The sequence below is a fragment of the Chenopodium quinoa genome, unplaced genomic scaffold (genome assembly GCF_001683475.1).
Source record: "Chenopodium quinoa cultivar QQ74 unplaced genomic scaffold, ASM168347v1, whole genome shotgun sequence".
In the NCBI taxonomy this organism is placed as follows: Eukaryota; Viridiplantae; Streptophyta; class Magnoliopsida; order Caryophyllales; family Amaranthaceae; genus Chenopodium; species Chenopodium quinoa.
In genome coordinates this window covers 1157280-1301458 of record NW_018743946.1, presented here as the reverse complement: position 1 = coordinate 1301458, position 144179 = coordinate 1157280, and the positions used below count along the sequence as shown (strand labels likewise).

The 144179-nt window shown below is 34.0% G+C and overlaps 1 long non-coding RNA gene and 1 pseudogene across 14 annotated transcripts; both read left to right on the top strand.

Annotated features, from left to right (window-relative positions):
• Nucleotides 1-53372: 53372 nt before the first annotated feature.
• Nucleotides 53373-123794, top strand: LOC110689040 (annotated as a pseudogene).
• A 2091-nt stretch (nt 123795-125885) lies between these two features.
• LOC110688961 lies at nt 125886-135858 on the top strand. Of its 14 annotated transcripts, none has more exons than XR_002504738.1 (9): nt 125887-127019; nt 127220-129257; nt 129376-129490; nt 130140-130311; nt 131217-131888; nt 132190-132342; nt 132694-132762; nt 134502-134919; nt 135164-135858. It is a non-coding gene; the product is annotated as an uncharacterized LOC110688961 (long non-coding RNA). The 14 variants fall into 14 exon arrangements; XR_002504742.1 differs by having other exon boundaries at nt 130140-131888; nt 134502-134568; nt 134736-134919; XR_002504737.1 differs by having other exon boundaries at nt 125888-127019; nt 130140-131386; nt 131761-131888.
• The last annotated feature ends 8321 nt before the right edge of the window (nt 135859-144179 follow it).

The following is a 144179-nucleotide window of genomic DNA, read 5'->3' as shown; positions in this document are numbered from 1 at the left end:
TACACCATGGAATAGACTAATGTCACTGTAGCTGCAATGGACAAGATCAAAGAACAAGTGAGTAAGATTTCTGAAGACTTCACCTATGTGGAGAAACCTACCACTTTTCACAATGTCAAGGACAAGCTTCCTGAGAAGTTTTCTACTGCTGACATCCTAAAGCTCAAGCCTACTGATAACCCCATGTTTTACTTGAAGGATTTTTCTGCAACTATGGCTCTTAAAGGATTAGATGTAACACTCTTCCCTACTGTGTTCCCTCTTTCCTCGGAGCACGCTTGTCAACAGTGGTTTTATTCCTTGAATTCCAAGCATAATGCGACTTGGGAGGATGTTACTGAAATCTTCATGAATCGTTACAAATGTAGCATCCAAGCTAAGAATTCTGAACGTGAACTCTCCATTCTCAAACAGAAGGAGAATGAAGACTTCACTACATATCTAAATAGGTGGAGAGAAACAACTACACACTTGGTGGATCCTCCCAAAGTGAAGGAGATGGTTTGCCTCTTTATTTCAAATCTGACTCATAAGTACAAGCAAGATTTGAAGTTTCTGCCTTTGAACACATTTGAAGCCGTGTACGATATTGGGATCAGTATTGAGGATGAGTCGATGAAAACTGCTGGTAGCAATAATAACAAAAACAACACTTGGAAAAACAAGAAGAACAACAGTCCTTCTTCCTCGTCTTCCAAGCCTAATGATGCTACCAACAACATTAACCTCAATGATGTGTTAGCTCTTTGTGTTCCCACTCAGAGATTCCAAAGGAAAAGGAGGGTTTACACACCTTTGGGAATAACCTATGACGCTGATTTTGATTGCCTACACAGTCAAGGATTGATCATGCGTATTGGGTCGTTTCCAAAACCCAGACCAGAGAACAGAACTGCCAGCTATGACCCCAAGGCTCATTACCAGTTTCACCAAAGCAAAGGTCATACCACTGAGAAATGTTGGAAGTTAAAGGATGCAATTCAAGACTTGATTTATGCTTATCAACTTCCTGTTCCTCCAGGGGGCAAGAAGCCTATTATTCAAACAGGTCCTCTTTCTGATGCTTTGGCTATCACGGAAGATGAAATCTCCTTTGATCCGTCATTACTCATCCAATTTATGGATGAACCTCTACCAGAAGTTGTTTTTATTTCAAGCTATGAAAAAGTTAATGGAATTTGGGATAGTGATGACGAATACGTCTATCTTAAAGATATAGTCGGTTCATCTCTTGGCGCTGTCAACCGTAAAGACGACGAAAATGTTTGGGGGGACCTTGAGGTCAAGGTTCTCATCGGGAATGGGAGGCTATAGCAAACTAGTCCACCTCCACCGCAAGCACAACCAATAGTTGATCCCATCAACCCTGTAAGCAACGATGTGATTAAGCAACTGCAAAAGACTAAGGTGGATATGAATGTTTGGAAACTTTTGGCTACCTCCCATGATCATCAAAAGGATGTAATGAATACTCTTGTGAAGATAGGGGTTGATAGTGACATGACTCCTCAAGGTCTAGTCAGCTTTCTCACTACTGAATTGTCGAGTACTAACAATCTGATTTCCTTTTCTGATAAGGATTTTCCCCCGGAAGGAGATCAACATAACAAGCCCTTACACCTTACTATGATGTGTAGGCAGATGAATGTTCCCATGAGCCTAGTTCATAATGGCTTAGTAATCAATGTATGTCCACTGCGCACTACGAAGAAACTAGGCATATAAGATGAAGAAGTGATTCACTCTACTCAAGGGATTCGTGCTTAGGATAATGCCCGTCGTCAAGCCATGTGTACTATCATGTTGAATATTACTACTGTAGCCATTGAACATCGCACCAAGTTTCAGGTGGTGGACATTAAGGCTTTTTTCAATATGTTGTTAAGTCACCCTTAGCTTCATGAGCTAAAGGCAATCCCATCATCGCTGCACTAGAAGGCCAAAGCCATAATTGGAGGGGTTCCAATAACCATTGATGCCTCTCTAATGCATATTCAAGTCATTGATACTCCCATCATACATGTTGAACACGATGAGGAAGATGAAGATCTCTAGGGTTTCTCTCTAGAAGATGTTCTCACGATCGAAGAATTGGAGAGGTGTCATCTCAACTTTGATCCCTATTCAAATACCAACATTAATGCAATTATAAAGAAGCAAGGGCATTTCCCTAGAATGACCCTTGGACTTAAGAAGAAAATGACTGAACATTGGGGCCACCCAAGTGCACCCAAGAAAGAAGCCTTTTGCTATGGATTCAAGCCAACAAAAGAAGATATGAAACAAGCTCTCTTGAAGATGAAGGATCGCAACAATACTCGAACCATGAAAACAGAAATGACCATAGATCCTTATCCCTTCACTCTAAATTGCCCATACATCAAAGAAGGGGAAGACTTCCCATGCTATGAATTTCTCGAGCCTTTTCCACAATGGGAAACGTGAGCAAGGGTTCGGGGTGTTCATGGGTTGTGATTTCATCGAAGAAGGTGATGTGTTCTCAACAGCTGAGAAACCAACTAGTCCGGGCTCTAATGATATGAATATTAATCTTCTTTTTGGGCTGGAAAAGAATGAACCTAAGTACATCGAAAATGATAATTCTGAACTCATTCAACCTGTGATGGCAAGAAAACATTTCAACCCCTCTGAGTTAATTATCCCAGCTGATGGTGTTCTAAAGGGGTGGCACAAGACAGTGAAGATCACTATGTCGAGTGGAGAAAATCTGAAAAGTGACCATTGGCGAACACTACAAGAAAATAACCTTTTCGTAGCGATTATTTAACCTTTAGTATTGATTGTAATTGCAACAAAATCTTTCCCAACGAATGGTCATTCGATACAATATCCCCCGTTGCCTTAGCCTTTAGTAGTGGTTTTCAATATTGCTGGGGTTGGCCTCAATAATCGATACGAAAAACTACATCCAATCGTGGTTATTATTGTAGCGATTACAATCGCTATGTTTAACTCATTTTCTTCAAAAAAAAACATGCATATGATGACCTTTACAAGATTCAAACATGCAACCTCAAACTCTTATATTAAATGTTTCGTCAATAATCTATGACATATTTTATGTATTCTTTGTCAAAAAATATTTATATATCTAGTGTTGAAAAGGCTTTTCATATCGATTTTTAGGATTTAGTGGCGATTGTAAATGATACGATTTCTAAAAATTATATAAATGTGTAAAAATAGTGTGGACATGTATTATTATGTTTTCCGGCCGTATCAATTTTATATGGGAAAACCATGGCAATTGTAAAATGATACGACTTCCTTAATTATTTCACAAACATACTTGCATATTGTAGCAAATGTACAACCGCTACGAAAAGACATTTTTCTTTTAGTGGAAGGCCATATATGTTTGATGAATCTAAATCATCTGGGTCCGAGTCCGAGTTTGAGTATGTTGATGAGCCTGTAGGATCTAAGGCCGACCCCTTTCTGCTATTGAGTCTTTTTCTATAGTTCCTCCCAGTGTTAACCTCTTGTCGAGTCTCCTCCCTTTATCCCAAATAATTCCGATGAGGTCGTAGCTGACCTCGCCCTCTTTGATGTAATGTTTAATGAATTCAATAAGATGAGTACCTTTTCTTACGATGCGAGTCATTCCCCTAACCCTGATAAATATTGCTTTGCTAATTATAAAAATGACAAAGAAACAATAAAAGCAATGGAAGAACATGAAAATAAAACTGCAATTATTGAAGATACGACTATCAAAGAAGTTAAAATTGGATTAACACTAAGTCAAGACAAACGTGAAGAGCTAATTAACTTGCTTAGTGAATTTTTTAATGTATTTTCTTGGTCATACCAAGATATGTCAGGTATTGACAGGGATATAGCTCAGCATATGATACCACTCATTCTAGGTATGAAGCCTGTCAAACAAAAACTACACCGTATGAAACCACATGTAGCTCTCAAAATCAAAGAAGAAATAAGAAAGCAACTAGATGAAAGTTTCATCAAAGTATCTAAGTATTCAGAGATAGGTAATGTGGTTCCAGTTCCAAAGAAAGATGGATGGGTCAGAATATGTGTTGATTACACGGATCTCAACAAAGCAAGCCCAAAGGATGGGTTCCCTTTACCTCATATTGACATTATGGTTGACAACACAGCAAACCATGCACTGCTCTCCTTCATGGACGGCTACGCTGGACATAATGAAGTAATGATGGCCGAAGAAGACATGGAGAAAATCACATTCATTACACAAAGGGGTACATATTGTTAAACAGTAATGCCATTTGGGTTGAAAAACTCGAGTGCCACCTACCAAAGAGCAGCCACAACATTGTTACATGATATGATGCATAAAGAGGTGGAGGTCTATGTTGATGATATGATCGTCAAGTAAAAAGATCGACCAGGCCACATCATTGCACTTCGCAAGTTCTTTGTATGGCTCCTCAAATACAACATGAGATTGAATCCAGCAAAGCATGCACTCGGAGTTACATCAGGCAAACTTCTTGTCTATGTGATTAGTTCTCGAGGGATTGAAATAGATCCCACAAAAGTCAAGGCAATCATGGCCATGCCACCACCCAAGACTAAGAAAGAGATTCAAGGTTTTTTTAAAGGATGCAATTCATATAAAAACTCACTGTGATATGTGAACCTATATTTAAGAAACTAAAGAAGAATTTTCCAGTTGCATGGGATGACGACGACCAAAAAGCTTTTCACAAGATCAAGGAATACCTAAAAAATCCACCCGTGCTAGCACCAACAATACCTGACTTTCCTCTTTGACTCTACCTTACGGTCACAAGAGAAAAGATGGGATAAATGCAAGCACAAGAAATTGAAAGCAAAGAGAATGCAATCTAATATTTGAGTAAGAAGCATCAAGGTGATGAGACCAGGTACACGCCACTTGAAAAATTGTGCCTCGCACTCGTGTGGGCCACACAGAAATTAAGACATTACATGCTCACTCATATAGTGCATGTCCTATCAATAATGGATCCTCTTATGTACCTCTTCGAAAAAGTAATACTCAATGGCAGATTATCATGGTGGATAATCATTCTTGCCTAGTTTGACTTGAAATTCGTACCACAAAAGGTCATTAAAGGTTTTGCAGTCTCTGACTTCTTAGCGGATTTCCCACTTGAAGAAGTTGGGAAGGAAGAAGAAGAGTATGATTTCCCTGACTAAGACCTACTCATGACTGAAGATGATAGCTAGACATTCTATTTCAATGGTGCTTCGAACTAAAAAGTTTATGGTGTAGAAATTTTGCTCGTATCACCCAACGAAGAGCACATCCCAATTTCCATGAAGCTCGACTTTGATGTCACCAACAACGCTTCAGAATATGAAGCGTGCATCTTGGGATTAGAAACACCTATGGCCTTGGGAATTAAGAAGCTTAGAATCTATGGCGATTCGTCACTAATTATCAACCAGTTCTCTAAGAGACAGAAAGTAAGAAGTGAAAGTCTCGCTACGTATTAAGCTCATCTAGAAACTCTCATAGAGAAACTAGATGAAGTGGAATACATTACTTTCCTAGAGAAGAGAATCAGTTTGCCGACGCGCTAGCTATTTTGGCATCGATGGTGCAAATTCCAAGAGATACAATCAAAATGCCGACTATAGAAAGAAGATATGAGCCAGCATATGTTCATGCACTTGATGATGAACAAGAATCACAAAAGAAGATGAAGAGCCATTGTATACAGATATCCTTAACTACATGACAAAGGGAGAATACCCTCCTAACACTAATAAAAGGGCACACAGTTCTTTGAGGGTCCTGGCCTCACAATATGTGCTTGTTGAGCCCCACAAGGGAGAAATCTCTTATACATAGCTGTAGGGAATCACTAGTGGAAAAATTGTCATTCGTAACGGGTTATTTGTAACGGACAAAGCTATGCCCATTACAATAAACATATTCGTAACGGTCAAAATAACAGTCCGTTACAAATACATATTATTCGCAACGGGCAACACGGTGCCTGTTACGAAAACTTATTTATTCGTAACGGACAAGATAGTGCCCGTTACGAATACTTATTTATTCGTAACGGACAAGATAGTGCCCGTTACGAATGTATGAATTTGGCCCAGCTGATGGGAAAAGCCCATTCTTTTATAACTAGGGTTTCCTTTCTCCTCTCTCCTCAAGTCGTCACCCCTCTTTCCTCTTTCTTCTCTATCCTCTCTCATTTCACTCAATCTCTATCTTCTCCTCACTCAATCTCCTCCATTTTTATTTACTGTCTGTGGATATATGAACAATGGAACAAGCATAGGATTCCGACTGAAGGTGTTTGAGCTTCGGTGGTTGTTGTGGTCCTGTTGGTGAATTTCTCTTGAAGATTCGGTAGATCAAAGCCTCTTCATAAGGTCCTTGGTGGTGGTAAACGTATGTTTCTTCAATTTATGATTTTTCCTTTTTTTTATTGAAATGTTGTTTGTATCTTCTAAATTTGCTTGTTTCCTGTACAATTTGTGCGAATATGATTGTTTTTATCTTGATTATTGTTTATTAATGGAGATCCAAAGTGATTTTGATTGTATTTGTGGTTTTTATTGAATGATTTGTTTGTATGATGGTTTTGACTAGAGTTTGGGATTTGATCATATTTAATTGATTAATGTTGGTGTGACTATATTTCGAAGGATAAATGGGACATAGATCTTAGTCAGGAAATAGTTTACGGTCAAATTTGATCAAGTATTGTTTAGTTGGGAATATTAAAGATAATTTCAAGTGTAGGATTTTTTAATTAGGTCATACCCTTTGTTATCTGGCTACACCTAGCTGTTGGGTAGAATCTGTTTTGTCAGTAGTATAAAATTTACCTGTGTTTTTTTAATTGCATTTGCTTTCAGATTCCTGACTTCTTATTAATTTGAGTATATTTTCGTTAATTACTACTGCTTGTTTTATGGATTAATTTTTCTTGGTTTAATATTTTTCTTTGTTCATTTAGAATGATTAAAGACATGATTATCTTTTTGGGTCTGTTTGTTTCGTGATTTATTTCCTCCTCTTGTAATATGACCTTTAAAGCTTAATTTTAAACCTTAGATAAGTGATGTATCAATCAAGTGCAACTGTATCAACATAAACATCAATAGATACAACAGGTTAAAGCCATTATAAACTTAGGGTGTGTTGGGTGTATGGGTGTAGACACCCAAATGTGTCTCCCCAAAACCAAACCCAGTGATGAGTACCTTTCACGTCAAATCATAATCGAATGAAGCGAAAGTGTGTTAAGTTTAGTGTTGCGGATAGTTTTAATTCTTTTCTCTTCTCTCTGTTTTTGAAAACTTATTTTAAGAAAACAACCAATCCAGTTTGGTTGGTCCATGACATGGGTCCAATAGTAGTGTAGTTGGATGGGGTTTGAAAAGACCTTTCCAACGATATATTATAAGCCCAATTCCGATGAATAATGAGGAAGTTATGGCCAAAATACTAAACTGGGCCCGATTTGGTTTTTATATGCGGCCCAATGATCTAGAAGAGGGCCTATTATTAATTATCATTCCTAAAGCTATTAGGATTGATTATAGTCTTTTAGAATACTCTAGGAGGTTCTTTTAAATCCTAATGGAGTTAAGATTGATAATTATGTTTTAAAGAGTTTGAAATTGAATAAAACTACTCCTTTTAAGAATCCTTGTTTTGTACGAAGTTGAATATATTCAGATTTTATTTTCGTGCCTCATAATATTTATCCAAATTTTATATGTTTAGATAGATCTTGAAATTATCTTTCCAATGATATATTATAATATTAAATCCGAGTTATAACGAAAAAGATATGAATGAGACATGAAACTTTATCCAAAACTGACACCCTTCCACTATTTTGGCCATATCTTTTTATCTACAAAATATTTTAATCGGATTCTAATTGGGTGTGAAAGTAGACTTCAATATCTTTCTAACGAAATATTACAGCCTTCTTTAGACTTTCGGATTAAAAGATATGATAAAAACAAAAACGCGTGAATTTCTGAAATCAGCGCCTGGAATCAGGCCTGGCGCCTGGCGCCAGCCATTGGTGCCTGGCGCCAATAAGCTGGTGCTGGCGCCAGTTCTGTTTTAGGTGCGCCAACCTCGTTTTGCATGCGCCAAGTGCTCTGTTTTAATATGTTATCTTTTTGGCTGATTTTTTCTATAAATAACGTTATAAAAACTCCGTTTTCATTCACCAATTCTCACGATCATTCATCCACAATCAGTTTTCTAATCTCTCTCTCTTTCCTTAATTCTAAACTTTGCTTTTACATACAAAATTCCGCATTCACAAGATCTAGAAATACCTAGCCATATTCGAAGTTGCCTTCGCCCTAGACGTGAAAGGTTTAATTTCTGAGGGTTTGGTCCCAAATCTCTATTGCAATTATTTAATTTAATTGTTTGTTTATTATTTTCCTTGAAGCTACTAACGTGTGTATTTTGTTATTAGAAAGAGGTACGAAGCATCAAAGTAAGTGCTTTAATGGTTTTAATTGATGTTATGATGTAGAAATCATGTTTACATTATTGTTATGATATTCCTAGTATCATGTCTAGGGTATTTTTAATATTAAATATGATTGTTACGATGCTTCCTATGTTCTTCCTAATATTTATGATTGTTAGTATCATGTTAGGGTTAAAGATTTGATTTTTATTGCTTAGTGACATGCTAGGGTTTGTTATTAATCTTGTTAGTATCATGCCTAGGATCTTGCTATTATTATTATGCTTTAATGTTAACATGAACATGATTATGATTATAATTGTTATAATGATTATGAATATTATTATTATTATTATTTTGATGATGATTATTATTATTATGATTATAATTTTATTGTCATGATATTTATTGATTATTAATATGTTGCTTGATTATATTTTGTTTTTATTGCTTGATCAAGCCTTTTTATGCATGTTTAAAGGGAATTTGTACTTGTAATCATGCTTAATAAGATAATTAATAATCTTGTTAGGGTTTATTGTGATTATAATTTCAAGTGATCGCCAATAATAGATTTATTTGTGCATTAATATTCAACCAACATAGATTAAACAGGTTTAGGCTAATCCTATTGATTGCATGTTAATTAAAAAGCGCACAAGAATACGATCAGAATGGGCCTATTATTAGGGCAGGTTCAATCTCTTTTAGGTTGGATTTGTACCTTCATCCCCGAACCCTTATTTGGTTCAAGACCTTATGGAGTTGACGATCTCTTGGATCGTTAAGGGGTGTAACCTTCACCTCGTGAACGGTTTACAAGTTCCTAAAAACTTGTTGGCGACTCTTTTGCTCTATCTTCTTCCCTTTTGGACGCTACCGTACTTTAGTGTATGATCACAGTGGGGTTCAAGCTAGGGAAGAGAATTCATATAATACTCAACTAAACAATAAATAAAGGAAGTTTGGATATCAATTACCTTTCCTATTTTGAGTACCCCCTACCAATATTTAAACCTTTGCTGACGTTATTATATGCTGAAAGTTGAGTTGGATGTCTCAATCTTATAAAGTTATTTTTATAGAAATGATCTTGTATAAAATTGTACTCTAGTTGGCATTTTGTTGCCCTTTTAGCGCATATTTTACCTTGCTCGTAGAGCTTGTATGGTAATATGGAAGTAATGAAAATTAAGGTTAGATAGTTTTGAGGTTTATGAGAAATCTAAATAGGAGTCACCTCTGGAGTAGTAATAGTTTGCAACCTGGCCAACTCAATTGTGATATATACATGATACATCATTTAATCCCCCTTTTGCATTTTTTAGTGCCCATTGCCCAGTTTGTATGTTCTTTTAGTTTTGGCTGGTAATCTGGTGTGCAATGCTAGAAGTTTGGCGGCTTTAAATGTTTCAGGTAATAATTCAGCATAATAATTTATATGTCTAATGTACTAGTGAATTAATGACTATGTCCATGCATATGGCATACCGAAATTTTTTTAAACTATCACAGTCTTCAAACTATCTCTGGTTTAAATGAAGCTAATCCACTCTATCGGCATATTCTCTATCCTACTTGCTCAGGAGTTACATTTTTGAATTTGAGCGATGTACCTTTACAATGTGATGATCTTGCTATGGTAACTATCCAAATCTCCGACGACTTTGGGTAGGCATCTAAATCCTTTTTTCTAACATGAGACGAGATGCTTATTACTTGCACAGATTAACAATCAAAGCAGTTGCGCTTTCAAAATAAATTTGCTCAAATAATCTCGACATTTTTTTGTTTATTGGATGCACTGCTTGGTTTATTCATACATTTAAATGAACTTGATTCTTCTAAAGCAGTGACAAGTCTTGTCTTTGATGCACTTATGTCATGTGGACTGCCTTTCATTATTGATGATCACATTTGCGGTTTGATAGGTTTGATAAATGATTGAATACCAGTGCAATGAAACTAATGACCGCGTAAAAGTGACTGAATGTTGATTATACTTGCTATTGAGTTTAAAATGCATTAGAAAGAAGCTTTAACATTTGTGGCATAATTTTTTTGGCTCTATACGCTCCCAAAAGTGAGTAAATAGTCACTTTTCATTGATTTCAATTCATAGAAACCACAATATAAGGTAATTAAGGATGTTATGTATTATATAGTGTCAATTTGAACCAATACATGAAAGATGGGAACGATAGAAGTCCCTTAGGCAATTTTGAAGCCTTTTTCGCTCTATACGCTCCCAAAAGTGAGTAAATGTTCACTTTTCATTATTGATTTCAATTCATAGAAATCAAAATATAAGTTAATTAAGGATTTTATGTGTTTTATTGTGTCAATTTTGGACTAATACATGAAAGATGGGAAAGACAGAAGTCCCTTAGGCAATTTTGAAGCCTTTTTGGCTCTATATGCTCCCAAAAGTGAGTAATGGTCACTTTTCATTGATTTCAACTCATAGAAACCAAAATATAACTTAATTAAGGATTTTATGTGTTATATTGTGTCAATTTGAACCAATACATAAAAGATGGGAAAGATAGAAGTCCCTTAGGCAATTTTGAAGCCTTTTTCGCTCTATACGCTCCCAAAAGTGAGTAAATGTTCACTTTTCATTGGTTTCAATTCCTTGAAATCAAAATATAAGTTAATTAAGGATTTATGTGTTTTAATGTGTTAATTTGGACCAATACATGAAAGATGGGAAAGATAGAAGTCCCTTAGCGCAATTTTGAAGCCTTTTTGGCTCTATACGCTCCCAAAAGTGAGTAAATGTTCACTTTTCTTTAATTTCAATTCATAGAAATCAAAATATAAGTTAATTAAGGATGTTTTGTGTTTTATTTCTATATTTTGAGTTTTATTTCTATAATTTGGACCATCACTTTTATTCTAATGATTGTTTTTATTATGGATTGTTTTTATTTTGTAACCTCATTCATATGTTTTTTTTTCAATAGGATTTTTGTCCAAGGACTGCCCCGTATGATGTTGACGAGTTGAATGTGGTTCGAGAACAGTGGGCGCTATACTTTAGAAGTAAATATTTATTGAATGCATAACTATTAGCTTAGGTATAACAAAGTAATATTTTTAGTGTTGCTGTATATGTTCGTTAAATTTATACAAGTTTTTATTTGTAATGTGTTACTACTTAAATTTTTATATTACGTTGTATTAATTTTTACGAAAGATTGTTCGGTATAATTGTTTATTTACAGGAACATGTTTATTATAATAGGTTTGAATTAATATATATTAATTATATATAAACTCATGGTGTAGAAATTTAATTAAAAAAAACATAATTTAATGATTATTTGTAACGGGCAGGAGATTTGTCAGTTACAAATAACCTCTTATTCGTAACGGGCATTTTTGTTGCCCGTTACAAATAAGTGTTTAACTATATACTACAAAACTTATTCGTAACGGACATTTAAAATGGCAGTTAAGAATAATCACTTATTCATAACAGGCATTTGAGGTGCCCGTTACGAATAAGGACTTATTTTAATACAAAAAAGGATTTATTCGTAACTGACATTTCAAATGTCCATTACGAATAAACCATTATTCGTAAAGGACATTTGAAATGTCAGTTACGAATAAGGGGTTATTCGTAACGGACATTTGAAATGTCAGTTACGAATAATGGGTTATTCGTAACGGACATTTGAAATGTTCGTTACGAATAACCCATTATTCGTAACGGATAGTGCCCGTTACGAATAACAATGGCCATCTGTAACGGTCGCATACATAACGGACGCTGCCCGTTACGGATGGGCCCTTTTCGCCCGTTACGGATGGCCTTTTTCCACTAGTGAATATTTCAAGCATCCTACACTTGAGCCCCACTGTAACCATACACTTAAGTATGGTGGCGTCCAAAGGGAAGGAACCTAGAGTAAAAGAGTCGTTAACAAGTTTTAGGAACTTGCAAACCGTTCACAAGGTGAAGGTTACACCCCTTCACGATCCACGAGATTGCTAACTCCATAGTGGTCTGGAACCATGACTAGATATTCGGGGATGAAGGTACAAATCCAACCAAAAAGAGATTGAACCTGCCCTAAAATAGGCCTCTACTTTATTCTTCTCATATTCATGTGAGCTTTCTGACAAACATACAATCAATATCTTAATCCTAAACCTTTTTAAACTATGTTGGTTAAATATTAATGCACAAACAAATCTATGACGATCACTTGAATTATAATCATATTAGCCTAAACATGATTATTAATTATCTTATTAAGTGTGATTATAGGTACAAATTCCCTTTAATCCTGCAAGAGAGAGCGTGGTCAATCAATAACAATAATATATCAAGGAACATAATATTGATACAACAAATCATCATCATTCTCAAAGCATAATAATATTAGCAAGATTCTAGGCATGATACTAACAAGATTAATAAAAAATCCTAGCATGTCACTAAACTTTAAAGATCAAAGCTTTAGCCCTAACATGATACTAACATGATAAAAGAAATAGAAAGCAACCTAAACATACATGATATTAGAAATATTAGTTAATACCCTAAACATGATACTAGGAATTATTAAGAATCATAACATGATAATAGGAATTAAAATAATCTAAGTATGATTTCTATAGAAATATAACAATAAATTGCTTACTTTGTTGCCTCGTATCTCTTTCTATCAAAATAATACACACGTTAGTAACTTCAAGGAATATATTAAATTAAACAATTAAATTAAATAATTGAAATAGAGATTTGGGACCAAACCCTCAGAAATTATCAACCTTTCACATGTAGGGCAAAGGCAACTTCGAGCTTGGCTAGGTGTATCTAAAAATCGTGAGTGCGGTATTTTTATTTTAAAAGGGAAGGCATAGAACGAGGGAGAAAGAATAAGCTATTGCTTTTAGCAAGAAGAGAATAAAATATTGTTGCTTGATGATTGTTAATGAATAAAAACGAGGAAATACGACCCTATTTATAAGAAAAATAGCCCGGAAACAATCAGAAAGACCGAATTCTATCAGGAATAAAACTGCCCCTGTCGTAAAACGACAGGGTCCAGCGCGACGCGAAAGCCCTGTCGCTGTGGGACAGGCTTGTCATAGCGCGCTAGCTTTGTCGTTTCGCGATGGTTCACACATTGTCTAAAAACCCGTATGGAGTCCTATCTAATTAAATTCGATTAATAACGTCCGTACTTATCTTTGAAAATCAGATTTAATCTCTTTAATAACTTGTTTTAATCCAAATAGAATCCTTTATTTTCACTAAAAACATAATTATTAATCCTAATCTCATTAGAACTCAAAATAACTTTCTAGATTATTCTAGAAGATTAAAATAAATCCTAATAACTTAAGGAATATTAATTACTGGGCCCTCCACTAGATCATTGGGCCATAAAATCATTTGAGGCCCAATTTAGTATTTGACCACAACTTCATCATTATTCATCAGAATTGGGCTTAAATATATCGTTGGAAAGCTCTTTTCGAGCCCAATCCAACTACATTATTATTGGACCCTTATAATGGACCAAACTAAATTGGATTGGACATTTTCAATAAATAGAGTACATTTTCAAAAACAAAAAGAAATATATTTTTATTAAAACAACCGTATCATAAGACTTTTCACACTTTCACTTGTTCGATAATCAAATGACGTGAAAGGTACTTAGCTGTGGGTTTGGTTTTTAGGGAGACACAATCAGGTGTCTATAGAAGCCCCCACTTTGACTATGTTTGAAGAAACGCATGTTTTGAAAACAAAAGTCAAAGTAGAGATAGGGACGGAGAATGATTCCAAACGTTCTGCGATCCTAAACCATTTTTGTAACGCTGATACTTCCAAACTAGCGTTAGTCAAACAGATAAAAGAGTTAAGAAACGCGTATCTTGCACCTCTGGAGTAACCAATTTTTGTTGTTGCTTGCTGTTGTGACGACCTCCATAAGCTAGGGGACATCACCTGAAGACCGATTTGCTTGTAGATGTCTTCAATTTCCGCTGTGGCAGTCTTCCACAACTTAGGGAACATCATCGAAGATTGCTATGCTTGTAGCTTTCTTCTGCCGTTTTGTGACCATCTTCCACATCTTAGGGAACACGATTGAAGATAACTCTACTTGTAGTCATCCTCATCTTTTTTACAATTTCTCACATCTTAGGAAAAATTTTCCAAGATAGCTCTGCTTGTAGCCATCTTCAGATTTTTTGACAATTTCTCTCATCTTAGAAAAAACTGTCGAAGACTGCTCTGCTTGTAGCCATCTTTAGCCTTTATGACAATTTTCCACATCTTAGGGAACATCGTTGAAGATCACTCTGCTTGTAGCAATCTCCTATTTTGCATGTTAACTTTTTTTTGGAAAGTTATCAAAGATCACTACTTGTTGATCCTTAGTTTGCTGATGCTTTCCTGGAATGCTTGCTATGCTGTTGCTTATAATTTTTCTATGCGTTTGATGTTTGCGTTTTCTTTATGAACCAATATATTAGTGCTTTAAATGAGCCAATGCTTAGGCGCTTTAAGCTAAGTGAGACAATCGTCATCAGGTCGATCACTTATTGTGATTGTAATTGAGTTGACTACTAATCATGTCAATTTGCTTATAGGGACTAACTTGCGTAACAAGGAACCCAAATTTGTTGCATGAGGTCCGCATAAATCAATATGGGGCCACAAATTGTGTCGTTAAGGAAAGGGAGCCAGCGCGCGCTGCCACGCTTTGTTGCGGCGCGCTAGGCTTGTCGAGGCGTGACATGCCTGTCACTTTGCGTTGGAGTTGGATTTTCAGGACTTAAACCCCTTCTCCTTCATTTCGCTGTTCGTGCCTTATTCTTGCTCGATTCGTTCGAAAAATTCCTCTTGCCCGTTCTCCTTCGTTTCTCAACGGAATTCACTCATTTTTTTGAAAATGAAAACTCTTGATCTCTAGTTTGTCGATCTATGTAAGTTTTGCTCAAACTCACTCCATTTTGTGCGAATTTTGTGCTTGTTTGCTTGCAATTTTCAAGAAAAACCGAGACTTATATTTCTTAATTTGTTTTGTTTGTCGAATTTCATGCCATGAATTTGCCTGTTTATATTTGTATATCACCTTAGGAGTGCTTTGAGACTCGTTTGACTCAATTTGGGGAAGACATGAGCGATTTGCCATTGTTGAACTCCGTGAGAACAATGTGACTTGTTCTTCATGTTTTGGCTAGCTATTCATGCTTAATTTTTTCACAATATTATATTTGTCCTAGTATTGTAAGAAACTTGTTTGATTTCTTGAAAATTCCATTTTTGTTCGAATCAAAATCATGCTCAGTTTTATTACATACTTTATTTTTTGTCGATCATAGTATCATGTGGCTAGACGAACCTTAGATTCTATAGAACCTTTGATTTACTATTTTCTTGCATAATTAGCATGACTCGACGACGCGGTTCTGGCTCACGCTCCCATGAGCCTGTCGACGCCGGCGAGGGTACTTCCACCAATCTAGGGAAGTTCCCTGAGTGGGATGGGAGTACCTTGTACTTCGCGCCTCTATTTCACATCTTGGAGCGAGTCCTTCTCATGATGATCGACGAGCGAGTTTGTTGCCATGGCTCGGGAAACGACACTATTGAGCAACTATACGAGTCTTATTTTCGCAACAACGAGGAGTTGCGTGGGCTATGGGAGTCTTGTGGTGTGACTCCACTGTTTCAGGCCACCCTGGCTCTCTATTCTTTGTCCTCGAATCGTTTTCTAATTCAAGCCTTGGTGGAGTTCTTTTGGAACACCACCAACACTTTTCGCTTTCCTTAGGGTGAGATGACTATCACTCATGTCAACTTCACTCTCATCACCGGACTCGAGTTTCGGACTGCTGCAGTTCCATTGGGCAGCGATATCACCATTTTCTCTCTTGAGGTAGAGGAGCTACTCGGTCCTATAGCTATTCGAGCTTGCGGTGAGGCTCGGCCGTGAAAGATAAGTAGTCAATGCATTCGTCGATCCATGCTCATAAAAGCTTTCAGAGACGATGTGATCACCCCGGAGAAGCGGGTGCGCATATTTGTTATGATTCTTTTGTCAGGGACTTTCTCTCCTTACAAGGGTAGCCGAGTGCTACTCTACTACCTGCCTTCTCTTCATGACCTTCATATGGTCGGGAAATATGATTGGGCCAGCTTGGCCTATGCTGACTTTCTCCTTGGATTGCGACTCGCTTGTCGCCATCGCAAGTTTGATAAAGAGGTCACACTTTCTAGTTTCTAGAGGATCGTAGAGGTATACCTTGTTTCTTCTTACTATAGTTTACTTTAGATATGCATTAGCACTTGCTGATGCTTCTCTGTCATTTATAGGTCTGGTTCTACGACTATTTTTTGTCTCTTTCACCGGCGAGGCCCTCGCCTCATGGGCTCCCCATTGCTACCAGTTGGGGAGGCCGTTATAGTGACCAGACTGCTACTACCCATGTTCTAGAGTTGATTCTTTCGTTATGCCTTTGCTTAACATTTTCGCTTCTTCGTTGCTTAGTAGGATCCTATCTCATGGGTGTTCATGTTGTAGGGGCATGAGGTCTAGTTTTGGCCATAGACCAATTTCAATCTTCCTGCACGGGCTGTCCAGTATACATCTCGATGTCGCTATTTTCAAGGGACGTATGACATTATGGTGTATCTGGGTGAGAGAGTTGCGATTCAACACTCTTTAGAGTCCTTTTATCTTCTAGGGGACTTCCCAAACTACCACAAGCATAAGGATTATTTTGGACAATAGTACCCAGACTACATATTTTTCATTACTATAAACATTCACAACCTAAATATTAATGCATACAAGAACATGATTATTTCAAACATATATGCCCAAACTCTTTCCTACCCAATCTCCCCAACATGCTTTTAAAAGCTTTTAATACATAATACTTACCTCGATCCTTGCTTTCCTGCAAAATGAACAAACTAAAAAAAAAATTTGAATCCTCTTAAATAATTTTTTCGAAAATAAGAATCAAATACACCAAAAATTTCCGGCCCCATAAAAAAAGTTTCGGACCCTTTCAAAAATAAAAAAAATTTCGGACCTCCCTTTTAAAAAAAAATCAGACCTTGACATAAAAAAAATTCGGGTTTTTAATTTAATCAAAAAATTATTTGGTCTTCTCAAATTAAAAAAAAATAAAAAAATAAAATAAAATAAAACCTCTTTTTTAGAAATCAACAAATAAATAAGTACTTGGCCAAGTTTCAAATTAATACACTTTAAAACACGTTTTTGGTTTTAGTTGTAATAAATTCTCAACCTAAGCTCTGATACCACTTTGTAACACCCTATAAATTCATTTCTTTAAAAATACCTGTTTTTCTTTGTTTAAAACTCAAAATAGAAAAATCTAAAACATTATCGCCACAATGAAAACAGCTAATACAACTATCAAAGACACACAGCGAAAGGCTCTCCTTGAAAATATTTATTAACGACTAAACTTAAAAAGTCAACCAACGAAAGTAAATTCAACCAAAGTAAAACAAGTCAACCTACAACTTGGAATCATTGTAGGCCCTTAACAAAACCGAACCAATTCAAAACCTTCGCGTTAGTCTCAAAAACAGTAATATCATAAAATAATTAAAGTGTATAACATGTCATAAACTTACGGAAACTAGCATGATTCGCACTTCACTTAATGCCCATCATGGATATGCTTCAGCACCTGAAAATCTTCTCTCTACTTGTTTCCACTACTCTCCATCAAAAATGGGTCATCATAGGGCAAAAGTCAAGACAAGGCCAACAAAGACACAAACACACAATTAGCAAAGCTGAGTACATAAGCGTAGCTAAACACACTAACATGCTTTTATCTATCAACACACAGCTTACTTTGTTGCACCTGCTTACAAGCACACAACATACCACAAAACTTCTTAACTAAGTAACTAAATGATTTATTTAATAAGTATTACGCATCAAACGGGTTTCCCCCCTAACCTGCCCCAAGAAAGGGGTACTAAAACGGAAGTGTAAGGTATATTTCAAGTATTATCCCTAGCTTGAACCCCACTGTGATCATACACTAAAGTACGGTAGCGTCCAAAGGGAAGGAAGATAGAGCAAAAGAGTCACCGACAAGTTTTAGATACTTGTAAACCATTCATGAGGTGAAGGTTACACCCCTTAAAGATCCAGGAGATCGTTAACTCCAATAGGTCTGGAACCATGACTGGTAGTTCGGGGATGAAGGTACAAATCCAACCTAAAAGAGATTGAACCTGCCCTAATAATAGGCCTCTACTTTATTCTGATCATATTCATGTGCGTTTTCTGACTAACATGCAATCAATAGGATTACCCTAAACCTATTTATCTATGTTGGTTGAATATTAATGCACAAATAAAACTATTATTGGCGATCACTTGAATTATAATTAAATTAACCTTAAACAAGATTATTAATTATCTTATTAAGCATGATTACAAGTACCAATTCCCTTTAAACATGCATAAAAGGCGTGATCAAGCAATAACAATAATATATATCAAGCAACATAATAATAATCATAAATTATAATAATCATAATAATCATAATTAAAATAATCATAAATCATGTTAATGCATAATAATATCAAGATCGTAGGCATGATACTAACAAGATTAATAACAAACCCTAGCATGTCACTAAACAATAAAAATCAATGCTTTAACCCTAACATGATACTATCATGAATATTAGGAAAGAATATAGGAAGCATTGCAGGAAACACAATTGTCATATTTGATAATAAAAATTATAATTGTTACCCTTAACATGATACTAGGAAGATCAAAACCCCCTAACATGACTCTAGGAATCATAATAACAACCTAGACATAACTTCTAAATCATAACAACAATAAATTAATTAAAGCACTTACTTGGATGCCTCGTACCTCTTTCTAATAACAAAATACACACGTTAGTAACTTTAAGGAAAATATAAACAAACAATTAAATTAAATAATTGAAATAAAGATTTGGGACCAAACCCTCAGAAATATCAAACCTTTCACGTCAAGGGCGAAGGCAACTTCGAACAATGCTAAGTGTGTCTAGTGCTACTGAGTGAGGAATTGTGTTTGAAAAAAGCTAGGCTAGAAAGAGGGAGAGAGAATCAAGAAATTCTTGATGAGATTTGGTGATTGAAAAATGGGAGATATGACCTCTATTTATAGAGAAAAAAGAGTGTCGAAGAATAAGAAGAGAATCCAAATTCGAATCGAAATAGAACTCGATGGACAGCAGTTTTTGCGGATTTTGTTTTTATCATATCTTTTGATGCATAAGTCTAAACAAGGCATATATTTTGTCTTTGGAAAGATCTTAAAGTCTAATTTCTAACCCAGTTGAAATCAGATTAAAATATTTTGTAGATAAAAATATATGGCGAAATACTGGAAGAGTGTCAGTTTTGAATAGAGCTTCATATTCAATTCATATCTTTTTCGTTATAGCTCGAATTTAATATTATAATATATCATTGGAAATATAATTTCAAGATCTATCCAACCATATAAAATTTTAATAGATATTATTAATCACAAAAATAAAATCAGAATATATTCCACTTCGTACAAAACAAGGATTCTTAAAAAGAGTAGTTTTATTCAATTTTAAACTCTTTGAAACATAATTATCAATCCTATCTCCATTAGGATTTAAAAGAAACTTCTAGAGTATTCTAGAAGACTATAATCAATCCTTATAGCTTTAGGAATGATAATTAATAATAGGCCCTCCTCTAGATCATTGGGCCGCATATAAAAAACAAACCGGGCCCAGTTTAGTATTTTGGCCATAATTTCCTCATTATTCATCGGAATTGGGCTTATAATATATCATTGAAAAGGTATTTTCAAGATCCATCCAACTACACCATTATTGGACCCATATCATGGACCAAACAAAACTGGAATGCACGTTTTTCATAAATAGGGTAAGAAAAGAAATATTTTCAAAAACAGAAAGAAGAGATATTTTAATAAAAACATCCTCATCACTAGACTTTTCACACTTTTGCTTTGTTCGATAATCAAATGACATGAAAGGTATTCTCACTGGATTTGGTTTTGGGGAGACACATTTGGGTGTCTACAGAAGCCCCCACTTTGACTGAGTTTGGAGAAACGCAAGTTTCGAAAACGATAGTTAAAGTAAAAGTAGGGACTGAGAATGATTCAGAACATTCTGCGATCCTAAATCATTCTTGTAACGCCGATACCTGCAAACTAGCGTTAGTTAAAACAGATAAAAGAATTAAGAAACGCGTATCTTGCACCGTCGAGCACACGTCTCTGAAGGTAACCGATTTGTTGCTGTATTTGCTGTATTGATGTTGTTGTGACAACCTTCCACAATCTATGGAACGCCATCTTGCTGTTTTGAAGTTCACTCGTCTCTGAACAATGGAGATTTTTGGATGTATGTCCACGCGCCTCTGAACAAAGAGCTTCTGAATTATATGCCCACGCGTCTCTAAGCAAAAGAGCTTGAAATGATATGTCCACGCGTCTCTGAACAAAAGAGCTTGAAAGAAATGTCCACGCGTCTCTAAACAAAAGAGCTTGAATGAAATGTCCACGCTTCTCTATAAACAAAAGAGCTTGAATGAAATGTCCACGCGTCTCTGAACAAAAGAGCTTTGATGATATGTCCACGCGTCTCTGAACAAAAGAGCTTTTGTTTATTGTGATAATATTTCGAAGAAAAATTTTCGAAGACCAACGCTTGTCGATCTCTAAAGCTCGCTTAAACTTTGCTTCCACTATGCCAGTATGTCGTCGGTTTGCTGCTTGTGAACCATTATGTCGGTGCCTCTGCTGTTTATGAACCGGTATGTCGGTGTCTCTGTTATTTATGAACCAGTACATCGGTGTCTTGCGATGAGCCAATGTTTAGGCACTTTAAGTTAAGTGAGACAATCTTTCGTCAGGTCGATCACTTATTGCGATTGTAATCAGGTTGACTACTTGATCATATCAAATTTCTTATAAGGGCTAACTGGCATACCAAAGAACCCAAAATTTGCTGAAAGAGGTTGAAATAACTGCTTTGAGTGGTTGAGCGTTCTGTTGTTGCTGAAATATCTCTAGCGCTAAGAATTGGCTCTGTCGCCAAACGATGGGATCTAGCGCCAGGCGATGAAATTTGTTGCTAGACGCTAGAAGTTGTCGTCTGGCGCTGGAGTAGGGTCTTCCCTAGTCTACTCTTGCTGCCGCTGGGATACACCTGTATTTATCTTTGACTATAGGACTTTGCTAATCTCTTTAATTATTTTAGGGTTGACCTAAGGTTTAGAGTTTCTTGACTCGTAGACACGACATGACTCAAGGTATAAACTTGACTCACTGTGATTGACTCGAGGTTGACTCGACTCAAAGTATTTGACATATGTGTTAGACTCAAATCAAGGTGATATGACACGACATGACTCAATGTGTACATGACTCGTGTGTGCATTGTAATGTGATCGTGTGACTCGAAAATTCAAAAAAGCAAAAATTTTCCGTCATTTTTGTGGAGGGTACCGACTTTCTCCCAAAAAAGAAAGACACGAAAAAAGAATCAAAGTTTTCGAATGCATATTGAATGAGCTTAGTCAAATATTCTTTGATACTATCTCTCAAGGTGCAAGGATTAATCCATCCTAGGCAATCTCAATGGTTGACTCAATGATGAAAGTATTTGGGTAACTTAGGCACGGAGCCTAAGCACTTCATACTTCGTGATGCAATGACAATTATGATTGATGAGTGATGTTGATATGACAAGGCATGCTTCAGCGTTGTGTTAAGATTCCATGACAAAGGGTTCATAAGGGAAGTATATTTGGTCATGTATGTGTGATGTGTGTGATAGTGATACTAAAGTTAGGCCGCAAGGGCTAAGTGTGTGGGAAAATATATTGAAAAGAGTCAAATGGTGGTGACTCTTAGGCTAGGTAAGCTAATGATGTAGGGATCAAGCCCCCAAGTTTAGTTCTAATTAAATAGGGATGAGCATAGGAGATCCCTTGATATGATCATGGTGTGTGAATGTGAATATGAATGCATGTTTATTACGGCAGCACCTCGATGTGAGGTTGCCTACGTATCCGTTAGGAATCAGGCCGAACGTAGCTCTAGCCGAACCTCGCACAAGTGTGTGTGTGTGTACCTCAAAAAGGTCTTCTTAAGGGTTATAACGTGGTTAGGCTAAAGGTTAGAAAAGAAGGGGATAAAGGCTCAACACCCTAGATAAGCCCTCAAGGTGTGCAATCTTGCATTTGAATCTTTATATTTTTTATGCTTCAGTTTTTCTACTCTTTTTTAGCTCTTTCTTTTCCTTTAGCATTTTTTTCATTTTTATAAGTGTGGTCAATCCCGATCATGTGATCTATCACTCACTTGGCATTCATGTTTCTTAGGCACGGTACCGAGCACTCGATAAGAGAAGCAATCTGAGACGTGTTCATATCAAAGACATGTTCATGTCAAAGACATTGGAACACTTGCCCTTTTGTACACTTTTATTTATTTTTTTTGCTTATTTTTTGCTATTTTAATCTTTTGAAGTCACTCAAGATTTTTATGAAAATTGCATAAGTTGCACACCATCCCATCCCAAGGTTAGGTAGATATGGGTTGAAAAAATGAAGGGTCTATCGTTAGACGAGGCTCAAAGTGGTTTATCAAAAAAAGGATTGTATATTTGAAGGGTGAAAGGCAATATGATGTGGCTACAAGGGGTGCCTCGAATCATTGGTATACCTTGTGCTTAGTTTGACATGGATTTTTATTTTTATTTTTTTTAATGTAATGTAATGAAATGATCATATGCAAGAAAATAAATGCTCATTTTATTAAAAGGAAAAAAAAAAAGAATCTACAAAATTAATTTAAGGGGAATAAAAAGGTGCCTATGCTAGACTTATTGGGGAAAGGCTAAATAAAAAAGAAATTGAAAAAGAGGTCACGAAATCTTATCGTTGAAGCTCGCCTCTTGTCTTGTGTTGTTTGCTTTATCATCACTCGCTCTTCTTGTTAACTGTAGGCATGGGAAGCTTGTTATTATCAATCAAATATTGGATAGCCTCCTTTAGCTTCCAACAACTCTCAGTAGCATGACCCCTACCTTGATGGTACTTGCAGTGTTCATCTAGATTCTAACTAGGCAATCTCTTTTCAGGTGCGGGATCTTGAATAGGTCCAATGGGAGTAATGAGTCCTTTGGCATGGAGTCGATCGAAGGCAGTATCGTAGTTCATCCTAATGGGGGTGAAATCTTTCCTTAGTTGCTTCTTAGATCCTTGGTTATCCATGGCTAAAACTTCACTGAGATCAAAGGTACTAACATTGTTACTAGAGTGGGCGTTTTTGGAAGAAGAAGGATTGTCGTTCTTCTTTCCTTTCCAGACACCGTGGTTACTATTGTTAGTAGCTTTTTGGTTTGCGAGGTCGTCTTCAATCTCGATTCCGATGTCATAAACGACCTTAAAAATATTTAAGTTGTGTTGATATTTTAAGTACTTTGAATACTTTTCTTGTAAGTACTTGATAAACATCCTCACATATTCTTTTTCGGAGGGCACCTCAATCATCTTAGAGGAAGTTTCCCTCTACTTATTGAAGAAAGAAGTAAATCCTTCATTCTCTTTTTGTCTTAGCACCTCGAGCTGTCTATAATCGGTTTCGACTTGAATATTACACTTATATCTATTAATGAAAGCATTTACAATAGCATCCCAAGTAGAGGTTTTCTCTTTGTCATGGGAGAAGAACCATTGTTGGCAAAAAGTTTCAAGAGATAAAGAAAACAAGGAATGAAAGACTTTCTTATCAATCCCCTTAATGTTCATTATAGTTTCTAAGGCCCTTAAGTGAAGGTAAGGATTATCTATTGCCTTGAATTTTGGGATGTCGTTGGCATTGAAATTATGCGGAAGAAGTTCCTTGTCCACCAAGACCCCTTGTGAACTAATGCCTTGAAACTTGTAATCACTAGATAGCTTGCTCAAGCTTTCTTGCATAAGGTCCATTTGTTGTTGCTTCACAGGGTCATTGATTTTGAGAGCTAAAGCCTTCAACGCCTCAGTCACGTCAGTCAATTGACTCCTAAGTTCATTAACTTCCTCTAGAGTTGCCATTATCTTTTTAGCTTTCCTCTTTTGACGAATCGGTTTATCAAAAATTAAGACTTGAATAAAGAGGTTGTCCTTGATTAATCGCCCTTCTCTCCTCGACCAAGTACTGTGGAAAAGGAAAATTAGGGATATTCCTTGTTAATTATTTGACTCAAACTCTATTCAACATGCAATGGATGGAAGAAGGTAGAAATAATGAAGTTTGTGATATGGAGAAAGCATGTAGAGAATGGAAAGATGATGTAGATGGAGAGATATGAAAAAATTAGGAATAGAATGTACCCCCAACTCAAATGACGGAAAAAACCGACTCATGCATGAACCTTAGACATGGTCATGGTGTGAAAAGAGTATGTAAAAAGTTTGTGCTAAGACTAGTGAGTGTATAGAACATGTTAAGACTCGTTTCATGACCATGTGGCTAGACTATGTGACTAGACTCGAACAAAGACTAAGATAAGACCTCGCGTATATGCATTAAACCGGACAGGCTGTGGTATTTTAGTCATAACTTTTAATCTGTGACTCTGATTGGGATGAAACCAGCGCCAAATTAAAGATAAAACTCGGGGCTATATATCCATAGGTTGTACGACTCGTAGTTCTTCCTAGAACTCCGGCTATGACCAAAACACGTTGACGTTTGTGCAGTATACCGGAATAAAAATCCGGGTTGGCTTAAAGGGACTATGACTCGATTTTAGACATATTTATTAGCTCAAATTAATTAGTTAAACAAAGTCCATTAGTCATTAATTAGTTTATTAAGTCTTAACACAAGTCAAACAAATGGTTTGTTTAGTCACATAATAAGTATGCACAAGTAAGAGATGCACAAGTACTCAAGTAGTCACAATATGATACAATGAGTTTGCAACCTAACCATGGCTCTAGTTCTCTAAAGTTCGGGATATGGGTTAGTCAAAGAGGATTCATGGTTAATTGTCCGGATGCACCGTGCGGAAGCCTAACCGTGAAGGGTTGGCGCGAGTGGATGGGACACCGCGAGTTTAGAAAAACTCACTTCCATGGTTTGGTGAATTCAACATTCTCGGATGTACCCTTTGTTGCTCAGAGCGTTCAATTAGGTAGATGGAGCATGAATTCCCAGAGGGTTATGTCCATATGTAGAACACATATGGGTTTCAGAAAAGTGAGAAAAACTCAATCAGGAAGTAGGATCGAGCAAACAGTGCTAAAAACTGGTCGAAATTAGAACGCATATTTTTGGCTCGGTATTGGAAGAACTTGGCGCCAGCAAACAGAGGCCAGCGCCATAATTTGACTTTAGCGCCTGGCGACAGAAGCTGTCGCCTGGCGCTAACGTCAAATAATTGGCGCTAGACTTTGTTCCCTGATGCTAGTTCCTACATGCCTCAGCAGCTTTCTGTGCTCGATAAAATTTTCCAGTTTTGGTGCAGCATTATTTCGATCCTAGTTGTGAAAGATATTCCTCAAATTTCCTACTTGTAAAAATCCTATGTTTTAACTCATTACGGATGGTCTTTCCAATGAGATCTTTTTTATGCATATGACAATAATACTAATCAAAATTACGCACATGAAATACTTAGAACTTTTCGAGTCTCATCCACTCATTCTAAATCATTGCCGAAATAAATTTCAGGAATTAAAATAGAAATCCTCCCTAGTGGAGTCGCCAAAAATTGAAGGGAATATTTTAAGCATTATCCCTAGCTTGAACCCCACTGTGATCATACAATAAAGTACGGTGGCGTCCAAAGGGAAAGAAGATAGAGCAAAAGAGTCGCCAACAAGTTTTAGGAACTTGTAAACCGTTCACAGGGTGAAGGTTACACCCCTTAACGATCCAGGAGATCGTCAACTCCAATAGGTTTGGAACCATGACTGGTAGTTTGGGGATGAAGGTACAAATGCAACCTAAAAGAGATTGAACTTGCCCTTATAATAGGCTTCAACTTTATTCTGATCGTATTCATGTGCGCTTTCTAACTAACATGCAATCAATAGGTTTAGCCCTAAACCTGTTTATCTATGTTGGTTGAATATTAATGCACAAACAAACTATTATTGACGATCAATTGAATTATAATCAAATTACCCCTAAACATGATTATTAATTATCTTATTAAGCGTGATTATAAGTACCAATTCCCTTTAAATATGCATAAAAGGTGTGATCAAGCAATAACAATAAATAAGCATCAAGAAATATAATAATAATATTCATAATAATAATAACAATCATGATCATAATAATCATAATAATAATCAAGACAATAATCATCATAATAATAATCAAAACAATAATCATCATAATAATAATTATAATAATCATTATCATAATAATCATGTTAAAGCAGAATAATAGCAAGATCCTAGGCATGATACTAACAAGATTAATAACAAACCCTAGCATGTCACTAAGCAATAAAGATCAAATATTTAGCCCTTACATGATACTAACATGAATATTAGGAAGAAAATAGGAAGCATCACAGAAATCATAATTATCATATTTGATATTAGAAATTATAGTTGTTACCCTAAACATGATACTAGGAATCATTGTTGTCATTCAAAACATCAAGCACCCTAACATGATACTAGGAATCATAATAACAATCTAGACATGATTTCTATATCATAAAATCAATAAATCAATTAAAGCACTTACTTGGATGCCTCGTACCTCTTTCTAATAACAAAATACACGCGTTAGTTACTTCAAGGAAAATATAATCAAACAATTAAATTAAATAATTTAAATAGATATTTGGGACCAAACCCTCAGAAATATCAAACCTTTCACGTCTAGGGCGAAGGTAACTTCGAACTTGGCAAGGTATGTCTAGTGCTAATGTATGAGGAATTGTGTTTGTAAAAGGCTAGTTTAGAAAAGAGAGAGAGAATCAAGAAATTCTTGATGAGAGTTGATGAGAGAGAAAATTAGAGAATTGATGATTGAAAACAGAATTTTAAGAGGCTATTTATAGAGAAAATCAGTCGGATGGATAAAAAAATGAATCAGAGTTTCGACGAGAATAAAACTCGATTAGCGCCAGACGCTGGTTAATTAGAGTCAGGCGCTGAAGGTTAGTGCCAGGCGCCAAGCCTTAGCGGTAGGCGCTAATAATCAGTTTCACGCGTTTTTGTTTTTACCAAGTCTTTTGATCCAGAAGTCCAAATAAGGCATATAATATGACGTTGGAAAGATATTGAAGTATATTTTCCAATCAAATTGGAATCAGATAAAAATATTTTATAGATAAAAAGATATGAAAGAAATAGTGGAAGGGTATCAGTTTTGGATAGAGTTTCATGTCTCATTCATATCTTTTTCGTTATAAATCGGATTTAATATTATAATATATAATTGGAAATATAATTTCAAGATATATCCAACCATATAAAATTTGGATAGAGATTATGAGGCACGAAAATAAAATCTGAATATATTCCACTTCGTACAAAACAAGGATTCTTAAAAAGAGTAGTTTTATTCAATTTCAAACTCTTTGAAACATAATTATCAATCCTAACTCCATTAGGAATTAAAAGAACCTTCTAGAGTATTCTAGAAGACTATAATCAATCCTAATAGCTTTAGGAATGATAATTAATAATAGGACCTCCTCTAGATCATTAGGCCGCATTTAAAACCAAACCGGGCCCAGTTTAGTATTTTGGCCATAACTTCCTCATTATTCATCGGAATTGGGCTTATAATATATCGTTGGAAAGGTATTTTCAAGCCCCATCCAACTACACCATTATTGGACCCATATCATGGACCAAACTAAACTAGAATGCTCGTTTTTCATAAATAGGGTAAGAAAAGAAATATTTTCAAAAACATAAAGAAGAGATATTTTAATAAAAACATCCTCATCACTAGAATTTTCACATTTTCGCTTTGTTCGATAATCAAATGACATGAAAGGTTATCATCACTGGGTTTGGTTTTGGGGAGACACATTTGGGTGTCTACAGTCCTGTACTCCCAGTAGAAGTTATGGTTAAATATAAAACCGCATAACTCCCCCCATATGTTCCTACTCAAGGTAAATACGTTCCAAGAGTTTTGGTGCATAATATCTTTCACTTTACGTTATTTACATATTATAAAACTTAGTGATTACTTTCAAACTATAATCATTCAATCACAATAATTATTCAAACAATTAAACATTCCAATTTAATTCTTGAATAATTAGTGACCACATAATATTTAATGTTTAACCTTTTTTAAAAATACCTCGGTGTCAACGGGGCCGTTTATGAGATTTAGGAGGCCCGGGGCGAAAAAATATATTGGGGCCCTATATATTAACATTAATGTATGATAAAAATTCCTTTTATTGGTTTTTGTTCAACTATCTAATTTTTTTGTGAACGGTTGTATTTCTAAAATTTACATCATATTATTAATTATTTTTAATAAAGAAAAAGGTGTTGTAAAATACATACTATCTATTATCAACGAAAACTTTATGTAAATACAAATGCCTCATCTACCAAAAGTAAAATAACATTAAGAATTTAAGATCGACCCTTTCCAGTAATTGAAATTCATCGATAATATCTTCGTGATCCAATATCTACCAAACATATTTAAAATAATAGAGCAAAAATTATCATTATAGTGTTCTCCAGTTTAAATTATTAAATGAAAATATATGAATTGAAATAGTATTGAAATATGAATTAAGGTGTCTTTTAAACTGTATACAAATTCAAATGTTTAAATAATACACAGTATAATGTATTAATTAAATACTATGGAGAAAAGCTAAACTAAATACTACTCCCTCCGTTTTTAAATACTTGCGGCTATTTTTTACACTATTCATTTGTCCTACTTTGACTAATGTTTGTGATTTATACAAAAGAAAAAAATATAGTCTTGTGGGTACTTGTTAGAATCATCTCAATGAATTGATTATTAATTTTCAATTGTTAGAATTTATACTTATTGATAATTAAAGATATTAGTGGTCAAAGATTAGCATCAGCATGCGTGTCCAAGAGAAATGGAGCAAGTATTTAAAAACGGAGGGAGTATAAATTTTTTAAAAAAATGAAGATTATCAGTGTCGAACTCTGGGCCTTCCAAAGTGAATGTAGGTTACTCAACCACCAGGCCACATGAGAAATCATAATCAATTTCGCATGCAATATGTATATAACCTTTTCTATAGTCTGGAAAGCTAGAACAAATTGGGCCCTTCCTATCCGTGGGCCCTGGGCATGTGCCCCGGTTGCCCTGGGTCAGCTACGTCCCTTGGTGTCAAAGACACCTTAAACGCGTAATGCACCAAAATTTCTATCCCTCGGCGTTAGAAATACCTTAAGTGAACTAAGGCACCAACATACAATTTATTCCTCGTGTATATAGACACTTACACAACTCATTTCTCATGCTTATAACATCAATAAAAATTATATGAACCATAATAAAATTCCCTTTTAATATTCCAAACCAAATTAAACATTAAGTTTAATTAAACATGCTTTCTATCATGCCATAAATAAAAGTGTGGTTCACATTCAACATGCCAAACAATTATTCTCAAATCATTAATCTATCACAAATAAATCATGCTTCATAATTCAATCACTAATTTCAACTAACTCACAATTTCCAATCATAATCTAGCATGATACTACTTGGAATTAATTAATCAAAGCTATCATGCTACTACATCATCAAAAATATGCTAAGTACGCAAATGTACCTCGTATACGATCTTAAAATTGCCACAACTAATAGAAATCGCTTACTTCAAAGTCTCCTACAAACCAAAGTCATAATCAATAACTATATACTAAAAGACACACCAGCAATGACACGTGTCATCTCCTAGTGTGTCCATAGTTTTTTTTATTATAAAAATAATTTTTAAAACAAATCTTTTTACTATATAAGGTATTCCCTTCGTCCCTTAATACAAAACCTCTTTTGGTTTTTACGCAGGAATTAAGAAAGTTGTAAATTTTGTTAAAACTAATGATTAAAAGCACATATGTGAATGTGGATTAGAGAGAGAGATGGAGAGAAAGAAAAAGTAATTAGGAATAATTGAAAAGATAAAGAGTGAAAGTGTTGGGAATTGATGTTAAAAGTACAAAAAAAAGTGAAGGAATGAAGATGACAACTCATCAAAAATAGGGTAATTATGTCAAAAAATACAGCCTTTAAATAGAATAAGGCATCGTATTTTGGTTTACCCAAAAAGGAAATGAGGCTTTGTATTAAGAGAAGGAGGGAGTAAAAATTACTACCTCTGTTACAGGTTATGTGCAACGATTAGACATTTTTCCTCTCTGGTTTATGTCAAATCGTTGTACATAACCTGTAACGGAGGTAGTATGTAAAAAGTATAAAAGAAAATTAGATGTATTTTTCCAAAAAAAACATTTTGACAACCACAACAAGACATATTATATGTACTACATATGTTATTACAACAAGATTATATTTTTAATTATGTAATAGAAGCTACAAATTTAAACAATAAAATACAAATATCAAATCAACAAATGATGCTTTTTGTCATTTCCTTGATAATTTATGATTAGAATTTCAATCAATTAATACCCTATGGATACTTCAATAATACGGAGTACTTTCCAAGAACGACACATGATGATTATTTTTAGTGTTATTTTGTTTTAACTATTTTTGTTGCTCTTCAATTGATATGAATATAGCATATAGAAGTCAAAAATTTTGATATTGTGTTAATTTGAAAATTAATTATTTAAAATTACCGTACATGGCACGGGACCTAACCTAGTATGACATTAAAATCCACTCTACACAAATTTCCAGCAATATATACTCTTATTAAACCACTCATAATTTAATTAAAACAAGCTGAAAATTTATTTAAAACCTCATACTTTAATCCCAATTAATGGGTAATTAAAACTCTTTCAAGAAACCTTGATTTTTTGCATACTACCAAAAATTCCAGCAATATATATTAATACAAACTTCCTATAATTATATTTTTAAAACTCTTAAATTAAAGGTTTAAACCACCCTAAATCATATCCCTTCAATAATCAATTATTTATGAATCCAGGTTTTCAAAATTGGGACTTTTTAATTAGAATTAAAATCTGAAAATTAATTTGCGCCATGCTTAATATTAAATATCATAAAATTAACACAAAACTCATAATTTATATTTAGATCTAGGACTTAAACAAAAGAAAAATAAAAATATTTTTAAAAAATTTCGAAAAGGGGGTGGCCGGACAGCAGGCCGACACCACAGCCGGCTGCTGGTGGCGCCATCACTGCTGTCGTCTGGTGATGGTGGTGGCCGGCGGCCCATTGGTGGTGGTGGTGGCCGTTAGTGGTGAACCAAAAAGGGGAAGGGAAAAAGAAAGAAAAATAAAGGAGAAGGAAGAGAAAGTTTACCTTGGGTATTCTCCACTGTAGGCAAAATTTAATTTACCCAAGTGTTGAATATTTATACCCCTTTCTAAACCTTTCTTACCTAAACTTTCCCTTTTTACTCTTTCCTAATCCCTTTCCTAATTAAACTTTTCTAAAATAAAACTTTCCTAAATTAAATCCCCACTTAATAAAATAATTAATTAAATAAAACTTTCCTTTTATAAAATATTTCCAAACTTCTTTTAAAATAAATAATTAAAATATCATACATAATTCATTTCAAATCATCTAAATACCCCACAAAATACTTATTTTAAAAAATACATATAAAAATACGGGGTATTACAATTAATTCCAGAACTAGCAACTCATTTACCTTTTATTTTAGCCATTTCACCCCATCGGGTCGTCCACGCCTTCTGTCATCCGTAGGAGTATCTAGGTCTGATCTTTTGGAGCTAACTCTTTCACTGGTTTTCGGCACTTGTTTGTTTGTCGACCTCCGTTTATCACAATTACACAGCTCTTCCCATACACTAAGTAAAGTGAATCGTGCTCCCTTTTGTGTTGCTCTATACATATTTTGAGCATCAGTCATGACATTGTGGTTGTTGGTACCACTCCCATTTCTACGTAGTGCTGCTGCGTAGCAACCTACACACACGCTTAAATCTTTGTTAATTCTACCCCATCGACCTTTCATAGCCCTCAAAGTTCTATGCTAGATGATATAACGCTTAATCTAGCCAGCTCATACAAATCATATATATCATTCCACATATCCTTCAAAGTCTGATTTGTCGCCTTCTCTAGATCATCAAGCACACAATGAAACCAAGCGGATACAAGTGCATTGTCTTCTTGTGCTCCCCACTTACTACTAGAAGCGTTGTTGCTCTCTATTGGATCTACCATTTCAACCTCTTCATCGTCATTGTCATCATCAATAGCATTGATTTTGGGAGGAGTTTTGTTACTAGTTCCATCACCTCTGGGAGTTGCATGCTGTATTATTATCTAGTTGGTTACCAAAATAATGAGACATTAGAAATGTTGCACTATATTAATAGTTATGGGGAAATTGATGCACAAATTATTGTTGAAATTGGTTTGAAAATTGTTGATTTGGAGGTTTATTGGTCGATTAGGAATGTTATAACATAACATTCTTTGAACATTTGGATTAGAAAGGGTATTTGGGTCAAATTGAATATTAGCTTGAAATTTTGGAGAATCGAAATTCATTTGGTAATTTGGATTGTTTGGGGAGTAGAAATTATTTCCTTGATTCGGATTATTAGGATCCATAAGTAGGGTTAAATTTTTTTTGGATTTAAATAATAAGTGTTAGCTACACTCTTATGCAGCTACAATAGCTGCACCAGCACTATAAAATGAACATGTAGTAAATAAATATGAACATGTAAAAATAATGAACATTAAGTAAAAAAAAATATGAACACGTAAAAAAAATGAACATTCACTAACGAAAAAATGAACACGTAAATAACTAGATGCACATTTAATACTAAAAAGTGAACATGTTAAAAAAAAATCATTTAGTATACTAAACATGAAAATGATTATCATACTATCATAAAGTTGATGGACTGCAACCTTAAAATAAACATTTAGTAAAATAAATTATGAACACGTAAAAAAAAAAATTAGTGACAATAAAAAAAACATAAAGAAATGAACATTTAATAATAAAAAGTAAACACATCAAAAAGGAAATATGAACATTTAGTATGCTGCGTATTAAATATGAACATTTATCATATAATAATAGAATAGTTGAACCATACCTAATAAAATGAACATTTCACAAAAATATATGAACACTAAATAAAATGAACATTTAGTATAAAAGTAAACACGAAAAAATGAACATATAAATAAAATATATGAACATGTAGCATATTTAAAATGAACATGATTTTCATATATATAGGTTCAAATAAATTATATACAATTATTAACGAAAAATAAGCATAAAATAAAGCGTTAAATATGTTCATTTTTATGTACTTATTTTTAGTATACTTAATGTTCATTTTTGTAAAAAATGTTCAAATTTAAAGTATTGCGTGTTCATTTTTATTTATTTTTTTACAGAAATTATACCCATATTTGATTGTAATTATTTCAACTCTAAAAACTTGAAAATCTACCTTGAATCTAATTTTAATTAACCATAGAGACAATAATTATTGATGCATAACATGGTAGATTAAGAATCACAAATGCAAAATTGATAAAAATCAACAATTTTATAACATTCACATATTTAAAAAAAATAAAATAAATAAAATAAAACTCAAATTACCTCAAGATTCACCATTGTGACGAAGATGATGACGACGGAGAATATTACAATGGTGTCAAATTGAAGAATATACGAAGTAGAAGGACAAAGAAGTGTAAAGATTGAAGAAATTTAACTAATAAGGAAAAGGAAAAAAAAAAAGAGGAGAGAGAAATTTTTGAATGGAAAAGAAAATAGAGGAGAGATTGTTAATAGAGGTAAGAAAGAAGGAGAGAGAGAAATTTAAGATAAAAAGTAGGGAAAAAAACATATGTTCATTGTTTAAGTGTTATATGTTCACATATATAGCTGTTGCAGACTTGTAGCTAGTTTAACTGCAATAGTGTGTAGCTGAGAATTTGTGGGATTTAAACAATGTGAAAATTGAATGTTGTGGGTTAACAGAGAGAGGGTAAAAAATTAGTTGTGATAAAACTGTCAACATTGGACTTTATTTAAAGATAAAATTGTGACAATCTCAAAGTTTTTTTTTTTTTTTTTTACAGCAATGTAGAATGATTTTTTTTTTTCATTAACGTTATAAGATATTTAGCACTCTTAAAACTATACAAATTAATGGAAAATATTCATCCAAATAGCTAACTGCTACAATTTTCAAATGATAATCAAGCATCAGTTATGGTGCTGACGCAACATAAAAAATCAGGAACTTTTTCTCAAAACTGACGTTTTACACAATTAGAAGGTAAAAAAATTTAAAATAATGAATTTATGCACACGGTCCAAGGATGTGAGTTACCTGGAAGAGAGAAGTGCCTCATGGGGTGAGTTACTCACAAGTCACCATTTACAATGCAATGGTGAGCTACCTCAAAATATGAGAGAGGTGGTGTGGGGAGGTTAGTGCATTACCCATTGTGGGTGCTCTAAGAGCCTTTTTTTTAAGAAAAAAAGAAAAAAAAAGGAGGAAATTCAAGTTTACCTACTTGATAAACAAGTATGCTTTAGTAAATGCGTATGGCAAAAAAGGGGGTAAATTAGTAAAATCTATGTCCATTATGTAACGATTGTTTCTGCCGTTAATACCAAAGATAGATGAAGTAATGTATTGCAGATTCTCAGAACATGGGTCACACCAAGAAGCTCACATCCATCTTTACTGGTGACATTAATGGAGGAGAAAAACCTCACAACAAACAAAAACACCTACCCAATTGGGTTCACCTTTCCCTTCATTTATATAACTCTAATATCTCCATATAAACATCTTCTAAGCTTTCTCCACTAAAATAGTACTCTGATTTCTCCAATGAGGCGGTTCATGAGCTTTCTTCATTACGGATTGTAGGGAATATTTCAAGCATTACCCTAAACTTGAACCCCACTGTGATCATACACTAAAGTACGGTGGCGCCCAAAATGAAGGAAGCTAGAGCAAAAGAGTCGCCAACAAGTTTTAGGAACTTGTAAACCGTTCACAGGGTGAAGATTACACCCCTTAACGATCCAGGAGATCGTTAACTCCAATAGGTCTGGAACCATGACAGGTAGTTCGGGGATGAAGGTACAAATCCAACCTAAAAGAGATTGAATCTGCCCTAATAATAGGCCTCTACTTTATTCTTCTCGTATTATGTACACTTTCTGACTAACATGCAATAATTAGGTTTAACCCTAAACCTGTTTAATCTATGTTGGTTGAATTTTAATGCACAAATAAAACTATTATTTGCGATCACTTGAATTATAATAATATTAACCCTAAATAAGATTATTAATTATCTTATTAAGCGTGATTACAAGTACCAATTCCCTTTAACATGCATAAAAGGCGTGGTCAAGCAATAACAATATATATATATAATCATGTTATATAATCATGCAACATGATAATAACAATAATCATAATTAAAATAACCATCATCATGTTAAAGCATAATAATAGCAAGATCCTAACCATGATACTAACAAGATAAATAACAAACCCTAGCATGTCACTAAACATATAAAAATCAAAGGTTTGGCCCTAACATGATACTAACATAGATATTAGGAAAGTTAATAGGAAGCATCGCAAGAATCACAATTGTCATATTTGATATTAGAAATTTTAGTTGTTACCCTAAACATGATACTAGGAAGATCAAAACACCCTAACATGACACTAGGAATCATAATAACAATCTAGATATGATTTCTATATCATAATAACAATAAATCAATTAAAGCACTTACTTGGATGCCTCGTATCTCTTTCTAATAACAAAATATACGCGTTAGTAACTTCAAGGAAAATAAAAATCAAAACAATTAAATTAAATAATTGAAAGAGAGATTTGGGACCAAACCCTCAGAAAATAAAACCTTTCACGTTTAGGGCGAAGGCAACTTCGAACTTGATTAGGTGTTCTAGATCTTGTGAATGCGGAATTTCGTATGAGAGAAGACTAGTTTAGAAAAGAGAGAGAAAGTAATCAAGAATTTCTTGGTGAGAGTTGGTGATTGAAAACGGAGGTCTAAGGACGCTATTTATAATGAAAATCAGCCGAATATGATAAAAAACGAATCAGAGTTTCGAAAAAAATAAAACACGACCGTAGTGCCAAACACGCGCCTGTCGCCAGATGATAGATATGTCGCCAGACGCCGAGTCTGTCACCAGGCGACAGAGCTGTCGTATGGCGCTTGAAATAATTTTCCACGCGTTTTCTTATTTTGATAAAATTTAAGCGTACGAAAGGGCAAAACTATATTTCCTTAAAACGCTTCTTTTATTCAGATTAAAACTCCAAAAAGTCAATTAAAGTCAATTTATCAATGCTAATTAAATTAGGATTCAAAAGAACTTTCTAGAAGATTCTAGAAGACCATAATCAATTCTAATTGCATTAGGAATGATAAATCATAATAGGCCCTCCTATAGATCATTGGGCCGCATATAAAGATCAAACCGGGCCCAGATTAATAATTTGGCCATAACTTCCTCATTATTCATCGGACTTGGGCTTACAATATATCGTTGGAAAGCTCTTTTCGAACCCAATCCATCTACACCATTATTGGACCCTTGCCATGGACCAAACCAAACTGGATAGGCTGTTTTCATAAAATATGTTTTCAAAAACAGAGAGAAAGAAAAGAATTAAAATTAACCGCAACACTAGACTTTCCACACTTTCACTTAATTCGATTACGATTCGACGTAAAAGGTATTCATCACTGGATTTGATTTTGGGGAGGCACAAATGGGTGTCTACACGGACATAGTGGGCTATCTTTAGAAAATTGTACTTATTTTGGAATTTGGGGGGGGGGGGCTTAGACCTATCTTTAGAAAATTAAATTTTAATTTTGCAATTAAATTGTAATTTTTGAAAAATAAGTTGTCTACGTATCCAGAAAGAATCAAAGCCCACATAGTTCTTAGCATACCTCATTAAGACTTTTCTAGCCACCCATGTTTGTTGAATCATTATCCACATAAGCTGCATCATCCATTAACGACTCCAATATCATCACAGGATCATCTTCATCGTCTTCGTATTCCTTTAAACCTTGACTTCTTCTTTCAGGTTGATCCCAATCTTTCTTAAAAACACAAATTCGATGGTGTGAACAACTTTAACACACTTAATTTTGACTAAATGAATGTTAGGCTCATAGATATAAGAGAAAATACAAAAATTGCAACTCAGTGTCATATTTAAAATAGTCAATACACTTTGTGTTTGCAGTTGTATTATCAAGAGACAAAAAAAAAAATTTATTATTCAAGTGAAATTATTTTAAACAACCCAAAGTACGAACTTTGATTTTAAAACTGGTATACCTTTCTTCCATAGCCTGAAAACATAGTATATGTTTTTGAATAAACCCATCATCATCCATCGAATGAGCAGGAATGCAAAGAAAAGGTTTGCCAAAACTAGAAGTCCATGTATCACTTGTAAAACTAACACAACCATTAAAAGTACGAAATAATTCAATCAAACCACATTTGTACTTATAATAATAAGTTTGTGTATAACTTCTTAGGGTATTTCGGGGGACACGAGTAAATGCAGGTTGTAATGCAACTTTATTAAAATGCCCAATGTTTGCATTTCACCGTAACTAAAAGGGTATTCATAAGCAATAACTTAAGTACTCATTTCATCAATGATTCTATCTTTATTATTGGAGACACCCATTTGTGTCTCCACAAAACCAAACCCGATGATGAATACCTTTCGCATCGAATCATAATCGATTAAAGTGAAAGTGTGGAAAGTCTAATGTTGTGGTTAGTTTTTATTAAAAAAACTTCTTTTTGTTTTCGAAAACCTGAACTATTTTATGAAAATAGTCAATCCAGTTTAGTTTGGTCCATGACAAGGGTCCAATAATAGTGTAGTTGGATGGGGCTCGAAAAGATCTTTCCAACGATATATTATAAGCCCAATTCCAATGACTAATGAGGAAGTTATGGCCAAAATACTAAACTGGGCCCGGTTTGATTTTTATATGCGGCCCAATGATTTAGAGGAGGTTCTTTTAAATCCCAATGGGATTAGAATTGGTAATTATGTTTTATGAGTTTTATTCGGAATAAAAGAAGTGTTATAAATGAAAATACGATTTTACCCTTGTACGGATTTTACGACTCAATTTTAATAAAAAATAGATTCCGCGTTGAAAACGCATGGAAAACCTTCTGCATAGCCAAACGACAGGTTCGTCGCCTGGCGACGATTTCGTCGCTTGGCGACGACGAGCCCTGTCGCTGGCGACCGAAGAGTGGTTTATTCCTTTTCGAACTCTGATTCTTTTCTACCGATTTCGGACTATTTTCTTATAAATAGGGTCCATGGACCTCCGTTTTTCAATAACCAGAACTCTCCAATTCTTCTCTCTCTCTAAGCTAAAGCTTATTCTCTCTCTCTCTCTCTCTTTCTAGCCTAGCCTTTTACAAACACAATTCCTCATACATTAGCACTAGACACACCTAGCCAAGTTCAAAGTTGCCTTCACCCTATACGTGGAAGGTTTGATATTTCTGAGTATTTGGTCCCAAATCTCTATTTCAATTATTTAATTTAATTCTTTGTTTTAATAATTTCCTTGAAGTTACTAACTTGTGTATTTTGTTATTAAAAAAGGTACGAGGCATCGAAGTAAGTACTTTAATTGTTTTATTGATATTTTGATTTAGAAATCATGCTTAGATTGTTATTTTGATTTCTAGTATCATATTAGGATGTTTTATTGTTTCCTAGTATCATGTTTAGGGTAATTTCTAATATCAAGTATGATCAAAAGAATGCATCCTATTTTCTTTCCTAATATCATGTTAGTATCATGTTATGACTAAAGCTTTGATCTTTGATGTTTAGTGACATGTCAGGGTTTGTTATTAATCTTGTTAGTATATGCCTAGGATCTTGCTATTATTATGCTTTAGCGTTGATATGATTATGGTTATGATTATTATTATGATTGTTATTTTGATTATGATTATAATTATTTGGATTATGATAATGATTATTATGTTGCTTGATATATTTATTGCTTGAACACGCCTTTTATGCATGTTTAAAGGGAATTTGTACTTGTAATCACGCTTAATAAGATAATTAATAATCTTGTTTAGGATAATATGATTATAATTCAAGTGATTACCAATAATAGATTTATTTGTGCATTAATATTTAACCAACATAGATTAAACAGGTTTAGGGTTAACCTATTGATTGCATGTTAGTCAGAAAGCGCACATGAATACAAATAGAATAAAGTAGAGGCCTATTTTTAGGGCAGGTTCTTTCTCTTTTAGATTGGATTTGTACCTTCATCCCTGAACTTCCAGTCTTGGTTCTAGACTTATTGGAGTTAACAATCTCCTGGATCGTTAAGGGGTGTAACTTTCACCCTGTGAACGGTTTACAAGTTCCTAAAACTTGTTGGCGACTCTTTTGCTCTAGCTTCTTTTCCTTTGGACGCCACCATGCTTAAGTGTATGATCACAGTGGGGTTCAAGTTTGGGGTAATGCTTGAAATATTCCCTACAATTATAAATGAAAGGTTTACCTCCGTCAAGTAATGTTTCATGTATCCACCCAAATGGGCAACCCACCCCCGAAGGACGAGGACCATTTCTGAACAAGTCGTGTTTATTTTGCAAATGTCGAGTCAAGGTTCCGGTTCCATCCCCCGCTTTCCAACTATATGACTTGATATTTGCACCAAGCGCCTTGCAAACTAGGCATGTACAAGTGAACCTCTTTGGTTGACCGGCATGCCATCTCGGGGGTGTGAGAGTCAACTCGTTCAAAATGTTACCCAAGAAGTTTGCGCTCGACCTCTACTTTCACCGCCACCACTTTCATAAATCAAATTATTGAAATTAATTTTTAAACGCTATTTATGAAAATGCACTTTTAAATTTTAAAATTTTAACTATAATTATTTAAACGCATTTATCATGGTAACTATAAATTATAGAAAATTGGAAACTAAAATAACTTTATTATTATACTTCATAAAAGTTTTATAAAAATATTTATAACAATAAAAATTACATTAGAAATTACCTTGAGATGAAGGTTGAGATGTTGGTTGGGATGGAGGTGGCATAGTTCAACCGGATGATTGGTGAGAGAAATGTTATGGTGGAGATGTTTGAATATTTTGTACATCTCCTAAACCATAATCTCCATAGTCATTGACAAATTGGTTTATATTTCCGTATTAATTTCATACGGAAAATTTGCACCACCACTCCTTTCGGCACCACTTTGACCACCACTTTAACTCCTTCCCATTTTACCAATTGGTTGTTGGTGTAGTGGTGATTGGGACTACACTTGGTAGGGAGGACTCGTGTTCGATCCCCCGCAACAACAATCGGGAGGGGACTGGAACCTAGCCACCCAGAACTGATCCCCGAATCTGGATTTGCCCAAAGGGTGAATCGAGTAGAATACCAAAAAACTCCTTCCCATTTTTCTTGAGCCCGCTTTTTTTTAATTACTAATTAGATGAAAGCACGTGCGATGCACAGTTTTTCATACATAAATCTCAATCAATAAAAGATATTTTCTTATAAACTAAGTTTTTTTTTTTTGTAATTATTTGATTTATTTTACTATTTCATAATTTCAGTCAAAAAAAAAAATAATAAACATGTTATTGCCTATTATAAAAGTATTTTTTTTTAATGTAACTTATAGAGAGAATTTATTCATTGTTTTGTATTTTTTTTCATTGTTTTTAGTTATGAAGTATATGACAATAATATGATATATTTAAAAAATTGTAAATATATTAGCATAAAATCTTTAATGTCAAATGAAAATATTTTATATTTAAAAATAATTTAAATTCTATATCACTATTTGTTGTTTTTTACTATTGAAATTAAACACTCAAATCTCTTGTTCACTACCAAATTATTTGTATATTCAAATTTTTTGACATAAATTTCACATAAATGTTTAAAGAAGGTAAATTTTTTTCTTGTGTTATAAGTTTTACTCCCTCCGTCCCTAAATTACATTCCTCTTTCTTTCTATTATGTAAGGAATAAATGCTAGAAAGAGGAATGTAATTTAGAGACGGAGGGAGTAAATTTTTTTAAGAAAAAACATCTTATTAATCAGGTATTTAGATAAAACCATTAATTCTGTAAGATAATATTTTTTTTTAATAATTTAAATCCTAATATCGCACAGTTTTTTTATAAAAGTAATTAGATGATTAATAAGTATAAGTCTTAAATGTTGTGTCTATTAGAACATACTCTATGTACAGTTCTACATTTCTACACAACACTCCAACTACGACTTTTACTTGCATGAAGTTCTACACATTTAAATGAGATTTGATAATACCAATTGGATGTTGGTGTAGTGGTGATTGAGATTACACTTGGTTGGAAGGACCTATGTTCGATCCAATATAAAACAATTGGGAGGGGACTGAAACCTAACCACCCAAAACTAATCCCCGAATCCAGATAAGCCCAAAAGATGAACCAGGTAAAAACACCAAAAAAAAAAAAACAAAAAAAACAAAAAGATTTGATAATCTAGATTATTAACTTGGCATATTTTTTTCTTGTTTGATTGGGATCACATTTGTTCTTTGGATCAAAGCATGCAAATTAGATTTATAGGAGTAAATTTAGACCTACTTGTCTTCTAGCTCTCTAATCTTACTCGTATAGTAGCTTTGTACCTACTTCGTAATATTATTGTATTTCTTCCTAAATCCAAATAGAATGAATATGTGATAAGTTTATTGGAGATATTATATCAATATAATGAAAAAATACTTGGAGTGAACATCAATCATTATTTTATTGAGCATCATCATATGTGTGTGTGTGTCAAAATGTCAAATACTCCATAATTTTTCTACTACAGATCAAATTACGTTTCTCCTAATTAGTATCATCTCGATTTTGGCTTAATTATACTCGATCTATTAGTGTAAATGTGTAATACATAATCTATTGTGTTATTTTTTTTATTATTTTGTTATTTTTTGTTAAGGATAATTTTTTTTATTAATTTTATGTAATGTAATTTATCCCCCAATAAATATTTTGATAAGAACATTAAAAAAATATACACAAACATACTTACCAAACATATGTATACTATTTATCTTCTATTTCAATAAAATCACAAAATGTTGGAAAAATATAAAATTTATATAAAATTAATCGTTATAGTCTTATATAATAAATCAATATATTTCCTAGAAATGAATAATTGTTGTGAAATTGATCTAAAAATTGTAATTGTAGAAAATCAAAACTATGCATAATAAATTAATAATCATTATTTTGTTGTCGCTGACAATATGTGCAATATTGCTTTTTATTTGTCACGACTGAAAAATATCTATTAAAGTATAATTTTTTTTCAATCAATTTTGAACGAAATTGTTGAACAAAGTTGGCTTTAATTGAGGCATGAGCGTAAGCACCCTGTAATGAAATATAAAGCTATAAATTAATTTAATGACTTGATTTAATTTTTTTCTTGCATTATAAATTTTAAAATTTTGTATGAAAGTATCATATCATCAGATATTTACATAAAACCATTAACATCAAATGATAGTTTATAGTTTTTAAATATCAAAATATAATTTTTAGTTTTTTAAATCATATAAATCCTAATATCTAAAGATAATTTTTAGTTTTGTAACAAATAAAAATGATAAAATTTAATGTTCTTAAATAATTAAAATCCTAATAAATTACTATTCGTCGTTTTTACCTAGGTGGCAAAAATTTAAAATTTCATTCGTCACTTTTGTTTAGGTGGCGAGTGATTTTTTTAATTCTAAAATAAAATAAAAATCTAATTTTTGATTGGTCGAAAATATACTTTTTTCTTATGTGGCGCTCTCAATGCTCTCCAAAAATGCCTACTTTATTTTTTTTATCCTAAAATAAAATAAAAATCTAATTTTTGATTGGTCGAAAATATACCTTTTCTTATGAGGCGCTCCAATACTCTTCAAAAATGCCTACTTTATCAGATGTAAGCCCGTGCGATGCACAGTTTTTAAATATTTCATTTTGTATATTTTTTTGTAATTTCTTAATATTTTTTTGTTTTTATTTTATATTCTATTATTTTAACATTAATTTAAGGTAAAATATTTTGTTAAGTTTTAAATTATTGTTATTCAAATTTTACGTATATAGAACTTGAATATATAAATTGAAATAAATATTATCTCATTCATCGGATAGTTAGATAAAATCATTAAATAAAAACATATTTATTAATTTCTAATTATTTGTTAAAATAATATAAATCCTAATGTAAAAGATAATATAAAAGATATTTTTTTTTTCATAATTTAAATATTAAATTACTATTTTTTGTTTTCAATTCTCAAATTTCATTTGTTAATTTTCTCTTAAATGGCGACTGAAAATTAAAATTCTAAATTAATTATAAATCTAATTTTTCATTGGTCGAAATATTACATTTGCTTATGTCGCGTGCGATGCACGAATTTTTATATACATTTTGTATATAAATATTTTTTTGGTGATCTCTTAATTTTTTTCTTGCATTATAAGTTTTAAAATTTTGTATGAAAGTATCATATCATCAGATATTTACATAAAACCATTAACATCAAATGATAGTTTATATTTTTTAAATATCAAAATATTATTTTTAGTTTTTTAAATAATATAAATCCTAATATCTAAAGATAATTTTTTGTTTTGTAACAAATAAAAATGATAAAATTTAGGGTTCTTAAATAATTAAAATCCTAATAAATTACTATTCGTCATTTTTACCTACGTGGCAAAAATTTAAAATTTCATCCGTCACTTTTGTTTAGGTGGCGAGTGATTTTTCTAATTCTAAAATAAAATAAAAAACTAATTTTTGATTGGTCCAAAATATACCTTTTCTTATGTTGAGCTCCCAATGCTCTCCAAAAATGCCTACTTTATTTATATATATTAGATTATAATATGGAGAGGAACTTTTTTTAAAAAAAAGAATCTTAAGAATAATAATAATAATATTAAGGAGATTTTTTTAACACAAATAAAACTCTATATAACACTAAATAAAACCTGAGAATTTGTGAACAATTAAGAATTTTTTGAGTAAGAGAGAGAGAAAGCTTGAGTTGTGTGGAAATTTGATTAAATGGAATTGGAATTTATTGGAAAAATTGAGGGGATGATCATACAATACAAAAAACTAGCCAGTACACTAAAAAAACTAGTTAGTTGTTACTAACAATGAAAAGTAGTTGTTAACTTGTTCAACAAAAAAACTAGCCGTCTGTTTTGAAAAAAATCTGGGAAATGGCAGTTAGACTAGGCGGGTAGGCTAGGTTGGCGGGTTGGGTGGGCCGTGCGTGATGGGTTAGGTGGGTTTGTGGGTTAGATAGGTCGAATCACGTGGGTCGAAGTGGGTTGAACGAGTTGGGCCGAATCACATGGGTTAAAATGGGCTAGGTCGAAAGGGCTGGGCTAGAATTTTTGGACCCACGACACACCAACATTTTCTGACAGGTTGTGCCGGGTCGATCCGAGCTGGACCCATTTAACCTACTAGCCATGCGGGTTAGGGTGGACTGGGTCCAACCCGGCCTACTGGCCACCTCAAGGTTAGATTGTAGATCTAATTAATTATATATGATACTGTAATGTTAAATTATAATTTTTCTTAGATAATTGTATATTTATATATTTGGTTTAATTTTTGTTGGTTATTTATCGTTTTTTAATGAAATTTTGATTAATATGTAGATCTACTGATTTTGATTTTTTGTGGTATTTTTCTATTTTGTTGTGTTAATTTTTGTATTTTTGGGCTAATTTTTGTTTTTTATGGTACTTTTTTGGGGGGCTTTTCGTTTTTTAAGGGCCAAGGGTTAGTGTGAGTTGTGGTGGTTGGGGTTGGTGTGTAGTGGGTCTAGTTGGGTGGGCTGGTGGTTCTAGGGTGGCGTGGGTGATGGTGGTTCTTTTTTTGTTTTTTTAATAGGATTTTTCGATAAACTTTACTGGGCCGGAAATCTTTTCCGACAGATTAATTCTGTCGGAATACTAGTTCCTTCGGAAATGGTTGTTTTTCCTACCAAATCTTTTTCGACAACCGCTTTCGACTGAATTTCTGTCAGAAATGGGTTTTTTTGATGAAAAATGGGATGTTTTTCACGGAACTTTTCCGTCAAAAATTGCTTATTTTCTAGTAGTGTATTGATTGGTATACGATTGATGGGTGACAGTGACCCAACACCCATAAAATCCTGAATCTTCCATGTACTGCTTATGATATGTTTTGGGTGTAAGGAAAAAAAAAGATTAAGAGTAAATAGATGAAAATGTGTAAATTTTTGTAGGCAAAATGTTTAAGGATTGAGATCTCAAAGTAAATAGAGTATCCGCATTGTCTTAAAGTTTTATGCATGAAATTTAGATTCATTGTTGTAGACACCTAAAAATGTCTCCCCAAAACCAAACCGATGATGAACAACCTTTCATTGTCATTATTGGTCGAGTTGAGTATTTAATCTTTAGAGTGCTTAAATCCATAGCTTCATTTCATAAACTAACCCAATTCCTAGCCCATTTACCCAAACCATAACTTATTTTTCTCTTTTCGTGTCTTTAAATCCAAAATAATTCATTTTGTGTCCTTTAAAATCATCATTTCGTGTCCTTTTTATTAAAACATTTAATCTAGTTTATTTTGGTCCATAATCTGGGTCCAATAATTTAATAATTGGATGGGGCTTGAAAAGAGCTTTCCAACGATATATGATAAGCCTAAATCCGAGTTATAACGAATAAGTTATGACCAAAATATTAAACTGAGCTCAAACCGAACCTAAGCCCACCTTACCTACGACCCAATGATCATGTGGAAGGTCCAAATTATTTAATCTCATTCCTAAACCAATTAGGATTAATTGAAAGCTTCTATAAGTTTCCAAAAGATCTTAATTAATTTTTTTGAAAAGATAAGATTAAAGAGTTTGAAATTGAATAAAACTTTTCTTTTTGAAAATCCTATTTCTATCCGAATTGAAAGACGTTCAAAGATAGTCAGATATTATTTTCTTGCCTCATTTTTTTTATCCAAATATTAGATGGTTGGATAGCCGTTGAAATTACTTTCCAATGATATATTATAATATCAAATCCGAGCAATAACGGAAAAGATATTATGAATAAAATATCAAACTCTATCCAAAACTGACATTGTCTCACTGTTTCAGCCATATCTTTTATTCTACACATTATTTTAATTTGATTTTAATGTATTAGAAAGTAGACTTCAACAGCTTTCCAACAAAATATTATTTATCTTATTCCAATTTTTGGATCAAAAGATATGATAAAAACAAAAACCACAAAAACTGTTGTCTATAGCAAGAGTATTATTCCAATTCGAATTCTTATCTTTTCTTAATTCTTAGACCCTTGTTTTTCCTAATAAATAGAGGTCATATCACCCGTTTTTCAATCATCAACAAGCTTGATCATCAAAACATTCTCTCTTCCTCTCTTTTACACCAAAAATCATTCTCTTCTCTCTCTCTCTCTCTCTCTCTCTCTCTCTCTCTCTCTCTCTCTCTCTCTCTCTCTCTCTCTCTCTCTCTCATATTCTAAGCCTTAAACCTATATTCCTGATTACACCATTCTTCCCTTAAGCACTCCAAGGAGTCCATACAATACCTAAAGTTATATACATAAACCAAGGCGTGAAAGATATAATTGACTGAGGGTTTGACCAAATCAACTCTACTTTTTATTTTATTTAATTGTTTCAATTTGATTTATATTTATTGAAGTTACTAACAGTTTATTCATGATGTAGCAATTCAAGGAAGCACGGAAAGTGAGCAATTAATCACTTAATCACTCTTATTTAATCTTGTTGCTAGTATCATGATTAGGGTTATTATTATTATTTGATTTGACTAACGGTATTATTGTTAAATTGCTTCCAATATTGATGTTTATTCTATTTTTTATGATCACCATATTGCATGTTTAAAGGGAATATGTAATTGAAAATCACGCCTAATAAGATAATTTGGACAACCGATTTCAGTTCTTTTTCAATCTTGTTGTTTAATCAAGTGGTCACGATATTTTAGAATTATGTGTTGCATTAATATTCAATCGATTTAGCTTAATAATAGTTTGGAACAAATTGAATATTTTGTTTGTATGCCTTTGAGATTGCAGGAATACTTTTCACAATAAGAATCGAGTAGGGGCCAATACGGGCGAATGTGACTCTATGACTCACTTCGTACCATCATCCCCGATGCTCCTTTCATGGTTCTGAACCATATGGAGTTAGTAATCTCATGGATTATGAATGGGGTGTAACCTTCACGGGTCAATCGATGTTACCTATCGTTGTCCCTTAATCGTGGTTGTCTTTTATGATCCGTGAACGGTTTACAAGTTCCTTAAAAACTTGTTAGCGGCTCCCTAATTTCCTTGTCCCTAATCGTATATGTCAATTCCCACTTCCTATGAGTGCCAAGCATATTCACCACATGCTTCACGTAGGCGTACTTCAAACGACGCCTACAATTGTCCTTGTCATCACACATTCACACATCAATATAGGAGGAATTCATGTAATTACACATATGTACAAACGAATGTATATTCTGGCATCATTGGATGATCAAATAATTCCACTAAACATACGGTGATACTATATATACAAATTGCGGTTATGCATTCAATTGTACTAAATTTATGCATAAATAGTACTCCGTCCGTTTTTAAATACGTGGTCATTTCTCCATGCGTGGAGTTTTAGGAGAAATTAAAGAAAGTAATAAAATATGGAGGTGATGGAGTAGAAGAAAGAATAAAAATTTGTAAAAAACAAAAGTAGTGGAGAGAATTGAAGGAGAAAGAATATGAAAATAATAAGATATGATCATGGTGAGTACACTAGGTGAGATAAATTAATTTAATATTGTAAAAACTTTCAAAATAAGGAAATGAAGCAAGTATTTAAAAACGGCCGAAAAAAAGGAAAGTGGAGTAAGTATTTAAAAACGGAGGGTGTACCACTGAAGATTCCTTACAAAAAAAAAAGTACCACTAAAGATTCAATTGTATCCCCTCTATTTTTAAATACTTAATTGCTCATTTTCTCTTAGGCATGTATGCTGATGCTGAGCAAGTATTAAAAAACAAAGAGAATACTATATAAGCTTTCAGTGGAACAAACAACATGTGGCCCCTTATCCCGTGAGACAATCTGACCAAAAAATAGGTGGGGTCTACCTATAGACCTCTCTCTTCCTATCTCTTAGACCTGATCAAAGTTAGTCCGGCCCAACCTGACTTGATTTTGGGCGGTGTGTTTTGGGCAGCCTATTTCGGCTCAAAATCTTGTCGAGCTAAGCCCAATATTTTAATTTATTTATTTTTTGACAGGTTTAGAAATTCGGTTTTATGCATTTTAAGTTTTTTTTTTTTTGCCTGGCCCAAAAAAGGCCAGAAAAGCCGACACAGCCCGGCCATTTTGGGCGAGTTTAGAAACAAAAAATCTTTCCAGAAACTTAGTCCAACCCATACCGTGAAGTGGGTTGTTTTTTTTTTTTCCTTAGCTCGGCCCGACTCGACCGGTCTAAGAAGTTAAATGAAGACATTTCCAAGGAATATTCTAAGAGAATCCAAGTTTGAATGAGTCAAGAGAAGTGCCATAAAAATAGAAACCATAAACTCCAACTAGCTGGTAATTTGAACAAGTCAAAATTGTTTAAAGTTTGTCATTTACCATATGTACACTCCATATATAAGGTCAAAATTCAGCAGAAGACCAACTAAAACTAAGAGTGAATAACCACTATCTCTTATTTTCATGGAGGGCACCCTTATCCTTCTTCAACCGTCTATTAACTACTACTTGAAGTTCTATAAATGGGGACCTCCTCCTATGAAAGATCAACTGATCCCACGTATAAGCTCCCTCTCAACATACATTATATATTTATGAGTAGTGATAGACCACTACCAGGTATGGACTCGTTGGGCCCATACCAGGGGCAAAATGTAATATTGCATAAAACTTACCCATGTTGTAAAATTGTAGTCTCTCTCCGCTCAATAACAGTATACAAATTAAGAATAACAGTATACAACCCAAGAATAACAGTACACAAACTAATAATAACAGTATAAAAATCAGTAATAACTGAGCATCGACAAACATGTACCATCGTCAAATTCGACCGAAATCAACGATTTCCAGCATAGAGCTCACTGATTTTAATGGCTACCATCGTCAATTGCGACAGAACTCAACGATTTTCGGCATAAAACTCACCAATTTTAATGGCTAGAGCCATAAGTTTGTGTCTCTCGTTTTTTGTTTATGTTTTTTTGGGTGATTTCCGTTGATTTTTAACGGAGGTAGTTGCGAGGTAGTAGCTGTTGCAGTGGGTTTCTTGCTGTAGCAGGTGAAGGTGTGATGGGCGGAGGTTTGGCCGGCAATGGGAACTATCCATGGAGGTGGGTAAAGGATTTAAGGGAGGAAGAAGATGAAGAGGAAATGGAAAAAAAAAAAAAATTATATTGTGGTATTGGGTAGTATTACCCATACCTGATAGTGGGTAATACATCCTCATACATTTATATTCTATTCCCTATCTAATATCTGATCTCCATTCACCTAAATCTTCCACTAAGAGTTCCTAATTAACCAACTACTATATTCTAATCCTAAATAAGAAGCCTACCCTATACAAATATCATCTTAGCCTTTCGTATACTTATCTCACTAGGAGTGAAACTACTATAGGCTACTATACATCATTCTACTATATTTTAATCTAGTTTACACCATTACAAAGATAAACTCCCACACACAATATTCCATCAAATTAATATCTCTGCCGTATATGTTACTCTACAAGTACTACAACGAATGACATGCCCTATAGTTGTATTTATCTACATTGTATTTTATATGCATCTGATCCAAATTGTAATGGTAATTATTGACTTTATACCCGTATTATAGAGAATTAGTAGACTCAACGCCACCTACAGTTTTTACCCTTATTTTTGGGGTTTTCTGCATCGTCGTCTCTCTCCCTTTCCCCTTTGCTCTTCTCTTTTTAATCATTTGTCTTTGTTTCTAAAAGTTGTATCAGCACTTGCATAATTATTAATCTAATTGTTGTCCTATTTAACCTGATCTAATTTGGCGATCATATTTTTGGCCTAAACAGTACACCTAGGTGTAGAAACCACACATTGATCGTATGACTTATTACAAGTGAATTATTATTAAGAGTATAAATGCTCTTCAACATATTGAAACTATGTTAGCCTTATATCAAATTTATCAACTTTGCACACACTAGCTCTTTTCTAATCTCTTCGTATTTAAATAAATGAATTGTTTTATCTTTCACGGAATTTTAGTGTGAGTATAACTTTAAGGAGAGAAAAGAAAGTAAGAAGCTTTGTGGGATCATTAATTAGTAGAATACTAGTTTAATTCCTGTGCGATGCATGGTTTTAAACAAAACACATTGTAAGATTTGTTTATAATACGGAGAAATAAAGTTTTCTACTATGTAACTTTTTACACATGCTAAGTAGTTTCTACTATAAGCATATTAATATACTTGAAAAAAAAAAAAACCCCTAACGGCATCATCATAACAAATTAGCAAAAAAAAAAAAAAATGTTAGAGTTACATGTGTACAGTTTAAAGAAAAAATGATGTCGGCAATGCTTTACTTTTTTTTTTGAACGATTTTACTTTAGTTTTAGTTAATAGATTATTCTACGTGTCATTCTAATTTAAAAAATTTCCTCTTCATTTTCTATGTGTGATGTCATCGGTTAATTTTTTTAACCCTACACTATACAATTTTTCTAACAAAAAAATTACCACTCTATTTAATTATACACAAATAATAAAACTTTATTTTATACATAATAATAAAAATTAACTAAATCATATAACGCACGATTCTAATCTAGTATTACTAATAAATAGACAGAAGTTATTTAAAAAAAAAAAAAAAAAAAAAAGAAAGGCATTATTTTTTTAAACTCCACTGCTAAAAAAAAGTTTATTTTTTAACACAAAGGGAATACACGTCATTTTCCTACAAATTCATTGATTTGTCGTATCCCCTATATTTGTTGATTTCAATTTGGTTCATTTGATATGATGTGGCAAACTGGCAACAAGTAACACTACTAAATTGCAAACTTGCAAGTTTGTAACCGTGAATAACTCCACAACGTTTTCCACACATTTGAAAAAAATTAATCAATAATACTTGTAATCAATATCACCATCCTCGTCATCACCGTGTAGCATGGGATAATTAATAGTGAAATTAAGTACTGTTCACTTTTGGAAAATAGGTAGCATGATTATGAGTCTTTTCCTAATATAATACTTCTTCTGTCCCTAAATTATATTCCTATTTTTCTTTATTAAGTGAGGAACAAATGTTAAAAGTATGAATGTAATTTAGGGACGGAGGGAGTACAACTTACACAGCTTAACTACTCCCTTTGTGATTTTGTGTTTAAATAAATAAATATATTTTTTTTTCCGATAGTGTTTAAATAAACAAAATGTTTTTCCATTTTCGACCGTGCAGTGTTTAAATAAATGAAGCGGATGAAAATCAAAATGTTTTATTTATATACATATAAAGAGAATATTCCCCTAATTACTAGTAATTATAGTCATTCTGACAAATAACGATACTAAACTACTCCATCCGTCCCCTTTTGATAGCCATTTTTGGTGACCTAAAATGTTAGTCACATTTGCTTTTTTCAAGTACCATTAATATAATTTTTTACCAAAATTCCCTCCCATTTACAAAAATATTTGTGCAAATTTTACTTTTTCATGTAAATTTTACTTTCTCATATACTTTAATTACTTTCTCTCTCTATTTTTTTGCATACTCAATGTAACTTTACTTTTTCAATGTGCTTTTGCTACTTCTTATTTATGTTTATCAATTCCTGTGATTTTCTACCACAAGTGACTATCAAAAGGGGACGGAGGGAGTATGATTTTTTTTAAGAGCAATAAAGGCCAGTGATGAGAATCGATCTCTACCCAATATAGAGCAACGTAAATGTCAACGTCGTCTCTCCATATTAATATAATTTACTTATTTAATATAACTATGACTTTTTGGGGTTTCCTAATTACATTATTATAGTTTTCTTTAAGATAAATTGTATTATTATGTAGCAAACTTCAATATTGCCCTAATTAGTTAATTAATTTAGGGTTTTTCTAAGTTATACCCTCAAACTTCTTCGATTTCTAAGCTGTGCCCATGCTTTTTTCCAACGTCTAAGATGTGCCCTCAACCTCACTAATTTTTATTAACAGTAACCCTTGACGTTAACAATAACTTTTTTTTAATTATTATTTTATTTTGATTTTTTACATTTTTTAAAGTGTTAAACAATTAAAACGGGGCACATGTCAAATTAATAACGCCACGACACCATTGTTGATAAAATAACTTAACTTTCGTTAACGAGTATGACTGTCAAAGGGTATTGTTGATAAATATCGTAAGGTGGAGCGCACGGCTTATAACTTTGAAAAAACATGAATACAACTTAGAAACCGAAAAACTTAAGGGATACAGCTTAGAAAAACCCATTAATCTATTTGAATTGGTCGTACCACGCCACCACGGTACCAATCAACCCGTGTACCAACTCATATAGATAAAAAAAATAGTAGTATATAAATATAATCGTTTTGACAACAAACACTACTAAATACAATATATAATAGGAATTCAGTTTTTTTTTTTTTTTTTTTTTTTTTTTTCTATTAGCGGTAAGAGAGTCAGAATGGAGAGTCACCCCCTTTTAGAACATGAATTGGAATCCAACTACAATAACAAGTATTCAACCGAAGAAGGAAACTCCTCTTTCATCAAGGCTTTCTTCAATGGCCTCAACGCCCTCTCAGGTTCTCCCTATGTTTGCAATATTTATATCTATATTTTTATTCAAATTTTCTTTGATGGCAATATATGTTTATATATATATATATATACTTCCTCTGTTTTTAAATGTCCTATTTTAAATGGACACGTATGTTAATGCAAATTTTTAATAAATGATATATTTAATTATAATAAATATAAATAAATAACGGCATAAATAATAGAAAGTTTACATTCAGACATTATACAAATACTTGATTATTAAGGCGAACTTTCATTAAGTTATTGTAAGACAGGTTAAAGTTACCTTTATATCTACAAAATTTACCATTTTCCTAACAGAAATTTCATCCTTAAAAAACACATATAATGTGTTACAGTAATCTTATTAGCTTTCACATCATGTATCCATTAGAAATTATGTTCACATTAAAGTATAATCAAACTCATTACAAATTAAAAGTTTTTCTTTAAGGAATTAAAGTTACCATAAAAATTGTTAACGTCACCCTTGAATTGACCATTTTACAATAAAATTAATGTAAACTTGCCTTACACAAGACTTATTACAAAAACTATATATTGAGATGATTTGAAAAATACTCAAATAGCTATATTTTTCATTATGTATTGTTAGATTTCAGGAAAACTCCTTAGATTGGAGTGTGTACCATTGAATAATATATATAGAATTACAATACTAATCCTGTTAGAAAACCTGGTACGATAAGAATACAAACTATATCACAAATATATACAAATATATCCTAGCTCTGCGACAAATATTATAACAATCCTATAATATCTATCACACCCCCGCAGTCGTAGGGGGAGGAGGGCGTACGCTAAGACTGAACCTAAATTCCAGAAATAAATCTCGTGGTAGGCCTTTAGTGAAAATGTCTGCAAACTGATATCTAGAAGGAACATGGAGAACCCGAACTTGTCCCAAAACAACCTTTTCTCGAACAAAATGTATATTGCCCTAATATTATCACAATAAACAATAGTAGCCCGTTGTACGTGACAATGTAACTCAAGTAAGAGATTACGAAGCCAACATGCCTCTGAGACAACAATAACCCGATGTAGAACGTCGGGTATCGGGACAACCTCCCCAGTCAGCGTCAGTGTAAGTAATAAGTCGATGAGAAACAGACGAATATAAATGTAAGCCGTGATCAATGGTACCCTGAAACGGACGAATGTGTTTCAATGCCTCATAATGAGGTTCCCGAGGATCATGCATAAAAAGACACACCTGTTGTACTGCATAGGCAATATCTGGCCTAGTGAAGGTGAGATACTAAAGAACACCTGCTAAACTGCGATACAAAGTAGGATCCCGAAACGGTGGTCCTGCATCTGCACTAAGCTTTGCCTTAGTGTCAACTGGAGTAGCTGCAGGTTTACATGGGCCCATACTTGAACGCTCTAAAGTTTCCTGTGCATACTTTTCCTGTGAAAGTAGCAAATAAGAGGGAGTGCGAGTCACCGCAATCCCTAAAAAATAACTCAAAAGGCCCAAATCAGTCATAGGAAACTCAGTTTGTAACTGAGATATGATCCCTGCACGCAACTTGTTAGATGAGGTAGCTAATATAATATCATCAACATATAGAAGCAATATGCCATATCATCACCCTTCCGGAAAGTAAAGAGAGAGGTGTCACTCTTAGCAATGACAAAACCCAAATTAATGAGAAAATTTGCAAAGCGTTGGTACCAAGCTCTAGAAGCTTGCTTCAAACCATAGAGAGCCTTGCGAAGTCGACAGACATGAGAGGGCGCTCTCTAATCAAGAAAACTCGGAGGTTGATGCATATAAACAGTTTCCTGTAAGTCATCATGTAAAAAGGCATTTTTAACATCTAATTGATGTATCGACCACTTTTTAGCTAAAGCTAAGCTGAGAATAGTACGAATAGTGGCCGGTTTAACTACCGGACTGAAAGTCTCATCACAATCCACACCAATTTCCTGCGATCTGCCATCACATACAAGACGAGATTTGTGCCTTTCAAGGTCACCATTAGACTTGTATTTATGCTTAAAGAGCCACATAAAATTAACAATATTCACCCCCGCAGGCCTAGGTACCAATTCCCATGTCCCTGTTTTAATTAGAGCACTATATTCATCATTCATCGCCGCATTCCAATTATGGTCATGTAAAGCTTGTTTATAGGACTTTGGAAGGGGTGATTTATGAAGCTGAGGAGCCGAAGGTTAAACGGTGAGGTTATAATATTTCGGGTTGGGTTTAAAAATACCCCGTTGACTGTAGGTGACTCGGGGGGAGGGAGGTGGTGGCCGAGTGGGTTGTATGGGCGGTATGCCACGCAAGGGTGGCAATGAGTAAGCGGGTGTGGGGGTGGCAGGGCTGCTGACCTCGTGTAGTGTGGGCAGCGGGGTGGGCAGTGGGCTCCACGTGACTGCCGCGGCTGGGTCATGGCTGTCGCAGCCTAGCTGCGGTGGAGTCTGGACAGGGGAGTGCGTGGGAGAGCTTGGGGTTGGGCTGCCAACAATTGGGCTGAGGGCAGGTGGGGTGCGTGGGATTGGGCCACAGTGAGGGGTTGTGGCTTGTGAGCAACAGCTTTGGGTTGGTGAGGGAGTTGGGCCTGCTTGTTTTGGGCTATGAAAATGGGGATGTAAAAAGTCAGGTGATGGAGATTCATCAACCAAAAAATCATAATCTTTGCTACGGAATTGTGCAAGATTTCGAAAGGGGAAAGTGTTTTCATCAAACGTGACATGACGCGATATGATGATTTTATAGGTGGTGAGATCTAGATACCTATACCTTCTATGGTCAATAGGATAACCCAAGATCACACATGGTGATGATCAAGGAGCTACTTTATGCGGAGCTGTGGCAGACAAATTAGGCAAAAAAGACACCCAAAAGACACGAATATGATCATACAAAGGAGTTTTTCCAAACAAGACAAGAGCAGGAGTATTGTTTTTAAGAGCTTTGGTTGGAAAAATATTTAGAAGATAAGTGGCCGTTTCAAGAGCATAAAACCAATACGGGGGGGGGAGACGCATGAACAAGGATTGTACGCTTAATATTATTAAGTGTGCGAATCATACGTTCAGCTTTTCCATTTTGGGAAGATGTGTGTGGACAAGAGAAGCGAAAAAGCATCCCATGGTCAATACATTTTTGCTTAAATGAGTCATTATCAAATTCCCTACCATGATCATTGAAAACATTTTATTTGACGTTCAAATTGGGTTTCAACATATTTTCGGAAATTGATAAAGGATGTAAAAGCTTGAGATTTGTATTTTAGAGGAATTGTCCATACAAAATGAGTATGATCATCTAATAAGAATAGATAATATTTGTGACCTTGAGTACTAGTCCTAATCCTGTTAGGAAACTATATAGAGTTACAATACTAGTCCTAATCCTGATAGGAAACCTAGTACGATAAGATGAATACAAACTATATCACAAATATATACAAATATATCCTAGCTTTGCGAGAAATATTATAATAATCCTATAATATCTATTATGTATAAATCATTAACATTGGTTAAAGTGAACCGTGCAACACTACAAGAAAAAGGGTAATTAGCGACGGCCAATGTAGTCGCAAATCCGTCGCAAAATGGATTTGCGACTACTTTGGTTCGTTGCCAAAGACCTCGTCGCAAATCCATTTTTGCGACTAATTTTTGGACAGTCGCAAATTTAGCGACGGATTTGCAACGCCTTTGCAACTACCATTTAGCGACTAACTTTCAAATTTTAGCAACTAAATTATTGTCCGTCGTAAAATATTTGCGACGGATTAGCAACTACTTAGAGTAAAGTTTTAGGACTACTTTTGCGACGGATTAGCGACTACAAGACCAAACTTTTGCGATTACGAGACTAAACTTTTGCGACTAGGGAGACTAGTTTAATTGCGATGGATTTGCCACTACTCAGACTAATGTTTTTTGCGATGGATTAGCAACTACTTACGAAACAAATTTTTACGACTACAAAACTAATTATTTGTGACAAATTAGCGACTACTGAGACTAATGATTTTGCAACTGATGAATCAGTCTCTAAACCAAATTTGCAGTCGCTAAATATTTGCGACTGACGATCAATATTTGAGACCATAATTTAGCGACAACCAATATCAATCACAAAAAAAAGGTACCCACGCATAAATTCAAATAACCAAAATGTTAATTTTATTCAAATATCCAAAATATAATCAATTTTGTATCAATGTATTAAAAAACAATATTTAACTCATATGACTAATTGTTCCAAAAGTCACCTCCCATATAAAAAAAGCTGCTTCAAATAAGAACTAATGACAATGTAAAAGACCAGTTGTTCATAAAATTACCACCAATAAAATAAAAATCACTTAGTTGTATCACGAGAGTGGGTGACTGCAGGCGTAGGAGGCTTATAAGGACAGTAAACTTGTTTTACAAGTGATGCCATTTCCTGCAATGTTTTTTGCATAGCTAATTTTTCCTTCTTCCATGTAGCTTTTTCGATCTCATGATTTTCGACGAATTCCTTAGCACATTTTAAGCTCTCTGCTGCTATTTTTTGGCTTTCTTCCACCTTGTTATGGTTTTCTTCCGCCATCTTCTTTAGTTCTTCAACTTGAGAACTTAATTGAGAAATCATGGAAGGAGTGGAAGATGATGAAGTAGATTGAGAAGTAGGATCGCTCTTGTAATACATTTGTGAAGCACTCCCTAAACCGTAGACTTTTCCTTTCTTTTGCCCACCTACAACCTCCAAGTAGACTTTGTCGGGGTTTATCTCAATTCCTTTGTTCTTATATTCCTCAAGTTTTTCCATATATTCTCCCTGCATTAAGATATGTATTAGTAACTATGATCTCAAATGTTAAAACTTAAATAAACTAAATACATTTAAATAAAAACAACTATAATAAAAATACAAGCAATGACTTGGGACATCGTCCGAGCCTAAAACTAGTTTGGACTTCTAAAACACAATTTAATTTAATTTGAGGGTGGGTGGTGATGGTTTGGAAATTCCTGAATGTGAGGATTAGGGGTAAAAGTGTCATTTTACCTCTTAATAGATGTTCCAGATTACAAAGGTACAAGTATCGGGGAACAGGGGATCAGGGGTATTTTTATCATCGTTGTTTTTTTTTTAAATAAAAGATGCAACACTTATAGCAAAATAATTTATGTAAGTAGTATTAGTAAAAATTTCGACAGAGTCTCCTTTGTAAATTGAAGAATTCCCTCCTATAGGGTATGGCTTCAAAATAAACCTGTTTCAATTCACATTATGCCATACCACATTAATCATATGATTAATGCCGGCAAATCATTCTCATCCTCCAACTCAATCACACAAACAAATAAACAATCCATAATATCTCCAAACATTAACTACCATATATTTTTTTGTAATCTTAGAAAAATATATAAGTATACTCATACCATGACTTTTTGAGACTTGTCACCCATCAATTCAACTTCATCATTGCCCACACAAACAGAATGAGTGCTCTCATAGACTTCAGCAACAGTTGGTAAAATTCTATCCTTTTTCTTTGCCTTGTATTAGAAGAAGTTGTTAGCACTTACAGAAAAACAACAAAAAAAATAGGAAGACATAGACTATAGAGCAATTGTAATAAAGACCAGTTTAGTCATCTATATTAGTGGCTAAAAAGTTTCTACTTGCTTCTATCTTATATTAAAAATCATAAGTTTGTTGCTAAAATCATACACTTACCATTTTTTTAACCACTTGAGGAGTAGATACGCTACCTTGGCGACGGCCAGGGTCAAAATTCTCTAATGTTTGGCCAGATAACCGATTATCTCTTGCTTGGTTAGAACGTTTTACAAAATTAGGATGCTTACACTTATTTATGGTTTAGCTCGAACAGTGTCAGTCATGAAACTAACTTGCTTATGGAGAGCCATTTTGTAAACTTGGTTCAATGTGCCCCTAAGTCGGTCCCCAGCTTTTTTGTCAAATTCTTTCCTAGCCTTAGCATCGAACTCAGGTCTCCAAGTATATGTACGCTGCATTAGAATTAACATGTAAAGTTTATAATTTAACTCAAAATAGCATATTATACATAAATCATTTTGTTTCTAATTTACAACCTGATATGGCTGTAGGTAGGGCTGTACACCGGTCCAAAACCGGATCGGACCTGGACCGGACATGTTAGGACCGGGACCTGAATCAGCCAATTTTGAGGACCGGGGACCGGACCTGATTCAGCAGGTCCGGGTCAGGTCCAGACCTGAGCAATCAGGTCCGGGTCAGGTCCAGACCTGAACAGACATGTTTTGTGTTTTTTTTTTTAAAAAGAAAATAAATAACCTGTTGGACCTGTTTATAGACCTATTTATGGACCTGTTTACATAAAACCTAAAAATATCAATAACAAAAACTACATAAAATCTCTAAGTCTCAAATATAACAAATAATTCATTAAATTACATGAAGTCTCTAAGTCTCAAATACTATAAATACATTAATTATCCAAAGACAACTTGAATTTTGGCGAGTTGCTTTCCCTTTGATTGCGTGATTCACACTAATGAGTATAATCCGTGGTTCTTGTTGATCCTAAACATATAAAATGATAGAATTCAATTACAATTCAAATTGAATTCACAAAATTAACAGAATACATACAAAATATACAATACACTAGCATGTGGTACAAACCGTGCAAAACACCATTTGATTAGTACACTGTCCAACAAATTTACAAAAATTCACAGAATACTACATTGCATATATTCTGAAAATATAAACAGATTTTAAACTGTTCCATAAGTTATACAACAAGTAGAGTAGCCTATCCCTGATTTATCAATCTACTCCCAGCAAATTCACAATATAAACAGATTTTAAACTCACAAATCGAAAGAAACCCAAAATTCAACATGAATTCGAAAAAATTGAACTAAAAAAATTCAAAAACAGTTACTTTAAATAAAAAAAAAACTAAAAAAAAAAACATGAATTCGAAAAAAATGAACTAAAAAACAGAATTTCAACATGCAAACATCAAACAATCATTGTTAGCAATTGAAACATGAATAAACATATGAATGCCTCACATTTAATTCAACATTTCAAATTAAAAAATATCCAATTCAAATATAATTCGATTTAATTAAAAAAAAAAGAACTTACAAATCCCACCGTGAAGGAGTTCGTGCAGGTGGACGAAGATGGTAGTCTGGCTGATGCAGCGTGTAGAGGTTTTCGTGCTGCTGGTCTGGTGGGCGGTGGCGACTGGTGTCTGTGCAGATCTGCTGCGTGAGGGAGTGAGTGTTGGTGTGGTGTCGGTGTCGGCTGAGAGAGAGAGAGTGCGTGAGTGACGAGTGAGTTAGGGTTAGTGGGTAAGTGGGTTACAAAAATGAACAGACTTGTTTTGAAATTTGGATTTTTTTTTTAATAAAAAGGCATTTTTACCGGGTTTCAGGTCCAGACCTGAAAACCCCGGGTTTGGACCTGATCCGGACCGGGACCGGGAACCTTGATTTTCAAGGACCGGGACCGGACCTGAATCTACAGGTCCGGGTTAGGTCCGGTCCAAACAAGTCCGAGTCAAGTCGGTTTTCAGGTCTGGTCCTGTTTATGTACACCCCTAGCTGCAAGAGTGTAGGATATTACACAACAGCACATTATAGTAAGCCAAAGCTCAATTAACTACCAAAATTTAACGATCTATCTCATTAAGATACACTAAAATATTGGCATGACGAAAACCATGGGCAACTCGTGAATCAATAATCTAGTGGTCATTTGTTTTGGTCATTTGTTTGCACTATGCTAAAAGAGGAAGAGGACAAGAGTAGTCTCTGGTGGTATTAGAAGTGCTGCTGCTGTGGGTCATGGCTATTGGAGGTGTCGTGCTGCTGGCACTGTGCGCATCAACACTGTTGCAGCGGTGTTGGAAGGGTGGGGTGTGAGCTTAGGGGCTGTGATTAGGGACTCTGATGGCAGCATTATGGCTGTGATGGTTCATAGTGTGAGTGCTCAGGTCCGTGTGGCTATGACAGAGGCTTTAACTGATCAACACGTGCATGATTCATTGATTCTCCACAAGATTCATATCTATCGTATGTGATTTTCTGCATTAACCATAACAACAATAATCATGAAGTAACCTAAACATACATATTTTTTTCTCCAAAAATTAGTGTTATACTGCATATAGGTCAATGAGCAAAGTGCAACATAAAGGAGAAAAGGCAAGAAGTATCTCAATAGTCAATAGCCAATGAATAAGAGCAAAATCAAAGCTCCGGGTATGCAGGGCACAACTACACAATCAGTGAGAAACAAATGCAGAAATTGACCAAAAAACACCCACCACAGTGATTTACGATAATTCACTTCACTCTCAGGTGGGTGAGTCTGGAGGAAATACTTATAAAGAAGAGGCACACTATTTATGAAATCCTGTAATACCAATAGTAAGATGGACATCTATTTTGGAGCAAGAAAAACAAGTTATATGTAGTAAAATGAGAGATACTAGGGAAAGAATGGATAAATTAAGAAAAATGCACATACAAACACTTCTGCTTAGAGCAGTAAACAAATTTAACTTCCCTCCACTGGGAGGTTGAAAAAGAAACGAATGGTATCAAAGCTATTGAAGCTTTGTATAACAGGCATTTTTCTCAATAGGTTCAACTATCTATAGAAGAAAAACTGACCAATAGCCACCTGAGGACAGATTCACAGACTGAATAGCAGAACCCCAAACCTTTTTTTTTTCTTCTTTTTTTCAAATAAACTGAATTGGTACAGCAGGAGATGGGAGAGGTCGGAGACTTATGGTGTGTTATGAACACACTTGTATACTCACTTACCACCCATCCTTTTCATGACAAGAGTTAGATGATGACTTCTTGGTAGTTAGCCTGGGTCCATCTTCTACAAACTAGAACAAACCCCAAAAAAAATTGAGAGAACAGGACACAAAACATCCACTATGGAGAGTGGTATGGGTGTTGTGGTGGGTTGTGATAGCTGTTTTGTTTTGTCAGCAGTAGAAGACAAATGCAATTAAGTGTGAGAGTCTTTGTGAGAGGGGAAGCTGAGTATAAGTAGAATAGCAATGTAATTTAATGGCATGTTCCGTTACAGAAGGATCAAACCTAAGTCTTCTAGGACTAATAGAATTACGAAGTTCATTAAGTCAATGCACCAAACAGAAATTAGTAATCAATCAAGCTTTCCTCTAAATTCTTAGTTAATTTGAGCATAATTACATTGATAATTATCGGTCCTTGACAAATAGAGCAAAAAGAACAGCATACAAAACACAAAACACAACATTAAGGCTAATATGATTTAAGAGCAATGAATACAAGAGAATGTCTCAAATTCTAAACATACCTTAAACTCAGTGAACCAACGATCCCTAACCATAAGTGGCACCTCAGTAAAATTCATGTATGGGTGGTTGTAGTGTGCCTTCCAAGATTTTGTGACATTTCCACTAACGGTATGGTCATCAAACCTGATGCAAGAAAGATTAAGCACAAGCATAAATAATGATAATAAGTTACTAAGACAACAAATATAATACATAGATAAATATAACTGACCATAGCCCATCTGGTGAGAACTCAATCTTTCCTTGTTCCACTCCATTCAAATTTTGTGGTGCCACATCATTCTCAACAGAAACATCAGCATTAGAATTTACTTGCACAGGACCATTAGAAGGTGGTGGTGTTGGTCGTGTGACCACAGGATTGTCTTGATCAACCGATTGATTATTGGCTCGGACACCGCCTTGATTACCTCCCCGACCAAATTTTGAATTTTTCATGAAGGATTTCATTTCCAAAGAACTAGAAAGATCAGAAGCACGATAATTATTTTATACATAATAACCCATAATAAAAAAAAATTTAAAAAAGTAAGCTCACAAATATATCAAGAAATTTTAAAACATTTATCATATACCAAACAAATAAGATAAACACATTGTCTATTAAACAAATAAGCCCATAACAACGCAAACACATTGAAAACTACAAGCTTAGAAATTCTTCTTCTTCTTCATCCACATCATCATCATCATCATCATCCTCGTCATCATCCTCGTCATCGCTGTCAGTGTATCCTAACTCTCCTCTTCTTCAGATTCAGATTCAGTATCATCCCATTCATCTTCTTCATGTTGTTCTTCCTCTTCACCACCTGAGCCGTCCTCCTCCATTTCATCCATATCCTCGTACATAACACCATCATCATCATTCGACGAACAAAGGGTTGGGGTCTCAGCAATGTCTACTTGGAAAATTGACTCATCGATTGGGGCATCCACACTTGACCTAGCTTTAGTCTTAAAAATAGCCCACCATTGACTCTTATCTTTCTTTAAGCTTGGATAAGAGGTAAAATACACTTGATAAACCTGATGTGCTAGAAAAAAAGGATCATATGCAGGGTATTTCTTAGAGTGGTTCACATCAACTAATCTATACTGCTCATGAATATTCATTCCATTCACTGAATCCATCCAATTACATTTAAACAAGAAGGTTTTGAAGACATTTATGGTCCCCAAGTAGACCAGCTCAATGACTTCTTCTAAAATGTCGAAGTAATCAATTTCCTCATCACTTATTACACCCACACCATAATTCATAGTTGCCTTGTGCTTTCCATAATCAAAAGTGTGAAACTTAAAGCCATTGATGTCAAATTGCCTCCATGTTTTGACTTGTCTAGACGGACCCATGGCAAGTGCTCGAATCACTTCATCAGTCTCATTAGATTCGATAACCTAATTTCAAATTCAAGCCATTAATTAATAAAATATATAACCTTAGTCATATTTAGCGAATGATATGTCGAAACTTGATTGTACAAACTTACAAAATCCTGAAACCATTTGGAAAATTCATGTGAAAACTTTCTCCAAATATCATGTAGGTCAATACCAGGATATTTTTGCATCATCGACTCTTCAAACTTCCTATAAACCTTAAAACGTTAATAATCTAGCAAATTGCATAAAATAACTACCAATTATAGAAATTTGTACCTTTCATATTCTCCTAACACCCCACAATTGGAAAGAACATAGTGGTGTGCATGCTTGAATTCTTTCGAATCTAAAAACCTTGTTTGGACACCTTTGCCACGACCTTTGCTAAATTAGAATAATTCTGGTATAGTTGAATCTAGATCATCATCATCAACAACATTGCGTCCTAGATCTCTAGATTTCGTATCAACATGAGGTTGAAAGTAATAAGAACAAAAGTTAGAAATCTCTTCTGCAAGATAAGCCTTGCAAATTGAGCCTTCCACTCGTGCCTTATTACCAATTTTCTTCTTCAGATGATTAAGAAATCTACAAAATATATTAAATTGACTCATTCACATGTAAAATTATAAATCATATAGAAGAAACTTGAAAACAATGGAGTGGCTTGGGAAAATGTATATTACCTCTCAAATGGATACATCCATCTATATTGCACAGGACCACCCACTTTTACTTCATGTGGCAAATGAACGGGTAAATGCTCCATTGAATTGAAAAATGCAGGTGGGAATATTTTCTCCAACTTGCATAAGATTTCTGGAATGTTTTTTTCTAAACGAGTCACATCATCAACTTTAATAGTGTAAGAGCATAGATTGCGAAAAAATTGGCTGATTTCAGTGACTTCTTTCCAAACATTAACAGGAAGAAGTTCTCTCATTGCAACGGGCAACAACCTTTCCATGAACACATGACAATCATAGCTTTTCATTCCATGTATCTTACAGGCTTGCAAATCCACACATCTACCAAAATCAGAAGCATATCCATCTGGAAACTTAAGATCTTTTATCCATTCACACAACACTCTACGTTGTGCTTTATCAAGAGTGTATGGTGCTTTTGGGAAGATCAAGCTCCCATCATCAGATTCAATAGGCTCTAAGCTACTCCGCTTACAATATCGCTGAACATCTAGGCGAGCCTTATCTTTATCAACTGCGGTATCTTTCACATTCATTATTGTGTGGATGAGTTGATCAAAAAAATTCTTTTCAATGTGCATAACATCTAAATTATGTCGAATCAACAAATCTTTCCAATAAGGAAGCTCCCAAAAGATGCTTTGCTTATGCCACCCTGTCTTGACCTTTTTTGATTTTTTCGAACGGATTTTTGGATCAATGGAATTTGGAATCTCCTTAACCTGCTCCCATAGTTGATGGCCTGTCAATATTGGAGGAGGCAATCGAGTTTCTGCTCTTTTTTTGGAAAAAGCAGTGCGGTTTTTTCTATAAGGATGTGTAGGTGGGAGAAATTGACGGTGACTATCAAACCATGATACTTTAGAGCCGTTGTCTAGCCAAAAAAATCTATGCTTGTCCATGCAGTATGGACAAGCCATCTTTCCCGATGTAGTCCAACCATATAACATCCCAAACGCAGGAAAGTCACTAACCATCCATAAAAGGGCAGCTCGTAACTTGAAATTTTGCTTTGTGGATACATCATATGTCATTATACCTACTTCCCATAAAGATTTCAATTCGTCAATCAAGGGTTGCATGTACACATCCAAGTTCCCTTTTGGGTTTTTAGGACCCGGAATGAGCAAGGATAAAAACATAAACGGCTTCTTCATACATAACCATGGAGGCAAGTTATATGGGGTAACAATTACTGGCCAACAAGAATATTGCCTTCCAAATTTTCCATGTGCTGAGAAACCATCTATGCATAGACCCAATCTAACATTACGGGGCTCACTTGCAAAATCCTTGTATGTGTTATCAAGATGTTTCTATGCTTCACTATCACTTGTATGGGCGAGTGTTCCACTTACCCTAGGATTTTTTGAATGCCACTGCATTTCATGTGCAAGGTCTTTGGTCGCATAGAGCCTTTGCAACCTTGGCGCGATCGGGAAGTAGAATAACACTTTGGCCGGCACACATTTTCCACGAGAAGTCTTCTTATAACGCTCTCCCCCACATTTCGAACACTTTTCAAGGTGAGCTTTATCCTTCCAAAATAACATGCATCCTTTAGGGAATGCATGTATCTTCTCATGAGGAAGTTCAAGGCCCTTTACCACCTTTTTAGTGTCATAGTACGTCTTGGACATTGAACTCTCATCAGGAATTACTTCACTAATGAGCGATGAAATACTATCTACACATCTATGGGGCAAGTTTTATTCACACTTCAAGCTCGTAATCCTTGAAGCCATCTCTAAAACAGATAATCGACTTCCTTCATACAATGGTTTTTGTGCGGCTGCTAACATCTCAAAAAACTTCTTAACTTGACCAAATGCTAACATTCCGAATATCTTCATGCATTGGATCACCATCAACTTGACCAAATGCATCAATAATCATGTCAACATACGGATCCGACGGCTCATCTGATGCTTTTAAAGAATCAAAATCCTCTCCATGACAAACCCATTCATAGTAGTCATTAAGAAATCCTTTTTTTATACAAATGCTCTCTCACACTTTCAACATCTAAAAAAGGAACATTTTTACACTTTGAACAAGGGCATCTGATCTTTGAAGATTCTTGAAAATCACGGTGTTGTTTAGCAAACTCAATAAACTCTCGCACGTCAATTGTGAACTCTTTTTTTAGTAGTCGACCTTCTAATCTCTCATACATCCATTTTCAATTCAATTTCTCCATGATCCTAACTGCTAAACGACATTAATAATCATACACATATATGTAAGATAGTCTTCTTATATATGTAATTTATTCTTATTATATATGTTACTTAGTTATTTAGGCAATTACTTAGAAGACAAAAGAAAGATAAGCAAGAAAAGGTGCAGCAGTTAAGTCATATAGTGTATACACAATCCTTTTTCTTTATTTTTGAAACAATGGAAACAAAAGTGTTCAATATTCATTTGGTGGGACAACATAAATATAGAGAAACCAAAAAAAGAAACTTAATAGGAACAAAAAAATATAAAAAAAAAAAACATAATGCATCAGTGTATGTATCCACGATACGCATATGCTTATAGTGAAACAAGCAGAACAAAACAATGATAGGTACAAATCAATTTATTTTACCAAATCAGGGAACAAAATTTAAGAACAGTGGAAACTACATACATCAAAATATGAAGCATCATATATATGAGAATAGGATATCTAGTGTTAAGGAAAAATACAAGAAAAATAATCTAAAAATATTATATAGGGATTTAAGTCAGTCTGACTAATTCATTTATATAAACTCCTGTTTATAAGTTTCTGTCATATAAACTATCAATTACAACATCTATATAAACATATTGCAGAGAGTATTTACATTGTCAGATATTATTCATTCTGCAGTATACAATTCTGCCACAATTCTGGCACCTAAGACACAAAATTACTGCAATATAATAAATTCAAAACCAGGTAATGCAATGGTTATTATTTATCCTAAATTCAAAACCAGGTAACGAAACCTAAATTCGGCAGCAGTGCAACACCACAAGATCAACCACAGCTAACTAAATTAAAAATTCTTTAGGAAACCTGATCTGGGTTATTATTTATCCTCTTCATCATTGTCATTTCTATCCTTAATTACAATGTAAAAATGCATATACACTTCACTTAATTATTATTTCAATTTCTGAAAATTATACAGAGAATTCGAACAGATCCAAACCTTGCAAATTTCAGCAGTGCAAATAATCAGTCATTAAGAAATTAAAAATAATTAGGGCTTTTTGAATAATAAATCATGTTTTAATGGTTTTTTAATAATTGACTTCAAAAATAACCCAAAAATTCGCAATTGCCTGTCAAACAAAATCAATTCAATCTTCGCAATAAACCAGATTAAATTCAATTCAATCAATTCACAACTCATTTGATTCGCAATTCAATCAATTCGAAATTTAAAATCAATTCGCAATTTGCAAACGAAACTAGACTAAAATTAAAAAATTGGACAAAATACTCAATTATACTCGTAGACACCCATTTGTGTCTCCCCAAAACCATACTCAGTGATAAGTGCCTTTCACGCCGAATCATAATTGAATGAAACGAAAGTGTGGAAAGGTCTAGTGTTGCGGAAAGTTTTATTTTATTTCTTTTCTTTTCTCTTCTCTCTGTTTTTGAAAACTTTATTTTAAGAAAACAGCCAATCCGGTTTGGTTGGTCCATGATATGGGTCCAATAGTGGTATAGTTAGATGGGGCTTGTAAAGACCTTTCCAACGATATATTATAAGCCCAATTCCGATGAATATTGAGGAATTTATGGCCAATTTACTAAACTGGGCCCGGTTTGAGTTTTAAGTACGGCCCAATGATCTAGGGGAGGGCCTAATATGATTTATCATTCCTAATGTAATTAGGAATGGTTTTGGTCTTCTAGAACATTCTAGAAGTTTCTTATCATTCTTAATTCAATTAGGATTCTTTAGAGTTTTAATTAGATCAAATAGCATTTTCGACTGAAATTATATTATTTTATCTTCCAGTACGGTAAAATTATCAGATTTTTGAAAACATGTTAAAAGCCGGGTTGGCGTCCAACCCCAAGCCTTGGCGCCTGGAACCAGGATTGGCGCCAGACGTCAGCCATTGGCGCCTGGCGCTAGCCACTGGTCCTGGCGCCAATGAGCCAGGGCGGCTGGCGCCAAGTTGTTTTTGCGATCTTCATACTCTGTTTTGATAAATTATCTTTTTTGGCTGATTTTCTCTATAAATATCGTATCAAAAACTCCTTTTGGATGGACGGATTATCATCTATCATTCACCACTTCTTTTATTCTTAATTTTTAATAAATTTCGTTTTCATTCATCATCTACAATCTTCAATCGTCAACAAATTAGTTTATGAATCATTAATCTTTCATTCATTCTTTCTAAACTTTATTCTTTAATACAAAATTCCGCATTCACAAGATCTAGAAACACCTAGCCATATTCGAAGTTGCCTTCGCCCTAGACGTGAAAGGTTTTAATTTCTGAGGGTTTGGTCCCAAATCTCTATTTTAATTATTTAATTTAATTGCTTTGTTTATTATTTTCCTTGAAGTTACTAACGTGTGTGATTTGTAATTAGAAAGAGGTATGAGGCATCCAAGTAAGTACTTAATTTATTTTATGATGTAGACATCATGTTTATATTGTTATTATGATATTTTTAGTATCATGTCTAGGGTATTTTTAATATTAAGCATGATTTAAAAGTATGATGCTTCCTATGTTCTTTCTAACATTTATGATTATGATTGATGATGATTATTTATTATGTTGCTTGATGCATATTATTATATATTGTTATTGCTTGATCACCTTTTATTGCAGGTTAAAGAGAATTGGTATTTGCAATCACGCTTAATAAGATATTAATAATCTTGTTAGGTTAATTGTGATTATAATTTCAAGTGATCGCCAATAATAGTTTATTTGTGCATTAAATTAAACCAACATAGATAAACAGATTTAGGGTTAATCTTTTTTTCATTGTATGTTAGTCAGAAAGCGCACATGAATACGATCAGAATAAAGTAGAGGCTTATTATTAGGGCAGGTTCAATCTCTTTTAGGTTGGATTTGTACCTTCATCCCCAAACCCTTATTTGGTTCATGACCTTATGGAGTTGACGATCTCTTGGATCGTTAAGGGGTGTAACCTTCACCTCGTGAACGGTTTACAAGTTCCTTAAAAACTTGTTGGCGACTCTTTTGCTCTATCTTCTTCCCTTTTGGACGCCACCGTACTTTAGTGTATGATCACAGTGGGGTTCAAGCTAGTGGGATTTTTAAAGGCTTGAAACTATTCCCTACAGTTTTTGGCGACTCCACTGGGGAGAATTTCTATTTTAATTCCTGAATTTGTTTCGGCAATGATTTAGAATGAGTGGATGAGACTCGAAAAGTTCTAAGTATTTAATGTGCGTAATTTTGATTAACATTATTGTCATATGCATAAAAAAGGTTCTCATTGGAAAGACCATCCGTAATGAGTCAAAAACATAGGATTTTACACGTAAGAAATTTGAGAAATGTCTTTCACAACTCGGACTGAAATAACACCGCGCGAAATTGGATGATTTTATTGAGCACAGAAAGCTGCTGAGGCATGTGGGAAGTAGCGTCAGGGGCCAGAGCTTGGCGCCATACTTTTAGCCGTAGCGCCAGACGCCAGTATTGGTGCCAGGCGCTACAGTTAAAAGTTGGCGCTAGTCTCTGTTTGCTGCCGCCAATTTCCCCCAATACCGAGCCAGAAATATGCGTTCTAATTTCGACCGGTTTTTCGTATTGTTTGCTCGATCCTACTTCCTGATTGAATTTTTTCTCATTTTTCTGAAACCCATATGTGTTCTACATATGGACATAACCCTTTGGGAATTCATGCTCTATCTACCCAATTGAACGCTCCTGGCAACAAAGGGTACATCTGAGATGTTGAATTCACCAAACCATGGAAGTGATTTTCTAAAAAACTCGCGGTGTTCTATCCACACGCGTTAACCCTTCACAGTTAGGCTTCTACGCGGTGCGTCTGAACAATTAACCATGGACCCTATTTGACTAAACCATATCCCGAACTTTAGAGAACTAGCGCCATGGTTAGGTTGCGAACTCATTGCATCATATTGTGCCTACTTGCCTAATTGTGCATTATTTGTTGTGCATATATATATTCTATGCTCCTCCTAATCGTTTGTTGATTTGTGTTGAGATTATAATTAATGACTTAAAGAACTTTGCCTAATTAATTAATTAATTAATTAATTAATTCGAGTCAATAAATTTTTTCTTTTTTTAATCGGAATTGACCTAGTACGACTTTAGGCGTACCCAAGTTGACTAATAATATCGAAAACAGTCCCAGACCGAGGCTCCAATGTTGGTGCCAAAATCTGGGCTGTAGCGCCACTGTATGGTGTGTAGCGCCAGACATTTACTAAAAAGTCTGGCGCCAACCATCATATTGGGACGCCAGTCCTGTCGCTTGGCCGACAGTTCGGATTATTTGTCGAGTCATCACCTAATGTCTAATTATTCTGTTTCCTGTTTAATTCGGTTAATTTTGCTTAATTGAATCAATATTTGAGTTTAGGCACTAAGTCTCATGGTCTTACACAAGAGTCCAAGCATGTCACTTACACTCAATACACACACTATTACACATGTCTTGACCATGATTAAGGGAGTCTTGTGTGCGCGCGTTATTTTCGTCATTTTTTTTAGGGGGGTAAGTCGGATATTAATCCTCCAATAAATAATAGTACTTAAGTTCCCTAAACACATGTACATTATTGCTCCCTAAAAATATGCATACTAAATATGCATATATTTTTTTTAAAACAAAAGCCATAAAGTCAAACTGATTCGAGTTAAGTAATTAAAATGCAAACTGGCTTAATTTACAGCGCGTGGTCAAGAAAGGAAGGACGATTAATCAAAGATAACCTCTTCGTACAAGTCCAACTTTTCGACAAACCTATAGCTCGCAAGAGGAAATCAAGAGTTATAATGGCAACTCAGGAAGAAGTTAACGATCTCAAAAACCAATTGGCTACTGTAACTGAGACACTAAGGCTTCTCGCACTTAAGATCGAGGATCCCGCGAAGCAACAACAAATGGACCTCATGCAAGAAATCCTAAGCAAGTTGTCCAGCGACTACAAGTTTCAAGAACTCACATCCCAAGGGGTCTCGGTGGATAAGGATCTTCTTCCGCAGAAGTTCAGTGCCAACGACATCCCAAAGTTTAGGGCAATCGACAACCCCTACTTCCATCTAAGGGCATTTCAAACAATAATGAGTATCAAGGGTATCAATAAGAAAATTTTCCCTTCTCTGTTCTCGCTATCTCTCGAGACCGTTTGCCAACAATGGTTCTTTTCTCTTGAAAAAGAAAAGACCTCTACCTGGGAATCCATAGCAAACGCTTTCGTTGATAGGTACAAATGCAACGTTCAAGTCGAAACTGACCATAGAGAACTTGAAATTCTCAAGCAGAAGGAGAATGAAGGCTTCACATCTTTCTTTAACAAGTGGAGAGAAACCTCAGCTAAAATGATTGAGGTACCAAGTGAAAAAGAGTCCGTGAGATTGTTCATTAAAAATCTCCAAGAAAAATATTCAAAACATCTTAAATATCAAAATAACCTTCATACCTTTAAGGCTGTTTATGATATTGGGATTAATATTGAAGATGACTTAGCTAAATCTAAAGCTGCCAACAATAACTCCAACAGTGGCTGGAAAGGAAAGAAGAACGACAATCCTTCTTCTACCAAAACCGCCCATTCAAATAATGTTAGCGCCTTTAATCTAGGAGGAGTCCTTGCCATGAACAACCAAGGACAAAAGAAACTGTTTAGGAGAAACTTCACTCCTATTGGCATGAGTTATGACACCGCGTTTGATCAGCTAAATGCAAAAGGTCTTATAACTCCCATTGGACCATTCGGAGATCCACCAGTCGAGAAAAGGTCGCCTAATTGGAACCCCAATGCACATTGCAAGTATCATCAAGGTAGGGGCCATTCTACTGAAAGCTGTTGGAAACTTAAGGAAGCTATCCAAGACCTGATTAACAGTAATAAGCTGTCGTTGCCTCCTGCCAGTAAGAAACCGAGTATTGATAATGCACCTCTAGCTCACACATTGGTTATCTCCGATGAAGAAAGCAAAGTTGACCCCTCATCTCTCATTAAGCCTGTCAAAGTGACCGAAGAAGAAGAAGAAGAAGAGATCTTTTTCGATGTCGAGGATAATCCTCCAGAACTAGCAAATGAGGTAGAGATACGAATACTCACACTATATCTGAGGGAGACATCACAACTGTTACATGAAACTCTCAAAATTCTGAATGAACTTCGCAAGGAATATGATCAAGAACCTAAGAGAGAATTCACACCAGTAAAAACGACTTATGAGGCAAAATACTTTCCCTTATAAGTCACCGAAAGACCCAAGAGAGCCATAAAATTTATACTCCAATTGGGATCCCGTATGCACAAATGTTTAAAATGCTCTCCGAGAGTGGCAAGGTCAAACCTCTCGAACCGAGACCATTTGAATCATTAAAAAGAACAGATAGATATTATTGTCAATACCATCAGTCAGGAGGACACACCATAGAAAACTGCTTCAAATTCAAGGATTTGGTGCAAAAAATGATTGATAGAAAGGAATTAGTCCAAGTTCAACAAGAAGAGGATATAAATGTTAATGGAGTATGGGACAGTGATGAAGAAGATGTCTATCTAAAAGACATATTAGAACCTTCACCTTCCATATCATACACCACAGACGACATTTGGGCTGAAGAAGATGCATCAATAGACGTCCTCACAAGATCCGGGAGAATACGACCTCCTGTTTCAACACAACCCATGCCTACTATACAACAAATTCCCATACCTATCATCGAAGACAATGACATTGTTAAACAATTCAAGAAGACAAAAGTTGAGATGAATGTATGGAAGCTTCTAGAAACATCTCGAGAACATAGGTTGGCTGTGATGAATGCCTTGGATAAAATCAGGATAGATTCTGACACCACTCCTGAGGGACTAGCTAACTTCCTCACAAGTGATCTCCCTAGTCCAATTAATCTAATCACCTTCTCTGACAAAGATTTACCCCCGGAAGGTGACAAGCACTACAAAGCGTTAAACCTCACAGTAGTCTGCAAAAGAATGAATGTTCCCATGACGCTTGTAGACAATGGATCGGTTATTAACGTCTGTCCACTTAGGACTGTGAGGATGCTCGGCATAAAGAATGAGGATTTAACTCCGTCCACACAAGGAATAAGAGCTTACAATAATACTCGACGTCAAGCTCTTGGCAAAATAACCCTAAATGTGACGGCAGGAGTAATAGAACATGCTACTACTTTTCAAGTGGTAGACATCAAAGCCTCATTCAATCTGTTGTTAGGACGCCCTTGGCTCCATGATCTAAAGGCCGTCCCTTCATCTCTCCACTAACAAGTGAAAGCTATAGTTGGAGGAATCCCCATCACCATTGATGCTTCGCCAATGAGGATCAAGTCAATAGAGAATCCAATCATCTACGTGGAGCACGACGAAGATGATGAAGACCTATGGGGCTTTAACGAAGAAGTCTCCTTAATCCAAGAGGATGAAAGGACATCTCTTTGCCACAACCCCCATTCCAACATGATTATCAACACTATGCTGAAAAAACAAGGACACTTCCCTGGGATGACCTTAGGAAAGAAGAAGGGGATAGCAAAATCGATAGAGTCACCTGGCCTCCCTAAACTAGATACTTTCGGACTTGGTTTCGAACCGACTCGGAAAGATCTCAAGCGAGCCAAGGACAAATTGAAAGCACGTAGGGACGCTCGCATTCAAAAGAAAGCAATTCCAATGGATCAGTACCCTCTTACGCTTAATGGTCAGTTTATAAAAGAAGGAGAGGACTATCCATGCTATGAATTTCCCGAACCATTTGTTGTAAATGGCATACGACAACCAGGATTCGAGATTTTCTTGGATTGCTATTTCACTGATGAAATCCCAATTCCCGTCCATAAGGAGAAAGCACCTCCATGCTTTGACTTTAACGTCATGGGATTACTGTTTGGGCGAGAAAAGAATGAGCCAGTTTATGAGGAAGACAACTCCTCACTCATTCAAACGGTCCTACAAAGCGAAAACTTCGATCCCTCGAAGCTAATTACTCCAGCTGAAGGATTACTGCAAGGGTGGCGCAAGACTATCAAGGTGATTACTCCAAGTGGGAGGAAGATATCAATCACGACAGGACAAGGGCCAATGTTTGAAGAATCGTCAGGGTCAGAGTCAGAGTATGAGTCTGAGTCAGAGTCTTTCCCTTTAGAATCTTCTAAGTCTTTAGCTATAATGCCTTCCCTTCCTGTTTATTCTCCTAGGATAGTTAGTGATCCAGTCCCTGAGGACATATCACTCTTTGATGTAATGATCTCAGAGTATAATAACATCGCTCATTCTCCTTACTTCTCGTGTTCTTCCCTAACCCAAGATGACGAACATTGCTTAGCTAACGATGAAAAAGATAAAGAATTTATTAAAGAAATGGAAACACTTGAAAAGAAAACACTAGTAATTGAAGAGGCTGAAACAGTTGACATCTCAAATGATTCAACTCATAAAAGAGAAGTTAAAATCGGACTAACATTGAATAAACAAGAAAGAACCGATTTATTTAACTTGCTTAAAAAATTTATCGATGTATTTGCTTGGTCATATGAAGATATGCCAGGCATTAACAAAGAAATAGCTCAACACACTATACCATTAATTCCAGGAATGAAACATGTAAAACAAAAGCTACGTCGAATGAAACTTGACGTAGCACTTAAAATAAAAGAAGAAGTTCAAAAACAAATAACTGCAGGTTTCATCAAGGTATCCAAATACCCCGAATGGGTCGCTAACGTCGTCCCAGTTCCAAAGAAAGATGGAAGGGTAAGGATGTGTGTCGACTATCGAGATCTAAATAAGGCAAGTCCAAAGGACGACTTCCCTTTGCCACACATCGATATTCTGGTAGACAACACAGCAAATCACGCGCTCCTCTCATTCATGGACGGATACGCAGGGTACAATCAGATTCTCATGGCGGAAAAAGACATGGAGAAGACAACTTTTATCACACCATGGGGCACTTACTGTTACATGGTAATGCCATTTGGGTTGAAAAACGGAGGTGCTAGTTACCAACGTGCAGCAACTGCCTTGCTCCATGACATGATGCACAAAGAAGTCGAGGTATATGTAGACGACATGATTATGAAATCAAAAGACCGTCCAGGCCATCAAGTAGCCTTAAGGAAATTTTTCGGAAGGCTAAGAAAATATAATATGAGGTTAAATCCCTCAAAATGCGCTTTTGGAGTCACCTCGGGCAAGCTCTTGGGATACGTCATAAGCTATAGAGGAATAGAGATAGATTCAACCAAGATTAAAGCAATCATGTCAATGCCACCTCCCAAGACCGAGAAACAGATTCGAGGATTCATTGGCCGGTTACAATACATAAGTAGGTTCATATCAAAACTAACAACGATATGTGAACCAATCTTCAAAAAGCTCAAGAAGAATGTACCAGTAATATGGGATGACGAGTGTCAGAAAGCCTTTGACCGGATCAAAGCCTATCTCGCAAATCCTCCCGTATTAGCGCCAGCACTTCCCGGAATACCTCTTAGGTTATATTTGACGAATACCAAAGAGACAATGGGAGCCATGCTAGCATAAGAGGTAGGAAACAAAGAGAATGCAATCTATTACTTAAGTAAGAAGATGCTCGAATACGAAACACGCTATACACCACTCGAGAAATTGTGCCTCGCTTTGGTGTGGGCCACAACTAAGTTGAGACATTACATGTTGGTGCATACCGTTTTCGTGGTATCTCGATTGGATCCACTCAAATACTTGTTCGAGAAATCAACGCTCAATGGACGTATTTCAAGATGGATAGTCAACTTAGCCCAGTTCGATGTACGATTTATGCCACAAAAAGCTATTAAAGGATTCGTGGTGTCAGACTTTCTGGCAGACTTTCCAATAGAAGACTCGACATCAATACAGGACAGTGAATTTCTAGATGAAGATATTATGGTCACCGAAGATGATACTTGGACCTTGTATTTTGACGGAGCCTCAAACCAAAAGGGATGTGGTGTCGGAGTGCTACTAGTATCACCTAAAGAAGAACACGTCCCAATCTCAAAAAAGCTTGATTTCGACGTTACCAACAATGCTGCTGAATATGAAGCATGTGTGGTAGGCCTTGAAACAGCCCTGGCATTGGGAGTAAAGAAGTTAAGGATATTCGGAGATTCCTCTCTAATAATCAATCAAATATCTAAAAGGTGGAAAGTAAGGAGTGAAAGCCTAGCTCCTTACCAAACTTATCTGGAAACTCTTACCAATCAGCTAGAGAAGGTAGAATACACATATCTACCTAGATAAGAAAATCAATTTGTTGATGCCTTGGCAAGATTAGCCTCAATGGTTAGGATTCCCACGGATATCGAGCAAATGCCTCTCACTATCGAAAAAAGGCACAAACCCGCATATATACAGGCTATAGAAGATGACAATCCAGTCCAAGACGAAGATGAAGAACGAGAAGGAAAACCATGGTACACAGACATTCTCAACTATGTCACCAATGGAGAATACCCTCCTCATGCTGACAAAAGAGCTAAGCGAGCCTTGAGACTTTTGGCTTCTCAATATGTACTCATAGACAACGAGCTACATAAAAGGGTACCTAAAGGTCGAGCCCTCCTATGTGTAGGGAAGGTGGATGCACAAAGAATAATGAGAATGGTCCACGAAGGAATCTGTGGAACTCATATAAATGGAAAAATGTTAGTCTAGAAAATAATGCGAGAAGGGTATTATTGGAATACCATGAATAGGGATTGCCATCGATATGTAAAAAGATGCCCTAAGTGTCAAATTTATGCCAATTTACAGCACGTTCCTCCATCTTTGCTCTACACCTACACATCACCATGGCCATTCTCTACATGGGGAATTGACATAATTGGCAAGATCGCTCCTCTAGGGACAGGAGGCCATGAATTTATTCTAGTAGCGATTGATTACTTTACGAAGTGGGTTGAAGCACAATCATATGCTAAACTCACCGCAAAACATGTAGCACTTTTTATCGAGAGAAATATCATTTGTCAATATGGAGTCCCACATGAAATGATAAGTGACAATGGAACTCACTTTCAAGCCGAATGTGAAGAATTGCTACATAAATATGGTGTCCAACATCATCATTCGTCCCCTTATAGACCTCAAGCAAACGGAGCAGTCAAGGCAGCTAATAAAAATTTAAAGACTATCATCGAGAAAATGACAGATAATTACAAGGATTGGCCTGACAAGCTTCACTTTGCATTGTGGGGTTATCGTACGTCAATCCGTACGTCAACAGGAAATACACCATTTTCTTTGGTATATGGAATGGATGTCGTACAACCCGTCGAACTAGAAATACCATCTCTACGTATTGCGCTAGAAAGTAAACTCGATGAAGTCGAATGGACTAGGGCACGATATGAAGAATTGATCCTACTCGACGAAAAACGACTAGAAGCTCTACATCACACTCAGTGTTATCAAACTCGTATGGCTAGACATTTTAATAAGAAGGTCAACACAAGAAATATCAAAATAGGAGATTTGCTATTAAAGGCACTAAGGAAAAATGTTTTAGATCCAAGGGGAAAGTTTAGACCTAATTGGTCTGGCCCTTACATTGTCAAAACAATCCTGTCAGGTGGTGCAGCAAAATTAACTGACATGGATGGCAATGAATTCTCAAACATGACCAATCTTGACCAACTTAAAAAATACTACCCATAATTACTTGAGTAGGACATTCAAGAAAGCTACGTTCGGCCTGATTCCTTAGGAAAGGATACGTAGGCAACCCATTACGAGTGCGGCCACTTTATTTTTCGACATCTCCGCATTCCAGAATCAACAAAAAGTCAACAAAAGTCGGAAAAGCAACTGGCGTCGCAGAACAGAGTCAGGCGCCAGCAAAAGGCCATTAGCGCCAGACGACAGTATTGGCACCTGGCGCCAGACCTCAACATCTGGCGCCAATTCGCAATTATTGACGCCAATTCAGTAATAAAATCTGGGCGAATTTCGGTGTTTTTCTGAAAATTTTCGACTTCCGTACTCGAAGAATTTCTGGAAAATCAATTTTTTCGGTTTTTCATTGCTTTAATAAAACAAATTTAAAGTAACAATTTAATTGAAAGCTGAAATTTCATTAATAAAATAAAATTGCATTGTTAATGGAATTTAAATAAAGCTGAAATAAATTAACTTTAAATAAAAACTAAGAATCTAATCGAAAGCTAAGCAATGTTCTAATCTTTCTTCTCCTTCTTTGCTTTTTTCCAATTCTTTTCTGCATCCTCCTCTTCATCCATTACTTTAGCTAGTAGGCATCCTTTAGAGGACCTACATTCAATCTTAGAATAGATTGTTTCGCCTTCAGCTAGCACCCCATGCTTCTTTTCCACCCAAGCCTTCTTGTCTATAACTTTCCTTTTCCCCTCGTCTTTAGTAGTATTCTTCTTCTTAGGTATTATAGGTGTCTTGAACTCAATTCTTGCACCTAAGCGTTCCTTGGCCGGTGTCACCCTGTCACCTAGACGATTCTTCACATCGGTCCTACCCTGATCAATTGAAGACTTCTTCAGCAACCACTTCTTTACATCATTAGGCAAAGAAGGGGGAACCTTTTGGGTAATCACTTCCCATAAAGGTCTAGCGCTCCAGTACGTGTCAAATTTATCTACTTCTTGAGATATGGGATACTCATAGGGAGGACGAAGATCCCCGGAAGGAATATTTTGAAGCAAGCCATATTGTCTCTTTACTCTGCAGGGATAATAATATGTCATGAGAGACAAGCTTGGAAGAAGGCAGAAAGGTTGCTTGTTCACACCAACCATCCTTTTTATTTTCCACCATGAGATGACCCACTTGATAGCAAAGTCACGTGATTCAAAAACTTTCTTCCACCCATGGCGCCCAATTTTAGGGATGTGTTTCTTTCTTCTTACAAAGCAAGTGGGCGTATAACTTTCAATGTCGTCCGGAGGGCTAATTAATCCTAGCCTTTCCATTAGCCACATATAAAAAAAAATAAAAAAAAAATTCAATGCAAATAAATCAATATTACAATACAAAAATATATTTTTTAATTTCTGCAATTAAAAATATTATTTTTCTACCTGTAATAAAATTGGAGAACCGCGAAGAGGTGCTTTTGGGTCCCTTTTTAACTCATCTAGACTAATCATAGTCTCTCCAACTATTAAAGGCATCGGATTTCTCCCTGATTCAATTTGTTCTAGCACAGTGGTTATAATTGATCGACCCTCATTAATTTTACCACTACTAAGACAATGTTGATTAAGCATGCAGAATAAGAACGCCCTTCTTCTATATATGTGAAGAGATTCAGAAAGCGGTTTATCAAAATAATAGCGTGCGAATTCTTTTAAGTTCACCATGTTGCCATTCACTATCCTTGATAAATCCCTTTCCTTCAAATTAAAGAAGCGCTCAAAATACTTATAGTAATATGCATCTACTCTAGGGATCACTACCAGGTCTATTGCAGGAAAGCCTAAAATAGCACCAAATTCCTGTGGCAAAAGGCTAATTTCGTCATACCCTATTCTAAAACAATGTGTGTCAATGTTCCAATATTCTAAAGCGGTATGAATGAAGTCTATGTCTAGATCTACCCCTTTTATGCCATATATTCCCCCCAAGTGAAATAAATCCAATTCTTTTCTTTCTCTAGCGTTGAGAGATCGACACCATTCATGAGAATATTGGGTGAAGGTTTTAGTGGCTAGAGACATGATTATTATTTTTCCTAAAGAGAAGAATATTTTTTTCGCTGGAATTATGTGAATAATCGACTGAGCAAGGGGCTATTTATGCACAAATTGTGAGGAATTTCAACCTGACTGGAATACGTAGTCAGCGTCAATTGGCGTCACACACCCGAAATTGGCGCCACACAACAGCTCTTGGCGCCAGACGCTAGCAATAGCGCCTGGCGCCACGCGCCACAGGCTGGTGCCAGCTGGTGCCAAGTCAGCAGGACAGCCGCGCGTGCTCAGTTTGCGTCGTGATATTAAATTGGAGTCGGTTAATGACATTATGGCCCCGTTTTAATTTCTTCTAAATAACTTTCTATTCCTTTTCTTAATTAATTAAATATAGCAATTATGTTTAGTTAATTTTTTTTTATTCTTTTTTTGGATTTTATATTAAAATTCAAAAATCAGCCTTTCTCTCCGTTTTATTTTTCCTTTTTATTTTTTCCTTTTGGGGGAGAGAGTCGGATAATACCCTCCATCAATAATAAAAATGACGGAATTTTTGCGCAAAATTGTTATCACATTTGCACACACTAACATACACTAACATAATAATAATACATAATAATAGATTTACAGAACAAAGTGTCTAAATAACAAGTCAAAGGCAAAGTTCTATAAAAAGTCAAAATAAAATGCATATACAGAAATAAACTACGGCGCCGGAGGACGTAGGCCCATTACGCCATAAAACTGCGCCGTCCGAGGAGTTACCTCTCCACCAGCTCCAACCTCTCCACCAGCTCCAACCTCTCCACCAGCTCCAGTCTCCGTAGGAGGAGGGAAACTCAAAACAGGACCGCTCCAGCCAAGGTTAACCTGAGGCTGAGACCGCGGAGGCTGCTGCGATGACGAGTCCACCTCGTACATCCCACCACCTCTGAAAGCCGAGGTAGCCTCTCCTAACGGTGCACCAAGAAACTCCTCAGAAGAAGACCCTGAGCCCTCAGCAACGTCGGCTCGAGCAGCCTCGGAACGGCCACCTCTACCTCCTGACGAAGTACGACGACGTCTCGAGCTAGACCTCGCCGGCTCTCTTTGCCCCTTAGGCTGCGTACGGGTGTGAGAAGCAATCGTCTGACCCTGCAAAAAGAAATAAATCAGAAACAAGGTGAAAACTGAAGCATAGTGCAGAAACAATAAGTAAAGAAAAGTTACCTCTCGGACAGCGTCGTCTCAACGACAGGTAGCTGCGTTCCTCATCCGAACGAGTTGGCTCCGAAAGGCATCTATGCATCGTGCCATAGCCGAAACCACCTCGCGTGAGAACTGTCAAGGAAAGTTAAGTCAGTAAAAATGTATGATAACTGAATACAAGATTCTGAATTAGAGCTAGACTTACTCTGGTCTGGTGACGAGGAATCGACCGCTCCACGAAGCGCTCGCCCTCAGGAGCCGGAGAAACCATCTCCTCGATCAGCCCGTACATCCCCTGGTAGTGGATGGACATACGAGGTGGCACAAACTCAGTGGGACCATCCTGATAAAACAGAAGGAAATAAGTAAGGTGTTACTTGGGGGCTACTCAGCGAAAAACAAAAAGCCAAGAATCTTACCCTTATATCCTCGGCCGGCACGGGGGCTGGAGCTAACAAAGGAAGTAGCCCCTCAGCATAACTCCGCCCAAGGATCACATGGGACCGCCAAAGAGAACCAGGCTCCTCAGCCATGCTCGAAAACTCTCTCTCGTCGAACATGTGGCATGGTGGAGGAGCAGGAACGACAAAGGCATCCGAAGAGTGTTGTTTAGCAACTCTCTCTCCTAAATACGCAACCGCTCCGTAGGTCCCCAAAAAGTAACGGCACTCAGCAGAGTACAGTGCAGCTAATCCAGGGACTGTCCAACCACCCCATGGCCGGTATACTACCTCAGGTCCCTATAAAAATACGAATCGGGTAAGAACATGTATAAAACGTCGCAGAAGAGCAAGGCGCTCACCGGATACCCCCTTGGCGATGGTCTCGCCGGCGCAATGGAAGGAAAGTATTCATAGAACCAGATCTACAAAAGGCTAAAGCATGAGTAAATGCTAACTAAACATATAGGGCTAAATTTTATAGGGAATAATATTTACCTCTACAACTTTCCAGAAAGCAGACAAAGAGACATTCGTCCTAAGAGACCGGTGGCGACACGAGTCCCTCACTGCGCGAACAAAGTCAGTATAAGCCAAGCTGGCCCAGTCGTAAGTCCCAATCCGCCGGAGATCGCGAACAGCAAGGAGATAGTAAAGCAATGCCCTACTACCCCTATCAGGGGAGAATGTCCCTGACAAAAACATCATCACAAAGATGCGCACCCGCTGCTCTCGGGTGGTCGCATCGTCATCAAGAGTCGCTGCCAGCGTCGAGCGGCGAATCCCTCTAGCACTAAACTGAGTCGTCTCGACCTCAGCTCGGGCCCGAACAGCAATCGACCCCAGTAGTTCCTCGAACTCTGGAGAAAAGACGTCGATACCGCCGTCGAATGGCAGCGGCACAGAAGAGAACTCCAGTCCTGTGATGAGACTGAAGTCTGTAGGAGTGACCATCATCTCACCCCATGGAAAATGAAAGGTGTTGGTGGTGTCCCAAAAGAACTTCACCAGAGCGCGTACTACGTGGTGACCCCCGCTTGAGGCAACCATAGCCTCGGAGGTCTCAAACAGGGCAACCAACCCGCAAGACTCCCATAGGAGTCTCGTCTCTCGATCTCTGGCAATATGCATCCTGTACAAATCGCCTAGGCCATCGCAGCCAGAGCCGTGATGTCGTGTCCTTCCAGGCTCGGTTCCCCGTCTCACCCTCTCAAAAATGTGGTGGACAGGGGCAAAGACCAAGGTCCGCTCATCCCACTCTGGGAACTGACCAAGCAAAGTGGATGGTGTAGTGTCGTCCTCCACAGGCTCATGCTCCCGTCTAGTGTTTCGGGACCGTGAACCGGAGCCTTGTTGTCTAGCCATGCTACATTGTGCAGAATCATCATAAATCAAGGTTCTATAGTATCTAAAGGTTTGCCTAGTCGCATGATACTATGTTCGCAAAAACAGAGTACGTAGTACTAAAACAGAGCATAAATTCGAATTAAGCATGATAAGCATTTTTCAAGCAAGCAAACAATTTCTTGCAACACTATAGTGATTATTGTGACAAATTGAACAAGAATTGCTAGCAAAAACATCAAGAACGAGCCACATTGTTTTTCACGACCTTAGGAGGTCCAACAATGGAAGATTGCTCATTTCTTCACCAAATTGGGTCAAACAAGTCTCAAATTACTCCCAAGGCAATATACAAGCATAAACAAGCAATTTCATGGCATAAAGTTTGATAAATAAAGAAAATTGAGCATTATAAGTTCCGAATTTTCATGGAATCGTGAATGAACATGCCAATAATTCATAGAATTCGGTGTGAGTTTGAGGGAAACTTACATAGATCGAGAATATAGATGAAAAGAGCTTTGATTTGCAACAAATTTGGGCGAATTCGGTTAAGAAACGAATGAGCAACGATCAATTGAAGTTTTTGGATTTCTTTCGAGCAGTTTCGCGATGAACAGAGCAAAAAATGAACGAAAATGGGAATCTAAAGAGATTCCCGTGCTGGCGCCAGTCCCTAGGCATTGGCGTCACTTTCTGTGCTTGGCGCTAGACGCCAACGCCAACGCCAGCGCTTGGCGCTAATGCCATTAGGCTGGCGCTGATGGATTTTCAGCGACGCCAAAGCAGCCAGCCACCTTTTGGGGTAGTGCTAGCCTTCTGCAATATATTTTGGGTTCCTTGGTACGCCAGTTAGCCCCTCTGAGCAATTTGACATGATTAGGTAATCGGCTTGATTACATGAAGTGATCGACCTGATGGAAAGATCGTCTCACTAAGCTTAAAGCGCCTAAGCATTGGCTCATTAGCAAAAGGCACCGACATACAGGTTCATTAGCAAAAGGCACCGACATACAGGTTCATTAGCAAAAAGGGCACCGACATATAGGTTCAAGAGCAAAGAGCGCCGACGTACAGGCATAGCAAAAAAGCATAGTTCAGGCGAACTTTTAAAGATCGACGGGCGTGGATCTTCGGTATTTTCCTTTGGGAGATTATCGCATCAAATGAGGATGACTTCAAGAGAAGATGTCTTCGGCATCATTCCCTAGCTTGCGGAAAGTTGTCACAAACAACTGAAGGTAATTTCGGGCGAAATTGTCTTCGATCATAGTTCCTGAGGCATGGGACGTGATCATAATGCGGATGAGAATTATTTCAAGAGAAATAATTTTCGATGGAATTCCCTTGGACGTGGAATATTATCACGGTGGAGAGGATAGTTTCAGGCGAAGCAATCTTCTAATTTGGAAGCAGTTACAAGGCGTAGCGGTTTTCAAGCGGGATGACATTCTCTAGCTTGCAGGAGGTCATCAAAGCAATCGGTTACTTTCAGAGGCGTGTGCTCGACGGTGCAAGATACGCGTTTCTTAACTCTTTTATCTGTTTAACTAATGCTAGTTTTGCAGGTATCGGCGTTATAAGATTGATTTAGGATCGCAGAACGTTCTGAATCATTCTCCGTCCCTATCGTTACTTTGACTTTTGTTTTTCGAAACTTGTGTTTCTCCAAACTCAGTCAAAGTGGGGGCTTCAGTAGACACCCATTTGTGTCTCCCCAAAACCAAACCCAGTGATGAGTGCCTTTCACGCCGAATCATAATCGAATGAAACGAAAGTGTGGAAAGGTCTAGTGTTGCGGAAAGTTTTATTTTATTCTTTTCTTTTCTCTTCTCTCTGTTTTTGAAAACTTTATTTTAAGAAAACAGTCAATCCAGTTTGGAAGGTCCATGATATGAGTCCAATAGTGGTATAGTTAGATGGGGCTTGCAAATACCTTTCCAACGATATATTATAAGCCCAATTCCGATGAATATTGAGGAATTTATGGCCAATTTACTAAACTGGGCCCGGTTTGAGTTTTAAGTACGGCCCAATTATCTAGGGGAGGGCCTAATATGATTTATCATTCCTAATGTAATTAGGAATGGTTTTGGTCTTCTAGAACATTCTAGAAGGTTCTTATAATTCTTAATTCAATTAGGATTCTTTAGAGTTTTAATTAGATCAAATAGCATTTTCGACTGAAATTATATTATTTTATCTTCCAGTACGGTAAAATTATCAGATTTTCGAAAACATGTTAAAAGCCGGGTTGGCGTCAAACCCAAGGCCTTGGCGCCAGACGCCAGCCATTGGCGCCTGGCGCTAGCCACTGGTCCTGGCGCCAAGTTGTTTTTGCGATCTTCAGACTCTGTTTTGATAAATTATCTTTTTTGGCTGATTTTCTCTATAAATATCGTATCAAAAACTCCATTTGGATGGACGGATTATCATCTATCATTCACCACTTCTTTTATTCTTAATTTTTAATAAATTCCGTTTTCATTCATCATCTACAATCTTCAATCGTCAACAAATTAGTTTATGAATCATTAATCTTTCATTCATTCTTTCTAAACTTTATTCTTTAATACAAAACAAGATCTAGAAACACCTAGCCATATTCGAAGTTGTCTTCGCCCTAGAGGTGAAAGGTTTTAATTTCTGAGGGTTTGGTCCCAAATCTCTATTTCAATTATTTAATTTAATTGCTTTGTTTATTATTTTCCTTGAAATTACTAACGTGTGTATTTTGTAATTAGAAAGAGGTACGAGACATCCAAGTAAGTACTTAATTGATTTTATGATGTATACATCATGTTTATATTGTTATTATGATATTTTTAGTATCATGTCTAGGGTATTTTTAATATTAAGCATGATTTAAAAGTATGATGCTTCCTATGTTCTTTCTAACATTTATGATTATGATTGATGATGATTATTTATTATGTTGCTTGATGCATATTATTATATATTGTTATTGCTTGATCACCTTTTATTGCAGGTTAGAGAGAATTGGTATTTGCAATCACGCTTAATAAGATATTAATAATCTTGTTAGGTTAATTGTGATTATAATTTCAAGTGATCGCCAATAATAGTTTATTTGTGCATTAAATTAAACCAACATAGATAAACAGGTTTAGGGTTAATCCTATTGATTGTATGTTAGTAAGAAAGCGCACATGAATACGATCAGAATAAAGTAGAGGCCTATTATTAGGGCAGGTTCAATCTCTTTTAGGTTGGATTTGTTCCTTCATCCCCAAACCCTTATTTGGTTCATGAACTTATGGAGTTGACGATCTCTTGGATCGTTAAGGGGTGTAACCTTCACCTCGTGAACGGTTTACAAGTTCCTTAAAAACTTGTTGGCGACTCTTTTGCTCTATCTTCTTCCCTTTTGGCGCCACCGTACTTTAGTGTATGATCACAGTGGGGTTCAAGCTAGTGGGATTTTTAAAGGCTTGAAACTATTCCCTACAATACTAAATCGCAATTAGCAAATTGCAGTATGAGAAATATTGAATGGACACTAGGAAGAGGAAGCATGCGACTAACCGGAGAGGAGATGGATGGCGCAACGGCGACCGATGAAGATGACGTGGGTTTGATCTGAAGTTCTGAATTGCACTGGCCTTCGTTTTTTGTCCTTTGTTTTTTTGTGAGGATGAAGAGTATCGAGCACTCGAGCAGCAATGTTTGTAAATAAGGAGTGATGAATTTTTTTTTTAAGGAAGGATTGATATAATTGTTTATTGTGTTTTTTGGCGGCAACAACTTATTGTACTACTTTTACTAAGGGTTTTTATATTTCCGTACCAAAAAAAAAAAATTATTATATATTAAGGGTTTTAATTCCTTTTTAATAAATTTTAAAAACAATAGTAGCAACTACCATGTTAGTTGCAATATTAGTCGCAAATTTTTTTAAAAAATGTTTCAAATTTGTTAGCCTTAGCAACTGCAATTTAGTCGCAAAAAGTTGTAAGAATGTCGCAGATTAGCGACCGAATAGCAACTATTATAAAATATGTTGCAAATTTGCGATAACTCATTTTTTACAGTCGCAAAAATAATTTTTGCAACTAATTATTATGGTAGTCGCAAATATTAGTTTCTAATTAGCGACCGCATAGCAACTACTGCAAAATCAGTTGCAAAATTTGCGACTGCTCGTCTTTTTCAGTCACAAAAATAATTTTTGCAACTGATTATTATGGTAGTCGCAAAAATCAGTCGCTAATTCAACTTTTTCTTGTAGTGCAAATAATACAACGGGCCAAATTGGGGCACTTTAATGAAAACAGAGAGAGCATTTTTATTCAAATGAGTCACATTGGTATTACAATTAAGGTGGGAGTTGCAACATGTGTTCTATAATAAATATATTTTCATCGTAACTACTACACCAAGATCTCATTATTGGTTATATTTTGTAAATTATTTGTACCTTCAAAATTAGACTATGTAATAATTTAGAGTGAGTTACATTCATTTGATTATTACTTATATGAACTTGTCAACATATATCCTTAAGTTCTTGACTAATTTAAACTTATTTTCATTGAACTAACTTATTAAACATATTACAACTTATATTTTATTTGTAAATAAAACTTTGCTAAACCTTATTAAATTCTTATCATAATTTTTTTTTTGGTAATTGTCTATTTTTAATTTATTTATCTTATCTAAATTAATATATTAAACTTCAATAAATCTTGTCTGAACTTAAATTTCCTGTAATAAGTGAAATTAAGGTATGCAGAACTAGGCCTCATTAGTAACTTACAAGTATAAAATAAAATAAACAAAACACAACACCGGTTTTTCTTCTTCCTCTATTAAATGATATAAGGTTTATAGAATTTGTTTGGATGTAATATTTTGGTTAGCGGGTAGTGTTATGACTGGGAGATGATAGGGGTACACTTAGAGGCTGTTCGATTTACTGAAAACAACTAAACTGAACTCAACTGATTGGGGCTGAACTGAACTCAATAGTAAAGCTAAAATTAATTTTTATGAAAGAAGGAAATTAGGAACGGAACTGAAGTGAATTGAACTGAAATGAAATTAAGCTAATAGAATATGCCCTTAGTATACAAGGAACCTTGTACACTCTATTTTTTTATTAGCTAAAAACAGTTTCTATTATTTTGTAGGTCCATTTTATTTAAAATTTTAAACATGACATTGAAAGTTTAAAATTCAAAATTTAAATCAAACTAAATTCTTGGATAACCTAATTAACAGTTCTATCTTCCCAAAATTGGAAAAGGTAGGTGGCGGGGGAAAGGGTTTTGGGCTGATGGGGTTGGGTGGCAAGGGAGTTGGGCTATTAGGGGCATTTTATTTTTTAAAAAATTAAAATCGATATATATATAGATATATATATATATATATATATATATATATATATATAATCCTACCAATTACAAAATGACCTGTGTCACACTTAACCTGTTGAACAAGCTACCAACATGTACATCCTATTAATGAATGATCGGTGTCAAAGGTCGTTTTTTCAAGGAATATTTAAAAGGTCATTTTATTTTAAGATCGGAAGATCGGCCAAATATCATATTATCTTTGTCCAATATAATCTATAAAATATGATAAATAAGTCAAATTGAATTGAGTTTGGGTTGTTTGGTTCGGATTGGGTATGGGTTTCTCTTTGTAACTTCGTGTCATGTTCGGTTCGGGCCGGGATTGAGAATTAACAACTTTGTCGGGGATGTGGTGCAATGCAACCAATTAAAATTAGAGATGTTTAGGTCGTTAATCATTTTTACAAATATGTGCAATATGAAGGTAGGGTTATTTATAGGAATTATATGCTATTGCATTGCTTTACACATGCAACTGGCCAAGTAGTGTGGGGTGTGAACATAGGGTAATCTAATCTATTACGAAGTACTTAGTATTTTTTTCATTTGGTACCAATGTACTTCGGTCTTTTCCATTTAATACTTAACTAGTTTGTGGCTTAGGTGATGACCCGATTTTGTTTAAAAATAAAATGAAAAATTTACCTTAAGTTAGAATAATGATATTCAACTTGTCCAAAATAATAATAATAATAATAATAATAATAATAATAATAATAATAATAATAATAATAATAATAATAATAATAATATTTAAAAAAACATTATTTTAAGTTAAATAATAACAAAATAAAAATGGAAAATTTTAAAGGTGTAGGTACAAAGAGAGATGCAGTAGTACATGTTGTAAAATAAGTGTTTCAAAGGCTACAAATAATAGAATGAATAATGTAACTATTTGATCAAAAGAAAGATAGTGTGTCTTGACTTCGTCACTGACTTTGAAAACGAATTCCGACGCAACCGGGGTGCATATTGTATCGCTGGTACGTTCCCTAAGGTTACACACCACTCTCACTCTAAGGCACTTTATTAGAGTAAGAGGTGAAGTCAAAGTAAACTTATGCCTAAAGAACAAATGTGTCTAGCTAGTTTTATGTACGATGTACATACAAGAAGAAGAATACCCAAGCCAATTTATAAGCAAGGATAAAGTTTCAAGACGATGAATCTAGACATCAAAGAGTAATTAAATCACCATAAATATCCACTTTAATGGGAGGTTATAAGAGAATCCAAGAGATGAAGGAACAATGCCAAAAGTTGAATGTATGTAGACATAAAATTTTGTCTACTCCACAATCCACTTATGCGCAGTCGTTGTTGGCCACAATCTACTTATGGAGTAGACTAATTTTTCTTATAAAATAGACATAAAAAGTCTACTCCACAACTCACTTGTGGAAAAATATTGTAGGTCACAACCTCCTTCTAGAGTTAACTAATCAACTACCCAAATACATGGTACGGATTTAACTCTTTTTAATCCAACAGTATATTTGTATGCAATTATGTTGGGGTTTGCATAAAATGCTTAGTAATGGTTGGAATCCAAGTTTTTGGTGGCTGCAGTGAGCCAGAGGAGAGAGAAAAAAGTGGTTGGAATCCAAGTTAATGAAAAATAATTCATTAATTTTAATTAAGTAATAAATTGACATTCATTGTGGAATAAAAATAACAAATACAATATGTAAAATGAAATTTTATATATGGCGAATCAATGTTAAATAATTGTCCACTTGATAGGACAATAATTTATTGTAATAAATGTTGAAAATTACAAGGGGTGTAAGGGTTTCAATATGTTTTAAGTTTTTATATGTGTTGTCATGTCATTATCCATGTGGTGCCATGTAATAATTTCATTATGAATTAAGTGACACATGTCAGCAACATGTTGTCCCTTTGAGTTTTAATAATATTACAGATTTATTTTTGGATTTCACATGGTACGTACCATTATACTTGTCATTTATAATCTACTAATCAAATTTATTTAGTATTTTTCAATTTGGATGTCATAAAAAGTGCTCGATTAAAGTTTTAATAGATGTTTAAGCCCTTAAGGTTTAAATTTAAATTGAAATTAGAAAAAATAAATAAAATAATGCTTAAAAATGCTTGAAGTTTATTAAAAAAATGTCTCAATTTGCATATTTCAATTTACTTTGCACAAAAAAAAATTACAATTAAAGTTTTAGGGACCATTATAACCTTAGAGTGAACCCAAAGTTTTCCCATAACAATTGTGGTTATCACTTATTTATATTCATTTATATCTTCTACCTCATCTGTAAACACTCATATACCTATTTTATATAACAATGTATTTTAATGGCTAAAAAAATTAATAATCAATCAAAACTAATAATTATACATTAATATACATTTGGATAAAATGAACTAATATAATGAAACGTAATGCAATTTGTGACTAAATTAGTAAATATTTAGTTGTTAATTGAGAAATAAACAATAATTAATCACTAATTCTAACTTTACTAAAGAGTATTTAATCACTAATTAAGAAATAAACAAAAATATTCATCTCCACACAATTTGTTTTATAAGAGAGTAACATTCACTATCATAAAATTTGTTTCAAAATACCCCAATATTGGGCTCATTTTAAAGAGAAAAATAAAATAGAAAAGTTGGTATAAATATTTTCTTCAGAATTGTATTTTTAAACTTATGGCCGTTAGAGAATTTATACACCATAACGATTATAACTTCTTAATGTATCTTGGCCATTAATCAATGCATTGTATGATAAAAGCCTCCATTTATCACATGATTAGACATTTAATGAGGAAAAGACTCCAATGCAAGTTGACACTATATTTTATTCAATAATCAACACTTCAGAACTGATTATCATCTCAACTAGATTATTAGTTTTTGCTAGAACTGATTATCATCTCAACTAGATTATTAGTTTTTGCTCCTCCAAGTTCTCTCTCTACTAATTATTTATTTTTCTACAAGCCCTCTCCTCTTAACAACCCCAAATGGCCAAATGGTTAATGGTTGGGGATGTTCTTAAAGGATCAAACTTTGAAATCTTAATTTTAAAAAAAAGGACCATAAATGCCCTAAACATATGTTTTGTTTAACAAAATGTTATGATAGAGAACACGTCAAAATTACAATGCGTATAAAGTGGAATAAAAACAAAATTTGGGTACCAAGTGAAAAAGCCTAAAGTGCAATGTATGAAATGGTGAAGGCTTTCTTTTACATAATTAAAAGAAGTTGCAAATGACACTATTTTTCATTAATTAAATTAAACCATCTTGATCTGGCGTTTACAATTGACTATCAGCGACAAAGAAAATTGATTAATAAAGTCAAATAAGATTTTTGTCGCGAATAATTTCAATAACTGATTTAAGGGATGAACTATGATTCTAAGTAACTAGATATAACTATTTGGAATGTTTTCAATTTATCTTCTCATATACTTCCTCTGTTCTTTTTTACTTGACCTGTTTCTTTTATCACGCTTGCCAATGCAAAACTTTAACGATCAATAACTTAAATTCTCCATAAGCAAAAATTATAAAAGTTATATATTATGATAGTACTTATTGAGACGAATCCAAAAAAATCATAAATGAATATATTTTTCCTTAAATATTATTCACAAAAGACGGTCAAAGGGGGGGGTGGTGAATAGTGTAAAAGTCAAAGCGGGTCAAGTAATAAAGAACGGAGGAAGTAATTTTTAGAGCTGCCCGAAATCTCATTTCGAGAAACATTTTTTTGTTTCTCTAGCTACAGAAGATGATTATTTTTTTAACTTTTTTTTTGCTGACTCACAAAAGCATTAAATGTTTTTTTTTCCATCTCTTGTCAAGTTCAGTTTCTATAGTTTAGCTTTCCTTCTTCATCTATCCTCCCTTCTTCTCCCTTCTTCATTACTTTGCAACAATGGTAGAATCTGCCCAACACCACAACAAACAACAACACCACAACAAACCCATGACCTAATACACCACTTTCGGTTTTAACGAAAAAAGCTAAAATATACTTTCTCTGTTTCTTTTTAGTCGATACGTATTTTAGTCACATTTGTCAATGTAAAAATTCAATCATTAATATATTTAATTACCAATAAACAAAAATTATAAAAAGTTGGCAATTTGAAAATATACATTGTAATGAATCTAACAAGATCTCACTTGGCCATATTTTTCTTCGCATATAAATATCAAAACAAGGTTAAAGGAAGATGTGTGAATAGTGTTAAAGTCAAAACGTGCCAACTAATTAAAAAAAACGGAGGTAGTACTTGTTTGTGAGAATTCTGTAACTCTATGGTCGAGGAGATAGAACAATGGGTATGTTGTATTTGGGTTAACGTTGTTAATTTTTTGTTCTTCTGAAATAACACAAATAACCCAACTTGTTTTACAAGTAGATCAGTCTTTATGTAATTTTTAGATGGTTAAAATTCTTGTGATAACTTCTTAAATTGAATACAAGCAACCAATATAAACAAAAATAAGAAAGTACACAAAAAGGGCGGAAAGTACATACATGTATGTGATAAAGCACATATTGTGTTCGACAAATAACATACATGAAATATGTTCATTGAGTGTGAACAATGTAATCTTTGGGTATCAAATATATGTTCTTTACATTATAACTTATATATTATTTAACATATATTAATTAACACATGTTTTTCGAGTTTCAATAATACAAAGTATGTTCTTTGAATTGGACTTGTATGTTCTTTAAGGTAGGGATACACAAATTCTATTTTTATTATCATATGCCATATTTATAATAATTTTATTATCGTATGTTCTTCGAGTTTGATCGGTGTGTTCTTTGGGTATAAACAACATGTTCTTTACATTATAGTAAAATTATGTTCTTTTAACATATGTTATTTTGAATTTTGAATTTTGAAATTTGAAATTTAAAATTTAAAAATAAAATCTTAAATTATTTTTAGTTAATTATAATATTAGAAAGAAAACTAAAATTATAATTGATTTTTTTTGTTGTTTAGAGATCCACCACTACTAAAATTCGGCTAAATTGCGACCGTTTTTCTACGACCGTCTGAAAAAAACGGTCGCAAAATATGAAATTTGCGACCGTTTTTTATGCGGTCGCAATATTACGACTGCTTTGACAACGGTCGTAAATTTGCGACCGTTTTGCGACCGTTTTCAGCTTTTAAGACGGTCGCTAGGAAGTTTTAACAATTAAAAATATTTCTAAATTAAAATAAATCATTTGCGACCGTCAAAGACGGTCGTATATGTCATAATCTGCGACCGTCCAAGAGACGGTCGTAAATGTCATAATCTGCGACCGTCAAAGAGACGGTCGTAAATGTCATAATCTGCGACCGTCAAAGGCGGTCGTAAATGTCATAATCTGCGACCGTTTAAGAGACGGTCGTAAATGTTCTAATCTGCGACCGTCAAAGACGGTCGTAAAATTCATAATTTGCGACCGTCAAAGAGACGGTCGTAAATGTCATAATTTGCGACCGTCAAGACGGTCGTAAAAAGATTTTTTTTTAATTAAAAAATATTCGAGTATAAATACTCACCCATCTCACCTCAACCCTAATTTACTAACCCTAACAGCCCCTCATTTTCACGCCTCTCTCCTCTCATTTTCTCTTCATTTTCTCTCTCCTCTCATTTTCACGCCTCTCTCCTCTTTTCTCTTCTTCTTTCCCTGACCTTTCCCCTTCTCTTTCCTCTTTTCCGTGATCTATTTCCTCTTCTTCTTCTGCTCCTCCCTCCGTTTAGGCAATAAAGAATCCTTATTCAACTAGAAACAAACGAATTATGGTGTTAATGGTCAAATTCGACCATAAAAATTCCAGATCTGGAGTTTTTGTGGTCGAATTCGACCATATGAAACACTAGAGGAAAAAATATTGACAAAGGTGGGTTTAATTTATGTTTGTTTTCGATTTATGAGGGTTTTATTTCATTTTTGTTGGAATTTTTGTTCGAATTTGTTGGTTTAATTGTTGTGGGTTTATTTTTTTTGGGTATAATTATTGGGTTTAATTTTTGGGCGATTTTTCTGTTTGATTTTTGTTAATATTACAAAGTATGTTTGATCTTCGTTTCGAATTTTGGTTTGATTATTGTTAATTTTATTTTGGGTTTGATTTTTTTGTTGATTTTGGTTTGATAATTGTTTTATTTCCGATTTTGTGGTTTATTACTTTTATTAATTCGAATTTCCATGTGTTATTCATTTGAATTTTGCTGTTTTTTTTTATTATTTTCCGTTGAATTTTTGTTTGGATTTTTTTTTTCTGGGTTTGATTTTATTCGTGTTTGGGTTAATTTTTGTTGGTTTGTTTGGTTTTTGTTATTTTTGGGTTCCATTTTCGTTCATTTCAATTTGGTTAATTTGGTTTGATTTTTATGTTTGAATATTTCGTTCTTTTTGGGTTTATGTTTGGTTTTGTTTAATTTCAATTTGTTTTTTTTTGGGTTTGATTTTATCTATGTTTTGGGTTGATTTTTGCTGGGTTTTTTTTGGGTTTCATTTTCGTGGTGGCTGGTTGGGAGTGTCGAGGTGATTGGGTGGTGTTTTTGAGGTGTTTTGTTGGTGGGTAAAGGTGTTTGGTTGGTGGGTAAAGGTGGTTGGCTGGGAAGAGGCAGTAGTGGAGTTGGCTTGGGTGGTGGTGGGGGGCGTGGTTGTGAAGAGCAGGGATGGGGGTGAATTTTATTTTTTTTTTGTTTTTTTTTTAAATTTTAGCGACGGCTAAAAGCGGTCGCTAATTTCCAAAATTGCGACCGCTGCTTTTACCGGTCGCAATTGTTTATATTTACGACCGTTTTCCTTGCGGTCGTTGAAATTAATAAAAGCGGTCGCAATAAATCTGCGACCGTCAAACAGTCGTAATAATTTTTTTATGCGACCAAGTAAATAACGACCACCCCTTTACGACCGTTGACGGTCGCAATTATAAATTACGACCGTTGACGGTCGCAATTATAAATTACGACCGTTGACGGTCGCAATTATAAATTACGACCGTTGACGGTCGCAATGATAAATTGCGACCGTTTTTGCTATTTTCTGCGACCGTTAGAGGCGGTCGCAAAAACCTTAATTTTTAGTAGTGCACAAGGGCGAGGGTGAGAATCGATCCCAAGATCTCTTGGAACCGGGAGGGAAGCTCTAACCACTTGAGCTACCCCTCACTCTCTATTATTGAATTTTTTGGAGAAGAGAAAACTATTTTTGGAGAAATGATATCTTTAGTAAAGATTTTTAGTTAATGTGTGATTTTTTAGTTAATGTGTGATTTTTCAGGAAATTTTGATAAAGTTTTTATTACTTTCTTTGTAATTTGTTTATGTTCTTTGGTAATACGTTTTCTTTTTCAAACACAAACACGTGTAAGTCAGGAACTGTTGCAATATTTGTGAAACTATGCTAAAATGATAATTGTTGCAATATTAATGGTGTGGAGGAAGTATAATTATGGGTTTTTCTAAGCTATACCCCTAAGGTATTTGAGTTTCTAAGGTGTACCCATGCTTTTTCAAGTGTCTAAGCCGTGCCTTTCAACTCCTTATCAATACTAAAATGTACCCTTATTAGTTGTTTAAAAGTTATTTGAGAGTGTGATTTCGTGACTTCACTTTTCATTATTAGGGTTGCGATGGCTAAGATTTCTTTCTCCTAACATTTCCTTACCTTTTATCATCTTTTTATTAAATTTATAGTTAACTTTAGGTGACGTGGAAATACCAAGGAGGGTACCATTCATTAATGGTAGTGAGTTGAGGGGCACAACTTGGAAACTTGAAAAAGCATGGGCACACCTTAGAAACTCGAATACCTAAGGGGTATAGCTTAGAAAATCCCTATAACTATTGTGTGTAAACAGTCATAGATTATAAAAATTCTAATGTGGTCATTCTTCAAATATGACCATCACTATTCTTAAATTTGATTGGCTTATCTTATCTCTCCTAAAATAGTTGGTCAAACCCTTTTTAAATTTTTCCTATTTTAAATTCATTTCTTTTTCTGAAAATTAATTTTTCTTTTTTCGAAATTATATTTTATATTTTCAACATTATTTTACAAAAATCATATTTAATTAAATCCCAAAATTAAATTAAAAAAAAAGTAAAAAATCAAAAAAATATGTTCTTCATTGTTCTTCGTGTTCTTCATGCTAATTCTATGTCCTTCAACTGTAGTTCAATTTAACATCTAATTAATTTTATGTGGCCTTTAGTCTCAATTACGCAACGGTTGAAATCAAAGACATGGCCAGATTCAAACACCATACTTGAAATTTATATTTATCCGTATTTCGATATTGAACGCAATTGAGATTGATTTTTAATCCTTGAATAATTAGTTTTTATTGGATAAAATCCTTCCATAGATGAAAAATATCCGATTTGATGCAATCGAATCCAATAGTTTTACGTTTTTCAAGAATCTGGGTTCGACTTGAAATTCTAAGAAAAAACCGATAACATTTTTTTTTGCGAAACTTGTTTGATCCAAAAAAAAAAAACGCTTATGTTAATCTAAATTTTGTTTGTGTATACATAAGTAACACAAATACATATTGGGCATTACCTGTATAAATGATCTCTATAATATATTTGGTTACGATCATACGTAACATTGGACATTACCAAACACTTTTTAAATTTATTAATAATTTGTTATATCATTAATTGATAGTGAATATGAGTATATAACTTTGGTCTTCACTAGACAATCTAATTTTTTTTTTTTTTGTTTTTTAATTAACACAAACAACGTATTGGACATTACCTATATGAAACAACCCTGTAATCTATTGGTTACGACCATACATAACATTGGACATTACCAAATAATGCTTTTAAATTCATATATATATTGTTATATTATTAATTGATAGTGAATATGAATTTGGACTTCAATAGACGAATCACATTTCGTATGTTAACAAGTTAAGGTTTTATATAAATGGTGACTTATACATCTACTTTAGCGGTTTTAATTCTTTAAGCATATACTTCAATATAAGTAATTAAAACATCCGCCTATATATCTTCAACATAAGTAATTAAAATATTAACGTTAGAAAATTCAATTCCATGAGCATAATCATTTTAGATTTTTGTAAATAAAAATTTAGTCATACTTTAAAGTGTTACATCGATAAATTTTCCACATTTGATTTATACCTAATGCTATTTATATGTTGTTTAATACCCAAAGCCTATTATACACATAGACTTTAGATGTACAAAAATAGCTTTTATACACATGGGTAATGACTCAAATTGATTTAGGATAAAGCTTATTATATGTACATCAATAGACAACAGTGACACGGTATCCTTTTTAAATAATTTAGTCATTGAAATTTTCTGATTAAATTCAAAAAATTTCAATTCACCGCCCTTGTTTTTTGTAGGTTAGTTTTTAAAAGATCAATTATATCATTGACCTACTCTCAACCTTTTAATTTTCCCAAAAAAAAAAAACACACACACACACACCCAAAGAAATTAAATAATGGGGGATTCACAAAATTCCATATTTCGAGGTTCATCTTCTAGTTTTGGAGGGGGCATGGTGAAATGTGGTTGTGCAAAAATAGACTTAAGTTGTACCAAAAAGGTTTTAATACAAACGGGTAATGACTCAAATTCGTTTAGGATAAAACATATTACATGTACATCAATAGACTACTGACGCGGTATCCTTTTTAATTAAATTATTCGTTGAAATTTTCAAATTAAATTCAAAATTTGTCAATTCACCGCCCTTGTTTTTCGTAGGTTAGTATTTAAAGGCTGAATTATACTAACCAAAAAAAAATGGGGGATTCACAAAATTCCATTTCTCGAGGTTTATCTTCTAGTTTTGGAGGGGGCATGGTGAAATGTGGATGTGGCGTTCCCTCTAAGATTCGAACTGTGAACAAGCCTAACCATAATAAGGGAAGGAAATTTCGTGGTTGTGGTAAATATCCGGTACTTTATTCTAAACCCATTTGTAATTTACGGTTCAATTATAATGTTTATGAGTAAATATAATAATCTGTCCTAAGAGATCCAAGTAACAATTTGGGTTTACTTAATTTTTTAAAATTGCAGTAGACGGACTGTGGATTTTTCAAATGGTTGTATGATGGTGTTGGTGGATGCGTCAAGTGTGAGATGATGTCAAAGAGATTTGATGCAATTGAGAAAGAAGTTGAATCTCTGACTATGAAGCTAAACAAATTGAAGATAAAAAACTCATAGTTTGAGGGACAAATATGTGACTTGAAAAGCCAATTATGTCAATCAACCATGGAGAAGAATAGATATATCGCATACACATCTATGACTTTGTTTGCATTGGTTATTTCATGGGCTATGTTTGTGGTAAAGATAATTGTATAAAATGCATTGCAGAATTACTAGTTGAGGATTTGTTTATTGCTTAATATCATTCTCCGTTATTTTTTTTTTATTTATGTTATAATAGTAAACAAAAATTCACCGTATCATTTCACATTAAATAAAATTTATTTAAAAAATAAAAAATACATCAATCCAAATCATGACAATTTTTTTAAAAATATGCCTTGATTGCCTTGAAACATAGAATTATCAAAGGAAAAATGGCTTATTATGTCACTCAACACTTGCATTATTATATAAAACGGGCATAATTGATATGTTTCCAATTGTAACACATGTTAATTAAATTTAATTGGTAACTACCTTTTCAAAATTAACAATTTAAAACAATTTAGAAAGAATAATATTTTCATGTACAGATAAAGACCCTTTAATATTAAGAATAAACACCTAATATAGACCCTTTAATTATGTTAAGGTTGTCAAAATAGGGAGCTTTCTAATTCAAAATTCAAAGTATGAACATATATAAAGTAGATTAACATAAAATGAAATTAGTAGTTACCATACTTTAAATTGTCTACATGCCACCATAATTGTTTCACCACATTAGGCCAAAATACATGCTTTTACCCACGTAATAATTTACTACTTAAACTGTCTTAGGATCATAGTTGAGAAAACAGAAATACAACCATAATAGTATATAGCTCCCTCGCATACATAGATCGATACATAGACGAAGCCTAAGTATCATAGAAGTCTTCATTTCCAGAATCATCATCTTCTTCAACAGGCGTAGAAGGAGCCTTTTGTACTCTCCTAGAGCGGTCGCCCTCACCATCACTAACATCTTCATCGTCAGCAATATCTTCATCTTCCCAACAAAGAACAAATGTAATTCGGTTAAATGTCAGTAATTGATACTGGAAAAAAAAGGGTAATAACACTAAAAACATATGGTTATTACCCATTTATATATAAAACATACTTGTTATGTAAAATTCAGCAATACAAGTCACTACAAAATGCAGTTATTCAATTATATAAATGACAAAATAGGTGTACAGTACAATTATTTTTAATTTATGAATGGTACAATATACAACTATGTGTAAGTTCATTACGTGAGATTGAATAAGTGCATTAAATTATAAATAAAAAAATACCAGTGTGTCACTGGAACTGAAATTAACATAAAAAAATGTCAGGTAATAACCCAAAAAATTATTAGTAATTACCTGTTTAATATTAAAACATAGTATTTTTATCAGGCATTCATCAAAATAAAATAATTTCCAAAATCAGGTAATCACCATTGACAAAACAGAGAACAACTAGATCAAAAACTAATAGGCAATGTAAAATAACATATAAGGTCATCACATATAGGATCATATATGATTTTAAGGTCGACATGACCAGAATGTCCATAGAAAATTAAGCGCAAGGACAATATAAAAAAGGCTATAACATGAAATATAGTTAGTCATTCCCCATGGTTTTATAAAATAGAAATGTAACATGCATTCATTAATATAGGATATAACCTATCATTATAAAATATATATCAAATGAAAAAGAAGATAAAACCTTAACATCACAATACATAATTGGCAACGTACAACAGCATAAAATGTAATTACATATGTAATTACACATGAGATTAAGATTAACAATGCCAGAAATTCAACAGAAAATGAAACATGAGGACAGTAGATACCTGAGCTCTCATTAAGGGCATCTATTCGAGACTGTACAGTCTCTTGGACCTCAAGCATAACAGCATTAGTGAAGATATCCGGCCTAATGCGCTTTAACATTTCTTGCACAGTCATGCTTTCACGTATGACAGCTTCAAAGGATGCCGCATAACGGTTTCCTTTACCATTTTCCTCAGATAAATCTTTACCCTCTTCTTCCTCAACTCGTAGCCGCTTTCGAACAGGAGCACGCGGCACCTCTTTATTTACCCACCTTTCATTGTTGCCATCATATATATAACCCAAAGCATTATGAATTGAATTTGAGTTGAATGGTTGTTTTGGTCCAATTTCACTCACTTCATCGGATAAATCGACCTCAAAACTCTCAAACACCTTGGTCAACCACATACCATAAGGAAGGAACAACCCTACCTTTGTTCCCTTTTTAACGGTAATCATGTAATCAATCATCATCCTCGGCATATTCATCTTCACATTGTCGAGGACAAAGTACATGACCAACATGTCTAGGTATGTTAAGGAGGACAGTCTCCCTTTCGCATAAGGAAGGACTTGAAGAGAATCAAATGCATAAGTCGAGTTTGTAGCGGCAGTTCATACACTTCTGGCTTTTTATCTCTGCCAGATTCATCTTCCATAAGCACAAGATTGAGGCATTTCTCAACATCAAATTCTTTTTGTGTACTCCATTTTTTCCCCGGGAGCTTAGCTTTCACCCCTTGTTTGGGAATATTCAAGATGTGGCTCAAGGTAGCTTCATCCAACTTTATCTCCTTCCCCTTCACCCAAGTGTATATTACTCCATCTTGTTTGTTTGCATGATCGAAGTGGGTGTAGAACTGTCTAACAAGCTCGGGGTATATGAGGTAATTTTCTGTAAGCAATTTCTCCCATCCTTGGTATTTAAACCACTTTCGTAAAAAATCAGCATGTGCTAAGTCAAGGGAGTCAAAGTCTACATGTTTCCCTTCACAAATTTTTCGTTTCGCAAATGTCTTAAAGTACAATTCACGGTACAGGGAGGACTTGAACCTTTCATCACCAGTTGATGTTTGGCCTCTGTTACTGCCCTTGGGAGCAGTAGTGGGTGGGGTAGTAGAGGCAGAAGCTTGGCTTCTTGACCTTGTGTTTGGTGAGTTGGTTGGTTGAATGCCAAAGATTGTATGTGGCCCTGTTCTGTTACGCGGGTTTTGTCGTCTTGTTGTTTGCTTCACTCTAGCCATTTTACTGAAAATAAATAAATAAATAAGTGTAGCGTAATAAGAACCGAAACACATAAAGGGGAAAAAAAGGGCCAAACATGTTGACAAAACTTTTGAAGAATGAAAGGTAATAACCAATACACACAAAGGTCATTGTCAACAATAAATTAAGATTATATCATCCTTTTAAATAAAGACATGTATTGACCAATATGCCTAAAGGTCATTGCTAACACAAACACAATATGTAATATGTATATACCCTGACATTACTTTTAAAGAATAACAGGTATTCACTAACATATCCAAATGTCAATGCCAACAAAAACATAAGATGTATAGACCCAAAGATATAAAAATTTTAAATCATTGCCAAAACAAAACAAAAAAAAATAAAAAAAAATAAAATAAAATAAAACAGTGTCATTGGTAAACTGGTAGTCACCATAATTCTAAATGGTCAGTGCCAAAAACAACATGGATGAAGTGTATATACCCACAGATGCAAAAATTAAGAGGTCAACAAACTAGTATTCACTAAAATACCAAAAGGTCATTTCAAACATAAACATAAGATGTGTATACCCAAAGATACAAATTTTCAATTCAATAAAGTACACTTTTCAAGACAATAGAATATACATATTGTTGGAAATACAACAAAATTAACAACATATGAATCCTTTCTTTCTAAATTGAAAAACATATACCATAACAAAATTAAAAAAATGCAAATTTGAACATGAAAATACTTAATCTATTTATGTTAAAAGGTGTAAATTTGGACACTATACTTTTTCAATCGACATGACAATATTATACTAAAGCAATTAGAGATATGAACTACAAAAGTAACCTATAATTGGAACCGGAAAAAAAAAAATTGGCAATTTATTTAAGGATAAAAAAAACAGAGTTAATTCAATCACTCTAAAACAACGGAATTGAATTATAAATTAAAATCAAATCTAAATACACCATTTATGCACAACATATACATAAAATCGACGACGGCAATTCTAGTAATAAATTTCACAAGAATGTTTTAATTCACATTTTTGACAAAATTTTGTACATAATTTTTCATTTTTAAGGAATAATAATGCCGTAATTTTTGTAAATGCTATAATTAACAACATTTAAAATAAAGTAAAAAAGAATTGACATACCTTGTGCCCGAGTTTGAAGAAGGTTGAATGTGAATGGTGAAGTTGGAGAGGTTTTAGTTGAGAAGAGTGGTTTTGGAAAATTGGGGATTGTGAATGGCGATTTATTGGAAAAAAATTTTACCTTTTATTTTAAATTTTGACGGTTTTCTTATGATTTTACTTTTTTTTTCTTTTTTTTTAATTTCCCTCTAACCGAGGTGGGTGTTTGTGGTTGGGGTTTGATTGAGTGTTTTGGTGGATGTGGTAATGATGACATGCAAAATATTTATTTTAATAAATTTTACATATAATTATTTGTCTAAAAGTTGTTACAAAAATCTAATTGATGTTTTAATAATGTGACAATGCTTTCTTTTAAAAAAAAAAATTTGTGAGGATGCTAAATTGTATTTCCAATATTTTGCACTGTTAACTGGTAATATCCTACTGCAACTTGTGTCAAACACCTTTGAAATGCAATCCGATTCGTTTATTTATTTTCTTAATCAACTCGTGTATTTTTTTTCACAAACATCTCGTTCATTCATGGGCATGAATTTTTTATTTATTCACATTTGTTTATTTAATTATCAAGTTTATACGGTATAATTAAGATGTAATTATTATGCTACTAATGAGATTTTCATATTTCAAAAGTACGGAGCTCGTTTAGTATAAAAGCTCGTTTTTTATAAAACTCGTTCATTATTAAGCTCGTTCATTTATCAGCTCGTTTAATAAACGAGTTGTTCATGAACTGTTTGTCAACATACATTATACTCAATGAGCCAATCATGAACAGATTTTTGAGCTCGATTGAAAGCTCGAGATCCTGCTCGGACTCGCCTAAGTAAACTGTACTCAATGTTTCCTGTAATTGTTCATTATCATATAGGTTAATACCGTCCATTCACACATTACTTAATTTGGAAATCTAAATTAGGTGTTCTAAATCTAAATGAAGGACATATATTGTATACAAAACTTTCATATCCAAATTTTTAAAAACACGGGTAATTTTATACTACAATAATTAGTTGAGCGTGGCACATGAAGCATATGTGTGGTCATGCCATTGTTTTATGTTAATTGTACGTATTTCCTTCCATTAATGTGTTTTGTGTTATATTTTCCTATATATTGATTTAACAAAAAAATTTAATATATGGGATCATTTTTCCTATAAGTAATCAATCACCATTAATAACAACCCGAGGCAATATTTTATATTGGATACACCTGCCATTATGCAATATCTTGTATAGAATACAAGGCATTAATATATAGTGGCTTTGTTTTATTTAAAATTACCATTTTTGTTAATGAATTACTTATTTTTAATTAATATATGTCAGGGTATAAATTGTTTACATTAATATACAAAAAACCTGCTATTATTCACTACAGGTCCAATATTGAGTAGCTGCTACGAAGCTAGGTTTTATTAAATATATGTTAGGTTACTCTTGTTTATTAAAAATAATATATTTTTAGATTCTATATAAACGTTCATAAATAAAGTTAATAAACCAATAAAGTAACAGTTATTTTTATAATTTATTTTGGTTGAGGGAAGTTATTTTTATTTTCTATTTTTAGAAAAAGGAAAAAACTATAAATTCCCTTATAGTTGACAAAAAAAAACTGTACTTTCATACTGTAGTGGGGTTAAAAAAACTGTTACACTACAATGATATAACATTAATAATTATTTTTATTTTTAATTTATTTTTGGAAAAAAACAGTTTTTGGTTCAAAAATAAAAAAAAAAGAAAAAGAGAAAACGGTTTCTTTTTTTGGTTGAGAAAAGTTATTTTTATTTTTTATTTTTTTAAAAAAGGAAAAAAACTATACATTCCCTTATAAAAAAACAAAAAAAAAACGGTTACAATTACCTTATATATAAAGCATTGCATTGTGCATCACCCTGTTTTAATTTATTTTCACATAACTCTAGTAATATTCATCACATTTGGAAATGGAGTTTGAAGAGAGTAATCCACGCAACATGGAGGCTGACCAAGAAATTGTATGTGTCTATATATATTTTATTCTTAATTATTTCACTTTATTTATTAGAGTTCTATACATTATCTTTTATTTAGTAAAGTTCAAAATTACTGCAGTTCCTATATTTGATTCATTTATTAGAGCATATGTAAGAGTAGATCACATAATCATGTCTTAAATTGTAAAGTACTAATTTTTATTTTTAAATCATCATCTGTTTTCTATATCTTTTATTTAAAAAAAATTAATTAATATTTGTATTTATCCTATATTGTAGAGTTATTGTAGCGAAGCCGCATAATTTATACCCTTGTAAAATGTGTGTGGACACACATTGAACACATTGACTTTGGTTTCAACATAATGTAATTGACAGGATGTTAGTAACAAACGCAAAAGGCCAACTTCCGATGAAGGAATCAATACCTTACCTGACAAAAAACAAAAGGCAAATGATGTCTCACTTCACGAGGAATGGCTTTTGAGAAGAAAGAGGATAATAGATGAACAAAACCGACCAATAGACACAAAAGTTTGCAATTGCCTACAGAATATAATGGAAGATAAAATGAGAGACCCTAAGTGGCATTTCCTCCATTGCCAAAAGCATTGTGGTTTCAATTGTGCACATTTCATGAGGTGCATCCCATAGATGCTAAAAGTCCTTGCATTGGTGGAGTGAAGTCCGTGATGGAGTTAATTTGGTCAAAAATGAGTGAAAAAAGGGTTGCTCAATGCATGCTTGTCTGCCGAGAATGGGGTAGGGCAATACCTTTCTTTGTGAACGATTCTGCAGTACGTTGTAAATGGACTTGGTTTAATGACAACCGCGCTGAACACAGAATCAAGAGGCCAAAGCCTAATTACGTTAGGCTTCTGAATTTACAACATCTATGTAACAATTAGATGTACTATCCTTAATGTCAATTAATCTTTACTTTGTTTATGTCTAAAAGGAATTTCTCTTTATGAAGTTGTGATATTGTTTTTAATATGTAACGTGTAATGCAATATAATGACATTACTATAAGTAATTTTCTGTTATGTAGTTGTAATATCCTATTAATGTGCAACGATCTATGCATTGTATTGACATTACTTATATTGCTAATGCTGAATCACAAAAAAATTATATTTGAGTTATATCCAAAACTAACATCATATAATTCTACTTTTATATAATATTGTTATTAGATAAGATCTTTATTTTTACCTATCCCTTAAACTTATTTATTTTGGAAGATAATCCTTCAAAATATAATGACCTATATAAATTAAACTCGGTTTAAATAACTGCTTGAATATTTATAGTAAATAATTTGAAATTAAAAATCTTTTAAAAAAAAAAGGTAATTCAATCAGGTTTTTTTTTAAATAAATTGGAAATAATCTTGCATACAGCTGTTTTATTCCATTATTATATTTAATTATTAAATTAGAGTTATTATTAGACAACGACGTTAAAAAAATGTTCATAATTTAATAACAGAAAAAAAGTACATATATAACTCAGATAAAGCCGGTAATCACCTATGTATGTGTATGTCAATTCCAATAATTATAAAAGTGAAGTTTTTGTTAGAGAATTCGTTCATAGTAAAATACCTAAGTGAATTACATGCAGTCACTTACAGGTTCTTTTGTAATTACCTATGCCTTGTTAAGCAATTATTTAAAGTGAATATTCCAACCATTAATATGATATTTCAAATTTATTGTAGTATATAGTTATCAGTTTTTATTATATCACCAAAAGTTTATATTATTAATTTGGGAAGACAATCCTTTAAAATATAATGACCAATATAACCAACTTAATTTTTATAACTGCCAGATTTTTATAGTAATAAAATTAAAAGATAAAATCTCTTAAAAAAAATAGCTGTAAACATTTTTTAAATAACTTTTACAAGTACCATTATTTGATTTACCAATTTTACAAATATATGGTATTACCTATTAAAAAAAATTATATGATATTCGAAATATATTCACAAAATAACATCTTTATCTATATTGCTATTTCTCGAATTTGATTCACCTTCGCTATAATTTTGTGCTGTGATATGATCCTTTCTTATTTTATATAAAGTAAAAGTATGGCGATTTACATATTTATATGGGAAGATAATCTTTCATAATATAATGAGCAATATAACTGCTAGATTATTTATAGTAAATAAATTGGATGATAAAATCTTAACAAAAAAATAGATGATAATGTACTCCTAAATTTTCGCCTAATTTAGTGATACATGGCACACGTTAAGGGATAACTATCATATTTGTATTTAATTACATTTGTTTTTTGACGGAAATTGTATTTACTTTCATTGAAAACAATTTTGAAGGTTACTTATTTATTCCATTGCTATTTTTATTTTTTAAATTAGAATTATTTTTAGATAACAACTTAAAAAATGTACACTATGCTATTACGAAAATTATAAAACATAGATTATAAATCAATTTATTCTGAATGTGTAATATAAATTACGTAGTTCGGTTATTAGTAAATCAATTTATTGTTTTAATTTCATATCAATGTAATATATGACTATTTCATATTTGGAAGGAAATAAATATTAAAATTATAGCAATTTACATATTAATATGGGAAGATAATCTTTCAAAATATAATGATCAATATAACTGATATATTATGTATAGTAAATAAATTGAAAGATAAAATATTAACATAAAAATAGATGATAATGTACTCCTAAAATTTCACCTAGTTTAATGATACATGACACACTTTAAGGGCTAACTATCACAATTGTATTTACTTTCATTGAAAACAATCTTGAAGAGCACATTTTTATTTCATTGTTAATTTTATTTTTTAAATAAGAATTATTATTAGATAACAACATAAAAATGTACAATATGTTATTACGAAAATATTAAGACATAGATGAGTGAAATTAAGTAGGTAATCACTTATTGAATAGGATAAAAACATCAACCATTAAAAACCCTAATGGTTTAACCAAAATAAACTACGCACATTATAAAAAAAAAAAAACATAACCATAATTAACGACAATGAAAGTGATTAAATATAGCTAATCCTCCAACGTAAGATCAACAAAATCAATATATTTGGTAATCTTGGGGACTTTTTCTGGACGTTTGGTGAAGGAATCGGCCGACCATGTTTCTTCATTTAACACAATATCATATAGCGTTTCCGCCACCTCAAGAACACGTTTCCCATTATCATTCAATGGCAACTTGTTGAACATGAATTGCTCTCTGTAGTAAGAGTTTAGCTCGAGTCGAAAGATATTTTTAAGAAATTTGGAAATGGTTACATCATCAATCAAAGACTCGGCTTGTGTAACACCACAAACGATGATTAGTCTTTTCATAAATATGCGGAATTCGATTAAATATTTTGCATGACTTACATCATCAGCCAATATTCCGGGAAGAGGCCCATCATCAGGGTTTTCATCGTAGGGCATTCCGTTATCCATACGATACACCGTAACATCATCGGCAAAAATCATTTCAACAGTAGGTAACTGCCCACATGCAATCAATATGTCACTTATCTTTTTTTCCCCAATACAATAAAGTAAATGAGTGATAAATAACCTAAATTCAAATAGGTCAAACTCATGATCAAATACTGCTTCCACACTTGGAGGCATTTCTGGGAAAAAAAAGAAATGATAATGAGAAATTTTGGAGGTATGTACTAAAAGAGTAAAAGATTGAGAGAGAGTAACTGTGACGCTTTAAATTGGAGGTTTAGCTACGTATATAAAATAAGAAAAATGGCGCCAAAATGATCAATTTTCACACCATTTTTGGCGCCAAAATGTGAAACCGATTTAATTCAATATATCAAGTGATTCAATATTAGATTTATTTGAGTTAAAACGGAATACATCAAGTAGAAAATAAAAAAAAAAGAAAAAGAAATGTTTATTAAAGTAAATTTCATACTACCATAACTAATCAAATTTGAAACTTTGATATAGTTTTATTTTTTAATTTTATATAATTTTAAAATACTAAAACAAACATGAATGATACAAAATTAATTAAATATACCAGATAACCCACAATAAAATGAAACAAACAAAATAGGTTATAACAGATAACCCACAACAAAATGAAACAAACAAAATAGGTTATAACATAAAATGATGTATGACATTACATAAAACTATTGAATACACCATTGTTTTTACTTATTCGTCTTATTTCAGGTAATTAATTATTTAAATATACAACATTGTCTTGAGTTATTAACTGTATTTCGGCTTAAATTATGTCATGAATTACCAAATACATTACAGATTAATACCAAATACATTGGTTGCTCCATGAGAGGAGCTTTATTTATATAAACATAAAGGAAAAAAAAAAAAGAGTAGATATTTAACATAAATAAACAGATTGCTATGAATAATAGATAAAGAGTAAATTAAGATATAAAATACTGTTTACAAAATTATAACAAGAATTTATTCTGTATGTGTAATATAAATTATGAAGTTCGATTATTAGTAAATCAATTTATTCTATTTAATTTCATATCAATGTAATATATGACTAGTTCATATTTGGAGGGAAATAAATATTAAAATTATGGTGACACATTTTGGTGGGAAAACTTGTACCTTTTGGCACCATTTGTATGCTATATATTCATAGCTAATTAACCACTGTAAAGCCTCATAATCTCGCAATCGAATTCTCTTTTAATATTTCTTTCCACGGTTTAAATTTGTCTTTTAAAAACCCTTATCTTTTCAATTTATTTTGAAATGGAACCTAATCCTGATGCAGTGTTTGATCATTTGTTTGACATTATTCATTTTAGTTTATTCATTTCCCACTTACATTATAGTATTGGGGAAAAAAAAGTTAGGGATACATTGCATGCTTGTGGGCAAATACCTACAGTTGAAATGGTTTTTACCGATGAAGTTATTGTCTATCGTATGGACAACGGGTTGCCATACGATGACAATCCGGTTGGTGGGCCTCCTCCAGGAATACTTGGTGATGCTGTCAGCCAAGCCAAAGATTTCATTCAATTTAGAATATTTATGAAAAGACTAATTGCCAAATGTGGTATAACACCAACTGAGCGTTTGGTTGTTGGTCAGCCAGAGTTTCTTAAAAAAATATTCTATCTTGAGCGCAATTCCTACTACAGAGAACATTTTATGTTCGAATACATGCCATTGAATGAGAACGGAAAGCGTGTTCTTGAGGTTGCTGAAACGCTTGATGATTTGGTTTCAAATGAAGAAACATGGACACCTACATCCTTCACCAAGCGTCCTGAAAAAGTCCCCAAGATAACGAAATTCATTGACTTTGTTGATCTTAAGTTGGAGGATTAAATTTTCTTTTACAACTTAGTGACCTTTAACTTTTTTGGTGCTATTTATTTAGGGTTTCAAAGTGTATGTAATTTTATTAATGAATAATAATTTTTTTAATGAATTATTGGTTATGACCAAAAAATTTATGTGTTATTACCTAACGTACTATGTCAACTATATAAATAACCTTAAATTGAAGTCTATTCAGTATCGAATGTTAAGTGCAATAACTTTTAACTTTTTATGTAATCAGTGTAGTTAGTTTTTATTATCCGAAAAATAAGGTTTCATGACTTATCAAACAGTTTTATTTCCGTTATTTTTTTTAAAGTCAAAAATTTGAGATTCTATAATGATATATCCTAATTTTAAGTTAACAAAGCTAATAAGGTTCCATAACATGCTATATATTAGGAGTAATGCGCAGAATAAATAAGATAACTATGTGATTCCATATCTTTAATCCTTTGACTTATCAAACTAAAGATTTTGTAACAATCATCTTGAAATAAACTAAAATTGTAAAATATATATTAATTATTTTTTTGGTAAAAAAACAGAATATATAAATTTTGGTGATGACCAAAATCTTTATGTATTATTACCTAAATTACAATGTCACATAGCTCATCTAATTTATTACGGAGTATTAATTATTTTTTCTTGACATGACAATTACTACTATGTCAAAAAGATACATAGCCCTAAATTGTAGTCTAGTAAATAACGTATATTCAGCACAATAAGTTTTTATTTAATCAATGTAGTTAGTTCTTGTTATCCGAAAAAAAAGAGTCATGACTTAACAAACAGTTTTTTTTTTTTAAAAAAATTTGAAATTATGTACTGAAATTTCCTTTATATGATATTGCAAACTGTGAGCTTTATTTTTTTTGGTAATAACACTGGGAATTGCTTTTGGATGCTATTATTTATAATTTTACTGTTTGAATACCTTATATAGCACATTTTGCATTGACATTAATATTTCAATGTTATTACATTATCATCAATCTTTAGTTAATCTATTTAGTATCGCATTACTCTTACAACCTTTTTTTTATTATATTGGCAATGACATATATATAGGTGTTGTATTACCTATGTCTTCCACTGTAAATTTTCCATTTGGTAATAACACTGGGAATTTCTTTTGGATGCTATTATTTATAATTTTTCTGTTTGAATACCTTATATAGCACATTTGGCATTGACATTAAGATTTCAATGTTATTACATTATCATCAATCTTTACTTAATCTATTCAGTATCGCATTACTGTCACAATCTTTTTTTTTATTATATTGGTAATAACATATATATGGGTGTTGTATTACCTATGTCTTCCACTATAAATTTTCCCTTTGTTTTTAACACTTTTTTAACAAAGCACCGGTTTAGATAAAATAAAGTATAATATGAAATTAATTATAGAAAAATAAATAAATAGTATTATGTGAAAATATTTTTTGAGGAATAGTATTATGGATTATTTGAATATACTTACTGTATATTTGAAATAAAAATATTAAAGAATCTTTATTTGTTGGTAATATTTCCAAAAAACTAGAATTACAACTAAATCTTTACCCAAAAAAAAAATAAATTAATTAATTAAAAAAACAAATAACAAAAAAAATATTGAAGTGCACAAATACACAAAAGGGTATTCCGGTTTTTTCGTGCATGTAGTTGCCAAATAAAAAAAAATTTAAAACAAAATCAATTTCAACCGTCACTTTTTTACCTTTAATCAAGTAAATATGTCGGTTACTATTCATTCTAATATATCTCTCTCCATTAATATCTTTCTCTCTCTAGTATTCCCTCTAAAAAAACACACAACATCACACTACAAGTCTAAACTCGGTGAAGAAGGCAGCGATTGAGACATCAATAATAACTAAGGAACTACACTCGTTTACATTGTGAGTGACAGTGACTAATTTTACTCTAATTTTTGTATACATTTTGATGGAAATTTGTTTATTTTGTGTCTATAATTTTTGTTTTTGAAATTTTTTTTTTAATTTTTTTTTACTACACATTTTGAAAACTAGAGTAATTTAACATATAACTGCTTTGTTTTTTTGTAGAACGAATTTAATTACCGCCTGTTTAATTGGGTTCTAGGATTTTAGATTATCATTCCATTTGGGTTTTTTTTGTGGGGTTGTTCTATTTTTTTGTTTATATATAATTTGCAAACTAGTTTAATTATTGATTCTTTTGGATTTTTTTTAGGGGTTGATCTGTTTTATTTATTCTGTACTCCGTATTTTTTTTTAATTTTTTTTTGTAAAATTATAATCACAATTGGTTATAATTGCGTTTGTGAAGATTTAAATTTACATGCAATTGGTTATTTTGACAACTATAAGTATCAAATTGATTTTCGTAATTGTGATATGATACTTAATTGTGTAGTTCATCACTCTGTTTGTATGCTAATTAGATGTTAGTGAATGATTTTGTGAAAAATTGTTTGTGGAACATTAGTTAAGGCAAACATGTCTACAAGGAAAAAGAAGTCAGAACCATCTACACCTGCAGAAAAAACCTTGAGGCCATTCCCTAAACGAGGTTCAACAACAACAACGACGGTATAAATTTATATACTTTTGGTTTAATGTTGTTATTTTTATAATGTTCATTAATTTCAAAGTTAAAATTTCAAAGTTAAAATTATATGTATGTAGGTACCTTGGAATCCATTGTGTCAACTAGAAGCATTTGTGTCATTAGTAAAAGGATTTCCAAGAGAGAAAAAAGATAAAATAGAGGCTATGGGTTTTGGGTTTCTGTTGCACTACATCACTAAGACAACGAGAAAGACTATGTGCAAGTGGGTTATAGACCACTTTGATCCGTCAACAAGAACATTAGGGGTTTATGGGGATAAAATACAGATCACAAACACCCATGTTGAGTACCTATTTGGTTTTAAAGATCATGGCTTTGATATTGATAGTGCAGAGTTAGCCGATGTGAATGCCATTGATGAAAAGCTTTTGAGGTTTACAGAACTGAAAGTCCAAGGCATGGCATCCGAACTAAGGAAAATTGCGTATGACGATCCACAATTTGAACGTATGTTTGTGGTTTTTGTCATGACTGCACTAATATGCCCAAGCGTTGAGGAAAAGCCAAAAATGGGATGGCTTCATCTTGTTGTCGAACTAGATTGTATAAAGCATTGGAATTTCGCAAAGTTTGTGCTTGATAGTTCGGTTGATGCTATATCTGAATTCAAGGCCGAGGAGAAACCTACACATTTGGGAGGGTGTTCCTTGCTCTTGATGGTAAGCTACTTTTAATTGTTAACATTTATCTTTATCATATTTTTTTCAAATTAAAAAAAAAAACTATATCAAATTGTTCTTGTTTTGTTTCGCACCAAATGTGTAGTTAGGTTATGTCAAATGTTATAGTCAAAGATTATAATAGTAAATATAGGTGTATTGTCCTGTATTTTATATGTTAGGTAATGACAAATGATAAATATGTTGGTTACTTAAAGATTGTTTTGCTGTAAAGCGCACTATTCCATATAATATATGTATAAATTGTATTTACATATTATATATATAGGTATTACCTATGCCCTGCATAAAATATTCATTGTTTACACTGATGTTGTAGCTGTTGTTTCCAGAGTAAATATTAACCTTTAGAGTAATGTAAATTATGTTTTAGGTAATGACAAATGATACATTTATTTGATTACCAGTAACACAACTTAAATTTGTTTTGAGGATTACTGGTGCACTATGTGAAATACTTGTTGTGTACACACCTATGTTGTAGTTGATGATTACCAAAGTAAATAAATTTTGAATGTCCTGTATTCACAGCGTTAGGTAATGCTACTTTCTGACTTAAATGATTACCAGTAACATTATTATTTAAAAATCCTAGTATAACATGTACTGTCTGATATCATGTATTGCCATAAGTAAGTTTTGGTGATTACCTATGTAATGAATTTCAATAGACCTCTTGTGTAAACCCAAAATCAAAGTGTGATTGTTATTCTTGATGCAGGCAATATTTTGTGAGTTTTCACCTAGATATGGACTTTATAACATTTGGAAGTATGATTTACCTCGGATTAGGGATTGGAGTGATGCGAACATGAAGAAACTGCATGACTTAATCAGCGGTTTGAAGGATGGCTACAAGACAAATAAAGTAAGTTCTAATATCTTTGTTTATAACATGTTTGTTTATATTATGTTTGTTTACACTAATTTTTGTGTGCAATGCAGTTAATGGGGGTGATCGACACGGACAAAGCAGAAATTGTTGGAAAGGTTCGACCATAATTTCAAGAGATTGTCGAGAAGGGGTTTCACTTAATTCAGGATAAGATTGATAGATGGGGTTCAGCCACGAATCAAATGTGGAGGTTGTTGGGGAGTTATATAGCAGATTTGCACGAGGCAAGCGAAGAACTTGTTGATGAAAAGAAGTTGAAAAAGAAAGGGAGGGGGAAAGGAAAAAAATGCAGAAAGTGAAAGTGATTATGAAGATGAGGAGGATACCGGTGCGGATGATTTTGCAGATGATGATGATGAAAGTGAGGAAGAAAAAAAATCAAAAAAAAGGAAAGGAGAAGAAGGCCATTAAGGAGGCAGTTGATGATGAAAGTGAGGAAGAAGAGCAACCAAAAAAAAGGCAAGGGGAAAAAGGCTGTGAAGGAGGCAGATGAAGAAAGTGAAGATGACGAGGTTGAAGAGGAGGCTGAAAAAGAGAAAAAGACTGTGTCGAAAGGAAGGACAAATAAAAATGTTAAAGAAGTTCAAAAAACAGTGCCTGAAACAAGAGGGAAGGTGAGAAAGAGGACACTGTATGAAGACAGTGGAGTTGGGGATGAAGTTGATGAAAAACAAACAAAAAAAAATCAAAGAGTGTGAAGGAAAAAAACACTGGGGAAACCGAGGGGAAAAAATAGAAGGGGAAGAAAGATGACAGTGAAGAAAAAGGGAAACTCCCTGATGTTGTACTGATGGGGGAGGGAGATGTAATAAATCAGATGAGCATTGAATATGTCATTTCCCGGGTAACATCATCAATTGAAGTTCCAGCAGAAGAAGTGCCTAAAAGGAAATTGAGAGCCTCGAGGTTGACAAAGCCGAGGACAATGCACTTGAGAAAGATGAAGTTCCACCTGAAGTTTCAAATGAGCCTACTGACTCTGAGAAGAAAGCCACCAATGAAGAAGGAAAAAGTGTGGTGGAAGGTGGCAGTGAAGATGCTGATGTTGCTGATCAGTGAAGATGCTGATGTTACCCCTGTTTTTTTCAGTTTGGCTTTATCATTTTTCCAGTAAGGATATTACATATTATCTTTTGTCTGGTGTATTGTATGGACAACTTTATTTTCTTTCATTTTTTTTTAATTTTTTTTTTATGTCTTCTGTGTTTAATATGGACAAGGTATGCTTTATCTTAGTTTATGTAATTCTATATGTTATTTATGTATGTATGAAGGTGTTAAATGCTTTAAATTGTTTTTAAAATACTAATTTGGAAAAAATAATTATGTCAAATACTCGTTTTAACATAACTTTTTCAAATTAAAAAATTAAATATTCACTTGTTTTTAATTTAGAAAAGTCATATATTCAAAATAGAAAATTGATTATGTATTACCTATAATTAGAGCAGGACGTTACCTATTAAAAATTTATACCTTTTTCCCTGAACTGTACTTTTTATTTTTGAAAAGGATATTTTATTGTATATTTTCGATAATACAATCCATAAAGGTAAAGTAGGTCAATTCCCACAAACTAACATTGAATTTCTTTATTTAACAATAGTTACTATAATTTAGAAAAGTAATTATATTATGATTTGCACATAATTGAAACAGGACATTACCAATGTATAATAAAATAGTGTTATTTTTCTTTGAACTTGTTATTTTTGTTCTACGGAAGGATATATTATTGTATATTTTGGACAATGCAATGCCTAAAATTAAATTAGGATAATTCCAATACACAAGCTATAATTTTTTCTTTAACGTTTGTCACTATATAGATAAATTAATTAAATATTCACTTGTTTTTAATTTAGAAAAAGTCATATATTCAAAATAGAAAATTGATTATGTATTACCTATAATTAGAGCAGGACCTTACCTATTAACAATTTATACCTTTTTCCCTCCATGAACTGTACTTTTTATTTTTCAAAAAGAATATTTTATTGTATATTTTCGATAATGCAATGCATAAAGGTAAAGTAGGTCAATTCCAACACACTAACATTGAATTTTTTTATTTAACGATAGTTCCTATAATTTTGAAAAATAATAATATTATGATTTGCACATAATTGCAACAGGACATTACCTACGTTGAGTTTGTACCTTCTGTTGCCAATTTGCATTTTTTTTATTAGAAAGGATATTATATCGTATATTTTATATAATGTAATTCCTAAATCTAAAGTAGGACATATCAATAACCAACAATGAATTTTGTGACCTATTCAATAACCGAACATTAACTTTTTTTCCTCTAACTTTAATACTATATAGATATTCTTTTTAATCCAAAATTGTTTTTAAATTATAAAGTCAATGTTTATAATAGAAATTATCTTATGTATTGCTTGTCACTACATAATGACATAACCTAATAACAATTTTTCCTCATGCTGTGAACTTGTATTTTTTTTTTAAGAGAAATGGTATCTAATCAATGTAATGACTAAAAGTAGAGTATGAAATTTCCAATACACGAACATTTTAAAAAAGTCATTATTCATTATAGAAAATATAAAATGTATTGTGTAATATTGTTACAGTATATTTCCAGTCATAATATAAACTATAATTTTATTAGAGTATTAGTGCTCTACCCATACATAGTGGTGAAGACTTGAATCATTATTTAACAACTTGTCAAAGTAGAAGTTACAATATGAATATGAGTAAAGACTTGAAAACATAATCTAAGACTAAACAGTGTCTGCTATAGTTTTTCATATTCAGACGGAAGAATCACCAATCAACCTCTCGATGTTACTTTCAATATTGTGCTTGCTAAGAAGAAGCCTTACCAAGCACTTTAATCGTTCAACACGCATGTCAGTTGTCTGGTCAAATCCAAAAAAAAAATAAATAAATAAATAAATTAAAGAGATTTATATAATTTGCGATAATAGTAAATGTTATGTTTAACAAGTAATAAAGTTTCATCCATACCGTGTAGGTAATTTCCTTCATGGCCCTGATATCACCACACTCGATATATTTCAAAACATACATTCCACAATCATGACTGAATAACAAAAAGTTTAAAGTAGCTAAAGAAGGAAAATAATGAAAACACTTAGGTAAATGGAAAGATGTTAGATATACCCATTCGATTGTTTCTGATTATCTAAAACTTCAAACACAATACTTTTGGAGTTTTTGAAAAATCGACCCAAGGGATTTCTCCGCATTGTAATAGCAGCAAAGTTAATCTAATCACAAATTCAGAAACACAATCAATTTCAGAATAGGAATCTGTTATCTTCTGTTAGTGATAGTTACCATATTAATAAACTATAAAGTCAAATAGTTACCATATCCATAGAAAGACGGTTTCATTTGTCAGTGATCTCTAGCGAATCAACAATGTATACCTTTCTGATAGAGACATGATATACCAATAGGAACCAATGATTCACAAAAGATTCTGTAACGGGTATGAATATCTGATGACCAAAAACATTTGGAATAGTCATATCGTCAAAGACATTACAATTTTAGGTTGTACAGAACTTAGATTGCATATCTCAAATATCTCCAACCTGTTCAATCTTGTTGAGATCCACAAGCTTTAAAAAAGCTTCATAAATTTTGGAACAGTAACCGAGAATGGATGGAGTTATGTAATGTTCGCATCGTGGATCTAACTTCAGTACTAAAGTCTACAAGCAACATATATAATCCGAAATCATATCAACAGTGAAAAATAAACACTATGTACTTGAAATGTCCTACGTTAATTTTAGGCAGTACCTGGAATGATGCTGGAAAAATGAGCTTAGATTTGTCATTTAACCCCATTAGGATATCATACAGATAGACATTTATGAGCTGCAATTGAAAATAAGTAAGTATCATGTTCCCCAAAACAAAGTCAATGGGGAATATTGAATAGTAGTATACCTGATTACTTAACCACATATCTGGATACAAACACCAAGATTCACCAACAGACAACCTAATAAGCGAGTGATCTTTAGTACAATAGAATTCATCAGATTCTTCCGCTTTCTCAACCTGTATACATATCTGTTTCTCCAAGGGTGATAGCTGTGACACATAATTAAGATATAATGGTTGTTGTAAACACTCTTCCTGTAACGGACACACTCCCCCATTATCATCACCATTATGTACTTCAATCGCAGTTTTTTGTCCCTGAGGATTATGCAAAAGACTTTAGCACACATATAACTATATATACATTTCATATAGGTAATATCAAATTATTTTATATGTCTTTGCCAAATAGAATTATCAAATTAATAACATATAACCTCCTCAGCGATTGCTTCAGACATGCATTTCTTAAGCCTCCTTAAATTTGTTGATTTTGCCTACAGATACTATTGTTAAACGTTGTAACTCGCACCACAACATTGGTCAAATAAGTAAGGTTTTGGTAATTTCCTTACCATTTCAGAGATAGTTTGGTTTTCATTCTCTGCCGAGGGTGTTATTGCTTTTGAATGAAGAGGTTGCTATAGTACATGATTTAAAAAGGGCTATGATATTAGTAACAACTTATTATGTAATTACATTTAACATAATTAGTGAAAACCTAGTAGAAGTATTAATACATAATATTGTTTGTTATTGGTTTGTAGCCAGTACACAAATTTAGTTGTGTGTAAATACCACTGTAAAATTACCTTTGCACCTTTTGCTTTTGCATTACTTTTCTTTTCCTTTTTTGGCTTTGATGATGATGACGGTACCTGTGACAATAAATGGGGGGAGAAAAAGTTTATACACAGTAATCTTTGAAGTTTATATATGTAATAACAAACATTAGATTGCAAGATAACCAATTATTTATCTCTTCCAAAATCACAGTGCTATCTATAATTTGACTCAAATGTCTTTGCCTTGGCCTCCTAAGCGGCCTCTTCTCCTAGTTTGATTCTGATTCAACGTTATCAGTCGTTGTTATTGCTTTTGACTTTGGAGTTTTCACTTTGATGTCAGGGCTTTTCACTGTCTCTGTTTTTTTTGTCCTTCATTATTTCTTCATCCTAAAAAAGGTCCTTGAGTGTTTCCAGACCTGGGGGAAATTGTGGCTCAGTGAAGCGGATATTTCTAATGTTGAAGGAATCAACATCGAATCCTACAAAGCGTTTTTCTTCGACCTCAACTACTTCGCCGGTGCCATTCACATCTAGCTTCCGTTTAGTGGTGGAGACACATGAGCTAACCATCATTTCACCATCAGGGCTTAAGAAAGGAGAATAAGAACGATTTCAATACGGAGTTTTACCGACGATATCGCCTTCTTTGTCACTCTTACAATCAGTTGATTCTGGAACCTTTGATATACTCTGTGATATAGTAGCAACTTCGGCTACGAGTTTATCCAATTTTAACTCAATTTTTGACAATTTGGAGTGAATATCTTTCTCCATTGCACTACTTTTCTACAATGAAAAAGAATAGATCATGAGTGATTTAAAGATGGGGTTTTACCATTATATAAGAATTAAATTGTTTACAACATAAACCCTATATCCAATTTTTATTCATTAATAGAGGATTGCATATTTGCTACAAAATTGTATAGTTTGTTAAAAAAAATTACAACATAAAACCTATATAGATGAAATTAATATTCTAAATTACTACATTCAAACCATAAAAACTTTTAAACCCATTCATAAATGAAAAAATGTTCAAAAAATTCAAATCAATTTAGAAAATACTTACTTTTGCTTTCTTAACCATGATTTGAGTTCCAAAGGTAATTTTAATTTTGCAAGTTCTGAAACAAATTCGGTTGAATAGTGTGCCAGAATGATTCAGCGAAAAAACCTAATGATAATGTTTAAAAAGATTCTTAAAATTTGAAAGATAATTTTTTCAAAATTCAAAAGATAATATTTTAGGAAAGGATATTGACGAGATCCCCGCACATTATAGGTATTTCCTAATATTTGACTAAAATTTCTTTAGTTAAAACATATTGAGATCGTAATCTGTTATTCGAATATTATGTAAGATTCATTTAGATAATTTGGCTAGGTTCAACGTAAAATACGTACCATTTAAATGACATTCAATTCTATTCATTAGTAATGTCCAATGTTACGTATGGTCGTAACCCATTTATTTTAGAGATGTTTCATACAGGTAATGTCCAATATCTATTTGTGTTAGTTACGTATTCAGAAACAAAAGTTAGATTAACATAAGCGTATTTTTTGGATCAAACAAGTTTCGCAAAAAAAATGTTATTGGTTTCTTCTTAGAATTTCATGTCGAACCCAGATTCTTGAAAAACGTAAAACTATTGAATTCGATTGCATCAAACCGGATATTTCGCATCAATGGAAGGATTTTATCCAATAAAAACTAATTATTCAAGTATTTTTCACCAATACTGTTGCCGATAAAACTCGGAATTCTAATAACTTGTAATATCGAGTGTGATGTTTGGATCAGGCCCTATTTTTTATGATAATCGATGCGAAAGTAACCCTGTGGTTCAAAGATTATTAAGAAGAGGTTAAATTCATCCATAGGAAATGAATAAGAATGAAGAACACGAATAACAATGAAGAACACGAAGAACAATGAAGAACATATTTTTTGATTTTTTATTTTTTAATTTAATTTAATTTTCGGATTTAATTATAGCTGATTTTTGAAAAATAATTTTTGAAAAATAATTTCTGAAATATAAAATAGAATTTCGAAAAAGGAAAAAGTATTTTTCAGAAAATAGAAAAGAAATAAAAATAGAAAAATAAGAAAAGGTAAGTTTGACCAACAATTTAATGAAAGAGATGTTAACCAATAAAATTCAAGCATAGCTATGGTCATATTTGAAGATGACCACTGTAGAATTCCCCCATAGATTATAGATTTTTTGTACCCATGCATTATCTTACCTGTATCGAGAGTATTTAGTTACACAAATAATTATAGAGAATATGATTTGTATCATCTTCACCTTTCTAAAGCTTTCATTGTACATTTGAAATTTTCTATATAGGGGTAGGAATATTGTCAGTCCCATATGCCCTAGCATCAGGAGGCTGGTTAAGTCTGTTGGTGCTTCTTATTGTTGCAAAAGCAGCATATTACATTGGCTTGTTGATGAAAGATTGCATAGAAGTTGATTCAAGCATCAAAACATACCCTGATATAAGAGAGCGTGCATTTGGGAAGATCGGAAGAACAATCATTTCAACTTTCATGTTTGTCGAATTATACTTGGTTGTTACAGGCTTCCTAATAATGGAAGGAGACAATTTGCATAACATTTTACCTAATCTCAAATTCAGAACCTATAACGGGTTTTGTGTTGGAGGAATGGAGAGTTTTGTGTTGATTATTGCCCTTATTATTCTTCCATCGGTTTATTTGGATGATCTAAGTATCCTTTCTTATATCTCTGCCACGGGTGTCCTTGCTTCTATTATCATCATCGTCTCAATTTTATGTGTTGGCGCATTTGTTGGGGTTGGATTTCACGGCGAAGGTGATATCCTAATTTGGTCCGATATTCCTATCACTGCTAGCTTATATGGTTTTTGTTATTGTGCTCATCCGATTTTTCCTTCCTTGTACAACTCCATGAAGAATAAGCGTCAATTTTCAAAGGTATTGATTTATTGTACTATCTAAGTATGTATCGTCAGTAATATTATTGATTATAGTTCTTTCATTTAGCATTCATCGATTGTAGGTACTACTTTTGTGTTTCCTCTGCTCAACAATTGGTTATGGTTCAATGACAATTATAGGGTATCTGATGTATGGTTCAAAAGTAAATTCTCAAATAACTTTGAACCTTCCAGCTGATAAACTTAGTGCGAAGATTGCAATCTATACAACATTGGTGAATCCGTTATCTAAATATGCACTAATGTTAGAACCTATTGTGAATTCTATTGAGGGTTGGTTCACTAATTACAAGAATAAAAAATGGTTCAAATTATTGCTAAGGACAAGTTTGGTTGCTACGCAAGTCATTGTAGCATTGGTTATTCCCTTCTTTGGATATCTCATGTCTCTTGTAGGAGCATTTCTAAGCGTTACTACGACAATCACACTTCCTTGCTTATGCTATTTGAAGATCTCAAACAATCGCTGAAGAGGAGAAACAATATTAGTGGTAAGCACAATAACTATAAGTATATTGATTACAATATGCGGTACCCCGGTACCTACACATCTTTGGTTGACCTATCCAAGAAACTATTGTAGGTAATTTATTTATTATTTAATTATCATACATCATTGTATGATGTTACGAGGAGATTTGATTGTTTATCAAATCTTTTATATCTACTTTTTTATTAGTATGTATGAGGTGATGAATAACGTGTAGTAATTATGAAGTATAATGTCTTAACTAGATTTTGGGCTCGGGCGATGCCCCGAATTATTACATGAAACTGATCAGTAATATATGTTGTAATTTATGATTTAGTTTTTTTCTAATTAAATTTGTTGTTCATAGTGTCATATCTTATATATTAATATTTTGTATTCAAAAGATGATATAAAAAATCACATAACTTGGTGGTAAGATAATTAGTTATAGAATTAGAGATTTTGAGTTCAAATCTTGTGCTGAACTTTTTTTTTTTTTTAATGCGTTATGAGTAGTTGCATGGGTGACGTGACGTCTGTTTCAATTTAGTTGACATGTTTGATTTAGGCACAAATATTAAGGAGTGGAGAGAGAGTGAGAGAGAATGGAAAATCAAGTGGGGTAGCTTGTTAATGCAAGGTAAAATATTTACCCCAAAAGAAAACATGTCAACTAAAAAAAAAATTCCCAAAAAAGAATATGTGTCAACTAAAAAGAAACGGAGGTATTATATATATATATATATATATATGTGTGTGTGTGTGTGTGTGTCAACTAGGTTAGTTCCCGTGCCAAGCTCGGTAATTTTCAATAATCATTATTAAACTATCATTATAATTGATTTTTATAAACAAAAAAAAATCTAGAATATAGTTGACAAATTTTGATCAAAGTACTGAATTACAAAAGATATGTTAGATTTAAATTATTAGAAAATAATCATAACTAAGTTAAGAAAGTTTTTTTTTTAATTTTTTTTTTTATAACTCTATAAAAATTTGTGTTAAAGATATGTCAAATCTTTTTATTTTTAGTAATTATATTGTATAACATTAGGGAATTATTTTGTATAGAATTTGTTTTTTAATATAATTTCAAAAAAGGAAAAAAAAACCCTACTAAGGACACACCAGAAGATGATACGTGTTATTATTGATGTGTCTTTTAGTATATTGTTATTGATGTATATATAGAGTTACCGTGAGAACTATCCGAAAAATTAGAACTAGAAACTCATAAGGACCGCTAGATTTAACAAGAAACACGCTCTAAATGAACGGCCAAGATCTAAACTAAAGCGTACTCAAGCATTTTCTCTCTCTTTCACAATTTTGTCTCTCCTCAAGTACTCTCTCTCTCTACTCTACAAACTGGCTCACTGGCTCACTGGGATTAACCAATAAGCAATTTCTCTCCTCCATGAATTAAAAAACCTCCATTAATTGCATAATCGATGTTTACACAAGTATCTCATTTGAATTTTTCTTGATATTTTTAAAAAGATTTTTGTAATGAATTTAGAGTTCAAGTTTTACGAAATCCATTGATTTTGTAGAACGATTTAGCTACAATTAAGAAGTTATTCAACCTACAAATCGATGTGAATGAGTTTTTGTGAGTATTTATTTTACTTAACCTGATTTATATTATATTTTGGATCTCAAATTTGTGCTAATTGGAGTGAACAAATTGTTAAGTGATTTTTTGTGATTTTTTTGGCTTCCAATATGTGTGTTCTTTTATTTATAATTTTGGTTATTTTGTTTGCAGAGTTATAGAGTATATGATTGCGATAAGAATTTTCTATAGTATGAGTTTTGTGTGTGTTGATGATTGTTCAAGTTTACTTTAATTTTCTCTCAAAAAAATAAAGTTGACTTTAATCTATATCTAAAAGGAAAAATTGCTCAGAATAATCCGACCTTTGCCTCGTCCGCCCAAAATAATCCCACCTTTCGATTATTTTTTAATAATCCGACCTTTAATACTAATTCGCTTTAAATGGTCCTAAGTGACCTGAAACCGATTGAACATGTAAATTTTTTAAAATTAATTTTAATTTACACGTGTCACAACGTGATTGGTCAGAAAATAACTTTTAATTTAAACTTTATTCTTAAAGAATTGATAATTACTAATTATCATTACTTAATAACTTAATTAAAAATAATCAAAATATTTTATAAAAACAGTAATTAATAATTAAACCCACAACCAGCCACAACCACCTCCCCGCACCACCAGCGTCCGGCCGTCCCACTGTCCCAGACCACATCCTTGCTGCGCCCACCTCATCACCGCCGCGCCCAACCACAGCCCCGCCGTGCCCAAACTATCGTCCCAAACTGGCCGTTAGCCTACCCCATTTCGTCGCCTCTAATTAAACCACCACATCCATAACGAAATCGATCGTGGGGAAGGGGATAGGGCCGGAAAGGGACATGGGAGTAGGGCCGAAAATCGGCGGGGAAAGGGGAGGGAGGTCGGGATCGCGATGGGGACGAAGGGTTATTATGAGGCTGGTTGGTGGTTAAGGTGGATGGGATTGCGCGATTCAAGGGGGAGGGGGAGGGGGTATGTGGTCGGCGCGGCTCTCCGGTGCCAGAGTCAAGGCACGGGGTCGGACTAGTGGACGGTGGTGGTGGTGGGCGACTGGGCGGCCGTGAAGGTGGTTGGCTGGTGGGGGTGATTAATTAATTATTTATTTTTTAATTAATTAAGTATAATGTTTTTTTATTTTGTGTTTTACAAAAATAAATATTTATTATTATATTTTATTTTTGTTTTTTAAACTAATCAGCTGTCGCCACATGTCATGTAACTTGGTATAGCAAGTTAAATGACCGGTAGGGACCATTTAAAGCGGATTAGTATTAAAGGTCGGATTATTAAAAAATAATCGAAAGGTGAGATTATTTTGGACGGACGAAGCAAAGGTCGAATTATTCTGAGCAATTTTTCCTATCTAAAACCCTTTTATTAAACATGCCAACTTCTGCTACCGTTCCTTATGAACAGTACCCGCTAATGAATAGTGTTATGCCTTTTTAGTCCTTGCGAACGGTGTAATTTTACATCCACTTGCTGCTTGAGTTCTTCTACTTTTCCCCGCTTTTTCCTCCTGTCTCCACATATCCAATTCTCCATCAGTCTCTCTCTCTCTAAAAATGCCTAATTGTTATCTGAGCTCTCATTCTCTCTCCTCAATCTCAATTCTTCACTCTTCCACCGGTGACCCTTACCTTTCCATTCCTTCAATCTCGATTCTCGACTCCTTCAGTTTTCTGTTGAAGTGGCTTCTTAGCTTTCTCTCTTCCATTGAAGCAGTTTATGAGGTATGCAATTAATTATATAATAATCATCAAATTTCAATTCTACAATTTTGGGGTTTTCGCTAATTTAATTGTCAGTTAGTCAAATATATGTGGAATTATCGATATATAGAAGTTTTTCTCTTTAAAATCCAAATTCTCAAAAAAATAACCTTCTAATCGACATCAATTTTCAAAATATCCGTGAACTGTTGATCGCCCAGATGAAGAAAATTTTATTTGACTTGACCTCGAAACCCGGCTTTGAGTCCAAACTTGAAAGATGAGCAGTCTTCTCGATAATCCTCTTGTGGGTACGATCTTCTTCTTCAATTTTTTTTTTCAATTCTTCGATTTTTATTTGTACTTGCTCGTGAAATGATGAAATAGGTATTTTGTTCTGGATTTTGGTATGTAATTGAGTTCGATTTTTTATTTTTGATAATTGTTTTTACGATTAAATTAATAATTGAATGATCAGAGATTTACTTGAAGGCGGTGATGATAAATAATCGTTTGATAGTAATCAATTTTTAGTTTGATTTTTGAAGGCATTCTTGCTTTGGGTAGTTTGCCATTTGGTTTAATTTGGCAGCAATATGATGGGTGTTTTGCATGTTGATGGGGTTGAAATTTTCTCTCTTCTCAAATACGCATCTTTTCAGGTTTAGTTGGCCATCATGGTTGATTTTTTCCTTGCTTGAGTTGCCACACCAAAATTTTTGTTTGAAGCTATGCTGATCTAAGCCTCCTCTGTCAATTTATTTATTTATTTATTTTTTGTCAGAACTCATTATTTGTCATGAAAATATGAATTCGATGATTTGAAGATGTTTTGATGGACAAATTTTAAGTTCAAATTGTTTTAGAATTACTGAAAGTCAGATGGCAAAGGTTGATTTTTTATGTTTGAATTTGATGAACATGACTAGAGAAGACAATTGGTTATGTATGAGGGTAAAATTTATTTGAAATCTAGGATTCGATGAGAATTGTATCACTTATGCTTCTTAAAACATATATTGTGAGGTTGTGTTGATCAAATAGCGCAGATTAAAGCATATACTATGAGGTTGTGTTGAATTGTTGATCAAATAGGGGAATGAATATGCTTTGTCCCCTATCTCTCACTCTCCTCCATTGAAGCGTACTCTGAATTCTCTGTTGAAATGGCTTCTGCCTTTGTAAGCTTTCTCTCCTTTATTGAAGGAGGTTCTGAGGTAAGATGTTTTTCTTAATTAGTGACCATCAGTTTATAATCTAGGGTTTAACGTTGATTAATACCAAGAATGAGGCAGGGCGAGGTCATGGGAGTTTCCCAATGACCGTTTTGCCCCTCTCCTTAGACGACCATTGTTTACGGTAGTTAGCTTTTGCAGGTGATTTATCCAGACACTGTTAAAACGGTCCTCAAACAATCTATTTAGAACCATAGCTGCTATAGTCTATCTGATCCGTGACTGTTTAACTCTGCTGAATGCCTGACTGCATGCTTCTTGATCTTCTAACCACAAAAATCACCAACCATTATAGGCTGTGATGAGTGTACACCATTCAAAGTAGTTAAATTTAATATGGAGAATTATTTGAGGTTATGGGTGATTTTTTTTTTATTTGGCTTGGCAAAAAGATCAATTGTTGGTTTATTTTATACAATGTATTATTTTTATTTTGTGGTTTGGTTTAGTTAGACTTTGGAAATTATTTGGCCCAATCTTATTGATTGCCGCCATGGTTGATTTTACCAACTCGAAACCACCAGATTATTTGATGAAATGTGGATCTGAGCCTGTTGTTAAAAATAAAAAGTTGCATTGTTGAATTTTGGTAATACTTGTACAACTTTTTACAGTCACCCCAAGCTACAATGCTACACTTTAACATATGTGGAGTACATATGATATAATATTGTAGTTCTTTATAGTTTGAATAATAGCTATGGTTCCCTTATTTTTGGACATGTTAGTTTGAAATAATGTCTTGATTCGATTATGAATTTTAATGCACAAAGCATTGAAGGGTATCAGTATTTTCTGCAATGTTTACAAATAGAAGACTAATATGTAATTAGAACCGGAAATAGAAATGGATAATTAACTGAAGATACTTTAGTTTCTGAAAAATCATAGTGAACATCCTTCTTGGAACTTTGGTTGCAATATAACATACTATGGAGTACATTGGACTTGAGAACAAGGTTTGGACTTTGGACTGAATGCAGGTGTCAATCTTACGATGTTCAAGTAGTAACTTTTCTTGAAGGTATTCAAAGTGTCCTGGTTTCTTATCATGATAATTTACCTATTGTGGTTCGATAAGAGCCTGAGTTTCATAAAGCCTGATAGAGATTATTAGCTTTTCCTATGTTTCCTATGCGCAGCTGATTTCCAGCATACATCTCTGACCTCTCACTCTCTCCTCCATTGTGGCGCACTCCGAGTTTCCCATTGAAGCGTTATCTAAGCTTCCTACATTGAAACTTCTTGTGATCTGAGGTAAATTTTTATCCTTCTTTATGACCATTGAGTATGAATTTGACAATCTACGGTTTAATTTTACTCATTGTTTCATTTAGTTGTCAGTATAATCAATATAGGGAATCATTGAAATATTTTTTTTCTAATTACTTAAGTTATGAGCTATTATAATGAATAATTTTGTTCCTACTTTTTGCTATGTGTGTGCGATTTAATCTGATTACATGAAGAATTATATGAATCATGAAATTTGGCCGGAAAATATTTTTAAAGTTTGACTAATAATTATATGTTATACCCTAATTTTTTAATTTTTTTTAATAAATATTCTGGGTTTAAAGATTTGAGTTACAAGGATGAAGGATTGAAATCATCGAAATATTGATCATCGTGTAAAAATGTATATAGTATATGCAAGCTTGACTGTAGGAGCGGATTCAAAATTGCATCCAATGTTATTTTGTCTTGAGGTGATTGGAAAACTGAGCGTCTTTGATATAGGGATGTTTGACTGTAATGCGCTAACTGCTAAGTGCTAGAAACTTAACATACTTGATTCTTTGGTGCAGTATTGCTGCCAGATGGCCTCTTGTACAGATTTGTCAATTATGCTATTTACAAAATCAATGCAGTGTTGCCAGTATACTAATCATTTTGTATTTCGCAGTAGAGCAGTAGAAACTATTAACTAAGAATGCCGGGGAGAAGACTATTGAGTGGTTAGACAAGTTAGGAAATTCAAATGGTTCTCTTCCAGCATCCCAAATCCGTTTGAATATGCTACAAGTAAATGCAAAATAATGGTATGATTCTTCGTACGCATAGTACATTGGAGTAAGGTATGCTAATGCTTGTGATTCTTGTATTGGATATTTCTCGTTTTTAGTAATGTTGCTCATCCCAATATAATTCGCCTTTTTGTAGCCATTGAGGTTGAGATTATTATTGTAGCCATCCCAATATTATGTCCATGCTGATTAATTATGTTTGTCAGACCCGAGATTGATGCTTGTTGGCAATTGTAGGCCTTTATTCATATATCTAACTCTCTAGAAAGCTATAATAGTAATTGTAAACAGCTGTGAATATGGTCGTGTCTTTGGGTGGGTATCAATATGGATGCTCTAAATTTTATTGAAATAAATCCGGACCTTAATTGCTAGCCCAAGGAAAGTTATTGCTAGCTGCTTACTGAATGCAATATTTGATAGATTAGGTAGCTGAAGTATATCTCAAGGAAGAAAGTGGCTAATAGATGGTGGGCTGAAAATCAACCAATATTATGTTTCCCTCTTATGCAGCTTATTACTTCTTCGAGCACCAATTAATCTTTGTGATGTTTTAAGGATTCATGCTCTGTCCATGAATAGTATGTGGATGATCTGGTACAAGCTAATTGGTGTTACTTGCAGAAGTCAAATAAGCTAAGGGGAAGTATAATAACACAAAATCTAATCCAATTTTATTAGTAAATTTGGGTTGATAATATTTTGCAATTATATGAATAGTTATAAATTTTTTTGGGTTTCCTTTGTAAGAATATTTGTATTAACCACTTATCTAAAACCAATTATGTTCTTGAAATATTTGTAAGATTATTTGGCATATTTTTCTTTTCTTTGTGAATACTTATTTCCTAAACTTCTCACCTTGTCAGCAATAGAGAAGGTTTTATTTATTTGATTATTTATTACTCGTAGTTTAATAACAAGTTGTCCCAATTGACATTTTTGTACGTACGTAGTGTCTATGACTTTGATTTGCGTTGCCACCATAGCTGCAATGAACAAGGCACCAGCGCTAACGCTTCTGTTCAAAATAAAGACAATGATTCTGTTGCAGCATCTTAGTAGAAGGGTGTTGATTGTCCGTCACAGAGAGAGGAAGAAATATAAAGTGAAGCTATTGACTTTGGTATGCTATTTGTTATACTATTATTATTTACTTACACACTTATTGTACATAATTAAATTCCATACTGTAATTTTAGGTATACAATTTTCTTAATCGCGCCCATCTTGTAAAAGAAGGAAGCATACGATCTAAGTATTTTAAAAGAAGCAGTTACCATAGGGATTATTAAGAACATGTTTAAAAACAGTTCCTCCTTTAATAGTTTGTATCTTTAACCTTTTCTATAAATATGAGCAATTCAGTTACTGTTGCTTAGGAACAGTACTTGGGTTACTATTGCTTAGGAACAGGGGATTTCCCTTTGTGCCCTTAATTGTTTTTTTGTTTTCCTGATTTTCCTCTGATCCTCTTATTTTGTCGTTTGAGAACACGAGGCTGCTTTCCCCCTTTTCCTTTGAAGCATACTCTCAGTTAGCCTCCTCCATTGAAGCGTTCCTCTGAGTTCTCCTTTGAAGTGGTTTCCGATATGTCTATCTATTTTTTCGTCGACACCGCTACTAAGGTAAAGATGTTTTCTGATCTTAGGGTTTATTGCTACTAAAGTACCAAAAATATCTATTTTCCGCCTTGGTGGTGGTGGGTGGGGGCCTGGGGGGTGATATGATGGGAATAATGGGATCATGAGTTTCATGCCGCTATCTTACTCTAAAGACCTAATTGTTTATCAATATTCCCCAATTCTTTGCATCAAAATTTCAAAGAATCACAAAACCCCGTCAATAAAATCATCATTTTGTGGTTATGGAAATTAGTGTAAAATTGATTACCTAATTAAATGGATGACCAGCTGATATTTCCGGCAGATGCGTGTGGAAGTCTGGCGAAAGAGCAGCAAGCAACAGGAGTTGCAATTCTGCTTCAAATTATGATGCTGGTTCTTGCTTATGTACTTGGTCATGTTTTGCGTCGCCATAAATTTTATTATCTTCCTTAAGCTAGCGCTTCTCTTTTGATTGGTATAATTCTCCCTCTTTTGATTTATTGAACTAAGTATTTTTTAATTAATGTTGATTTCATGTTCTGAAACCCTTTGATTTCATGTTCTGAAACCCTTTGATTTTCCTTAAATTTTGATACTTGGGTGTATATTCAATGCTGAACTTATTGATTTGATAGCCTAGTTGCTTGATCTGATCCAATTTGTTTTATTTAAGTTGATTTATTAAGTGGGGTTTGTTTGATTTTTGAGGTGCCCATTTTTTAAATTTTTTTTGGATTGAATTGTAGTTTAAAATTGAACAGATTTTTCTGGGTCTGAGAAAGTTGAATCTGGGTGTGTTGATTTGTTGATTTTTCATGATTTATAGGGTTTGGGAAGTGTGAGAAGCTAATCTATTGACTGTATTGAGGATCAAGAAGCTGATTGTGTGATAAAGGTAATTTCTCAACTTTATACAATTTGGTTTATTTCAGATTATTTATTAATTGGGGTTTGTTTGATTTTTGTTTCTCTTTTTAATTTGCTTATATGCATATGGTGTTTGCTGCCAAAATTTATGTTGTCAACTTAGATATTGTTGTTGTGAGTGACTATAGAGGGTAGTTGTTGTTTCACGCTGTTGTTCTGGTGCTGTCCTGTTACTCCTGTTCTGTTCATCCAAAAATCATCGACCTGAAGTTGTTTTTAGCTCATAGTCTCTTCATCAATGTTTTAGATCTTGAAAAGTTATTCAATCTAGGCTCAAGAATTTCTCGATTTGGAGTTATGTGCTAGGAGTTATGCCTTCTGGAATTTACTGCGGTCTGCTACCCCGGTTCTATCGCAGCGGGTTGTTATTGCTCATTTCATGCCTTTGTGGTGTTGTTGTGTTGAGTTGGTTGGGGTGCTAAAATGAATGCTTGGGCTTCTCTTATTTATTTTGTCTTCCCTTCTTCCATTTATTTACACATTAGTTATAAAGTTAAAATGTGGCCAATTTTGATTAATGACTATTTGGATAATGACTAATTGATAATTTGCCAAAATGATGAGGATTATGTAAAAAGTAGAGATTTGATTTCTCAGCATTCTAAAGTTAGGTCCTTATTTATTTTTTTGATTAAGATCGTTAAGCTTGCCCAGTTTTAAAGACCTTTTCATATCTTTTATTTTTCTGGGGAAGGTGTTAGCTTTAAGAGGGTTGGTTTACCCTATATGACCACTCTCTTTGATTTAATTCATTTGTTGTTTCTTCACTGAGCAAGGTGGTTTAGGTAATGAGTTCTTGGAGCTTCATTTTGCTCTTTCATGCTGATTGGTTTTTGTTATAGGACTTTTACTTGGAAAAACGAGCTTGGTGTAAAGAACACTATGACGATTATGATCTTTACTTACATTGATTGCTCAATTGGAACAGATCTGAATTGTAATTTAGATAATTAGAATATTAAAAATGTGTGTTCTTATATACATTTCTGCGTAAATTAGCTTAGTCAATTATTATAAGGTACCCTGCAAGAAATTTGTGATGTTAATATCTTATAGATGCTAATCTACTTTATCATACACCTTGTTAGCCATATGAGACCCCTGTGTTAGTGTGTATTTGTGCAAAAAGGTTCTTCAGAGATAGTGTTCGGGTTCATTCTTAAGGTTAGTTATATAAAAATCTTTGGAAGTTGGAACTGAGTGGGAATTTGGGGAAGTTCATGATACATCAATCCAAAATGGAAGGCCATGCGAAAGGGCCAGATTTACTTGTGTATCCAGATCAAACTCTGGATAAGCTTATAACTGTTATTAAACGGGATAAAAGCAATAGAGGGTGGGTTAGGGGACTCTAGACTACAGAAATGATCTGCATTATCTGGGTATGAGAGGTCATTTAGGTATAGGGTAAAGCTGATATGATACATGTTTCTAAAGATACTGTTAAAGCTGTTGCTGACTCTTTGAGGATTTCTGCTTTTCTAAAAATTTCCGAGGTTGGTTTATGTTTTTTTCCTTTGGTGTTAAGATATATATATTGATGTTATAATTATCTTTTTAATATGCATCATTTGGATAATTGACAAAATTATTATGATTAGAGTTTTAAATGGTTCATATTGTGACCAGTTATATTATGATAATTGATTTTTTTTTCCCAGTTTTGATATTGATATTTTTATCTGTACTTTTTTGCTTTTGTTATAGAATGGGACTTCTGAATAGATGGTGAAGATAGTAGGAACACTCAATGCAGGTAAAGGTCATGTAAAAGGTAGGGAGTCTACTTTATGAAGACTTGGGAGAAAGAAATTTGATATAGTTCATGAAGCAGCTCAAATCAAAGTAATACACATTATTCAAAAGAGTATCAGAGAACTTAAACTACTTGATTTAATTGCATATAGTGCATGTAAGATGTAAGCATTAAATATCTTGCAGGACTCTGCTAAAACTATTGATCATGTATCACAAGGTAGCTTCTTGGACATGTTCCAAATGAAGCATGCTTTTGGACTTACAATAAGTCTTGTGTTCATGGAACGAGCATCATGTGGTGGAACAAATGGTATTTTGTTTTATGCAGCTACAACTTTATAAATGTGGAAGACGATCAATTTTACTGGTGAGTATCCTATGTGATGTAACATATATCCTGTGCTTTTATACTACGTATATGATTTTCTGTATTATTTGGCAATTCAAGGTTATTTGTCGCAAAATCTGGATGTCCTTTGTGTCCTATGTTTTTGTGCAAATATGAGAATTTACTCAACTTTTGAATTATTTTCCATAATTCTTCATGAATTTTACAAAGTAAAAATAGCTATGATGGAAGAATTGAAACAAGAACGTTTACATAATTACAGTATGCATGAAGAAGGCTTCAACAATAATTTAAGATGTTCATGGTGAGTTTGAAGCTATCTTATGCGAAGTACTTCAATATCCATTCACGTTAATGGCACTGCCACTTTTATCTTTTATGCTTTTGCTACTTTTGTTTCTATTGTTGAGGAATTGTGGATTGGGATGGGATGTTTTTTATGGATTATACAAATGTGATGTCATCTTGCTGTAGTATTATAGTTGAACATGTACCAATGCCATACTCAAATTTCCCTTGTTTCTTGCAATTATATGACAATGAAACTAATGTTTTTTCAGGCTGAATACATGCAATATTAAAACTTCAATATGCATTATGAGTCTGACTATGCAGACTTGATCTCCAACTTTCAGCCGGTGAATTTAGTGGCCAATGTGTTGATGAAGTTATAAAGAAGATTATAAATGGTAGAAATAACAATAATTGTTAAATTTTATGTTCTTGGTGGAATTATATTATTAATTTTTACAAATTCTCACACTACATATTTGGCTTGTGCTAAAATTATTGTTTAGCTTAGGATTAATTAATTCTAGCATTTACTCTCTCTAGACCACTACCATGTACTTAGGTTGTTAAAATCAATCTGATCAAATTTTAAATGGCTAGATATTTGGGTGAATGAGACTCACTATAGATGGACAACGTTTGAGTTTTCGCATTTGTCAATGAACATTTTACATCATTTACTTTAGTAAAAATTTATAAAAACTTAATATGTTAAAAGTGTACATTGTGACAAATTTAACAAGATCTCATTTGATCATGTTTTTTCTAATGTGGAGAGAGAAAGGGGTATGTCGAGAGAGAAGGAGCTAAGTTAGAGAAGAGTTGAAAAAGAAAGAGCGATTAACAGAAAGATATAGGGACCGAGAAAAAAGGCCCGGGAATGAGAAATTATTAATCTTAAAATTTTTTGTAGATAAAATAATAAATACATACCAATTTTTTATTCTCAAAGTCTTTGTATTAATAAACCACTTATTTCATGAGAAATTAGAATATACAGAGTAATGGTTACTCAAGGAGAAAATGTCCATAAATATATGATGAACATACAAAAAACAATAAAAACAACCATCAAAAGTTAATACCAATCACTTGGGGAACCGCGCGCAACACGCGTGGGTCCACAACTAGTTTATTATAAAAGTATATAGAAAATTAGTAAAAGTAAATCAATTTGACTTAAAAAAGTAAATTTTCATATAATATGAGCATGCTAAGATTGTTAAATTCTTGGCAATAATGTTCTTATATAATGAATCTGGAATATTGACTTTTTCTTGTTAGTATTAATATGAATGAAACCAAGTAAATCCTACATAGCTGGGTTGGAGGATGTCTCAAGATGATAATTTATATCAATTAATATTAGTTTTAATCTTAGAATATAGAAGAATTTGCTAACGTTGATACAAAATACTAAAAAGTAAAGGAATTAAAAATGGAAACTAATAATCCCACTTTTGCTATTTTTGTCAAAATAATTCCACCTTTTCGAAATCTCAAAATAATCCCACCTTTGACCCCCTATCTGCTCAAAACAAGCCTTTTACTGGCTTGTGAAATTAGTAACCTATTTCAAAAGGTGACTTACCACGTTCCACCTTCTAATTGGTTTTTTTTAAATAATTTTTTTTTTAAAAAAAATTAAGATTATAAAAGAAAACATGTCTTCTTCCCTCTTGCCCAAGTACCTCCCTGCCAAAGCTCCCCCCTCCCCCTGCCAAGCCCAGACGCCCTTCCCTAGTCTTGCCAGTCCCACTCTCTTTCTCGCCGGCAAAGTCCCACCCTTTTCCCCGTTGACGAACAACAACCCCCACCTCTAATCTCTAACCTCTTCCCGTCGAAGAACTTAAGCCCCAACCTTAAACTGGATGAAGTAAGAAGTTACAATCTGATGAAGAAATTGTGATTTTTATTTGGAGAAAGGGGGAAGTAGAGCATTCATTATTTGTCCTCTATATAATTTTACAATTAGAAGAATTAGAAATTAAAATTCTTGGAAATGCATATGTTGTACTGTAAAATGCATGGCTTCTGGGTCTAGTCATTGAACAATGTTTGAAAGAGAAGGAGGCTTTCTCCGAAGTCGTGAATTCCCTAACAGTCTGCTATCTTCCTCAAGATCTAGATTCCGCCTACTCCACTCTTAAATTACTCTCTCTCTTGCTTTGCGGGTGTGGCCCAGACCCGCGTTTAATATGGTATTAGAGCCAGACCCACAGTATGAGACCTCTGATGGTTTGAGTATATTGTCAGGCCCAAAGTTTGGGACCTTTAATGGCATTAAGTATTCTGGGCCAAATTGAATTGGATCAAGCAAGTGATCCTTGAGTTAAAGGGACCTTACATGTGAGGGGGAGTGTTGAAGAATAAACCTCTCAAGTGTCACTACATATAAGTGTCCCACATTGGTTGAAGAACAGAGAATTATATACTTTATAAGGCTAAGGGGATACTCCTCCTATTGCCATATGGTTTTGGGATGGAACCTCCTTGGACTTGTGAAGTGGACTCTCTCTCTTGGTTTGCGGGTGTGGCCCAGACCCGCGTTTAATATAAATGGATTTCTGTCCTTGACCTGTCTGTACCTTATCTTCTTTTTTAATTAATTAATTTCTAGAATCATTTTAATTATTTTGTGGATGATGAATTCATCGATAATCATCCAATTGTTAATTTCACAATTAACTTCAATTTATTTTTGCATACTTGTTGATTCACAATAATATCCAGGGGCAAATCTATTCATGTTCATGATGGTGCACGTGCCGTAGTAGTAAAAAAACAATTGATATTTTTTCTTAAAAAATAATGTCAAAGAGATCGCTTATTAAAGATAGGCGATCTCTTTGATGCTACTATTTGCTAGAACTGTGTGTTTTTGTAAAATATCAAAGAGACATGTTATAGATCGTTTCTATTTATTTAATAATATTAAAGAGACCAATTATTTAAATAACCGTTCTCTTTGATGTTGCTATTGCATTTCATGTTTTTTTTCGCTACTTTTATTTTTCATTAGTTATCTCACTTTTTTGTATAATTTTTGTTTCTATTTAAATTGTGCAACCAATTTTAATATTTTCATATAAAGCTTATCAATTAACTAATAAATTATAAAGTGATAGGAATGATGTTCTTTGAACAAGTGTATTATTCTGATAAAGGGTTCGAAATTATTAGAAAGCTAAATTATTCAGTGAGGTCAAGTGATCGGAATGCCTAGTTGGAGGCTGCTTCCGATCAATAATATTAATGTATAATTAATATTACAGATTAATCTTGATTGAATCCTTTCAGCCACACTCAAGCAACTAACGATCCGTCACGATGAATTAATCTGAAAGGAATTAATGAGTCGCTCGAGAATTATGAACATAGACGTCGGAAATCGAGCTAGGAGCATCGAGACCGAGCGTCGCAAGTTGAGTTGAATTAATAAAAGACGAGACGATAAATATCAATTAATAAACAAAGTACCAAAATACCTCTAGCATCGAAATGCCCCGAGAAAATCGAGTGCTAGGGGTAATGGTGCTAGCACAGAAGCTAGCATGCGCACCGCACCAAGCTGGCAGCACTAGGCTGGTGCAGGGTGCACAGCATGCTAGCATGCGTACGTGTTAGCATCGCTTGCTAGCTGCTGTTAGCACGGGGAGCAGCACCATAGCGCACCATGCCCAACAACAAGCATTGCTTCGTGTGCTGGCGCGCAAAGATACTGGGAGCAGCGCCCAGCAGCCTGCATCAGTGTGAGGCTTGCTGGCGTTCGCTGCTGGTCTGTGCGACCAGGTGATAGGCCTTGAGTGGCTCCGGTTTGGGGTTGGTTGAGGCGGTTTGGGGATCCTTGGGGGGCAAGGCTTTGGTCCCCCCTTGTAGCTCTCACCTACCCTCTCCCTCCTTGGTTAACACTTGTTGATTAATTATTTCTTTGCCTTTTTAATTTTTTTTTTGAATTAAAAAATAAATGGAAAAATGATTTTTACCAACTCTCCCACATTGATGGGAGAGTGGAATGTTGGTGGGAATTCTCTATAAATACCCATGTATTGAGATTTGAGAATTCCACTTAAGTTGAACTCAATAAGGCATCTCCAAAGAGAGAAAACCTTAAAGTTCATTAAACTCCAGTTAGTTTATTTTGGTTTAGCTTGACTAAACTTCAAGTAGAGACCGAACGGGTCGAATTGCGGGTGGATTTCTGTTGGAGGTCTACACATGTGCGGGACTCGAAGCTTTCCAAGTAAGAGCTCGTCGAACTAGCGAACCGCACATCAAGGGTAATATTGTCTTTTCTCTTTATCTTGATAATCATGTATTTTAGTTATATTAATTGTGAGCGGGTCTTGGGGTATGGTTTTATTCCGTGAAAAGTCAGACTTTACGAAACCCAACAGTGGTATATGAGCCTTGCTCATTTATTTTTGTAACTAATATTTTCAAGGTGTTTAAAATGGATTTAATTTCTAGTTGTTATTGGTAATTAATTAGATTAGTAGCTTGATTTTATTATTTTTAATATCGTTTTAATTAGAATTTTAACACCCGATCCCAGATTTTCACCCAAGACTAGTGAATTTTTGATGGAATCGATGTTCTGGAAATATTCTGAACCTTTTAGAAATGTGAAAAAGCAAAATTTTGCCCAAGAATGCCTGTTTTGTGGGATTTTTCGTTTTAAAGAAAATTTTTAAATCTCTTAAACCTTGAATCTGTTGGGGTTAGGTAAGTCCAACTTATCGCGGAAACGACCCCGACCAATAAATAATAAAACCATAAAGTATAACAAATAAACATAAATGGATAAAATCGGAATTTACCTTTGACGCGTGCTTCGCCCTCAAAATCAGGCTCTTACTTGAAAGCTTTAGCTCCGAAAATATCGAGCCTCCAACGATATCCACCCACAAAGGAAGAACACCGACTTTTTAGGTCCGCTACCTTGGAGTTAGCAAGGTCCGACAAAAACCCAAGTGTTAATGGAGTTTAAGAGTTATTGCCAAAATGCAATGCTCTTTCTAACTCCCACTCAAGCACTTATCTCCAAATCCCAAGATGGGTATTTATAGAGAAAAGTGGGACTGAGAATTTCAATCCCATCAATGTGGGATCATAAAATTCAACAATTTAATTTAAAGCTAAAATAAATTAAATAGGCAAGCAAGTAATAAATCAACATGTGTCCTTGTTGTATGCAAAGAGAAGTGAGGACCACTTGGAGAGGAGGGGACCATACTTGCTCCCCACTCCTTCCTCTCCTTGTGCCACTTGTCCTCACACCAACACACTCCCTTCACATGCTTCCCCAATGATTCGGCCCTAGCAACCGGCCTAGCCTAGCCCCGCATACGAGGGCTGCTAGCTGCTGCCTTCTCGGCCCAGCACGCCCACGCACATATGTGCGGGCTGCTGCTGCCGATAGGCGCTGCTAGCAAGCCACGCACATGTGCGGGCTGCTAGCAGTAGCGCGTGCCAGCAAGCCACACAATGCTTGCGGGCTGCTGGCCGTAGCTTGCTAACAAGCCCCGCACATGGTGCGGGCTGCTCGCTTGCCTAATCCCCTAGCACTTGGGATTCCGATGCTAGGGGTATTTTATTCATTGTTGATTTATTACTAATTTTGCCGTCTCATCTTTTTTAATTTTTGACTCAACTTCCGACGCTCGGTTTCGACGCTTTGAGCTCGAATTTCCGACGTCTAAATATTTAACACTCGGGCGACGAATTAATTTCTTCCGAATTAATTCGTCGAGTCGTTTCGTATATTTGCTTGGGTGTGACCCGAAGGGTTCAGTCAAGATTAAGCTGTAATATTAATTATACATTAATATTACTGATCGAAAGCGGCCTCCACCCAGGCATTCCGATCACTTGACCTTACTGAATATATTAGTTATCTAATAATTCTGAACCCGCTAACGGAATAGTACACTTGTTCGAAGGACACCTTTTAATCTCCCACTTGTCCTTCCGGACAAGTGCGCATTTAGTTTACAGCCTTTTTCTTATGTCACTTAATGTCTCTTCATGAACTATAAGGTAAGATTATTTCGTCATCCTTATTACGTCTAGAAGTGTTTCTCGATTCCGAGTCCGACTGTCAATAAACAGATGATTTCTAAAATCCATCCGAGCACGGCCATGCATTTTTACAGTCTCGCTCTACGAGAGGCCTTGTATACAACAAAGACATCTTCCCTGTTTTACAAGGGGGACATTCCCAATCTTGTAATGTAGCTCCTCTTACTGAGAGGACCTAGCAGCCCGAGTGTTGCCGTTATAATCCCCTATTACGACAGACGTTTGACAGTACCAAAGCGGACTAGTACTCAAACAAGAGAACTGACAATACTCATGGTGAAGGAAATAGGTTCCGATAGCCATAATGAGAAGTATACTTATGACGATTTTTATCTCTTAAAGTATTCTCATAGGTCGATCTAGTATGGTTCTAAACCAATACCTGTGCATATGATTTATGACAATCATGTCCTCGTAGCACAAGAAACAGTGCTATAAATCAGACTACACACTAATCTCAATTGGTCATTAATCGTCCTTCGTTTAAATGACCTCGATTAGGGATAATTTTCGATTATAATATTCAATGTTCACTTAATAGGTGTTTCCTTAACAAGACTGGTCTTGATACCCTATTTTGAATATTCCAAGAATCGAATGGACTCATTATTTAATCCCAAACCACAATTAAATAGCAAACGGAGTAATAAAATTTGCATGAAATTTATATTACTCCAAAACTTGAATTATTTTTCTTAGTGTCTTACATTAAATGTTCAAAATTTAACTAAAATACTAAGCTAGGAAATCAAATCTAGTCTCCTATATGCTTGATTCCCATTACCTCAACGTGCTTGTTGTGCTTCACTTGAGGCAAAGGTTTAGTAAGTGGATCGGCTACATTGTCATCCATTCCAACTTTGCAAATTCTGATTTCACCTTCTGATTTCCATTCTCGAATCACGTGAAACCGCCGTTTGACATGTTTGAATTTTTGATGTTCCCTTGGCTCTCTGGCCTGAGCAATACCTCTATTGTTGTCAAAATAGAGGGCTATTGGACCCTTTATGGAGGGTACAACATCAAGTTCACCAATGAACTTACGAATCCAAACAGCCTCCTTAGCCGCTTTAGCAGCTGCTAAGTACTCGACTTTAGTTGTAGAATCTGCAGTTGTACTCTACTTGGCACTCTTCCAACTGAACGCTCCTCCATTTAGACAGAACACATAGTCTGTCTGGAAGCTCGTGTCGGTATAACCTTCACCAACTAATTCCTCTGGACCACCATACACCAGGAATTTATCCTTGTTCCTTTTCAGGTACTTTAGGATATTCTTGGTTGTAGTCCAATTTGCCTCTCCTGGATCTGATTGATAATGGCTCGTAGCACTCAAGGCATACGATACATCTGGCCTAGTACATATCATGGCATACATGATCGATCTAATAAGCGAAGCATATGGAATCAGATTTATTCTTTCCCGCTCATCAGGTGTCTGTGGACACTGCTTCTTGCTCACGGTTATGCCATGTGACATTGGCAGGTGACCTCTCTTGGCCCCTCCATGCTAAATCGAGCAAGTACCTTATCAATATAAGTACTTTGACTCAATCCAATCATCTTTTTTGATCTATCCCTATAGATCTTGATGCTTAGTATGTACTGAGCCTCTCCTAAGTCTTTCATTGAGAAGAATTTTCCAAGCCAGGCCTTTACAGACTCTAACAATGAAATGCTGTTTCCAATGAGGAATATGTCATCGACATATAAGACTAAGAAGGTGATGTCACTCCCACTGACCTTCTTGTAAACACAAGATTCATCTTGATTCTTGATAAAACCAAACTTCCCGATGGTTGTGTCATGTACACAGTTTCTTCCAAAATACCATTTAAGAAGGCGGTTTTGACTTCCATCTGCCATATTTAATAGTTATAATACGCAACAATCGCTAGGAGGATCCGAACGGATTTAAGCATTGCGACCGGTGAAAAGGTTTCATCGTATATAATACCATGAACTTGTCTATAACCTTTTGCCACCAATCTAGCTTTGTAAATGAATAAATTTCCATCTTTATCGGTTTTCATCTTGAAAGTCCACTTACATCCGATAGGTGTATAACCTTTTGGTAAGTCAACCAAGTCCCAGACTTGATTTTCAAACATGGAATCCATTTCAGATCTCATGGCCTCATGCCATTTACCAGAGTCGGTGCTTGCCATCGCTTGCTTGTAGGTTGCCGGTTCATCTCCATCCATAATCAGGATGTCCTCTGAGATCTCGGTTAATACTAAACCAAGATATCTATCAGGTTGAGATCTCGGCCTCTGAGACCTACGTAGGGTAATGGATTGAGCATTTGCATTGTCGGTTTGACTTTGCACATTTTGATCATTTTGACCTGCGTCAACCGATGCTGTTTGAGCACTTTGACTGTCATTCTGATTTTGTTGCTCATCCTCACAAACTTCGTCGAGTTCGATTTTTCTCCCACTTGTCATTTTGGAAAGGTGTTCCTTCTCCAAAACGACACCATCGTGAGCAACAAACATTTTGTTCTCCGATTTGTTGTAGAAGTAATACCCTTTGGTTTCTTTAGGGTATCCTACAAAGTAAACCTTGTCATATTTGGGATGAAGTTTGTTAGAAATCAATTTCTTGACATATGCTTCGCATCCCCATATCTTTAGAAAAGACAACGTAGGAGGTTTCTTTGTCCATAATTCATATGGAGTCTTTTCTACAGCTTTTGATGGTGCACGGTTCAGTATTAGTGCTGCAGTTAGAAGTGCGTTTCCCCAGAAAGAGATAGGAAGATCACTAAGACCCATTTTTTATCGTACCATGTCTAACAAGGTCCAATTTCTCCTTTCGAATACTCTGTTCCATTGTGGAGTTCCTAAAGGTGTCAATTAAGAAAGTATACCTTTTTCTTTCAGATGGTCATCGAATTCTTGGCT